Source organism: Myripristis murdjan, chromosome 1 (assembly GCF_902150065.1).
Source record: "Myripristis murdjan chromosome 1, fMyrMur1.1, whole genome shotgun sequence".
NCBI classification, from domain to species: Eukaryota; Metazoa; Chordata; class Actinopteri; order Holocentriformes; family Holocentridae; genus Myripristis; species Myripristis murdjan.
The window spans coordinates 15,938,294-16,040,890 of NC_043980.1; the positions used below are offsets into that span (position 1 = coordinate 15,938,294).

Sequence of the window (102,597 nt, forward strand, 5' to 3'; positions counted from 1 at the left end):
TGTGTGTGTGTGTGTGGTTGGGGGGGGTGGGACTGGTGGGGGCGGTGGGGTGACTGACACATACAGGCTCACAACCCGAGGAAGACATTAAGTTTCTGCGTTCGAATTTCTCTGAACCACATTTAATAGGTTACAGAACTTGAATGACATCAGAGCCCTGATTTCCACTAATGGGCTTCCTGATTGTTCCAAGGCATCACTCAAATAAAAGCGGGTTATCAGAAATTATAAGATTATATTTTGATTATGCTTTGCATGCAGTTTACACAGCCTTTTACCGACTGTAAAGATAAGATTGTGTAATTTACGAATATGGACTGATAAAGTTGTGTGCCTGCCTTATGAGTTCTTTGAATAAACATTTTATCTTACCTTCCCTGTTTACCTTAACTTGTTGTCACCTCAGGCATCAGCTGGATACAAGGCAGCGGTGTAGGATGTGCCAGATATTACAGGCATGGTGAGAGGCTGAAATATGTGCCGCTGCTCTGATAAAATTTCCCATCGTAAAACTCAACCGGCCAGATAGCACTGAATGGTGGAGAGGTCTAAATGATTTATGGATAACAACACACATCATTTAGGCTATCAGGTGGCTCAATTCCAAGTACATTAACACAGCTCAGATCTAGGACACGCGCTTAGCTCATTGCTGAATCCTAGGTCTTTGATTCTGGCAAGCTGGAGACGCGGCACTGCCTTGAATTAATGTTCTCGCTGTAGTCATCAAGATTTACATTTTAGAGGACATGCTCAACATGCAAAACTTCTTCGCTCACTTGCAGCATCATTGTGTTTATAGGACCAAACAGGGAATTGAATCGTTAAACAAATCCTCTCAGTGCCTCGCCGTTCCCATTCCAAAAGGCCAAATGGATTTTTGCGGGTCAGCCGGGGAAGAGACCAGAAGCCTTGTGATAGTTCTTGGTTCTTTTAAGTAAATGTCATCTGTTTGATCAGAGGTCCAAACCCGCCTAATAATGCTGGCGTGCCAGAGGAAAGTTTCAACAGCAGCTGGCGCTACCCATGCTCAAACTTGCTCCGTTGAGCTCATGACAACATTGTGCTGACAAGACCGCAAACAGGAAGGAGTTTTTGTACGGTACTGCTTCTTCACTGCTGAGCTAGATTTGAAAAAGATGCAGCAGTTTTTTTCTGGATATGTGCTCTTTGAGAAAACGCACTGGAAGGAATGAAAAAGGGGTGAAGTAAAGGGAACCCGAACTTCATCTGAAATCACTTCCAGTCACGCTAACCTCTTTACCCAGCGGTTCACTGAGCTGGTGCTGTGCCCGTTTTTCCTAGGCCGTAACCTTACAGCTTTATAAAACACCTTCTGAATAGAGAGAGGGAAGGCAAGAGAGAGAAAGAAACAGACTGATATAAAGTGAAAGGTGGAAAATGAGAAAGAAAGGAGAAGTAAAATAGAAAGGGAAAAAAAGAAAGCAAAAAAAAAAAACTGTTTCAGGCCCAAGCTTGTCTCGTGCCCTCCTGCTTGCTCTCACCTTATCAACGTCTTGGCTGCACGTTTTTACAAATTAGCCCAGGATGCAGAGAGGGGCCAGCGCTCGGAGATCTGGCATTCATTTACATTCTTACTGGTTTCTGCCTCTCCTGCTTGGCCTTTTCTTCAAGAAGAGAGAGAAAGATGGAATTTCAAGAGGCCAAGAAGACAGGAATCGCTCAAGCAACACAATCCCTGAGTGAGCGTCCCACAGGGATCAGTACAACCACACGGCTGCCGTGCGGTTGTACTGTCGTCGTCCACCCATCTACTCTGATTACCACCATGTCTCCAGAGAGGTCCATGAGGGCATAATTTGTGAGTGTGTTCGTGTGCATGTGTGTGTATGTGTGTGTGTGTGTGTGTGAGTGTGTGTAAGTGTATGTAAAGGTGAGAAAAATCTGTATTTTTACCATCTTGTGTGGTTAAAACAAAATAGATAAACTCATAAAAATGCTCACTTGTCATGACGGGAAAACAGATATTTTTAGGTAAGGTTTAAGGTTGGAATAGGTTAAAGATTGTGTGTGCGTATATGTGTGTGTGTGTGTGTGTGTGTGAAGGTGTGCATATGTTGGCGAGCAGGAATGTTTACTCTCACATAGTCCTATTTTTTGCTCTCACATTCTTATTTTAATGTGTATGTGAATGTGAGAGCGTGTATGCACAATAAACGAGAGTACCATGTTTGTATTTGAGAAAAAGTACAGCGGAAACGGAGCGAGTTTGTAAAAACGGAAGGCACATATTTAATCGAATTGTGATTGGCTCAGAAGCTGGTTCAGGCTCTTGCCCAGCAAGTATTAACTAATATATTATTGTGGCATGAAACAATCGCTGCTTTGTCCGCATCTCTTGACAGGCTCTTACACACTCTGCTCTGCCTCAACAGTTCATTACACGGGACATTAAGCAAGTGATCTGCTCCTCTGAAATACTCTATTGAGATCTGACAATTGGAGGTACTCACTGTTCCCATTTTATTTGGTTTCTTTTATGCTCCTTTGATGTAATTCTATTTAATTTTTCTTGATCCCCCAGTTCTTGTGATGCTGTTTTGTTTTATTACTTTGTCCTGCCTTTCTTCCTCAGTAAAGCACTTTGTAAATACTGTTAAAAATAAAATAAAAAGTGCTGTATAAAGTTTATTGTTGTCCGCCCTGAGTCTTTGGTTTCACGAGCAGTCATTAAGGGATGAAAACATCCATACAAACGAATTTAATGCGTTGACCATCTCTCTGTTCCTTTGGATTTTCAATAAATCTTGAGATGCACTGAGATGCAGACATGATTTTGGTCCGATCATGAAACTGTCCATACAGCCCGTCATGAATACAAGCATCTGATGCTTTCGTTTGCGTTCACTTAATATATTCTCTAAAACACAATTCGAAAATGTCTATCATTTTTGTGTCTCCTCATTGCAAAAACAAAAGACTACACTTAATAATTGTATAGATATGTGCTCTTTCCACAACAGTGTAGCTAATGCTAGCCAAGCCAGGCCTGTGAGAGACAAAAAGTCTTTATAGTTTATTATTTCGGTTGTATTAGTGATTGAGAGCATTATATTCTTTTTCAACATTTGATTAATATAGTTAACTTTTTGTTCATGTGAGGGATAAAGTATCAAGTATGGAGTTTTTGTCATGATGTAAGAGTATGTAAGAGTAAGGTATTTATATGTGAAAGTGAAAATATGTGCATGTTGGAGGAATTTATCTATGTGAAAAGTATATGCATGTAAGGGTGAAACGATTGTATATGAGGGTAAAATGGATGCATACCAGAGGCCCAGAATGAATTACAACCTGCAAGGCCCTGCATATGTTCTAACTAACACCCACAAACGCTCTCTCTCTCTCTCTCTCTCTCTCTCACACACACACACACACACACACACAGACACACACACACAGGGATCAAACGTAGAGTGATCGTTGTTCAGTCTGCTGTGGCAGTAACGAACAGATCATCCCGGCGTCTGTCTTGGGGATTGAGTGAGACGGTGTCCTGGGCGAGGAGCTGCGGAGGGTGGAGGAGAGCGAGGCGCGCCCTGTGGAGCACTGTCACATGATGTGTTACAGCCCCGTGGAGCCAAGAGGGGTGTCAGTATCACACACTAACCCCCAGAAAGCTTTCAATCTGGATCTCATTAGGCCTGCAGTCTGCCAGAGCTGGACCAAACACATCCAGACTGCAGCCACACTCACCCAACAAAGCCTCAGCACTGAGACCCAGCCAAGCCCAGGAGAAATAGACCGCGTCGCCAATAGGCTGCTCACTGACCTTAACCACCTCGACAGAGGAGTATGGAAACCATTGGAACGGTGGACGGATTCGGATGTCTACTGTCAAACTGCACGTAGTGAAAAAAACAGAGAGACAGGAAACAGATGTACATACTGTGTGTACACAAAAGTACGCATATGTGACCACACACACACACACTCACTCACACACACACACACACACACACACACACTTTCTCGCAAACAGTCATCCCTGGTTTCTTATTGTCCAAAGGTGCTATCAGCTGTTATCAGTGTAATTGGAGCAATAGGGGGCCATTTCCTGCGAGAATGGAGCTTAATTACAGTGACTCACTGCTTGCCGATTCTTCCCTGCATCTCCCAGCAACCACATACCCGATGTAAGAAAAAGACCAGATCGCCAGTACCCCTCTTTTCCACTACCCCCCCCCCCACACACACACACACACACATCCCAACCCCCCCGCCTTTTCCTCTGAGCTCATTCCTCAGCTCATCCCTCCTTCTGAAGCCAGCGTGCCCTGCAAGCACATCAAAAGAAAACAGATCCTCATAAATCGCCCTTGAACGGCCCCCAAACCGCGGCAAGTTGGCCGCAGAATCCAAACAAACAATGTAATGATGAGTGGTCGGACGCTTTTAGGTCATGCAAAGCAACCCCTGAACCCAACGAGTGATCGGATACTGGAAAGTAAACTTCACGCTTCAGTGAGAATGTATTGAAACCTGGAGAGGAAAGGATAAAGAGAGGCTTAGCTTAAGGAGGACAGGGCTGCATACGTTCTGCTTCTGTGTGTGTGTGTGTGTGTTTGTGTGTGTATGTGTGTGTGTGTGGTGGAAAGAAAGAACAAGAGAGCAGGAGAGAGAGAGAGAGATTCAAATGCTAACAGTGAGGAATGTTTTCTTATCATCACAGACAGTCTGGTTGGTCTGATGTTGGGAACTTATCAGTGGACGGGGACTGAGAGCTGAGTGCTGAGAGAGTGCAGGAGGGCCGGCGGTGCGATAGCCTCAGAAAGACCTCAGCCAGCCTTAAGTGTTTAGGTGATGAAGAAAAGAACTGGAGATGAGTTGGCAGGGAAAGAACCACTCAAATGGTGTTTTAAAGCCTAATATCCGCGGCTCATATCTCGACTTTTGAAAAACTCCTGACCTAATGAACAGCTTTGAGCCAGTAGGTGAAGTTGCGAACGAACGTCTGGGATATTTTACGGTTGTTTTATTGCGCTGGCAGGAAGTACGGGTCAGGTTCACATGCAGGCCAGAATTCATGTTTAAAAAGTGAAAGAAATACCATGATGCCATAAGAGTTATATGTTTCCAGCTCTCCAACTGTAGGTGGTCCTGAGCTCCCAAAAGTTTCCCATGGCAGAGAGTATCTGCGTTTGACAGCCATCTCTCCCCATGCAGGCTCCAAATATCAAGGGCATGAAAATATTAACACCAGAGCTGAGGCTTCCAGTCACCAGTGCTGCCAGTCTGGATATGCTGTCATGATCTCATGGGTGGAACCACATCAACGCATGGAGAAAAGAGGCTGTGGTCCACCAAAAATAATCCCTTCATCCACCATGAACAGGTCCAACTGGTCACATAATGGCTCTGTCAAGGTCGACATTACAGCACGTCCACACCCAAGAGGAGCTCGGTCAGCTGAAAGCAGTCAGCATCACAGCGGTGTGTGGCCAAAAACATGCAGCTAAGACTAAGGGCATGCGCTCACTAAGCCAGGTAATTTTTTTTTCTTCTCCAGTTTGGCCTTCTGTTCACACTAAGGCAGCTTTTTCCACCCATGACAACGTGAGTTTTCAAAAACATTCTCCAAACGATGTAAATTTGAAAACCATGGTCTGATGTTGTAGTGAGGGTGGGGAAAAATTGAGCTTTTTTAAAATAGTGACGTAGGATTGCCATGTGATCTATAAACCATAGTCTAGCATCAAGCATGTGTCAGCCATGCAGAAAGGTGTGAGCATGCACAATATGGATTTTGGGGCATGTCAGTGTGGAAGCCGTGCTTTTGGAAAAGAGAAACATTACTATTTTGTAGTGTGAACTGAACACCACAACTGTGTTTTCATATTTCCCTGGCTTAGTGTGGACATAAGGAAGAGGGAAACCTATCTGGCATGGTATTCCAGTGCTGCTGTAGAGAAAGTTGAATATATGGTGAGAATGAGGGGACAGAAAGAATGACAAAAGCAAACAAATACAGCAAAAGAGGAAAAAGAAAAAGAGAAGAGGGCAAAGAAATTATTCAGAAATAGAAAGAAAGACACCTTATCAGAAAATAAGGGAGATGGAGGGACAAGACCAAGGGACCCGAGAGATGACCAAGAGCAGGAGATGAAAGAAGACAGCTTTTCCTTTCTGTGTGGAGCAACAAGTCCTGTCTGTCTGTTAGATCACTCATCCCCAGTGTCAGACCCCCATTTCCCTCGGAGGCTTTGATGTGAGGCCTCTGCATTCACCCCAACAGGATATTACTCTTTAATGACCTCCTGATAGAGCAGCGGTACAGACACCAGGAAGTGTGACTGAAACATGTAACATTCATGTATTCATTATACACATAAGCACACATGCATGCGAACGTATGCACACACATACATACACACACACAGGGATGATACACACAAACTCTTTCATGCATTCAGTCACAAAGCACAGTAGAGAAAACATGCCATCACAAGTTCCCCCGCTGAGTTCTTCACTAGCCTGTGAAACACACACACACACTTGCACGCACATGTATACACACAAAAATAATACTGGGTGCAATAAATAGGCCTTCAGCCTTCCTGCTTCTCATTTATGCAAATTAAGATGGTTGTTTTCTATATGGGCATCTTACAAGAAGTGGTTCATATTTTTAAATCAGCCAACAGTCCAGAACAGCCTCTTTTCTGCTGGCTTTCAATGCAAAGCCCTGTGCACACTGGCCTTTCTTAGAAGCTGGCTCAGTCTATGGTGACCATTTGATCTGCTGAGGCACTGATGAGTGTCAGCATGTCAACAGACACACTTTACTGACATTATCTGACGCTACAAATGCAGGCACTTGACCCAGCTGGCACACACAAATACAAATATGGATAGAAAATATGAGATTGCAAGAGAGAGAGAGGGAGAGAGAGAGAGAGAGAGAGAGAGAGAGAGAGAGAGAGAGAGAGAGAGAGAGAGAGTGATGCTTGTGTATAATACACACAAACATACACAGGAGCCAAACTTAATCCCCTGGGATGATCAGGGTTTCTGGGGTAATCCCACAACAAATACATCTGGAGGCAGGTAGGGTGAGGAAAGTCTCCTCTTGAATTTGCCTGTTTGGACAGCCAGTCACTGTTGGGACTGACTATCCAAACAGGCATCAAGACGGCAAGCGGATCAGAGCCGGATTTCCAACTGTCAAAACACGGTCGTTGAAAGTTATTTGAATGAGCTACCTTCACCATAATGTGATAGGAGGTAACACAACCAGCGCAGGGACACAGCTGTTTGATGTGGTTAGGGAACAGTGAGGCTTCTTTGAGTGGGAGGAGACTGTTTATATACTGTGTGTATGTTTGCATGTATAACACATAGAGCGGCATCAATCCATGCAGTAAGTATAAATCATACAAAAAACCAAGGAAGGATTTGACATTTTGAAAGTGTCACTCTCACCTCTTGCCTGTTTTGTTTTGTCCTAACAGAACTATTGTAAGCCCTGCAGGGAAGTTTGGCAAGTGAGCCGCAGATGCATGTGAGAGCATGCTGCCCTCTCTTCTTACTGACAAGCTCTGGGAAAATGGGACACCATCATAACTTCATAAACCATGTGAATCTGCCATGCTCCCAGATCCACTTCACTACACTCCATGGCAGTAAAACCAGATGCTGTGGAATTAATAATCGTGGGAGCGATAAGTCTAATCTCAAAGGAACTTCAGAAACTCTAAACCTGGCTGTCAGTATTTCCGTTGGCTCTGGAAGTCAACACAGCTTCTCCTAACAAAAATAACAACAAAGCTTTACTACACTTTTAATCCCCTTGGAAAATTCCATTAAATGTATATTTGATGAACACCTGAAAATTAAAGACCGTATAACAAAGCCCTTTCTCACCATTAACCTTTTATATATTGCCCTGAGGGCAAACTTCTGTTGATGACAACTTGGCTTTGCAATCTCTTAAATGCACGTGCAATAATATCCCTGTTCCCAAATTGGTGACAAAGGCAACATCTCTTACCCAAGAGAGGACTAGGACCAGTAAAGTTCAGTAAATTTAGTAATGTTTAACTGTTTTGTAGCTACCATAGCGTCTTAAGGGGATATTACATACCCCAGGTCTGAGGTCTGTCATGCAAAAATATTTGAGAGAGAGGGGGCTAACTGCTTTGTAGATCTGTCATCATTTTAATATTGTGCAAAAAAAAAAGAAGGATTCCATATAAACATATCCAGGAAATTTAGTAGGCCAACATACCACCCATCTCTGTCAGCCTGCAGCTTGATCACAGAATGTAAACACTGAAATGTGTAGAAGCCTCAGGGTCACAACTGTACCGTCAGTACAATGAGATATACAAGAGATGTACAAGATCAGTGTGATTCTGATGTAAAGCTCCTCCTCATCAGTGCACAAAGGGATTTTAAGAGCTCTGTAGCATGAGGCTGGGGAAATTGCTTGATCCAGTTTAGTAGATCCAGTAATAGAAAATGTCTTACAAAAGTACGAGTATTGTTACATAGCCGGAATGTCACTAGGAACAAAAGTAGAGTCACTCAAACTAAAAATCACTAAATTAGTGGAACAGAAGTGGAAGTGAGATTTTAGAAAAGGGAAACGTTTAAATGAGATGAGAGGAAAGAATACAAATTTAATTGGAGAACTTGACAGTCACAGAATTACATGTACAAACTCTTTTCTTCATCACTGTGAATGCCTGCGCAGCTGGCCAGTTTACGATTCTCCACTTTCCGATGCTTACGGTGAGCCCACAAAATCTGCACTCTGAAGTGGATTTGATTTAAAATATAGTGAAATAAGATACATAAGAATTACTGACTTAAGTAAAATTACTGGAAAAAGTACAACTACACAAAAAAGCTCCTCACTTACAGTAATGTGAGTAAATTTAATTAGTTACTTCCATGCTTGACTACATATGTGCGTGTATGGGTATGTGTGTGACAGAGAGAGAGGGGGAGAGAGAGGAGAAGAGAGTGAGTGGGTTAAGACCAACCCCCTTGCTCCTGCATGTTTCAACTAAGGTCCTGCTTCACTCTCTGCCTTGTCAGTTTGTGTCTCAGTCAGCTGGTGTGTGTGTATGTGTGTGTGTGTGTGTGGATTCTCCTCATCGCAAACCAGATGATTTTATCAGAGAGAGAAACAACTCTGCGGCAATTTCAAGGTAACTTGTGAGTCATCTGTTGTGAAGCTGTGCTTGTAACAGATACTGGAAATGCTGGATAAAATGCGTTTCAGATATTATTTGGACATGGTTTTGCAATGTTTGGTGTTCATACGGGACAATATCTGCCTGTTATCAGTGGAAAAAGGTAATCATTTCCACTGATCTTTCACCATTTTACAGTTTTACCATTCAGGAAAGAAGGTGTGTTACTAGTGATTTATGTTATAAGAGGCATTTTAAACATTTCTGTGAATATTCTATATGTCACGCATGTTTGCGCATCCTGGGGGAAGGAAAAGATTTTCATATTTTGGAATATAATTTTTTAAGAGTCAGCACAGTAAAATAATTTACAGTACAATCATACAGTGGACATTTGATCACTTTTTTCACTTTTTCCTTTAAATACAAAGTGCTGCACCTAATATTTATAGCTCTGTTATATGCAATTTATAGTTGAAAGAAGCGCTATAATGTTGCAGCTAAATAAAATAATAATAAATAAGCTTTATTTGAATCCCATCCTTCCTTTAATAATTGGATGCTGAGCTCTTCTTCAGTCATGTTTTAGTGATGGTGTAGATCCGGTCAGTGCTTCTGGGAGATTTGGCACCCAGTTGTTTGTGCAAACTTGGACAACCCAAGTTAATTTCCTCAATGCTTGGCAGCAGATTGAATGAGTTATAGTCTCCAGACCATTTGTTAAATGTTAACATATGAGTCAAGAGGCAAGAAAAAAAAAACCTTCCCTCAACAAGACTCCAAGGAATGCAGCCCTAATCACTCCTAATGGTTTTTAATCTAACGGCGAGAGAGAACACCATTCAAACACAGCCTTCAGTGTCTCAATCATCATTGTTTGTAAAAGTCATGTGTTTTGAAGATGCTGTTTACGTCTTGAAATTGAAGGTGGCTGTTTGATATTTGCATATATGAGGTATTTCAAAAACACCTCCTCTTTACTGTGAGAGAGAACAGCTGTACGTTTGCCAAATTACACACACATGTTGCAGTGATGGATGTCTAACAATCTTAACCTGACTGACATGCAGTTTAAACACAATTAGAGACTAAATGTTTATTTGACATGAAAACTATTCCTCCGCCTTTTAGGTCTGCATGGTATACAAAACAACTGCTCAATTTTTGAGGTTGTGAATGTAGTTTGGATTTCATGTACCCACAAATTATGCTCTTAAATGCTATTAGATCAAGTAGACTCAACTTTTGTACAAACAAGATGGATCTGTATAACAAATACACTAGTGAAAAAAAACTTCACTATTTAAACAAAAATGGCTTTGCTGGGTCTTGTTCTCTCTTTTATCCCAATGTAAAGCCTCTTACAATTATATTTTATGAATGTTGAGCCGTTGTTTTGTTTGCCTTTATTGTGACTAAATTCCTGTATTGTAACATAAGGTAGCTGCTCACTTATTTAAGATACATAAATGTCTATCTTATTGGTTACTTTTAATTGAACAACAGGACTATGTTTTGTGTTTATAAGTGGCTCTTAAAGCCTTTCACATCTGTATAACTCAATATCAGTGTTACTTTATCCTTCTATCCACAGATTTTCACTGTCTTTTCTTCTGTCCCTCCACAGTTTGGACCCTCTGACACAGACAAACAGAGCTAAAGAGCACCACCTGCTGGTGCAGAAGAAAACATATCTAGAGTCGGAGTGAAAGAAACCTAAGACTTTGTTGGAATATTATCTTCACATAATCTTTCTTGTTCATACCAGGGGCCAAACTTCAAAAGCCCAGGTGTCAAAAACATGGCAGTAAAAATGACTTTATAGCCACAGACTGCAAACAAGGCACAACAAAAGCTACACTAAGCATGGAAGCTTCCAGTTCTGCTCATGCAGGGACTGTACCCACCACAGCCCTACCCACAGGCTTCTCAACCCCCTCCTCTCCCAGCTACCTGCAGTTCTTCTGGGAGTACCAGGACAATGCTGTCATTGTGGAGCATTACAACTACACAGGCAAGCTGCAGGGGGACCGCTACCGAGAGGGGCTCAAACCGGAGGGAATTGCCTTCTTGGTGGTGTGTGTCCTCATTGTCCTGGAGAATGCTGTGGTTCTCCTTGCCATCTGGAGGAATAAGAAATTCCACCTGCCCATGTATTACTTACTGGGAAACCTGACCCTGTCTGACCTGCTGGCTGGGATTACCTACATGGCCAACATCATCATGTCAGGACCAAACACTTTGAAACTGACTCCATTGCTGTGGTTCCTCAGGGAGGGAGGGGTCTTTATTACACTGGCCGCTTCTGTCATCAGTCTGTTGGCCATTGCCATTGAACGCCATGTCACTATGGTCACTATGAGACCGTACCATGGGGCAAAGCGTGGACGGATGTTGGCACTGATTGGTGCAAGTTGGGCCATGGCGGTGTTTTTGGGGGTCCTACCAATTCTGGGATGGAACTGCATCCGCAGACTGGACCAGTGTTCAACAGTCCTCCCACTTTACGCCAAGAGCTACATCCTCTGCTGCGTATCTGTGTTCAGTGCAGTGCTGTTAGCCATAGTCGTCCTTTATGCCCGAGTTTTCCGCATAGTTCGAGCAAATACACAGCGCCAGCGGCTGGGCCTGTCAGGAAGTCTGAGGAAGGGCTTGGCCAGAAAGTCTCAGAAGTATATAGCCCTCCTCAAGACAGTCACCATTGTCCTGGGTGTCTTCATTGCCTGCTGGTTGCCACTCTTCCTCCTGCTCCTCCTGGATTTTTTCTGCCCTACTCGCAGCTGCCGCCTACTCTACAAGGCCGATTACTTCCTGGGAGTAGCCATGGTCAACTCGCTGCTCAACCCCATCATCTACACTCTCACCAGTAAGGACATGAGGAGAGCCATTCTTCGGCTGCTGTGTCGACCATGTTTGATGACTAGAGATGGCCAAGTGAAGAAGCTTGGGATGCCGTTCCTGGAGTGCAGTTTCAGCAAGACAGAGGTGGCCTCACAGAAGCTAGAGGGGGGCCTGGAGACCACTATCTCCTCTGGGAACATCATCACCACCCCCTCTCCCATCAAGGCACTCTACCCCAAACTCTTCAAGTCCTAAGGACTTAATCAGACATGTTGTACGATGGAGTCAGTGCATGGATGATTGAGGTTCACATTAAACAGAGGACAATACATGCTTTTAGAAAGTTTTCTGTGAAATGAAACCAATTCTGGCATTCTCATATTTGTGTAGCCAGATGGACAAAAAAAGTGTGTGAAATGTTATAAAGGCCCCAATACAGCAAAGGGTCACCCTGTTTAGACAAATGTCTCACTTTGATAAGTCAGGAGTGGTGCACGTACCGCAATGTAACTATCAAAGAACTTCATTGTGGGAAGCGTTACAAAACAGTGAGCCAAGAGGATGACGCTCTAATGTGAAAAGGCAACTTTCTCACGTTGATGTAAAGCTCTCCCTTAACAAATGTGCACTGAAATAACCCGGTGAATGGAAAAGCTTCCTGTGGTTCTCTAGTTTGTGTCAAAGCTTAGACGGACACTGTTCTGTAAACCCAAAGACTCTCATGATCGAATTAGTGTAAATGTAACCTAACATAAACTCGCTGGGATGTTATGGTGAATGAGCGCTGCTCCCTTCACCCTTCCTCACTGTTTCCTATGAAAATGCCAAGAAAACAATAAGAACGTGTAGCCTAATTGTGGACATCTGGATTTCGCTGGCTCGAAGGCCCAAGGTGTGCCACACTTGTTATAATAGCCTGTGTTATACTAGCACCACCACACATTGTATCTGTGCACATGGGGCAGGGACAGTTAGCAGTAAAAGAGAAAGAACAGGAAAGAGAAAGGTGGCGGTTGTTGTTGCTTTACACACAAACACAGGGACTTTCATTTGATGCAGAATACTGTGGTGTAGTGGGAGGGAGAAGCAAAAGTGAAATCCCCCTCTGTTTTGAAATGACAAATGGTTAACCAAACTGATTTTCAGTAAAAGGCAAAGGGTTGGTGTCGGTAGTGTCAGATTTTGTGTGCATTAAGACCACTACAATAACAGCAAGAATGTAATGATATAATGTGACAGACTTGACAGACCTATCCAACAAGTCAACTGTTCTTCATCAGTATAACACGTTGATGCTTTTGTGACATGTAGCTTTGACTGAAACTAAATCATCTGCACTTGATTCTCTTCTATGGCAAGATTTGGTTACGTTCATTTATATAGCAATCTGCAAATAAGGTTGTGGAAATGATGAATCATCATCCAGCTGCAACAGTGGTTTTAAAGACAGGAATGTGCCTGTCCTTGAAAGCTAAACCTTAAGTGACATCAAGGCACATTCATCACGGTGCAGTTATTCCAACGCTTCCCTTAACTATCCATCACGGTGTTAGAAAGGCAAGGCCCTGAATTCATAGTTTTAATGAAAGTAGTTTGACATCTGTCATTTCAAAAGAATGTTTTCTGTACAATCTATCTGGGCCTTCATTGATGAATGAGGTGATATGCTATTTTGTACTGTAAGCCATGTATTGAACTGTGTATTTTTGTATCTCTAAAGACTTTCCTATCATCTGTATTGTAAATTATATGTATTTTATATCAAGAAAATGCTCTCCAACTTCACCTCTCACTTCATAAAAGCAATAAAATGCTCTCTTGAAAAATCCCAAAGACTTCCTTGTTTCATTTCACTGTGTGCTTTTCTGCAAATGCTTGTGCGATGAAAATGGGTGAGTAGAAGAGCAGCTCCTGAAAGAGAGCCACAGGAAGTCAGCTCCCTTGTCTCACATCTGGTAATAGCATTGGTATAGATACTGTAGCTGCATTTTTTTTTTTTTTTTTTTTTTTTTTTACTTACTGTCTTCAGGAAGCTCAGGCATCACACAATGAGCCTTTTCTTCAATAACTTACCTCTCAATTTATCTTTCTTGTTGTTCTTTCAACCTGCAGACTCTTGATCACCACACTTTGACCTGTGCTCCATACTCATGCTTAAAATAGAGACCCTGCAGACAGGCCTTGTGCAGCACTCTGGTTAATATGCTGGTTATTCAATTTTATAAAAGTTTATGCATTTCTGAAAAGCGCTAAATCATAGTAACGATACACTATATTTCACTTTTGGGCCCAGTTTCAGGGAAAAAATGCTTGTTCTCCTTTGTCATTTTAGATCTATAGCCCTGTGGTATGATAATTATTGTTTCAACATATTCCAAGCTTGACAGATGTGAAATGAAGTCTTTATTTGCTTTGTTATTGTGAGACCACAAGCACTCAAGGAATGTCACTCCTGATATGACCCCTTACAAGCTCAATCTCCATGAATCTACACATAAGGACGTCATATGAGTAGACATTAATTTTTTTCATGTGAAAACAAAGTACACACAGTAGCCTACCCAGGGACATAATATAAGCTCTTCCAGCTGTCAAAGAGAACTGGTTGCACACAAAGCTGCTCTGCTATTAAAGAAACACATCCATCATGTTCCTGTAAGACGAAATCTGGCACTGGCAAAATATGTAAGATATAGTTGTTTCATATTTTATTTAACCCTCAGTGACCCAATGACATACATATTTACAGAAATCATGCTACACAGGACTGTGATATCTTTAAGTGTATTTACAACTGTTTCTCCAGATGTTGTTAATACATGACCATTGCTGTTTCCAGCTCTGTGCCTGCTGTCAGACAGGTCATCACGTTAGGGAATCCTTCCTGTCCCCTCGCTTCCTTCCTGAAGCTAAACTCATACAACAGAGAGGGGAGGGGCTGTCACAGACATAGAAGCGGAGAGGTTAAGTCATCCTTTCTGGTGAAAAGGGATCATCTTCCCTGCTGCCCATCCTAACCATAGACAATATAAAGCGCAGCTGTAGCTGTCACCGTCTGTGTTACGGATGCATTGCCATTGCAGTGTTAGTTATTCCACACCCTAGAGATGTTTTGGGGTAAGTTTCTAATGTTTTCTCTGGAAGGCATGTTCAAAAGCCACCAAAATGTAACATTTATGAGAAAACTTCACAACAGAGCCAAGAGCAGTGTTTGGGTGTGAATTCACCCTACAAGTCCATCCTGGGGCTAAAGCCCACAACAAAAGAGAGGCAGACAAGTGTGAAGCTTGTCTTTGGTGCCCCAAGGGTAACACCTAATTCCTTAGGAGCTGTGCATGAAGGGCCGTTATAAGTGCAGGCTGATTCAAGGCTTCGCATAACTGTCATATTATATCAAGGCTTTGCCATGACAGGTGAAGATTCATCACCAATTTCATTTGCCCTGAGGATTTAATCTCTGCATGAATGGGTTTAACCAGGTGTGATCCCTGCTTCCGGCTAAGCTTTAGTCAGCAAAACCAATTTTATATTTGATACCACATGGCTATTGGCAGATCATTTCCAGATAATCAAAGCTCATTTGTCAAGATGTGTTTTTAACTAAATGTGCCTCTTTTTTTTTTTTTTTTTTTTTTTTTTTGCTATGACCCCTTTGTTGTCTCACAGTAGGCTTTTGGTGCCCCCCTGTGGCTGCCAACTAGAATAGACGATGCTGTATTGACCTGGATTACGTATTTTCCAGCAGAGAAAAAAAAACTTATTGGTGTGTCAGCACCTGCCTGGAGCAAGCAGTCTACTAAGCCATTATATACTGTAGAAGCCATTCCTCCAGACAAAGAGAGGAAGGTCTTCTGATACCTGAGCAAGCAAGGTAAGCTGCACATACAAGAAAGAGAGCATTTGAGGTTTTAGAATAGTGATGGGAAATTATATTTCTTTTTCTCTTGTATTGAATCATCCTTGTTTATAACATATTATTATAAGATATGAAAAAAATAGCCTTCATGAGTTGCAGTTTATTGTTTGGATTTCAACATTGCTTGTTGACACTGCCGCTCTTTAAATGATGTCACTTGTTCTGCTTGATGCATTTTCCTTGTGTAACCCTCTGAGATTGAGCTTTGCACATCGAAACATCCTACACAACTTATTATAAAGTAGCTCCAGTCTAGCCATGTCATGTTTGTCATGTTGGTCAGGCAGGTCTTATTTTTAACAGATTTGATTGACGTTAAAGCTACAGTTTCAGGCACCTTGCCAAGAACTGGCCTTTCTTTTCCTTTATTCTGAGAACTCCTTCGCAATAAAAGCGCTCTGCCTGCGGACATAGCGCCGCGCCTGTACGTGTCAACGGAGGCAGGTCCTGTGTTGCGGGGGCAGACTCTTATTGTGAAGGCGAGAGGAGGCCGGTACAATGCTTAGTCATGGTGAGTTACAGCTTTCCCCCCCGTTCATATGTGGCGCACAGCTCGGCAGACGGCGAAGGAGGAATTGAATGTGAGTTTCTTTTTGTACAAATTTAAGACGTAAAGGTTGATTTGTGTTTACGGACGTGTTGGTCGTTCCAAAGCGAGGCGGTGTTTACGAGTAATAATACATTTAGATGTCGCTTTGGTTGCATTTTTGTGCGCGGAACGACTCCGAGCCATTACGCTACTGTCTGTTATTATTATGAGGCTATTTTGCTGTCAGCTCTATTTCCGAAACGTTAAACTTATTATTCCGCGGGTCTCCGGTGTCGATGGGGGATAAATTGAGTTCACTCTCGTCGTAAATCACAGACTTTGATCGAGACTGGTTCGCTTGTGTCACCATTATTTCGGTGCATGCCCCAGCTCTGGATTATTTTGACCAAAACAAGCGCAGAATTTGTCAGCGCTAGTGATTTGATTCGAGGTGTAAAAAGGTCCTTTGTCTGAAAGCCTTAGTTAATGTTGGGTAGATTGCGCGGAAATCCCTTTCTATCTGGTGATATATTAGGGCTGCCTTCACTTCTGGGTCATGTTTTGGTACATCCAGTTCCACAGTTTGCTCGTTTTAGAGTTCAGGATGAGTCACTGATGAAAGCTCTCTGCCAAATGTCTATGAAACATGTTAAACGCTCACAGTATTTGTTTTGCTCGGGCTCAATCTTGGTCGCCTGCCTTCTTTCAGTGTCAAAGTTCTCGGTCGCTGCTGCTGTCCAATGCGAGCTGCAAGGCTTTCACTCAGCTGTTAGAAAACACTTGAAAGTTTGGCTCGGTGCAGTTAACTTAGCTATTGTGCAAGTTCTGCTGAATCGCATCCAAGGATTGCAGGCTGGAACAGTGGTTTCCAAGTGAGGTCCGGGGTCCTCCAGGGGTCCTTTGAGGGGCTCCAGGGCGTCCTCAATGGAGGAGCAATAGATCAACTAAACAATTGCTCCATTCCCCTATAAATAAGCGAGATGTGTAGGGATGTCTGTGTTGTTGGTAAGTTAGTTGGTGAAGCTTTGACAGTGAAATTACACAGGTGATTTAAGTCCATATAAAGTCAAATATTTTCTCATTTAGGGTTTCTTACACAGATGCAGGGCTGCACAATTTATCAAAATCGCCATATGTATAAATGCAATATCCATATCATAGGAGCTGCAATTTTTAGATAAAGCTTAAATGTGACTGTATACCCTACAAATCATATTCTCCTGGTTTGGTGCAGACCCCAGCAAAAATCACATCCTCCTCCTTTTGCTATTTTTTTCAGTTGAAATGAAAATTATGATGCAAAAATGATCACAACTGCAATATCTGTCATAATAATTACAGTATGTTTTTTAACCATATGGTGCTGCGCAGAAGTCATATTATCTGTTTGACCAGCGCTGAAAGCCATATAAACATCCAGGCTAGACTGCTCATTTGAAACTAGTTCTAGAGCAAATAAAGGATGTTCATGTCTTACCTGAAACTGTATCGGTGTTTGTTCGCTGACAAAACTTTGACCCATAACCTCTCACAGCCTGTCTGTCAGTGAGCAATTTCTAAGTGCATCTCAGAGAGAAAACGAGAGATAGAATTGAGCAACATGTTCTGCCGTGCAACTATTTTACCAAGAAATCTAGTGGACAGAAGCCTCGCCGAGAAATAGGAATCACAGTTCAGTTCATAGCCACGAGAATCCCTATCTTCACCGTCTCTATCGCAAGAAAGTTCCAGACATCATCATAAATATTTAGTTTCACTTCACCTCTACTGATTGAAATGTAGGACACAATGACCTACTTAGTTCTGCAGAATGGGAACCAACAAGGCCATATAACCTGGCCTGTGCACTGTATTCCCTTATCGCTGCTTCAGGTAATGATTACTGTGTGTGCACGGCTTCAGGTGCTTTGTTATATAATCCTGAAGATCCACAGCTGTGTTGGTGCTGAGTAACTCTGACTCCTCCTGATCAGAGAAGGCAAGACAGATGGGTGACTGTTCTCTTGTCATTGTTCATGGCAATTCATTCATACCGTGGAGGGAGGTAGGTTGTCTGAGGAAAAAGAGCAAGTGTCCTTTTCTCACGACCCAAGTCTGCACATTCCCTCCAAAAAAATAAGAGTTTGTTGGGAAGGAATTCATTCAGCATAGCCACATACTGAAATATTGAAATTAAAAGTATTCTGTGATGCTGAGCGAAACAAAAGGTCTTGACTAAGTCGATTATGTGGTTTATGGCTATGGTGGCAGAACTGGTGAGCGCTTGTGTGTACATGTGTTACTATTAGAGAGTGTCAGCGGGAGAGTATGATGGATTTCTTTAGCTCTAGCACATGCCATTCCTTCCATTTCATCCCCCCAGCTGGATTGGTCACAGGACAGGGCAAAAACACTCAAGTCACACTGGCCAGCTGGATTCGGGCCTAATATAAGTCACTCCGTCTTCTTTCATGGTGGACGTCATTACCCTACTATCCCCTACACACACACTCACACACCCTGCGTTCACATGAACCCCATGTGTCTCTATTTGTGCTAATAGTAGTACAGAAGTAAGAGATTTGGTTTAGACTTGGATTCAGCAAGAATTTCATTAACTTCTATATGTTATGCAATGGGAGATTGAATCTTCCTATCAAAAAACACACAATTTAAAAAGTCTCTTACTGCAAGTGAGTCACGATGACCAAGAGCCTGTTCACCATGACTAGGAGGAAACCTTGACCCCACTGCACTGTACCAGGAAGGATAGACCATGGGTGTGAACAGCTCAATGAACAAGAATGCAGCATCTCTGCCTAGATGAAAACGTTTGCTGCAGAGCCTCTTTAGCCGAGGCACCCTTCTTTCCTTATAAGTTGTCATTTGAGTTGCATTAGATCATATCTCTCAGCAGTCAGCAGTCACGTGAATATAAATGTCACAGATTTAGATAAACAGCAGCTGTGGTTTAAAAAACAAAAAACAGCACAGAATACGTAGAGTAGTAGCTTACACACGAATGGCATGGGTAGATGTAGCAGTATGAGGGATAAATAAAAGAATGTCTGACCACAGTGTGTAAATACAAGTCTGTCTCTCTCTCTTGCTCTCTTTCTCTCCAGTTGTCAGCTGAGCCAGCGGCTTCCCAGTAAACACAGCGGTGCAAACAGATTCCTTAGCAGGGCAACCTCGAGGAAGGCCTCTTCAGAGGAAGCCACTGAACACCCCCTCATTCCCGAGAGCTCCAAGTTACACTTATGACACTTTTGGCACTAGACCCTCTTTTTTTTCCTCCTACAGAGTTGACAAGGCTTACACGGCCTCATCCACAATATCCGACTCTGCAGCCCTCAGCAGAAGTGTAGCCCTGTGAGGGGAGCTTTAATTATTACCTCTGTTAAAATGTAGTTGTAAATCAGACATGATCTTTTATCCTTCTCTAGAGCAGCAGGAAATCGATATGCAAAACTGAGCTACCTAGTGTTTATCCTCACAGGCGTAAATGGTCACCTCCACATATCTATATTTTTGTATTTGTGTAGATTTTTATTGAGTTGTTTTGTTGAAGAGGGCCAGTCAGAAAATTTGGAAACAAGACATGAACTTCTAAAAACATGACCAGTTAGACAAAAGACAGATGTTGCAATAGGCTCCCCTGTTTGTTTAGACTGATCAACAGATTCATTGGCGAGTGTCGACATCCTCCTCCAGAAAGAAAAAAAATCACTTGTGTTGCCAACACAAACAGTTGAACTAAAACAGAAAGGAAAGAAGGATTTCTTGGTGGGGTTTTTTTTTTTTTTTTGGGTGGTGGTGTTGTACCGCTTAATTCTGCCCGCCATAAAACCTTTTGTCTCATTTCTCCTGTGAATTATAGTAAAATCAAAGTTAACCTTCAGACAGAGCCAGAGGAATCCACAACTGAACATATTATTGATGCAGTAAATCACACTGGAACCTGCACCAAACTGCAGTACAAACAGCCATGACTGGCAGTTGGCAGAGAAGACTCTTGTAGCTCCTTACTGATAAACATGGCTGGGTTTGATGACTAAGAAGACAAGGGATATCCTCATATCCGTAAACTAGTCTTAAACTTGCACTGTTTTACTAAAACAAGAATCGGGTATACCCTGTAGAAACCCTGAAGCTTCTGCAAAACCCCCTCCAAGTTCGTCGGTTCCATCTTTCCCTTATTTTGCTCATGCTCTTCGGTGGAGCGAGGATGTCCCATAACACCGCCCGCTGTTCTTGAGTAGGAGGTGAAGGAGGAGGAGAACGGGTAGGAAATGACAGAGTGCCTGACAGAATGCAAAGCGCTGGTGACGCCGTCCACACGCAACGGCCACCGCGTCTTCAGCTACACACTAGAGAGCCACACGGCGGCCGCCTTCGCCATCATGAACGAGCTGCGCCTGGAGCGGCAGCTGTGCGACGTGACGCTGCGTGTGCGCTACAACGACCTGGAGGCGGTGGACTTTGTGGCTCATAAGGTGGTTCTGGCCTCTTCCTCCCCGGTCTTCAGGGCCATGTTCACCAACGGCCTGAAGGAGTGCGGCATGGAGGTGGTGCCCATCGAGGGGATCCACCCTCGGGTGAGTCCAATTTTAGCCTGGAATGCTTTATGGCACTAAGGGACATAATTGCTTTACTGCACACAATAGGAGGAGGGCTGCCAATTTTTTTTTTTTTTTTTTTTTTTTTTAGCACAAACCCAACTAAAGCAGGCGGATTCTCACATCAGCAGAGGTGGGAAGTAACGAAGTACAAATACTTCGTTACCGTACTTAAGTAGATTTTTCAGGTATCTGTACTTTACTTGAGTATTTAATTTTCTTCCGACTTTTTACTTTTACTCCCTACATTTGAACACAACTATCTGTACTTTTTACTCCTTACATTGTCAAAACAGGCTCGTTACTTCTCTCTCCCTCTCTCTCTCTTTTTGGTGGGGGCGGGCGGGCTCGTTACCACCAAGAAAAAACTTTACAACACCTGCACCGGCCCCGTACGAGTCCAAAAGGCAGAGAAAGTTTCGAGGCTACAGCAGCGCATCGACATAGATTGTGTAACAAAGCGAAGAGGTGCCACTCCGCTCTAGTTTCACTGGCTAACAGCAGCACACTGGCTTAGCTTGTCTATTCAGAGAAGAGGTATCTCTTCAGCTAATTTTTCAATCTATGTTATCACATGCATACTCCTGCTCATTCATTGGTAGTTGAATAGTTAGGTCTGTTTGATAAGTAATTTACATTATTAAAACAAATAATAATTTAACATATTGTTAAATTATTGGAGTCAAGCTTACTGGTAAACATCTACTCCTTCAAAATAATTTATTATGTTCTACAACTCATAAACATACACCAACACTACATACCAAGTGTTTGAGCAACATATCTCCTCTGGGCTACAAAAGATCCATGGTAAAAAATTATTAACATTAACGCTGAAGCCCTCCCCCACAGTTTCAAAAAATCCTGGAGGAAACCCTGCACAGAGAGGGAAAGGGAGAGAGGGCGCGGGGCGTGATAGCAGTTAAGAAAAAGAAAACCATAAAGAGAAATCTGGAGACATGGAGGAAGACAGTTGCCAGGGAAGACAACTTTAGCCAACAACAAAACAGAGTCGGAGAAGCAAGAAAAAAAAATGTTAAAAGTCATATACGTTAGGTATAGTGTTGAGAGTACCAAAGCTATTATCAAGGTACTCATTCAAGACCTCTGGTCAGTTCAGTCTTGATATTGTGTGAAACTGGGCTGGCAGCAAAACTAGACTGTTGAGTGATTTTTATTCTCTCTGTACCAGCACTTTGCAGGTTGTTAATAAAAGAGGAAAAGTTCCTGTTTTGTGTGCCCTGAACTTTTTTTTCGTCAAAAAGTTATCAAAAAGGTATATGTATCATTAATGGTAAAAAATTCATTTTTACTTTTTGCTTTTGTACTTAAGTACATTTCAGAGCCTGTACTTTCTTACTTTTACTTGAGTAAAGAAGTTGAATTGGTACTTCTACTTTTACCAGAGTCTTTTCTCACACAGGTATCTTTACTTCTACTTAAGTACAGAATGTCAGTACTTTTGCCACCTCTGCACATCAGTGATATCTTCTTTGTGACAGGAAGCAGCAGGATTTATGGCAAATAAGCACTGATGTGGGTTAGAGCCTACCAATTACATTGACTAAGGTTTCCTAAATGTTAATTATTAGAGCCCTAACAATGTATTGACCAGCTGATATTTGTTTATCACAGCTATATTATTTCAGTGTATATGTTCAGTGATGTGCAAAAAAAAAAAAAAAAACAGTACCAAAAAATAGGGCTGATCCCTTTTGGGCTACCAGTTGATTAATGAGTTGGGGAGAAGAAAATGCGAATAGATAGATATATTAGCTCAGTGTGAAAGGCTTATATGTTTTTTGTTATGATTTGAGTTACTTGAACAAGATTTTGCCTGTGTTGCATATCAGAACTATTAATTAAAGGTGCACTATGGCAAAAAAGAGGATTTCATCAATCAAAGAAATCCTTACGTGGGAACAGCCCTAGTAAAAAGCCTAATTTTAAAAACCGTGTTGCCATTAATTTGTCCATCAGGCTCCTTTGTTTGCAGTAGCTTGTGAGCATGTGAGTTGGCAGGGCTCGCACAGCTGAGCAGATGGTGGCGGGGACCGTTAAGAAGTTATCAAGTTTATTGGTCAGCTGTAAAGTATCAAGCCTCCAGTACTTACCATGAATGCAAATATTTGATTAATAAATTGATGATTGCTTGCTACTAATGTGTGTATAAAAGAAATAGCCATTATGTTGTTTCATATGTTTTTTAGTCCTCAATATGAATATTAGTGTCTGTCCCAAAAATCCAGTATTGGTTGGGCTCTAGTAATTATAGAGTAATGTATTATTAGTTAATTTGCCAATGACATGTTATACTTTAGAATTCAAAATGATGTGTGTGGTTCATTAAAGTTAAAATATATTACGGTGACAGTGCATTTCATACAATATGAACTTTTCAGTGTGAGATTCTACTCCCGGTTGTGAAATTGACGAAGGTAAAGCCTTGAAAATAATAGCTTTATCACAGATGATAAAACCAGGTTGTGTACAGTCAGTTTGACCTTAATAATCACATATTTTTGAGTAGTGCAGCATGTGTTTTCTCAGATAGACGGGGTGTTTGCCAAGCGCATGCAGACACGCACGCATTCAGTTATCAGCCTGCTACTTGTTAGCTTAAGAGATGCCAGTGTGCCTGTCCCCTGCATAGGAGACTCGCTGATAGATGAAGTGTCAAAAGCGTGTCTCAGCCATGTACATTCAATAAAGATCATGTGATTACAACACTGCTGCCACTGAGAAACCTCGCTCACTGTTATACAGAGGCAACTTGGGTCTGTGCCACAGCTTTTACAGCTTTTTTTCCTCATTTGTGCACCGGATTATGTGGAAAAATGTCTGGTCAAACAGCTGTAATGTAAAAATGTAATCAGGTTTAATTAACCTGTTGTTCTTTCTCTTGAACCCTGCCACATTTCTCCTCTTTATGGCTATCCTCTCCTGATCTGTTGCTGCTTTGTTGGCCTTTCATTTTCTTCTTCCTTTTTGCTCTGCTCCACATTAATGTTCCTTTTTTTGTCCCATCTTGTCCCATCCTCTTCCTCTCATCTATCCACCACTCCCTCTCCTACAACCCATCATTTTGATCCCTCTTACCTTTGATCCCTGGTTTCTACCCTCTCCTCCCCGCCATCTCTCATTCAGGTTATGGACAGACTGATAGAGTTTGCCTACACAGCCAGTATCTCTGTAGGGGAGAAGTGTGTGATCCATGTGATGAATGGCGCAGTCATGTACCAGATTGACAGTGTGGTCAAGGCCTGCTGTGATTTCCTGGTCCAACAGCTCGACCCCAGCAACGCCATTGGCATCGCCAACTTTGCTGAGCAAATTGGCTGCACAGAGCTCCACCAGAAGGCCCGTGAATACATCTACATGAACTTTAGCCAGGTAAAGGTTGTTTTATTCCCCTTCTTCATTATTAAATAGATGGAAGGAATGAGAGACATGCACAATCAGGAGACAAATAAAGGGAAAATAAAGTATTAAAAAAACCTGAAAAATCATTTATCAAACAAAAATGCCAGACCTTTCCTGATTACACCTTCACTGTTATCACTAAGATATAAGAATTTGCTTACTTTTCTCCTTGCATATTGTGTTTCTTGGTTGCTGGAAAGAATGAGGAAGCAGGATGAATACACACTTTTGGCCCTGCTGACTTTCTATGAGGATTTGGCCTTATTTCCACACTGTAGATGAAATAATGAATTAATTATTAATAAAACATAAAAAAAAAAAATCAGTAGGTTAGTCAACAATAAAAAAGAAAATGTGTTAATCAGAGTTATACTAAGCTCCTGGGCTTGATTGTAATCTATTCAAATAAATTTTATTTTATTTTTTTTATTTATTTCAAGACCACAAACGAAAGGTGTGGTTATGGATCAGACAATACAGAAGTTAATTATGGTGGTATTGAAAGAGCAATAGTCAAGAACACCACCTTCCCAGTTAGTTAGTTGTGATGCACAGAAGTGGCAGGTGAAAATGAAAGTATGAGCCATTCATTCTGCCCAGGAACTTGGACAGGGAAATGACGTATTTATGAGATTTGATGACGCCATTCATTGCATTCATTGCTTTGCCACACTGTTACCCTATATGTGAGTTCAAGAGCCATCAGCCCGGGATACATGCTGTTCTCCCTGTTGTATCAATACATTGGTTTCACCTACTTCTTTTTGAGGACATTGACATGCTTATTCAATAGATAAGAGTCTCAGCAGATTCAGTATTGGCCACCTAGTCTAAAATCAGATAGGATCAGGCCGAACCCATGTTTTAGTTTCACTGTAAAGGGAGCCACAAATTCAAGAGAAATTCATCTGTACAGTACCAGCTCCTAACTGAAAAACGAAACAGAGCTTGACTGTTTTAAGTCATTATTGCCCCCAGGAACCTATGTCTCTGGGTGCTGTGGTGTAAGTGAGTACGGTTTCACTTGTTCCACTGCAGTTTCTGTAGGCCTACTTTTTCACTGCGGTGGTTTTGTGTGGTGGCAGTCAAGTGTGTGTGCTGTGAGTCATGGTATGAGTAGTGTGGTGGTAACATTTATGAGTTAACCTGTGCTCAGAGCATGCTCACCTTCAGTGTCAGTCACGTCGTGTGAATTCTCTCCATGGATCAGTAGAAGAAAAGCTCAAATAAACCACACACATTCATTTATCAACATGAGTTATATTTCCCGGGATGAATAACTTATGGCCTCCCAATATCAACTTTTATTGAAAGAGCTAACCTGAATGCAAATCGATAGAGGGCATTTTTGTAGACTATGTCATGATCCTCATGAGTGCCAAATACCTCACCTTGGACTTGTTCAGGTCCAAGCATTTTCCTTTTTATTTTTTTTGTTTTTTGTTTTTTTTTTAAACATTACTAATAGTTGCTTCAAAGGCATGAAATCAGTTCCTCTGGGTATTCAGTATCGTCTTAAAAATAAAATTGAAATTTGACCCAATGAGTCACACCAAGGCATGGTTTCTTTTTGAAAAGGGTTTGCCTGCATGTTTCCAGCTGTTATTGTTTTGACTCATTTGCAGTCTTTATTTGATCAAATGTACCATGGTTAGTTCTTTGACTTTTTCCAAAGAGGCAACACTTGTTTTTACTAAAAAGTTTGTATTGTACAAAGTCTCCTCCCCTCTGGCATATCCAATGTTATCGTTATATTCCAGTTGTTTTCATAACTTTTAGACACTCGAGTAGACATTTCTTTGGATTCTTTAGTTTAATTGAAAGTGAGCACAGTATATTTGTCCTCAAAAATTTTATGAAAGGTTTCCATTCTCCCTCCTGCTCCCAGGTGGCGACGCAGGAGGAGTTCTTCAACCTGTCGCACTGCCAGCTGGTGACGCTCATCAGCCGCGATGAGCTCAATGTGCGCTGCGAGTCCGAGGTCTTCCAGGCTTGTGTGGCCTGGGTGCGCTACGACAGGGAGAACCGGCGACCGTACGTCCAGGCGTTACTCCAGGCTGTGCGCTGCCATTCCCTCACCCCCAACTTCCTGCAGGCTCAGCTCCAGTCTCTGGAGTGGGATCCCCAATGTAAAGACTACCTAGCCCAGATCTTCCAAGACCTCACCCTCCACAAGCCCACCAAAGTCAACTCCTGCCGAACTCCCAAGGTGCCACAGCTCATCTACACGGCAGGGGGCTATTTTCGTCAGTCCCTCAGCTACCTGGAGGCGTATAACCCCTGTACAGGAGCCTGGCTGAGGCTAGCCGACCTCCAGGTGCCCCGCAGTGGCCTGGCAGCCTGTGTGATCAGTGGACTTTTCTATGCAGTTGGGGGAAGAAACAACGCTCCTGATGGCAACATGGACTCGAATACGTTGGACTGCTACAATCCTATGAACAATTGCTGGCTGCCCTGTGCACCAATGAGTGTGCCAAGGAACCGAATCGGAGTTGGTGTCATTGATGGCATGATCTATGCAGTGGGCGGGTCACATGGTTGTATTCATCACAACAGCGTGGAAAGGTAAGTGATCAGGCCATTTAATAAGCAACTGTTACGCCTGCTTTGAGTGTGTTGTGTGTGGGATTTGGTTTGTGCCAGGATTTTTTTAATGCCAAATAAATTACAATAAATTGAACATTTTGATAAAATAGAATTGCTATGAATAGGAAGTTTGGATCAGTTTATTAACAGGCAATTGAGATGTCTGACTGCAGGCAGCAGAAGTAATTTGCAATACCAGCTAATGCTCTGGTCTGTTTATTATGTTTGGTCATTTACTGCCCAGAGTGCAGGGATAAGGTAATTTCCTCTATCAATCCCCCTTGGAAATAAATTGGTTTGCCTAACATTTGTTCCACTTCCTGTAATTTATTTTTAGCTCAGAAAAGGCAGCTGTGAGGAACTCGTGTGTGTGTGTGTGTGTGTGTGTGTGTGTGTGTGTTGTAAATCTGAACACTACGTGAGATAAAGGCTAAAAATTGAGCAGGAAAAGGTTTCATAAGAGTCATTCATCACGTCCACTCCACTTGTCTACTTGTAAGAAAAAAATTACACTAAACTGCCCACCCTCTTTAAAGGTTAATATTATACAGTTCCACTGAAAAAAAATGCAGCTTTTTAAGACACCCTGCTTATTAGTAATCCATCATCTTAAAGGTGCATTTTTGTTTGTTTGGCTGTGTCTTGGCAGTTGTGGGCTAGACCGCCCGCCAGCAGCAACATCAGTTTTAATGGGCAATAAAACGGGCTGTAGGAAGTGTTAAACGCCCAACCCATCAACATGTCCCACCAACAAGTGTTTAATGCATTTGTCCTGCTCCACAGGCATGATTCAGGCCAAGAGAGGGGCCAGTAACAAATAACGCATGTTGACTGGACCAGCAAAATTGTCAAAAGTCTTAATCTGTCAAAGTGTCTGTAGCATAACACATTACATTAATAGTCTATTGAGAATTCACTACTGAAAAATTCATATAAGCAGTGAGTTTTTATATCATTTCTGCCCCTCAGCTGTGACGCAGACTGCTGGCAGTGACAAATAACAAATATTAACCCGGCAAACAAATCTGTCCATAGAAAGGGCAGGTGCTTAAACTACCAGAACATCCGTCTAACATTTCAGAATAAAAATAGATTGTGGTGCTTCAGCAGACTATGCATTTTGAAAATAGACTTTTAATGGATTTGTGTTGGCTCCGCTGTGCAGGTATGATCCAGAGAGGGACCAGTGGCAGCTGGTAGCGCCCATGTTGACGCGGCGTATCGGCGTGGGGGTGGCCGTCATCAATCGGCTGCTTTATGCCGTGGGAGGATTTGACGGGACCCACCGGCTCAGCTCCTCTGAGTGCTACAACCCCGAGAAGGACGAGTGGAAGACCGTGGCTGCCATGAACACTGTCCGCTCCGGAGCAGGTGAGGAAGTAGAGAACTGCTGTCAGATGAAAACTTTTTTAACCCAAAAACGTTAACTTTTTCAGAAGTTAAGTTTCATGCATTTATTTTCACATTGAAAGCCATTTTTGATAACGTTTAAAAATAAAAAAAAAAATAAAAAAAATTTAAAAATGTGGGAATTTGTAAGCCTTGGGGTCATGAAAATTAGACAGCAGACGGCTCATAAGTGTGTAAATGCTCTGTCAAATACAAGTTAAGACAAGACAAACAAAAAAGATTCCTAAGCTGTTTTTACAGTAGCAGCATGAGCATATAAGATAAGAAAATGCTCATGTCAAGGTAGTATTTGCACTACCTTGGTAGTATTTGTAATTTTTGTAACCACAGTGGCAGTGGCGTAGAATAGCCCTTTTTTTTTTTTTATAATAGTCCTGTAACAGTTTAATAAATGTGTATCATGGCATTGATTTTATAGATAATCAAGACATTGCAAGCTTCGCACGTCCCCTACCTTCTTCTGAACATCTCTAAATGACCAGGCACATGTAACAATAGTGAAAACAGTGCAAATATTTAAAAGACTTTCTCATGTCTTTTTTTTCTTTTCAAACATTGACATTTGCTATTCTTGGAGGATTTGCCACTGTTTGCCTGTGTCCAGAAAATGCAAGCTAAGTGACCCTCTCATCTCCTTCCAGGTGTGTGCGCTCTGGGGAACCGCATCTATGTGATGGGCGGCTATGACGGCACCAACCAGCTGAACACAGTGGAGCGCTACGATGTGGAGACGGACACGTGGAGCTTTGCTGCCTCCATGAAGCACCGACGCAGCGCTCTGGGTGTCACCACGCACCATGGACGCATTTATGTGCTGGGTGAGAAGCTGGATTGTGCAAAAAAAAAAAAAAAAAAAAAAAAAAACTTGTGGAGCATGGCCATTGCTTTCTTTCTTTTGTAATGCAAAGGTGCTATACCTTTTATTATGAAGAGCAATGCATTGACTGAGGATTGTAAGGTAATTCTAGGCTCATACACTGACACGTTTACACATCTCACGCCAATCTAATAATCTCACGTTATATATATATATTACTGATGTAGCACCTGCCTGACATGGTATTTACTCAGTAAAGAGCCCTGTGATTTAACCAGCACCTGCTGTTACGATTTCCAGAGAGTAAACACCTATTTTCTCCTGTGTTCAAAGAACTTTGCAATGATTACAAGGTTAAATGGTCTCAAATATTAATCAGCACTTGTTGGCACTCAGCACTCACCTGTTATTACGAAGAAAAAAAAATCATCCAAAAAAATATGTGGCCCCATTACATGGGGATTCCTAATAATATGTAGTTCAGCGACCTTGTGAATGAACTTGCATTGTGTAGCCAGTAACTACCCGACACAAAACCAATATATTATGTATTCAGTTATTTATTTATAGGAGATCAGTATGGTTGCAGAACTAAATGATCCCTCTGTTTAATCAGTGCTTGCCAATACAGCTGAAACATCAGATTCCCACTCATTTTCCCCATAGGGAATTTGATTTTTAGCTATAATATTGACCGATCAGCTGTAAGGTATATTATAAAAATTCAACATTACTCACAAGCTGTAGCAAGTTCTCAGCAATCAGAGAGGTTTCTGTTGCTATAGAAACAGTATCAGCTCCAAAGTTGCACATAGTTTGCAGCTGGACCAGAACCAAGTAAGTTAATCAGCTGGCAGAATGTATCAGTGATTTGAATTAATCAGTGGAAATTTGGGAAAGCTCTACCACACTTCTGATCTCTGTTTTTGATTGGCTGAAAGGCCTTTTGATTAGTGCAAATATCTTCCAATACTGGCACACTGATGTTTACTTTCAAAACCTTCAGTACCTGTAAGTACAAAGCAGCAATACCCAGTTGGTACACAGTGATTGATTGACTTTATTGCAAGTAATTAAAGACATCACTATATCAAATGCTATATGATGAGAGTAGTTCATTGCACTTAAAGCACACAATCTTGCACCTTTCTCTTGTTTCTCTGACTGTATTGTTATAAGCTCATTATTCGACTGGGTTGATTCAGTTCAGCTCTGTAATCTGTATTTAACCTCAAAGAGACCATTAACAAGACCGTCTTCATAGAATAAAGCATCTATCATATGTCTACAGGAGGTTATGATGGCAACACCTTCCTGGACAGTGTGGAGTGTTACGACCCAGAGACAGACACGTGGGCGGAGGTGACGCGCATGACATCGGGGCGGAGCGGCGTGGGTGTGGCCGTTACCATGGAGCCCTGCCAGAAAGAACTGTCTCAGTGTCAGAAGTCTGAGAAGGAGAATGGCGCAGTGTCGCCGGCCTTTCACCCAGCCACCTCTGGTTTTGGCTCTCATCACATCCAGCGGCACAGCGGGACCTTCGGCAAGGGCACTTGAGGCCGACCGCCAGTACCTCCGAGAACTCCCCCCAACACATATCTCCCCACACACACAAACACACACACACACACACACACACACACACACACACTCTGAGCTCTCTCTTCTGTCTTCCGTAATAAAAAAAGGCTCCTCACCACTGAGTAAGAACAGTCACTCTGACCCCCCACCTCCAGCTGCGTCTTTGATTCTCCAGCTGGCGCTTCATTTTGATGAGGAGTTCAAAACACAAAATCAACAACAGTTTACTTGGATAGTCTGATGTTGTTACTCAACTAGCAGGTGGCAAAACTTGATGTTCAACAAAGTGACACTTGTCTACTTGCTCGTGACCTCAGCCTGGCCCTAACTCTACGATTAACCCTAACACACACACACTGAATATCTTTGCATATTTATTACACTGTAGTTTCAGCGGATGGAGTTTGCAGTGACTCATTGTAGTCGCCTGATGGTAGCTTGAGTATCAACATCGGATTTTCCAAAACAAAGTGCGACCACAAGATATTTCAATTCTGCCTCAAGACCTGGACTTTGATTCATTTGTTGTCAATAAATTGTGATCAGTCAAATCAGACAGACCTTTGATCAGTCCAGCTGTGTGTTCAGTTCTGGCACTTGAAGTCCCCAATTGGACCAACATCTCCCAGGTTTAACCCATGGGAGAGAAGGGCTGCATACTAAAACAGGCCATTTGTTGGCCTAGTGCTGCTCAAAGAGTAGTCAGGGGCTCTTTTTTCTACTTCAAGACCAGCCTGCGAAGAAAAGCTGGATCTAAGTGGGGAGAAAATATTAACCCATTATTTAAAAAAAAAAAAAAAGAAAAAAGAAAGAGAAAAAAAGGTGAGAAGACAAAGTAGCATTTGTCAATGTAAGATAATAGAGTTCAAAGTGCCATTACCATGCCGATAGGCATTACTGTCATCAGTATATTCTCTTAAGGTGCTTGAGTTGGAAAGGCACAAGCTGAGGCACTGTGTGGTGTGGAGAAATCGGTGGAGTTGACCCAGACAGCCACAAGATGAAGCTTTTACTTCAAAACGACATCTACGATTCAAATATATTCCGCATAAAACGGGACCTCGGTGTTAGCTGCATAATAGTACATATCCTCTCAACAATAGCCACTGGATCAGAAAGTGCTGGTTTGGTTTAAGGAAAATAGTGAGCATCGCTTCTTGTTAAGTCTGTCACAGAGCAGTCCATTAAGATGAATTGAACATGGAGTGCCAAGATTGTGGAGGAACAGGTTTTGACTAAATTTAAAGGAAGGGGAATACTGTAGCATTTAGAAACTTTAGATTCAAGACATCTCACTGAATGTGTTTTCTTAAAACAGAAAAACACTAATTTTCTGACCTTACTGAGATCCACCCCTACAGTTGACATTTGGTTTTCACATCCACCAGACCTCAAAAACTGAAGTGACCATGTTTGTGCATTAGTGTTCAAATATTGTAATGAAAGAGAAAAAAATGCTTAAAGAAATGTATTTGTAACAGCAATTTAAGCTACAAAGGTTTTTTAAGTGACGTTTTGTACATTGATATTCTAAGAAGTCTTGTACAGAATTTAAGAGCTCAGTTTTTTATTTATTTGTTCTGGTCCTTTTGTTTTCTCGTTCCTCTAAACTGACATCAACTTTGTATTGAATTGGACTCTGGTGTTGTGTTTCTGACTAACTAGCATGCATTGTAACTAAATAGGAATGCCTGCGAATGCTAATTTTGAATGTTTGCTTCAGTTTGAAAGGGACATTTTTCCTGTCCATCTGTAGTTGGAATGGAAATTAGAATATTTAAAGTCTGCTTTGTAATTTTTTTTTTTTTTTTTTTTCAGCAAATGACACCCTGTACAAAAATACATTGTAAAGTAAAAGTATATGTTTATTGTAACACCGTGGTAATGTTGTGGTCTTAATTTGTGAGCATAACTTGGATATGTTGTACACATTTAAGCAAGGCAGAAAATAAAGACACGTTTTCAGAGGCGACAGCGACCACTAGGTGGGGTCAAAGCCCTTTTTAAATTACAGCCGGCCTCGTGTCAGCTCGCTGATCATATAAATAATGAAATATTAAATGATGTCATGTCTCCCTATGAGGTACGAACAGTCAAGTCCACTAGGTGCCAGGCCCAGCAAATGTTTTCTTGATATAACAGACCACCCGTGGTAGCTGGGGACACATCTCATTTCCTCGCTGAATCTGGCAGGTGGATGTGACAGAGCGGCTGGTAAACCATCATTATCCGAGAGGGAAGCGTCCCTGATTATGAGGGCTTACTTCAAAGTAAAAAATAATAATAATAATAATTTGTGATGTGATGCCAGACAGAGGATGCTCGGAGCCGGCCCAACATTAACCTGAGAAACTATAAGTAGAGGGAAAGAAAAATACTGTAATTTATAAATGTAATACGTTTCCTAATTTCGCCAAAATAACACAGCAAAACGAGTCTCTTTAGTACATATATATAACTGGGTCACCACAACTTCACAAGCTCCAGGCTCTAGGACCATTATAATGTTTTTCGTTAAGGTCATAGACAGACCATAATAGGGTATTCAATATTGTCTCTATAATGCGACTTTTTACTACATAGGCGCACATTGGAGTTAGACTGGGTAGGCGCAACAATATTGAGCTTAATGTCTTTACTTTATAGTAGTCGTCTGTACTGATATCATTGGTCTAAAATATTGGTTAAAGGTCATTACATAGTTGTAGTTTGGCATTTATTTTATAGATTATAGATTGTACTTTTTGTACGTTTTTTTTTGTTTGTTTTTTTGTTTGTTTTTTTTTTTGGTTTTTTTTGCATAGACAATATGCCCTTTCTGCCCCAAGCCTGACAGCCAGAGCTATGACAGAACCGGTAGTTTGTATGCATTATTAGCATTATTATTATTAGTAGTAGTAGTAGTAGTAGTAGTAGTAGTAGTAGTAGTAGTAGTAGTGGTGGTGGTAGTATTAGTATTAGTATTAGTGGTGGTGGTGGTAGTAGTAGTGGTAGTACTAATAGTATTAGTATTAGTATTAGTGGTGGTGGTGGTGGTGGTAGTAGTAGTGGTAGTACTAATAGTATTAGTATGAGTATTAGTTGTAGTGGCGGTAGTAGTAGTAGTGGTAGTATTAATATTATTAGTATGAGTATTAGTATTGGTGATGATGAAATAATTTCTGGGGTACCTGTCATAGCAAGTATAAAGTGCTTTATAAGAAAAAACAAAAATATAGCCAAATTGAAAAAAAACAGGTTAAATAGCCTACAAAAGGGGAAATGCACCAGATAATAAATAAATAAATAAAACCAGGGTTTATAAAGTAGCATAGCCTACTTTAAGGGAAGACTCTGGCTTGCTTCAAATTAATAGCGCTATTCTGCAGGGAAATATATATCCTATGTTATGACAAGGACATTTTTTGGTTTTGAAGAATCAAACAATTTGTCTCATGGACACGGCCTTTATTTGCTTTTGGCATTTTGGCCACACCGGAAGTCTCGTGTTCATTCTGTCTGCCTTCACACTGACGCACCTTGCTCTACTATGGGAAAAGACTCCTGAGACCCACCGGACAGCAGAGGATCTGTTAGCACGCAGGTAAGGCGACTTCATATGTAACCGGCTGACTTAGACAAACCTTATACTGCACAAAAAAAATAAATAAAATCTTTTAATACTTTAGGGACAAACTCAAAATGTTCAAGCTTAGATTATAGCCTCCTGAGAACGCAGCAGAAGTGCGACCAAAAAGTCGCTGTGATTTCGCAGTTACGAAGTACACCTTCAGTGATTTAATAATGAAATTAAACCTGATGAGATTATTTAGAAAGAGCCATAGATCCTCACAAGACACTTGTTGGATAAATGGTTTTGAAGTTGCTTGATCTGCTGCAGTGTTTTTTTCTTATTTGTCAAGTTTTAGAAAATTAACACCAGTGATTAAAATGTGAAATAATAGTTTGTATAATTTGGATGTAGAGGCTTTTTAAAAAAAGTATATATAAATGTATTATGTACTATTAAAGTGCTTTACTTAAAGATTACTCAAACTCTGTCTATTCTCTGAGCTCGAGTCTGTCCTTTTTCTGGTTTCAAAGATTGTTGTCAAACTAGTTTATCCACTTTGGGTCCCCTTACAGTACACAGCGGACCATTCTTTTATTTATTCAAGGCCCACAGATACCTTCACCTCCCACTCAGCATAATGACAACAACTGTTTGTCTTATGAAACAGATCTTGTTTAGGCAATCTACATATTGTGTCCTACAGCTTTTAATTCTTTGAGAAATTGTTATTGAGAGATTGCACCCAGTTTCACCCCCTATTTCAGCCTCTACGTTCTTCTCTTACTCCTAACTCTGATGTCACTTTCTGTGTTTTCTTCAACACAGTGTGGAGCAGCAGTCAGGATGATCCCAGTGAATGAATTCAGAAACATTGCCTCAGAACAAAATCCACAGTTTCGGGTCCTGAAGCCGTGGTGGGATGTTTTCTCAGAGTACCTGTGCATTGCTATGCTAATGATTGGAGTCTTTGGGTGCACCTTGCAGGTGAGGCACAGACAAACCAGCCACTTTGTGATCATGAGCCCTTAAATCCTCAAATGTCAGGGTATGGGTGGAAATGGATTTAGCAACATAATTATTACTAACCGTTCTGATGACAGTGAGACATTTATATCATTTGTAACTTGTGTGTCAAAGCATCTTGTTGAGGAAGCAAAATTTTGGTCACAAACCCTCCCTTTGTCTAAATTTGATGACACACATCCCAACAATTCCTACTTTATCTGACCTCCAAGTTAGGCAAAAAACAAAGACAGTGTAAGTGAACTAACCTCTGTCTCTCCTGACCCACTTACAGTGGATTTAGATCGCTAACTTTCTGCTTAATGTGTCCCTCAACATGTTTATCATTACAGTGTCTTAACAACCAAATCCAAAACTGTCCAGAAATAAAGGAATAAAGACGTAAACAGTGATAACTAATAAGTTTGATGTTTTTTTTGTTTTTTTTGTCCAAGAACATGTTCTCTTTGTATGCTGCTGTTACTTAACAAAGTGAACGAACTGTCTTATGGTGGGGGATGAGGCATTCAAGGAGATTCAGCAGATTTGAACCAAGGCAACTCTTTTAGACAAAAAAAAAAAAAAAAAAAAAAAAAAAACATTTAAAAAATTAAAGCCTTTATTAAATGGCTACTTCATAATAGAAAAAAAATCTCACCAGTAAATGTCAGCCTGCTGCATTAGTGCAAAGAAGTATTTTATGTTTTGTTTTATAGAAGAATAGGGGCAGTCTGTTCTCAAAAAGTCTCCTTTATTAAATGGGTAGTTTTGACAAGAGCAGTACAGAACAGAGGAGACATGGAGACACGTTCACTGACCCAGAGGCAGCTGTATGAATCACTGCACCATCTGCTGGCACCAGAGGTGCCACTGGGATCACTAGTTTGATAGCAGCTCTTTGGAAATAGACAGTTTTAGTCTTAAGAAAGAACGTCGGAGAACCGTAACTTTACCAGTTGAAATGTAACTTGCGAGACCCCCCCATGAAAAGCACCGTGTGTTGGTCGGACCATGGAAAACAGTCTTTATGAATAGATACTTATCAAGATCTAGATTAGAATTCCTCCACAATAATTATTGTTATTATCATTATTACTATAGGAACTATATAACTGTATAGGAACTATACATTGATTTGAGAAAAATAATTAAGGATTCTTTTAATCTTTGATGTTTTACACTAAATGACAAAACATACTGCCTTGTATTTCCAAGTAAAGATTTCCACAGTTTGGAAAATTCCATATATGTATGCATTCCTTCCCTCCTTCCTTCCTTCATTGATTTATTTGTTCGTTTGATAAATGTTCACAGCTGACCCAAGACAAGATTGCCTGTCTGCCCAGCCACTTCACCAGTCCAACTCCTGAGGTAATCGACTGCAGCCACATCCGGGGCTACAGTGAAAATGAGTCGTGGGAGCACTCACTGGTCAAGCCCGCTAGCCCCATCATTCAGGAGGTGTTTGGACGCAAGAACAACCTGGATATACACCAGTATGTGTTTATCAACCACTATTGCTACGAGAGGGCTGTACATTGGTATGGGAAGTACTTCCCATATCTGGTTGTCATCCACACTATGATCTTCATGGTAGCCAGCAGCTTTTGGTTCAAGTTCCCTGGGACATCTTCAAAAATTGAGCTTTTTGTCACCATCCTTGGGAAGTGTTTTGATTCACCCTGGACCACCAGGGCCCTAAGTGAGGTTTCTGAGGAAAGAGGAGAGGAGAAATTGGTTATTTTAAGGAAAAATACTATGTCAAAATCCATCCCAGATGGGCCAGCAACAGAGGAGGAAACTGCAGGACTTCTTCGTTCCTCTTCTGTCAAGTCCAATCCAGACAAGAAGAGTCCAGAGCCTCAGCCAGCCGCCTCAGTCTTAGATAAGAAGGAAGGAGAACAGGCAAAAGCTCTGTTTGAAAAGGTGAAGAAGTTCAGAACTCATGTGGAGGAGGCTGACATCCTTTATGTCATGTATGTGCTGCAGACATCCCTCAAAGTCTTCAAGTTCCTTTTAATTACTATCTACAGTGCAGCACTGGTTCCTAACATTGAGATTGTTGTGCGCTGTGCTGTTCCCCCTGAATTGACTGGTTTTGATATCTATTGCTGCAACCACAACAAAGCCCATCTTTTCTCTAAGCTAGCCTACTGCTATATCTGCTTTGTGGGAGTGTATGGACTGCTATGCATCTACACCCTATACTGGCTGTTCCATCGACCTCTGAAGGAGTACTCCTTTGAACACGTAAGACTGGAGACAGGTATCAACGACATACCGGATGTGAAGAATGACTTTGCATTCCTCCTCCACCTCAGTGACCAATATGATGCTCTTTACTCAAAAAGATTTGCTGTCTTTCTTTCTGAGGTGAGTGAGAGCCATCTCCGCCAGGTCAACCTCAATCATGAGTGGTCTGCCAAAAAGCTGCGCACCCGTCTTACTAAGAACTCCAGTGACCGGCTGGAGCTCCACCTGTTTATGTTGCCAGGGCTCCCTGACACAGTCTTTGAGATTCCAGAGGTGGAGTCACTCAAACTGGAGCTTCTCACCAATGTAACCATCTCTGCTAATGTGGCACAACTAAGTTCTCTTCAGGAGTTAGCACTGATCCACTGCCCCACCAAGCTCCAGCTTGCTGCTCTGGCCCACCTCAAGGAACATTTAAAGGTCCTGCGTCTGTCCTTTCAGAGTTTAGAACAGCTGCCTTTGTGGATGTACTCCCTACACGGCCTGGAAGAGCTACACCTGAGTGGCCCACTAACCAATGACGTGTCCCGGAGCGCCACTCTGGATTCCCTTAGGGAGCTTAAAGCTCTGAGAGTCCTCACTCTCCGCAGCAACCTTACTAAGATCCCACCCAGCGTAGGGGATGTTGCTTCGCAGCTTCAGCGGTTGTGCATCTATAATGAAGGTGGCAAACTACAAGCTTTTAGCAGCCTGAAGAAGTTAACTAACCTGGCCTCATTGGAGTTAGTGGGCTGTGACCTGGAGCGCATCCCAAGTGCTGTCTTCAGCCTGGCTAATCTCCAGGAGTTGGACCTGAAGGAAAACAAGCTGACCACCGTGGAGGAGATCCTGAGCTTACAGCACTGTCGGCGCTTGGTGACACTCCGGCTGTGGCACAATGGCATCACCTACATCCCCGAGCACATCAGCAAACTGCACTCGCTGGAGATCCTGGACATCAGCTGGAACAAGATCCGCAAGCTGCCCTCCAGGATGTACTACTGCACCAAGCTTAGGCACTTGGATGTCTCCCACAACCAGCTCACCTCCCTCCCTCCTGAGGTGGGCATCCTACAGGGCCTTCAGTTCTTCTCTGCAGCTTTCAACTCCTTAGAGTCACTGCCAGAGGAGCTCTTCTCCTGTAAAAGACTTAAGACTCTGGCTCTGGGAAACAACTGCCTGTCCTCTCTTAGTCCCAGAGTGGCCAACCTGGCTCAGTTGGTCCGCCTAGAGATCAAAGGGAACCGTCTAGAGTCACTTCCACTGGAGATAGGGGACTGTCCCTTGCTTAAACTCAGTGGGGTTGTTGTCGAGGACAGCCTGGTGGATCTGCTGCCAGCAGATGTTCGAAACAGAATGAGTGACAGCTGAATAAGAAGAGCTAAGAAGTCTTGTTGACAAGGCTAGCTGTAGTTTTTCCTCTTTTCTTCTTCTTTCGTTAAACATAGCATGGTTGTCTGTGACTGAACTGGGCTGGACTTGTACAAAATGTCCATGCCATTAGGGAATATCTTTCATGGAAAAGGGAAACGATAACCAAAACCATCATTGAACATAAAAGTTTAAGCAAAGACTACACACTTGTTACATGGGCACTTCTCAGTAAACTATTTTTTTCTTTCAGATTTTTTTTTTTTTTTTTTTTTTTTTTTTTTGGCATTTCTGCTTTGTTTTGTAGTAACAGTAGAGAGATGAGAAAGCAGGGTAGAGAGGAGATAACATGCAGCAACGGGCTTGGGCTGGAATCGAACCCGGACCGCTGTGGTAAGGACTTTGTCTGTGGTGGAGTGTGTAGTACACACTCCACCAAGTGAGCCACTGGGGTGCAACCTTTTCAGGCTTTCTTACTCAGAATCAGTCTTTGCCTCAAATCACTGTAATGAGTAAATTATCTACTTGCACATTTTGTATTTGAAAACTTTGTATACACATTTTAATATAAATGTCTTTTCATAAATATTTTGCGATATAAACATGTAAATACTTTACTACATTTGTTTTTACTGAAACTGTCATTTCTATGCTGTCATTTTTTTAAACTGTCATATTTTTAACTGTTTTTACTTGGATAGGCAGGGAGGGGCATGTCATATAGTCATTTGAGGTTTACCAGAGAAGTTAATAAATGGCCTTTAGGCTACTGTAATGCCAAAGTAAATGGCATTAAGGTGTGAGTAACACTAAGACATTTTTTGAGCTGTTAACTGATTTTCTAGGTGTTTGAGATACAAGACAAAAACTAGGCATTACCTCGATATGTTTAATTCCCAGTGATTTAGGCTCTAAATCAACAGACCCTTTTTTTCTGGATTTTAAAATCAATAGTTGTTGAATATGATTGGATGTTTTGTAATGTCTTACATTAGGTCTCATCCACCTAATCGGATTGTTTTGATAGGCGCTCCTCCCAACCCCTCTTGCTCCCTCTCCATGTTGCTGTCCACACCCATCATACTGCATTTACTGGAGGTACAGAAACTTTACCCGTTAAACATTGAGAACAAAACTCTGTGCAAAAGTTTGAGCTTGAGCTTGAATTGTGGACCAGAAACAATTATCCAGTTTGGTGCTGGTTTTAGTGAATATATTGTGGATTTTCCAGGGCTCAGAACCAGAGGGGATAGGTAGCTATCCTGTATCCTGTTCAACAGGTTTACATGGCTTGAACGACTTGTTTCCTGCCATGCAGTGGCTCATGTTGCTGCCTTTCAGGGATGGGACAAGTGCAGGGAGAGAGGCCCTTTCACTAGGCGCACAATGGGTGTTCATCTCTTTATTCAAATATTCATTCAAATGTAGGGAAGCGTGAATTCAAACTAACTGGGACTATCATAGTTAAGTGTACACAGTTTTCAGTGTGCACCACAGAGTACCAGTGGTTCATCAAAAAAAAAAAAAAAGATCTTTAAAATTCATTTTAGATAATTGTTCTGTTGAGTACAGCAGTAACTGTGGTGGGTAATAAATCACTTTTACTACTTTTTAACAAATTACAAGAACTGGAACATTCCTTATTGTTGAATTCTGTTTTATTTCTTAGTATTTGCTTTTTCTATTTACTACCTCATCAGAACACATCACTGTTTACAGTTAACTAGGGGGAAATGTGGTCTTCAGACAATACTGCTAATGAAGCCCTCTGTAATAAAACAATATTGTGGTTTTAGTACCTAAAAACATGATCATTTGAACACATCTGGACTAATAGCTCTGTTCAAGAGCAGTACTGTACGCTAAATTGTCAGTATAGTTACTCATGCTTAGCTGGTAGGAGTTGAAATGTTTACACTTGGGTGTTCATAACCTTCTTTCTCACTCTTTGCACACACATACACACAAATGCACATAATAAAAATGTACCACCTTTCAGCCTTAACAGCAGTGCACTGTCATGTCCTGGCTTGTTTCTCCCAGGCTGGGGATACCGTCAGCCAGTTTAGGGACATACCTCAGTTATACCCAAACACACAACGACCTGCCCACGCTGCAACACACCTCCAAGGTCGTAGACCAAACTTATCTTTTCTCTTTCACCATTTCTAATTAAGGGGGGCAGGAGCAGAATGCGGCACTGAAAGTTGTTGAGGTGTGAGAGAAAGAGAGAGATTGAATCTAGTGGAAATTTCCAAAGGTGCATAGCTGGAATTGTATGCCTCATGTAATAAGCTCTGGCAATCATTTCCCTATTTCCCTTCCACTCACTAAAGATGGCAGTAAAGTGTGTCACTAATATTAGCTAAGTGTGATTAAAATGATTTTAATAGCTTATAGCGTACTCAGGGTGCTTTGTGGTGTAACCGTTCAGGGAATGACACTTTGACATTGCAATTAGCTTGGCTAGATTTACTAACAACATTTTATGACTCCAAAAGGTTGGCCTTTAGTCATTAAAGAGGGGGACTGCAATTCCTGCTGCCAAATACTGTGCCTCAGTGTCATGTTAGTTGGAGTGTGCCAACAGATCTGGTAGTCCTAATGCAGCATTTACACTTGTTTGACTTACAGCAGGAAAAGTAGAGTAGGAAACTTCATGACAAATTACTGTTCCCTTTGCTCCAAAGTGTAAAAGGTTACAATTCAGTTCCAGTGGGTTATAACTCCATGCAACCTGCATTCACATATTTTTATGAAATTACCTGAATTGCATCGTGAACTGTAGCAACAGTTACACACCGTATTTTGGTACCAGATCTGATCACATTTTACAGCAACCATTCATAACTTCACAGGTTTTCAGTGAGACATCTGTCAAGATAGAATATCATAACTCACTAGGTGTTATGCTATTTTGCCACTGACTATCTTGCTTATTTTATGGATCTTTGAACTTTGAACTTCTTTCACTGTAATCCCCACCCTCTATTAGACTTTTCAACACAGGCTCTCAGGGATAGGTGGATGTGCAGAGGCTGCCACACAGGTTCAGAGAGGAGTATTACACAGTTCACTGCCTTGTCATATATTCTCTGAAAGAGGAAGTAAAACTTTCCCAGCATTGAGTTTCATCACCCCTTCATTTTTCATAGCATCTGGTCAACTCCCTACTATTTTTTTGTTGCCTAGCGGCATTTCACTCACAGATTGGTGATTCTCATTTACAGAGGACACGGACCACAGTGTTTACTCATGTAGTATTTTCAGATCCAGTGCCACACCCACATTTGTTCTCAGTGACATCGAGGAGATCTACTATACCTAGCGGCAGTATGCATGTCTGAGGCTGCATTTTCACCATCGTCTTAACAGCTGTTCTATATTGGACTTAAGTGTTAAAATAACAAAATATGCTTTACTGCTTAAATTACTGACATTGCACCCAACAAGTCCAGAGCACTGTTATTACACATAAAGACACCACAGGCAGTAGGAGAATGAAAATAAAAAATTAGAGAATATAATATGGTCTGTCAAGTCACATCTATGTTTATACTGTGAGAAACACACATGAAGATCATGCAGTAAACAATTAACCCTATAAAGCCATTTGTATCATATATGATACACATTTTCAATTCCGTTTTTTGTTTTCAGTTTAATCAATACTTGACCAAAATACTGTTGTATACCTTTGAACACTTCCCCTGTTCACCCTGGACCATACCATTGGCACTTCCAAGTACATATCATATATCATACACCAGAAAGGTTGTGTAATAACATATTTTTTTGATTTTTCTTTTTTATATATATATTTTGTTATAGGACTAAATAAAAGGTTCAGTTTCAAAAAATTGGAATTTTCTGCCAATTCTTTCATAGTTCAGGCTTTATAGGGTTAATGCGTTGCCTTTTTGTGATAATGACACAGTCAGGCATATACCCAAGGGGCACAGTGGTTGAAATGCATTTCTATTCTGGCCAGGTTAAACTTTGCCTGTGTCACACAGGCTAACAAAATGCTCATTGTGCCACTGAAGAATCCTGGGCACGAACATGAGCAAACTGTGCCACTCTTACAAACAAGCCCCACAAAACAGAGCCCTTATTCAGTTTGTATGTTTCAATCCAGCTATCAGAGTGACCTTAGGAGTGTTTTCACTGTACAGTGCATTCCATTGTCAAGTCATTATAAACACCCTTGGGGAGTGACCTTGAAGTGCTAGACCCCACTTGAGAGTCTGTGTAACGTGTTGAAAAAAGCTCACAAAGAACACTGATTTGCTTCTGTACCCTACAGGGGAATTGGCTTTGTCAAAGCATTTAAAATGTCAAAGGAGAGGTTTATTAATGTGGTTTAACAAGGATCTGTCAATTACAGCCAAGCTTCACCACCCTGGGTGGCTATTATTGACCTCTTGTGGACATTAAACTAAAATTCTGCACATAATGCTTCAAGCTTTTGCTTGATCATCTGTATGTGCATCTTCTGTGTGCTGTTCTTTTTTGTTGTTGTTGTTCAGCTGCCACTAGTCCAGGTTTTCAATCATTTTGTAAAAAAAAAAAAAAAAAAGAATATACTTAATTGAAAGACATTCTGAGGGTTGAATTATGTAATTGACCTGTTTGTCTTGCCAGCTACATAACAATAGTACTTACTACTGTACTAAACTTGAAACAATGACACAAAACAAAAACTAAAGTTCAACACTTTATTTTGTGTTTCCGTCCTCCAATAGGAAATACTTTCACTTTTTAAAAAGTATTTATATAAATAACATTTCAACAGTTCACAATAAATGTAGCTATTTACAAAGTCACAGGAATATTAAGGTCTATTCCAAAAAATAAATAGGAGTTGATTCAAAGTCTAAGTTCATCTAATCAAGAGTAACACAACTATGCAAAGCAATTAGGGTGCACCATATCAAGTTTTGTAAAAATTTAAAAAACACAAATATCAACAGTTAAAATTTTTACACAATGAGAAATAATAATGCAATCGTAACAAAACACTGGAGAGAAAAAAACTATCTACAGATGTGCACTCCCAATCCACAGGGAAAAGAGTTACATATAAGGTGCCTAAATTGCACTGTGCAAAAGAGGTGTGTACATTTCCACCCATCCACTGAAAATAAGCTGCCGAGACAATACACTCAGTATCGTCAAATATTAATGTTGAGCCACTATAATAAAAACAAATAATCCTTTACACAGCAATGAATTCAAGTCACCAGGTTTGAAGAGAAGAGTATTGGGGGAAGCGTTACCCAGAAGGATGACCGCACCTACAAAACTGATTAACTATGAACATGAGCGAACACCAAGTCAATCATATCAGGCACACATGAGGCTCGGGCCACATCTACCGCCGTCTGACCGCTGGTGTTGACATGCTTCAGGTTGGATCGCGGTGCCAAGAATTCCACCACATCCCGGTGGCCCTCCCGGATGGCAATATGGATGGGAAGTGCACCACTCTGATCCGGGATGTTCACCGACGCACCGTACTCGACCAGGACCCTCAGAGTGTCCAGGAATCCTGTCCGGGCCGCATCGTGGACTGGCGCTATCCCATGTTTGTCCTGGATGTTAGGGTCCGCTCCATATTCCAACAATAAAGTGGCTACTTTGGAGTTCCCCATCATCATCACCTTTAGAGAAACATGTGAAGCGAGGTCAGGAGACATACTAAATTCATCATCTGTGTGTAAATGGAAGGGTTTGACCCTGGACACTCTCACACAGAACAGAGGCTTCTTAACATGTCCCTGTTAAGGATCTCTGAGTAGAAATTATTTAACCCAATTTAATGAGATTAGATTTTGTCCTAAGGAGTCCAGAACATCAGGAAAGATGTCTGTATGACTTGGTACAGAATTATACACAATGACTGTCTATATTGTACATGGAAAGATAGCAACAGTGGGGAGAGGTAAACCTATGATATCAACAGTCATCCTTACACATAGTACTTTATATCTCATTTTACTGGGGCACCAAGGACCCTATCAGTGGGAACTACTAACATAAAACAGTCACTTATATATACACACCATACTGTAGTTTAGTCTATGATCTGCGTATGGTGGCCATAAAAATCAATAACTGAGCCAGCGTCCAGCATTCTAAAGAAAATCAAGTTCAGTTGTTTTTCCAGGTAAGAATGAGGTGTTATCACTAAGCAGTATGTTATTACTGGTTAACAGATGGTTACCTGCAAGGCAGTCCTGCCAAATTCATTGAGAGTGTCGGGATGCACCCTGTACTCCTCCAGGATCCTCTGCACCTCGCTGGTGTTCCCGTTGGCTGCTGCCGCGGTCAAGGCTTTACCGGCGTCCATCTGACTGAGGACCATTCTAGATAGCGAGCTGTCTTCTTGCCTGTTCAGTGGGAAATTACATTAGTTACAGTGAAGCTCAACACAGCCCGGCTTATGTCGCCAATAAGCGACGTAAATAAACCTAACGACGTGACCAAACGGGTTCAGGAAGATAATTACAGAGCTAGCGACAGTAACCGGCTAACTTTAGTTCCCCATTGACGCCATATTAACTGACGACACTGACTAGCTTACATAACACCGTTTTACAAATCTTACATTGAAAAGGGCTGTAAGACAGACGCCTGGATGTTAGTTATTTGCCGATGGAGGGATCTGTCAACGATTGAAAATATTAGCACCCGGCTAACTGATGCTAACGCTAAAAGGCGAACAAATTTGAGACGCTTTTACATACCTTGTTCGACTGAGAGGATCCAGAGCTCACCGCGCTTTTCTGTACCGCTGTTTCTCAAGGCCAGTAACTTTCAAATAAAGTCAAAGCGAAAAATGTTTATCAACATTAAAAAGTACGACATTTGCGCGCTGAGAGACCCACACAGCAGTGTTCCCCGGCTACAATTTACAAACACTGGAGAGAACTTACCTTGGCCAATCACAGCTCGCCTAGTGGGTGTTGTTGTGCCATATATGGCGAAAAGGGCGGGGTTACAACTGGGTTACTATACTATCACTGTGGCAACAACAACGGCGGACCAATGAGAGCTTCGAGCGCAGAAAGCGGGCTATTCGTATACGTTGATGTCTTCAAAGCGCAGTTCATTCATATTTCTGACCTTTGGCTGTAGATCTCCAGAGGCAAGTGTGGAAAAAGGCGGGTGTAAGTTTTAATTTTAGGCGGAATTACGCTGCTGTGATTGCACAATGGATTGTCTCATTATGAAGGGAAAATCTGCCTTTGTGTCTCCATGCAAACAAATAAGAATAAGTGAGAATCACCAAAAATACACTGACAAAATGTTTTTTAAGGGTGTAATTTGATTAACAGTTGAATTTTTAATTTGCAAAGGTCTAATAACCACACCATTAAAAACAGTAATCATGCTATTTTCATAAAATAAAACCTCTGACATCAAGCAAAGCAGGTGAAATTTAAAGACATTCTTCTGGAGTCTGGTTAAAGGGATCATTGGACGGGCTTCTGGCTGCTGTGGAGGGGAGGAATAGTCCATAGGTTTTAAGCATTTGTCCGCAGCTGGTAATCTAAATGAAAAGAGAATAAAGCGCAAGAGGGGAATTATAAAGTTGAAATGTCAGTCAAATTCTAACATGTTTATTTTGTTCACTACTTGTTTATATCTGTGTTAAATATGTCATATACACTGAGGTGTAAGAGGAGGTAAGTTCTCCCAGTTTACCTCCACTCTGTGTGATATACCGGACCCATGGCAAAGCTTGGTAGCCACTTTTCTCTATGATCTTCATATATCGCACCTAGTGAAAGGGAACGAGACCCAACAGGTAAGGCAATTGAAAAATGTGCCATGTCAAACTAAATTACTTAAACTCATTTTGCCTCACACAAATATGATTAAATTATCCATAGGCAACAAATTACTGCGTGCAGAGCCGTAATTGCCTGAGATGCTCATCATAACTGGCATAACCCATATATAGACAAAAGTATCATACCGCACTTTGACGCCCACAGTAAATGCATAATGCCTCACATGGACTTAATTTATCAAGCAAACAACTATATTCCTGGGTTTCTGGAGCTTAAAAGAGATCCTGACCACGCACAAATACACACACACATGAAGGCCTACCTGGATCCCTGAGACTGTGAAATATGGGATTTCAAAGTTGACAGTAATGGGAGGCTTTCCCTCCATCTCATCATTCTCCACGCTGGGCAGACCAAAGTGAGCCCTCATTAGATACTCTTTACCTCCCTGGATGGATGGACAAATTGAAAAAGACATAAACACATGAAGAAATAGAGGCAGGTAAAACACAAAACAAATGTAAACCTAATGAGAATATTATCCAAGATACAACACATGCCAAAGCAAGTAATGGCATACAAATGGGTGTTTGTTGCATAAAACTAATTGATTTGTAAGTTTCTTACAGGGAAAGATTTGATGGTCCACACCACCAGGTTCTTCTCAGGAACATATTTGGCGTGGCCTGTGCTGGTTTTGAACTTGGGTGAGTCGGCATCACTGGGCACAGGAACCCTCACCTCCACATTATTTGCAACAGACTGTTTTTTAAACTGCCCCTTAGCCTAGAATAGAACAGAATACTGTATAATGCAATACACAGGGCATCTTGTGACTGCAAGTTTTAGTCTGAACTCAAAGGCAACCCCCCCTACGGGTAATCACAGTCAGTTACATATACAAAGACAGTGTATGCATTACTTTGCAAAATGTAAAGAAGACTGGAAAGACAAGTTATAGTTTGAAACAGCCTCAGTTCAACCATGTGTTCCTTGTGCCCTTCTTGACTGATACTGCCCATAACAGAATGCCTTAACTTATAACTCAGTACCTTAACCATGATTTCCACTCTGCTGTGCGAGAATTTCTCTATCACTGATTCAATCCATATCAAAGGCTTCACCTGTAAGAGACAGAGGAGTTACAACCAACAACACATTATATCAATAAAATGTACTGCATATTAATCCCGGTTCATTCAGTATGTTTACAGTACATGCACAACAATATCAAGCAACAATATCATTTTGTTATTTAGCCCATATTGAGGATGCTGGTCTTCTATGGCTGAAAGAGCAGAACATTACACTGTCAGGGATATAATTCCTACTGGGAGTATCAAACTAAAAATACATGCACACACCATATTTTGGATCAAAACAATCACCAAAATGCCATACACTATCTTAATTATTCTGAGTTTTGCTGGTATATATGCCATAAGTAATCACAAAAGCTTCTTGAGCACATTACTCTGAATAAGCATTTCGTCAGAGCTTGGAAATATTCTTCATTTAGTATGAAGTAATAAATCTAAATTCCTATATAAATATGAGCGACAGAACAAGACTAACATGAGTGTTGATGCGGTAGGACATGAGTTCAGACTCTCCATCTGGAGGGATGAAGGAGATGGTGCGGTCGCTCTCGAAGCGTGAGAGGCGAACACACTGGTGGAACTTCACGTCTTCCATGGCCACTGTCTTCCCTTTGTCACCTGCACACAAAAACATTTCTTGATGAAACAGATAAAATAAACAAATTTCTTGATTAGACAGATATGATAAACTAATTCAAGAAAAGTAGACAGACAGGTAGATAGAGAGCCAGACAGATAAGAGAGTGTGCATACGTCCAGTGAGAGCGAAAAGCACTCTGTCATTGAGGCCCAGTCGCAGCTCAGGCATCCCTGACAGCATGGTCTTCAGCTTGATGCTGCCCACAATGTCACTGCTCATCACACTGCCATTTGCATTGACCTACAAATAAAAAACACCTGAATGATTATTTTTTAATAAGAGATTGATTAAATTATGCAAACACTATTTATTTGGTAAGATAAACATACTAATAGTTACATAGTATACAATAAAACAGAGCATATATTACAGTAAATATCTCAGATTGAATTTCCATGCATTAAATCACTTCATATTCTACTAATAAAGTGATATGACACTACTACTACAACTAATGATAATATTTGCATATAACATTGTCAACTGAATTTATAATGTTAAATAATAAATAACCAACAGGTGAAGTGTAAAATAAAAATCAATAACAGAATGATATTTATTACTGGTTAAAGCAAAAACACAATGATATTAACGGTCCATTGGTTATGACACATAGTAATATTATGACTACAATACAAATTTCTATAACATATTAATCTTATTTAATTTATTTATCAAGGTTATTTGACAGGAATAATGCACTTTTGCAAGTATAAATGCAAAAGATGCCAGAATTAGCTACAGTCCAATTCTCATCTGTTGCCCTTGGGCAGGTGAGTGAACAGAAGCATTAAAAACACTTAAAAGCAAAGCACAGGAATGAGGCATGCAACACAAAATGGATTAATCCTGCAGATGACTTGCAGATGAACATAGATTATGCATTAAACATGCATAATCATGCATTAAAAACCTAAAATGACAAGAGCGGCACACAAGGATATGAACAGTTATGTTACAAACACATGTAGCTGAAAATGTTCAATTAATTAAATTTAATTATAAAAAATCTTGAAAAAACCCAAACCCAAAGAAAAAAGTGGTTAAGCAGCACATGGGAGTTACAGTGGCTATTAGTTGTGTTGACATGCTTTAATTTACTTTAGTCATGCTTTTAGCTTTCTTGAAAATATACCAACTGATGTAAAACTGACCAGCTTAACAGGTAGTGAGTTACAAACCTGATGCCTACTGACCGACCGAATAAACTTTTCTCTTGTGTAGTTATACTGCCCCCCCTGGTGGCAGCATATGCGGACCTACTGATCACTTCATTAGGTCCACCTGTACAGTCTAATGCAGTTCAATGCAACAGCTCTGCCATAAATAAATGTAATTCTATGTTTATTATTAATGTCGTAGTTTGCAGAGGTCTAGTACTGGACTACATTATATTTAGAGGTGTTTCTAATTTTTTTGTCCTGCCTGCTTATATACATGAGGGGGGACAGAATATTAGAAACACCTCTCAATAAACTTTAGTCCAGTACAACAGCACCACTAACTATGAGTTCAATTCCATAGAATTGAATGAACACCTTTATTACTGTGACAAAAAGAAAACATTAAAGGCATCATAAAAGTAAACTTTATGTCAGAACTGTTATATTGGATTGTATTAGATTGTGCAGGTGGACCTGATGCGTATATGTGTTTAATGCACTAAGAGCAGGTGTGGCTAATGCATTAATATCTCAAAAGCAAGCAGAGCATCAGTCAATCTGTTCAGATTTCCCCCGCTCAAGAGTTTATATTTCTAAGAGATGTCCCTTTGGTTTTTTATCTGTATCTGTGACTGCATGTTTAGAGGAAGCTTCAGATGATTTCAACATGGTCTGAAATGCCATCAGCTGGTCAGATACTAAATGATGTGTGGGAGAAGCATGGTATTCATGTTCAGTTTCTCTGCTTCAGCTTCAGCTTCATCTGTGTTTACAAGCTTTAAAAAATGTTGTTTTTTAAACAAAGCTAAATCATCATTTTGAGTAGAACTTTAGATTTAGCAGTCACTGAATTATTGGGTGCAATAAAGTCTGCTCCTATCAGGGGAAAACCTACTCTAATTGCTATGCCACTGACTAATTGAAAATTAATAAGTAGAACTCACTAATCAAGTCTTTCTATGATTGTCTAAATTGCAAATTTGACCATGCCAGTAATCTTACAAGGCTGGCTCACACTAAGATAATTTCTTTAAATAATAATAATAATAATAATAATAATAATGATAACAATAATAATAATTTGAACAGTGCTAATATTGGACAAATGCAGTGGTTACTATTCTGCAGCGTCTTCTCCCCCCGCTCTGGTTATCAACACCTCCATGTTCCAGCTTACCAGCACATTAATGGACTCAATGACATCAATGAAGACTTCATTCTTCTTGTATTTGATGCCCTCTGACCTCCAGGAGACAGCGTTGGTGACGGTGGTCGGGACCTTGCTCTTTGCCACCTCCAGCTTGGCACCCTCCTGTGTGATATACCTGCAGAGATGAGGAGGGTCTGCTGTGAGTTACAACACTCTTATGTTTTGAGATCGGTGCCTCAAGATGACGTGACCAAATGCTGTGTTTTCATGTCTGTGCTTGCAATATGTCTATTGTATGTGTACCAGACTCCCAATAACATATAAACCATGATATAGTATCTGTGAGTGTGTGTGTGTGTGTGTGTGTGTCTGAGCCTCACTCCTGTAAGATCTTGCTGTCGGTGGTCTGGGGGAATCCAAAGTCCATCAGCTCATCCAGCAGTTCGTAGACAACCACAAAATTGTCCTGAATACTTTCCTCCTCCAGCTCTTTAAAATACTCTGTAAACACCTACATCACACACAAGTACCAGCCTGAAATGTGACAGCTCTGTTTAATTGTCAGTTTTTTGTGGGCCTCTGCAACATGGAGGAAAATAAAATTACTGTACTCAATAGGGAAGTTTTTTGATATACATATAAGTTCCGATAAGACTCAAGTATTAAAATTTACTTGTTTATTAATCAAATTAATGTTCCTCTGATTCACATGATAAAGTTAGATGTGCTGTCAAACAAAACTGTCTTAAAATATCATTTAAATTGTTCCATGCTCAATTTTCTCTATTCCAAACTGTATAATACACCACACCCACACACTGAAATTCCTAAAGCTTCATAGATCTGATGGGATGATTTGAGCAAATATAAAGAGAAGATATCTAAAAGGAGATAATTATAAGAAATTTGGCTAACTCCATGAGTTTTTCGTTCCTCACCTCAACCAGTTTGTAGAGAAATGAATACACAAGAGAAGCATTGGAGTTCTTGTTTGTGGTGGCCACCACTGCACAGGGAGCAGGTCAAGGAGTTCTCACATTTTGATTAGAATTAAGGTCACTGTTATTGTTCATTTATTAAAATTTTAAGCCTATGACTAAAAATTGAACATTGGCAACATGCCACACATAAGCGGTGAGCATATCGCTGTAAAGTTGTGTATCATAACTCTGGCCCCTTAATGCTTTAATCCCTGCTAGAGACATCAAGGACAAGGATACAGTAAAGGTTGTTGTGCTTGATCCAAAGGAAGTGAACATTTCCATGTGACATGACGGGACAGATTAGCCCCTCCTCTTCCTGCTGCATGAGTAAAGGCAGGAAGTGGTCGATCTCCACCATGTCCACATCGCCTTTGTAGTTCCGACAAATCAATACCTGAACAAGGAGAGAAACATCACCTGGTCAGCAGAGACTTGGTGTGGTAGTTAAATCACCCATGGAGCCAATATTTAGAATTAAGACTTTTACCACAATAAAACATCCAAGCAGCTATTTTAAGAACAAAAGGGGAGCAAATGGGCCCGCAGCATTGATGGATGACTTTGTGACAATCCAATCATACAGTATTTTTAAACGGAAACAGTTTTCTGCATTATACTATACCAACAGACCATGCTGAGGAGCACTGAGCTGGCCAACTGCTGTTGATAGATAAGATGTGTGAGATAGGCCAGAAACAGGTCTGACCTGACTCCTGCTGAAGATGCAACAACTTGAGGCGCTACTGCTGAGAAAACACCTTGCTTGGATTAGATGAATTAAATGGGTTGTGAATGGAATTACATCCTGCTTTTACAGATTACACCCTGTTCTTACAGGTAATACAGGATATTTGAAACCACATTCACTTTGCCTCCCATTTCTTTGTAAGAACTGTGTCTCCACTCAGGTTACATTTTCTGTATGCCAAGCAAGAAAACACACACACACACACACACACACACACACACACACACACACACACACACACACACACACAAATGAGCGTATGCTAGATATACTTAATGTTTTTGAAACATAACTGGTTACTTTCACTGGGGTCGTTGAGTCATTTCAGGCTGCAGGCTGTATTTCCGCTAACATGTCTCCGGAAGTCACAGGGAAACAGACCAATGAATGAGCCAGCCCTGGACTCTTCATTAATTTTTAACGACTCGGAATGTTATTAATGTTTTACAGTTTAGATCAAGTGGAAAAACTTGGCCAAAAGAGCGAAACAAATAATGAGTCTTGGAAATTTATTGAAACTACTGTTGCAGAAGTCTGTGTAAGCCGGACTAAGTTGTTCATGATGTCCACAGTGAGCGGCAGGTTTGATCTTACCTTTCCCTTCAGATCCAGCACAAACACGGCGGAGGCAGACATTGTATGTGTGTGTGTGGTCACACGGCCACGGCGCGCGACTCTAAAAACTCCTCAAAGTAAAGATAATCTTCCGCTCAGGTGCTGTCACTCGTCTGAATTTCCTCTCGCCATTCAAATTAGGAAAACTCATAGACGTAAGGTGATCATGGATCCCACCGTTTCTTTTTCCTGAAGGTGCGCTGACGTCACGCCCAGGTAAAACATTCACCCGAGTCGCACTCACCTGAGAGGGGGAGGGCAGGTGTGCTGCTGGTTTTGTCCAACAGAGAGCGCTATAGATCCACGATGGGACATGGCCACTGTCCTCTGTGAGGGACTTCATAGATTCATGTTGACTTTTGATGTTGACAGAAAAGTCAAAAAATAATTATCTACAGTTTTCTGCGACTCTGTGAAAACCCAGAAGGTCAACGAAGGAAATTATATTTGATTCATATGTTTTATGTTTTGTTTTATCATATGGCTTTATATGTTACCTCAGACAACCTATACTTTTCCCCCACTGAGCTCATTAAATTTATATTTTTGGAGTGTGATGATCCATTTCTGCCAGGAATACAGGCTTTTGTCCCATAATATGGCATCTAAGGATCATCTTACATCCTCAATGGAGCATTTTTATTTATTTTATTTTATTATTATTATTTTCTTTTTGAAGTGGGGGACACAAGCACCGTGTCTCATAAAAATGGGTGCATTTCTATTGCCAGTGTGAGTGTGTGTAATATAAGGAGATATGGGTCCCTCAAGAAAAAGGTTGGGAACCTCTGCCTTAGATCAAAACTCTGCTCTTTAATTAAGGGTATACTAATGTTATTATTAGCCCTTATGAAAAAGCCTGTCGGTATTAGTGACCATTCACAACAGATATTGTCACAGCTCCTTACTTGTGATGAGTCACATGTACAGCTCCATAGATAATGAATTAACTGACATGAACAAAAGTTACAGTGACTACAATCAGGAATTCTGCAGAGCAGTGTGTGCCGGCTGGTTATGTCCTGATGGTACTACCTTGATATGATGTGAATTTGGACATAAAGCCTGAGATAAACATTGTGCAGCAACAGTTAGTCTCCGATTCTCTGCCTTGTGTCTACTATCCATATTCGTCACTGCTTTGACAACTCAGATTTATAGTTTTACACTAATATTTATTGGCTTGTAAAAAAAAAATGTGAATACTTGAAATGAATAGCAGGCCCATTCACCTTTTAAACATACATTTATGAACCCTAGAGCCCCCATAAAATTAGTTATAAATGTCTTTAGAGGATTTTTATGGCCTTGACTCAAGGCATAAATATCTGAATATCTTAACCAAGCTTACTATGACCAACAGCCTGTAGCTTCAGGGGAACAGAAACACCTTGTGATTGTGTCTTTTGGAACTTCTTACGCCATAAACCTTAAGCTTAGCACACCCCCATTTGGGCCTCTTACAGTAGTATTACGCCCTATATTTGTGGCCACCCTCCACAAACCAGCAGCATGTCTGGCTGATAAAAGCCAAACATTCTGTATTTATGGAGGGCATGGCAACAGTGAACACAGCACCATGATGGAGGTGTGTGAATGTGTGCCATTGACAGCCAGATTGTGATCGGTCATTTCCCAGTATCCCACTCCTTTTGTCCACATAGGCTTGGTTCCTGGTGTCATCTGAGCTATAAACGAGATAGCGGCGTCTTGTTAAAACAAATGAACTGGTCACACAGGATGTATAACAAGAATATTATAAAGGTTCGGTGAAAAACTTGTACAGCTTCACAAAAAGTTCTTGTGCTGCTCCATGGAGCCTTTAACTTCAGTCATTTTCATTTACGCATTTTGTAAATATCAAGCCGGGACATCAGGAGGAGCATAGGAAGAGCTTTTTACTTAATGTAAACATCAACACTACTGTATATGCTTCAGCTCCCACTACATTTTGACCTCTATTCCCATTGGTTTATGTGGTCTGTGTTAGACAGGGAAGAAAAAGAAATACAGACGCAACGGCTTCCCCATGTGGAGGGTGAGGTCTGACACAAACATATGGAAACACTCCACTGGCCAGACAAGTTGGAAGCAAAAGATTTTTCCTCTGTTCTGCAGCCCTAAGTGATATTTGACACAGTGTTAAACAGGAGTTCCTCAGCTTTAAATTTATGACTCCTTTACTGTGTATTGATCAGTATTTTTGCACATTAAATTTACAGTCAGCCCTTCAGCAGCATTTAATTGGGGTCATAGATCCAGTTTTATGGAATAACAATAAACATTTTTGCCAATAGTTCATTCATTTCTCCATCCCAGTGACATGGGTCAGGACTGCAGGGTTCCCTGGTCGGTGATGCTGGGTTTCTAGAGGGACAGCCACGGGGATTACATGCCACAAATGATCACATTGTGTATTAGTGTTGTGAAGGACCAAGCAAGCAGGCACAAGGAATCACAGGTTTTAGTTAGAAAAAATGAGGGCGTTTATTGACCCAAATGCAAAAATCCATACATAATCCAAAACAAAGATACTTAACAAAAGGCCTGGGCCCAAAAATGAGGTTAACCGAACACAAAGTAACTCAAGGAAATGACAAAACAACCTGAACTGAACCAAAACTGACCTATCTACAGGACACACAGGTGGGGGTTAAATACTGGCTGATCAGGCCATTACATACACAAGGGGTAGACGAAGACAAACTAAACCAAACAAAGTACAATAAACAAATGACAAAGTTAGGATAATAATATAGAAATACTAAGTAACATACTATACCATATAATAAATACAAAAAGATAGGCAGTAACTACAAATCAAAATAGAAAAAAGGAGATTCCCTCCCTCTTGAAGCAGCCACACCTGGTGGATCCCAGTTACTCCAATAAGGGATTTCAGCCATCTGCATCCTTTAGCTGCTCTTTCAGCTGGACCACAGGCCTTGAACTAAGGTAACTCCAAAAACAAAAGTGAATAACTAAACAGAACATAAGCTTTAACATACTGACATTGGCAAAGTAACTAAAATGTGCATACTACAAACTAGAAACTGCCAAATACTGATAAAGCTGTGTGTGTGATGTATGAACAAAACACTGTGTCCTGTTGTTTATATGTTTAATATTGTCTGTGCATGGTGACTGTAAAATGTGCATAAGCAGAAATGAAGGGGTTAATAAGGTGTGTGAAGCAGGAAGTGTGGTGTAGAGCTACTTATTTCCAGTGTGGCCGCAGGGCAGCCATCACAGGTACTATTTTAAGTGCTGCCACAGAATCACATTGCCACCAGTTTTAGTGAGGTAGGCACAAGCAAGCTCTGCCTGTGCAATGAAACCTATAAATCAACTGCTTTGAGATAAAACTCAAACGTTTCTTTACATCAAATAAGTCAAAATGGGCTGGCATTTGTTACGCTGGGATGAGGTGAAGAGTTGAAGAACATCAACGTAAGATCATCTAGAGCAACATTTAAGTATGATGTAATGGGAAAGACAGCCCCAATTGTATATCCTGTGAGTTTCCCAGGATATTGATCCAGCCGACACGCTAGGACTCCACTGTAAAGAACAGTGTGAAAAGATATTGTCAGGGTCAGACTGGTTCAACTCAGCATGGAAGATTAAAGTGAAGGAGATGTGAGTTTGACTTTCTGTGATCCACACCATGATCATAACAGTGGGTGCTAGTTTTGGACTTGATCTGGGAGACCCAACAGAGATGCTCATGAGCTCCATCGCCTTTTAGTAATCGATCTTCCCCAGTCAACATTTTAGAAATACACAAGCTTGTTAAAAAATAGAGCTGTCTCTATTGCGATACATTTGATTTGGCTCAGCAGCGATGTGTCAAGTGTTTCACCCCCCACTCCCCCATCTCCTGTAGCCGGAGATGCTGCACTTTGGCTTGTTTGGCTTTTGGTTGTCAGGCTGAGACAAAACAGGCGAGTGGGACGGTTGGCTCCTTGTTTGGTAACCTGACAGGGGAATAGGCCTATCTAGCCTTCTATCCTCCCCTCACCCTCCCTCCCATTGGCATTTTCGAGGACACTCCCCTTCGCTTACGAGTCAGTGGTGTGAGATTCAGCTCCACCTTTTTGTGGCCTAATTGACCAATAGGGAGACGGCGTAAATATGTAAATAGTGAGGTGAGGAGAAGACACTTATGGAAGATAGCGTTGCACCCCGCCCCTCCACCCTTCAACCCCCCTCCTCCCTATGAACTCTCATCTCCATCCCCTAGGGAACAGGTGTCATTTTTTACCTAGGCTTCAGGTGTGTGTATCTGTTGACTCAGGGGAAAGGCACATTGGTACAGAGTGGCACTCTGGTTAATTTGTTATGAACAGAGCCATGTGTCACCAATGGTGCTGCTAATGATGGCAAAACAAAATAACAATATTTCCATTGTTGGATGTACGCTATAAGTAGATGTGATTAGCACTATCAGTGGTAGAAAATGACCTTATCATTTGTTAGTAAGTGCAAGCAGGAGGTGAAAGGGTGTGCACAAAACTACTGATTGAAGATATAAGAAAAAAAAAACACAGAAATGCCATTAGGATGATGGTGATTAGACTCTACAAAGGAATGTGGATCCCAGTTCCTGACAGGCAACATACCACAGTTTCCTTGTGTAATGAGTAGATGGCAAGGCTTGTCCGTCAACAGTCCTTAAAATAAAACTCACCTCTCGTGTGCATAGGCAGAGACACATATGCAGACACACATACAATCAAACACACAATTTCTAGGTGGCACGTGCACATTTCTGGCTCAAGGCTTTGTGAGCCTTGGAACAGACAAGATTTGTATTCTGTAATCAGAGAGGCAACCATATAGATTGCAGTGTCATGAGCCATAAGAAAAGGAGAAACTATAAATTTGCCGTTTGGACACTGGGCTGAAATATTTTAGAAATTATGACCTATATGGCATGGGAATCTTGTTGCCTTTGCCTCTGTGTCGTACACTCAGGCAGAGAGCCAGTTAGATTAGATTAGTTAGATTTACATTTTTTTTTTAAAACTACTGCTCAACACTTCCTTATAATGTCATGATGATCATGGCCTCTATTTTGAGCTTATGAAACCAATAAATCCTCTCTCTTTTTTATATATGGTTAGATGTTATTTGCTATATTACCTCCCATTTATTACAGCACCACTCTTGAAAGCTATTGGCATTTAACTAATGGAACACTCAACCTGTGCCACTAAAAATGGCCTCCCTTTCTCTCTGATGCATTATAGTAGGCAAAGCACTGACAGGGCGTGTGGTTTCTGGAGAAGAACCATCATTGAGGATGAATTATGGATGAGGATGATTATGTTAGTGAGAAGATGATAGCCGGTTGGTTTACATGGGTGTGTCAGGCCAGCAGTCCATCTGGACTAGGCAAATAGAGCTGTTTTTTCACCCGTGCATGATTTGACATCCCCCTTTATCTATTGTGTGCACCCTCAGTTCAATTCTTCATGTGGAAAGCATGAGTTTGTGCTTAATGTCATATTAGCCTCTCATTTTTGGGAGAATCTGCTGAAATTATTAGGAAGAAGAGGCTTGATGGAAATCCATTTATGATGTCTTTTCCAAAGCCAAAGCCAAGTCAGTTTTAGTCACTTCAAATGACATAAGTAGAATAAAAACCACAAGCTCATGTTTTTAGTATCAGATTCCATTTTCCTTTGATCTGGTGAAGCGGTGGAGGCACTCTGGGTGGTTTTCAATGAACCACTTAAGGAAAACATTACAGTGTGCACATTCATCATTTTCCCCTGTAATTGGACCAAATAACCTTCTCAGTACTCTGTAAATTGAGCAGGCAAAAGAAGCTTTCTTTCTAAACTAAATAGGAAAATGAAAATAATGCTTTTGCTGTCTGTATTTGTCCTTAGTGGACCTCTTTTACAGTTAGAGCTATAGACTGAAGTCTTTTCCAACCAATAACTCATGTCCCTCTCAGACTATAGTGGAGTGACTGCCGAAAGCAAAATATCATGCAAATGAGAGGAAGAACATCTGTGTAATTTATAATAAATGGTAAGTAATATAGCAAACTGCATACACAACCCTCCTAGCAAAGAGGAAGAATTTGTTTGTTTTAAACAAATCCAACTCTGATCCTGTAGTGGAGTGACTGGTGAAAACAAGATATCATTCAAATGAGAGAATGAACATTTGTTTAACTTGTCTTAGATGCGAGCATGCTGTATTCATCATTATGAGACCATAACTTGATAACAAATTTGGATTTACAGCGAAGGCAGAGAGCAGAGGCAAAGATCTGCTGGTGATTAGTCTAAGCACATATTGACTTTATATAGATTTAATAATGTGATTGGTAGAGACTATACAGATAGGTTTCATGGACATTCATTGTGCCTACACTTAGAATAAAATCTTGATAATTTGTTTTACTTCACTGCTGAGATTAATCGGTACATTATGTCTCAGTATGATCTCAGTGTATAATCATGGCTTTTATCAGGCAACTTAATTGTGTCTTTTCTCAGAGTGTCATGTTATGTCATGTAATGTCAGCACTGGTCATCTCCTTGCCGACGCCATCAGTACCAAGGTAATATTTCCTGTAATTGTAAAACTACCCCTTGTTAAGGGTTGAGGATTAACCTTTATTGATCCCTGTAGGGAAATTCTCTCTCTGCATTTTGAGCCATCCTAACTATTAGGAGCAGTGGGCAGCAGGGAGAACATGCAAACTCCACACAGAAAGGCCCTGCCCATAGAAAGTGAAAGACACGTTAATAACAAATCAGTTTCTTTTATTTAACAAAGCACAACAAAAACTAACAGATAACAAAATTCAAAAAACAAAACATCAAACAATGCATTCTGTGAGTAACAAGTGAACTGTCCTTGATCCTGCAGACTCTACATACATTCTGGTGCTGTTCGTGCCATACGCCTTCAACAATACACTCGCAGTAGGAAGAAAAAGCCATTTCATGGAAACAAAAATAGCATCACTGAATGTGAAACAAAAGAACCATACAGCTTTGTTAGTGTATTTACTTTGTAACATGCAGCCTACGATTGCAAATGGCAAGAGCTACCCAGCAGCAGTGGCCCCTGCAGTTGTCCAGGGATGTTACATACATTAAACAGATCAGGACTGAAAAATCTGATTGAACATAAATAATATAACTTAGCTGTACACTGTAGGGGTTAGACTGACTTGTCTGGAACAAGAACAATTCACCAGATCAGGTGCTGATGTGTTGATATATGTTTTCACAGCCAGAGACATACTACAGTAAGACAAAAATCAAAATCCTTCACTAATATATTTATATAAATAAATAAAGGAATCTCCGGTATTTACAGTATTTCTTGGTTTACAATGTACAAATGCAAAAAGGTAACATCACAGTGAACATAGATGTTTACGAAATATTTACATAGACTATTTACAGCGTCCTGAAAAGTGATCACATATAAAGTCATTCAGTAACTTTTTGCTCACTACCTTCAGCTGTCCACACTAGCACTGCAAAGAATTCTCTTTAATTTACTTGACTTCATAAAATTCAGCAGCTTTAACTCTTTACAATGTAAACTATCTCTGATTCATCACCTCACAACACACAAATAACTTCAAAATCTGGTCACAAAAGGGAAAATAGAATAAGAGAATAATCTAGATGTGATATTAGTTGCTGCAAACTATAATCGATGGTGCAGAAAATGCCTGCGATCTGAGAGCAAACCAAATGTGCAGTTCTGAAGCCAAGAGAAGAGCAGGCAGCAAGGCAAGTAAGGGGTGGGGCTATAGCCCAATGCTTTTAACTAAAAAAATTGGATTGAAAGGATGTAGGGTCAAAATAAGGCATTCATGTACATCCAATAAATTTGATTTCCACTATCGGCAGGCAAATGGTAAATTGATGGAAAAGGCACACATGTATGCTAAGACATGGTAGGTCATACAGTGCAAGTTACACTTGCAAGATTAAGAGCCAGTCTCATGTCCATTTGAGCAATCACAAAATAAGCCAAGATATGTGCATTTTGGTGTTTAATTACAGTTCTTGCAAAATAATGAGCCTATCTTGAGATATCAATATTTGCTAACCCTTTGCACAGCAAACACTTAGCTACCTATATCACTACATAAAGGTATGGCATGATGTCTGTGCAAAACATTATGTGTAATAATTTGGCTCAAAAAAGTAAACTCTGGGTGTCATTGCAATAAATTGTACTTGCAAATTTTAGGGGGAAGATAGGGGATAGGCAGTAGATAGGGGGGAAAAAACTGAGAGGAATGTGCACCAAAAGACAAATGCTAAATAAATAAGTTACATGCAAAGTAATCAAGTAAAAAAGACAAGCAAGTATGGTAGATGGTGGCTTACAGAAAAAAACTTCAATGTGTCAAAAGTTTCACACAGTCAGAGTCGAGGCTCTGAAAATAAAGAAATAATTTACCTCAATCATGCATCACTCACTCATGCTGAAGCCATTTTGTGGTCTGACAAAATGGCTTCTTGCAGTTATATTCTGCTTTTTCATAGGAAACTGCAACTTCAAGGATCTTCTGTTTTTGTCTCTTTTTTTTTTTTTTTTTTTTTAAAGTTACTTCCTTCACACTTGGGCGGCACAGTGTTGAGGTCACAAACATAAGCCACAAAATGAGGTCACTGGGGGAAGGAAAGGCATGTAAGCAGCAGCATTAGATAAAATGGCCTTTGTTTCTGCAGCAGAAAATATAACAACACTTCAAATAAAACCACTGTGTTCTTCATCTCTGGGTCACGCAATGTCCGTATCCTCCATGCTCAAAATTTGCCTCTGCAAAAAAAGGGAAGGAATTTGAGTACAGTTGCAACACAACATACTTCAGTTTTTATAGATAAACAACAAGAGGGACTGTATATCTAGTAATATTTCAGGTATTAAAGTGAAGATACCTGAGGATAAACGTAGCCATCAGAGCTGTTCCTGCAGATGTGCACCTCATCCTCTGTGGTTTTCTGGTACACAGGATTGTCAAAGTGGATGGTGTTGGTGTTCTTCAGACGCCAGTGTCTCCATAGCAACACCGCTCCAAAGACCAGCAGGCACATCATCACTACAGAGTAGGAGAGGGGTCAAAAGTCATTTGGTGAGATCAGTGGAGGTGTTGGCAGTGCTATCAAACAGCTATTTAGATTAAAACTGCAAGTAGAATGGGTTGGTTTTGTTTTGATGCGGGTGGAGTGCAGGGCCGAAATGTGAAACTTACTTATTGGCAGCACGATGTAGAGCGCTACAGGGTGGGACTCGGCTTCTTTGGGCATGGCTGCAAAGCTGCTGTTGTTAGCTGCAAAAGTAGGAAATAGAATTTTTGAACTCTATCATTTTAAAATACAACATTATAGTGGCACCATTTATTCTAATATGATATAATTTAATCTGTGTCCAGTGTCAGCTCAACTTGAAGCAGAGTGATAATAGTAATGCTTATTTTGGCTACATTAATAATTTGCTAAAAATAAACTGATTAACATTAATCAGTGCAAGTTATTATGATTACAACTGAAATCAGCTGGACTTCTTGACTATGTGACATGATTAAACAGAGTGCAGCAGTCACTGGACACAAGACATCAGAACTAAGTATTCAGCAAAGCTGCAAAATAATATACACTATCTGAGTCATTACTCTGAGCTTGGACTATTACAGATTGAGGGTGTAAGTATTCTTAAACTGCCTCTTCTGCAGATTTCTGGGACATTTCGGCAGATTTATCTCTTCGGCAGATACACTGTAATTATGACAAGGGGTGGTATCACTTTAACCACCCAACACCCACTCTCTCTCTCGTACCTTTAGCAGTGACCTCGGACTGCTCTGTGCTCTGAGTGGAGCTGCGGTTGGGGTCCCGGGGCTGGATACGGGGGGTCGAGGAGCTAGCTGTAGATGTAGATGGAGGTGTTTTGGCAGCTCTGGTTATAGTAGTGCTTTTCACAGTGGAGGTAGTAGAAGGGACGAGCTGGCTGGCTGTAGGCTCAGCGGGAGCTTTGGACGAGGGCGGTGCAGAAGTTCTGGCGTCTATAGGAGGGACAGCTGTGGCTGCTGGGAAATAATTACAGGGGTTACATTCAGCAAAGGCTGCAAGTTTGTTTGAGACACATAAAGACACAATACTACATCTAATTTTGGTTGACATGTCAGTGTCTTAGTTTCTTTTTCATTTGCATGTGTGTATGTGTGTATGCCAGGTACCTGTCACACATTTCCTCATGTCAGCTGCCAGGGTCTTGTTATCAGGACAGGCGCAGGTGTATTTTGGAGAGTGCTGGTTAATCACTGGGGCAGGGAGGCACAGAAACTCACAACCTCCATTCATATTGTTGCTCTGTCTGCACCAGTTGATACCTACCAGGCAGAGAGAGGTGTAATGAAAGAGAAAGCATTAGGAAAACAGACACACTTTTTATTTATCTGTTGTTTTGTTTTGCTGTGGTATTATTTAAGAAAAGTCTAATGAGGCTCCTGTACCGATGGGCTGTTTGAGGTCATGGTACAGTACGATGCTGTCTGGCTGGTTCAGGTCGCCCACCAGCTCGGTGATGTCTCCGCCTGTCAGACGATTGGCACTCATTACTGCACTGGTGCTCACATCAGTCCAGAAGACTTTCTCCTGAGAAAAAGGAAAATAAATACTTTAGAATAAAATTACAATAAAAATGATTACTTCACTATGTCATTACTTACTGTTATTTCAATCACAAAAGGCTTAGGCATGAAGACTGACTGAATGAAAGACTTAATGCTGCTTATCCTACTTTAAAAAGGAAATGATGTGCTCACTCAGTGGTTAAATCTCTGGCTTTATCCCTAATACAATTTCATCTGGATATTATTCAACCTTGTAACAATTAAGAAATTGAGTACTGAATGGTTTGAAATAATATAATCTAAACTGGCCAGCTGGCTGAGCTTAACAGGGGTTAATCAGGGAGTATAATAATAAATTGGCAAAATTTGTAAATCGCACCACATGTCATTTAAACCAAATTACAGCTGACTTACATAATTTGTTTGAAGCATTAGAGCCCAGACAAACATGCAGTCTTACACCCATGATATATTTTTCATGTGGCAATAAACTGACCATTTAACAGCATCACTAACCTCAAAAACAGCCAGAGAGATAGGGTGGGACAGCTTCTCCTCACTGAAAATGACAGCGTGCCTCAACCCTCCATTCACATCAATGCTGGAGAGGGTGTGCATCTTGGAGTCAACCCAGTACAGACGCTGGTTGACCATGTCTGTCCAGATAGAGGGTGAAAGACAGAAAGAGAGAGATATTTGACTGATCATGAACAGAAATATTGCAATATGTTCATTATTCCATATAAACTGAGATGGTTCCATTTAATTCATCTGAAGTTTCTGCTTACCCAAGGTGATGCCATTGGGCCAGACAATGTTGTCTGCCACCAAAACCGTGCGGTCGGCTCCATTCAAGCCACACTTCTCTATCTTGGCCTGATCGCCCCAGTCAGTCCAGTACATGAAGCTGGACAGGATGAACAAAATAATATATAAGAACTGGAAACAAAAGCCTACCGTATATTAGCACTGATAAACTGCATTCGATCCCGATGTTAAAAACATACATTTCAGTAATCAGTATGAAACTTGCTCATTACTCACTTATTTACTGGGTCCACTACAATGTCTCTTGGCTTGTCCAGGCCATCTGTGATCAGCGTCTTCCTCTTACTGCCGTCTGTGGTTGCCACGGAGATAGTCTTCATGACGCTATCGGTCCAGTAGATGTTGCCATGGATCCAGTCGACTGCAATGCCCTCGGGGGCCTCAATCTCACTGCCAATTACCACAGTATGGTGAGAGGAGTTACCAGCCACGTCCATCTTGGAGCTGTCGGGACATGGAGAGATGTAGAAGAAAGGTAAGCAAATGACAACCCAGATATCACTTCATGAGCACCACCTACAGTACAGCAGACATTACATGTTACTTCATTTATTCTCACACAACTCTACAACTTCAGGGAGGCTTGGTATTATTCTTTCTCACCTGTAGATTTTCTTCCAGAAAAGGTCAGACCAGAAGATTATCTTGTTAGGCATGTCGAAATCCACAGCCACCACACTCTTCAGCTGGGGGATTAGACGGACGTAGTCACTGTGGTCCAACGTCATCTTCCTCACCTCGTGTTTAGTGGTGAAGAACAGGTAGGGGACAGTCCCTGGGCAAGATAGAATAGATTAGAATAGTTAGAGTCAAGGAATAGTTTTTTTAAAAATAGTATGGTAGGTTTAAGGTAGTCATGGACTTTCCCTTTTACCATATGATGTTACAAAACACTTCATCTTCAGCAAATTCGAACAATACCTGATTCAGCTTTGCAGGTCTTGGTGACAGGGTCGATCTCATATCCCTCCTTACAGTCACACTTGTAGCTGCCCGGCTGGTTGACACAGATCTGACTACAAATGTCTGGGTCTTCACATTCATTCACATCTGCGGGGGAGGGGGACAAAAGTCAAATTGGAGTCCATTAAGTGCAACCACACTCCACTGCCTTCCAAACAGTACTAATGCCAGTGTTGTGTCAGACCCACTCCTCTCACCTTCACAGGTTTTCTTGTCCGCCTTCAGGCTGTACCCAGCAGGGCAGGAGCAGTTGTAGCCGATCCTCAGGTCATTGCAGATATCAGAGCAGCCTCCATTTCCATTCAAACACTCGTTGGTGTCTGTGCAAAACCAGATACACCAGCATGTTCAAGTAGCATCCATGACAGCCTCCTTCGTTACTGTAGCTCAAATTTGCAGTGGACCAACTCTTTTCAAACCACAAACTCCCTCAGCCAATCGGCCCAAGCTATTTGACTAGCTATTTCCTTCATATTTTCCTAGCTAAGATGTGGTTTCCATTTTTCTCCCAGTAATGGTATGTTGGAACAGGAGCTGAGAGTATTCCCAAACTCAGATAAACTTCCTGGCCTGATGTATTTTGGCTCTGGTGTTTCAAGAGCAGTTCTGCAGACTGCAGCTACAAGGAAGGAAAGACTAGCAAGTGTGCAAGATGATAAAATAACATTTCACTCACCACACTCCTTTAGGGGTTCATCTGACCAATCCCTGCAGTCCTTCTGTTTGTTGCAGACCTTGTCCATCATAATACACTCCCCACTGCGACACTTGAACATGGTAGGGTCTCCACAATCATTTACTAATGAGAAGAGCGGGAAGATAAAAATTAATTAGATATTTGAATTGTAATGTAATGATTAGAGGGAGGCACAGGTAGACTTGAGCAGCATAGAGTTGATTTAATGACACACTGCTGAGCATCTTAAGGTAACATTAGTATGGGCATTAATGAGTAACTGGCAAAAATTATTGGCAACATATACATTTAACAGTGTACAATACTGACATACAATCTAAAACTAGATTGTATGTCAGAGAGATAATGAGATTAGGTCTGAGAATCACCTTGATGGCAACCAATCTCATCACTGAGGTCCCTGCAGTCAAACTCTCCGTCACACTGGCGGCTGCCATGGATACAGGAGCCGTCGTTGCACTGGAAGTCATCTGGGCGACAAGTGGGACGACCTAGAAGAAAAAAAAAAGACAAATGGATGAAAACACAGAAAATAACAGAGAGAAAAAGAGATAGTAAGAGAGAGAATGTGAAAGAGAGAGACAGAGATAGAGAAAGAGAAGACAGTGAGTAATGAGGAAGGAAATGAAAGAGCAGGGTAAATATTTAACAATAAGAAAATCATTGCTGACATTGACTCATTGTGGATCTTGCGTCATTATTGATCATACTGAGTGCAGGTGGTTTAGAGGGACAATAGATTCTTTTTCTCCGCTCAGGCATGAATACATCCATTATGCTCAAGTTTCTATTTGAATTCAAGTGAACACCGAGAATCCAAGAATCCACTCTAGCCAAAAACACTGCAGAAGAAAACAGAGATGATGAAAGAGATGAGAGAAAGCTGTAAGCATAAATATCCCGACAAAGCCAACTCACTGCAGTTGACTTCGTCCGATCGATCCCGGCAGTCCATGCCCCCATCACAGTGCCAGCTGCTGTGGATACACTCCCCGCTGCCACAGTAGAACTCCTGTGTGCTGCAGGGCGTCTTAGTCTTGTCTGGCTCCCGTCCCACACAGTTTTGCGGCCACTCATCAGATCCGTCGGTGCAGTCGCTGTCTCCATCGCACGCCCACAGAGCCGGCACACACAGCGAGTTGTTGCACTGAAAGGCCCTCGAGTTGCAGGTGACTTTGGGGCAGGAGGCTTCATCTGAGCCGTCCGAACAGTCATTGTCCTCATCGCACACAAACGATGAAGATATGCACTCGCCATTGGTACAGCGAAATTGGCCAGATGTGCACTCCTTGGCCTCTGTGGTCGTGTGGGTGGGACGGGGAGAGGTGAGAACAGTGATCAGTGAGATCAGTGTTGCTAAACATTGAGTATCAGAGCCAAAGATTTTACCCAAAACTAATATCCAAAACCAAAACATGTCTGAAGTAAAAACTGATTTTGATTTGCTCAATTTTTAATAAACAAGGACATGTATTCCTCAAATGCTGGCAAAAACAAAGATTTTGCATAAATTATTTTGTACATTGGCACAAAAATATGGGTCAAAGCCTAAACTGTTCAGTAAAAACCATGCTTAGGATCAATGTCCAGCATCAGTGCATACTTCAAGTTTCGCACTCACTTTTAGTATCAGCACTGGACAGTGATATCAGTGAGATTAATCTTTTTTTCTTTTTTTTTTTTTTATAAAGACAACCTAACACCAGATATTGATAAACTGAATGAGGTGTGATTCACTAGAAATAAAGAGCTTAAAACGTCATTAATTCTAACAGGGTGCTCAACTTTGCATGACTTAAACAACTGAAGAGCTTAGCATGACAAAATCAGTGAAAGGCTTCATGAATTCCTTTTTACCAGGCAGGTTAGATTTCTTTTTAGCTTTGTATTTGACTTTATTTTTCCTGTGTAACCTTTACTAACCCTTTATTTGTTCTATTTATTTTGGTTTAACTGCACATTTGTAATGAAATGTGCAGGTCTTGAAACGTGTCAAATAATATGTCTTTAAATATACCGACGTTGATGAAGTGAAGAAAATGTACTCGAGCCTCTTACCACAGCTCTGTTCATCAGCCCCGTTGGCACAGTCAGCTTTCCCGTCACAGTGCCAGCCTCTTGGTATACACCGGTTCAGAGGACCGCCACATCTGAACTCCGACGGCTGACAGGTTTTTGCATCTTAAAAAAGAAAAGAAAAGAAAAGAAAAAAAGAGCAGTTATAGCTGTAGCTCAGTACATATTTCACAAATTGACAGAGATAAAAAAAGGGCTGGTCTAGCCAATTATTTATGGATCTATGACTTGCAGTTCAATAAATTTGATCCATCATTTACTACTACACATAATGGTTAGCTGACATGGCTTTTATATTTTATCCAAACTATTATGTATTGCCATGCAGTGGTGCTGATGATTATTATATTATAGATTTTTGTTATATAGCGCTTTCTTCTCCCAAGGACAGGTCAATATGTCAAACATTCAATTCAAGAGTAATAGGCTTAAGTCATGGTTGCAATCTGGCAGAATCACAAAATAGTTCTTCTTTTCAATAATTTCATTTATTTAATTTTACCACAAGTTGCCGGCAGCTCATCAGTTCCATCACCGCAATCGTCACTGCCGTCACACGTCCATTTGCTGGTGATGCATCTCCCATTTCCACATTGAAACTGCCTTGAGCTGCATTTGACATCTGCGGCTGTAAGTATAGAAATAAACACACACACACACACACACACACACACACACACACACAGAGGCACATTTTAAGGTTAAACAGACACCAACATCATTCACAGTCATGTTATAAACTCTGCATTGAGAACTATTCAATTTACACTGACCCGTGTCAACACAAGAAAAGTGATCCTGGTGAAGTTAATATTAAACTGATGATTACTACAGAAAAAATACAGAAACTGGCCATGAAGATAAGATTGCTGCAAATGTAAATTTTACTCTGTGTTTTAATCAAACACTATATGGTTCCTAGACCAGCGCAAGAGAAAGATAAGTGGTCATGATATTTCAGTGTGGGAATTTGTTCATGACATTTACTGGATCTCTCGCTTTCATACACTCATATTTATTTAGGTTACTTTGAGGGAAATTACATAGACTTTCCGAGAGCCTTTCCATTAACACTAACCATAACCACTAACCCAAAAATCAGGTTTTTCTGCATTGCTGACACGGCTCTTGTGCCAGATTAGACAGGTCGTCAACAGGTGTTTAGTCTGGCGTGTGTCCCGGAAAGTAGGCAAAATCACACACATAATGACATACACACACAACGTGAATGTATCATCATTTAATAACAAGTCAAAAATTTCCACTTGCCAGCAAAGACACAATGGCCATTACTTCTGCTTATTATCTTTTTTATTATGCATTTATATTATGTGCCTTTATTCTTAATCCTGTCTGCAAATACTGTCAACTCCTCTTATAGGCCAATAAAATTTGAATTGCTTATTTGACTCTCATCGGTTGCCTTTCCCACAGTACTACTGTAGGTACTGAGGTGGCAAGAAGCCCCAAGGTCTCGATGTAAACCACACACACATACATTAACAGTATGGAACTGAGTCACAACCCTTTTCACACCCCTATTTGTAGTCTGAGTGGTAACAACTTCACTGCAAGGTATGAGGTTTAACAGTTTGAAGAGAAATGACCGCATATCATCCCTGGCTTCTTTTAGGGCTCCAGAGCCGTGCCCTGGGACCTCGTACCTCACTGACCCCGCCAGTCAAAGCAAAAAGGGCATCAACATCAGAGTGGGAGCCAGCTTAAGAGTATTCACACTCTGTGCATCCTGTGTGTAAGTTAGACATCGGCTCCGTGGGAGTGACCCGTGGAGCGTGTATCAGCTGTGACCCATCACGTGTGTGACATCCTTCACCACCTCTCCGCTGCCAACGTCCCCTGTGCCCTCAAGGCAGACAGGAAGCTGGAGGCAAGTCAGACTATCCCTTTAAGACAATAGCATGGGAGGAGTTGAACAATCACACCACCAGTTGCTCATTGGTCCCAGAGTGACATTCTTCATAACAACATCACCACAGCGGCCCACAGACAGAGGCGGGGACTCGAAACACTAGGAGGTCTGTCAGTTTGGGCTGTGCAGATTAGTGCTGACAGATTAAAAAAAGTAACCAACACACAATGGCACACACCTCCGGACAGTTACAATAGAGCAATAGGTTGATTTCAAAAGATCGGAAAATGAGAGCAGGGTGCTTTCCCAATTCGTGCCGCCTAAACAGTGCAAAACAAAAACAGAAGTGGGCAGTTTACTGAATCTCATCTTGCATCGCTGTTGGCAAGATTTGATCAATTCATGGTAGGACTGATTAAGAGAAAAAAATCACTATGTGATCTTCAAACTCCATAGTACAATGTTCACAAGGAAATTGCAAGCATACAGACACAGACACACACACAGACACACACACACACACACAAGGTAGCCAGGCGAGGCTAGGCCTGCTGCCAGTCGGGGTTCCAGGAATAGAGTTTCCCCAACATCGTCCAGCTGTTCCTGTAGAGATGCGGTGACAAATGTATGAGGCAGGCTGACTGCTGCCAGAGACTTATAAAGCTTCTTAAGTGGTGAAAAGTGAGAAGGTTCCCCTGTTGCACACACTCCGCGACTTTACTCCCTTGAAAGTCATTCATTCATTCATTCCACTCTGGAGACTAAAAGAACCAAAACTGGGTCGATCCTCATGCTTCCTGACCTCCAAACTTCTGACCCCCTCTCTGAGGGTGGAAACGCTAAACCCTACAGGCAAATGTTTTCATTTTCCACTGCTAATCTTCCCAACTACTTCTACAACTGGGTCACAGGCCTTCCAGGAATATTGCTGAGTGGCATGGAGGGGGATGAATGAAGTTTCCTCCAATTCTTTACACTTGGTCTTTCTGCAGACAAAAGTGCAGATTCAAGTCCTTGGCTGATGAAGAGTTAGTGCTTCAGGGTTGTCTCCTGCACACACTTATGGCCTTTAATCCTCACTATTCAGTGCATTTATTTATTAAAATGTACCAGCAAAACAAACTACAACCAAATAAGGCTTTCTGTAATCCCATTTAGGACATTCAACTTATCGCTGTTCTGCACATTTCTGGTTTCACCTTAATGCACCAGAGGAACAAGCTTCATGTTGTTGACCTTTAGACTGTTCGGAGCTGCTACAGGTTTCTCTTTCATCTGCTGTGCTGTGCTGCTTGTGGTAAGACACTGTGCTACTTTTGCTCGCCCTGTAAATGTTGAGTTAGACAAAAGACGACATCCGTCAGCTTAAAAAGGCCTGCATGTAGCTCAGACAGAACATGCATCAACTGAATTAGTTTTAACTGTTCAGAATCATCATCCAGATGCTATTAATATCCACTGTCTGCACCGAGCAACTAGGAGACCATGTAAGGCCATTTGAAAGCTATGGATGGGATGGGACAAAGGGGGAACATTCATTGCACTCCCTCTCTCTTTCTCTGTCTCTATCTCTCTGGCTCAAATGCAAAAACTAGTACATACAAACCGACAAACTAGATCACCCAGCTTCAATTCAAAAGTTATGAAAAGGAAATTGTTTGACAGCTGAAATCAGCCAAATAAATTCCACATACTTTGAAGAGGTTGGACTTGTCACCTTTTACAACACCCCATGACAACAATACTCCTTTGTGAGTGCCTGAAACTTTCTTCATTAAAGCCAACAACACATTCCTGACTTTTATGGCAAATGCACACAATGTGCTCACACCTCATGCAAACACACATACACGCCTTAACAAAAAGGTGTGTTTATTTATTCAAGTATGCAGAGTCAGGGCTTCTCTGCTGAATCCAGGAGTTAATTAATAACAAGGATGCATGCACTTGCTTTTGCTTTCCGCTGCAGACCTGGATTTGTACTGGTCCAGTAATCAGGCTGCAGTATATTGAGATTAGTTGGCCCAAATGCAGTTGGGCTCGTCTGTGCAGGCTGGAGGTCACTGGGTGCAGCATTAATGCGGTTGGTCTCCATAGGAATACAGCCAAAAGTGGGTTGATTCCCATGTGCCAAGAACATGCCCTAACCATCTAAGATGAAGACTCAGTGCTTTATGTCTGGAACATTAATGCCAGTTTCCAAATCTGAGACAATATGATCAAGTCAGCGTCTGCACTCTGATCAAAATGCTGCAGCTTTCCACCTCAACTTTCACTTCATTTTAGTAACTTTCCACTGCAGTCATCACCTTCACTACCTGTTGAATTCAGTCAAAGATGCTCCACTTGCAGCTCATGGAACAGTATTGTAATTAGGCATGGCTGTAGCTCATTTGGAAAGCATGTTTAACATAAAGAGAAGATGTTAAACAGATAACAGAGAAAAAACACATGACCGCATTTCTCGCTAGCGCACAAAGCACTTTAGGGCTGGGAGATATATTGATATTATATTGACACTGTGATGTGAGACAACATATCATCTGGGATTTTAGATATTGTAATATTGTGATATTGTATCGTTTTGTCTTTTCATGGTTTTAAAGGCTGCATCACAGTAAAGGGATGCAGTTTTCTGAAATTATTAGGTGGTTCTAATATTTGTCTCTAGCTTCTTGATCATATTATCCAAATTACAAATGACTGATTATCAAAAATCTCTTATGTAAATATCTTCTGAAAGCACCAGTCATCCTTACAATATCATCACAGTATCGATAGAGTATTTGGTGAAATTTATTGTGATATTTGATTTTGTCCATATAGAACAAATACACAGACAGATTTGACAAATAGAGGAAAGTGTCGTGAACTCGAAAAAACTAGAGCAAAGTTGTAATCTGAAAATCTCTTGGAAAAGAGATTAGACTATTAGAGGATTATTGGAGCAGCTGGCAGAAAGGGGCCGAAGCCGGGCTAATTCTCAGCACATTGCTGGCCCTCAGGGCATTAGGTTCACTCCTTCACTAAACATGTCTCCAGCCGGACAATAACAACGCATTGTGGTGATATGAGTAAAAACCCTTAAGCTTATACTCTCTGTCATGTGATAGTAAATGTATGGCATGAGCACGGGATAAACTGACACGAGCAAAGAGGGATTTATGAAATTAAGGCTTACACTCCCACAGATACAGACACACACAGAGGCCCATGTTGAGACATCTAATATTGTAAAATACAGAACTGGCTGTGTGTGTTGGATCATCCTGAATTGCTAAATATTTTTAACTGAAAGGGAAAAGTTCATTCTCTGCTTCCAGTTTCCGCCAGGCAATACAATGTTGCAAAGTGGATGGAGAGGGGCCAGGGCTTTTGGCCGCACCCTTTCCCGACGACAACCGTCAGTTTCCGCTCCCGTTCCGCCCACTTGAAACTTAAAACCAGCCGGCAGCACGGACCAACGGGATTGGCTGCTCTGACCCATTCTACGGCAGAACAAGCCAATCAATTTGCCGTGCGTAAATTCCATTCATAAATACGTACAGCAATGATTATCATAAACCACTGCATCACCATTATCATCATTGCGATTGTTACAGTTATTAGCGTCATTGTTACTATGAAATGTTGATCCCAAGTTACTGTTAAAATGGGAATTTATACGGAAGCATTTTTTCTTCTCTCAACATCATAAGCTCCCCTCCCGATCCACTGACAGTGTTCATTTCTGGTTTAAATTAGGTTTATTAGCCCACTGTTCGACTGACTGAAAGACAACTGTCTCTTCATTCTAGTGAAAAGTAGGCAAACGCCTCATATCTAAATCAATTTTAGCCATTGTGTGGGGCATAAACAATGACACTGAGCTCTGTGATGTGATGTTTGAGATCTAATAGGCACTTTGTACTTAAACCCCAAAACATATCATGACAAGCACACACACAAAACCATGATAACTTCCCAGCATCAGCAAAGCACAGAGAGCAGCATCCCTGTTTGGTCTGAGGTGTTTGCCGGTTAGATCTCCTCCTCTCTTACCTGCTTGAGTCGAGCAATGAATCAGCAGCAGCAGGCAGCATATGGTCAGTCCGGTGATTCCCCTCCACATCCCAGACGTGTCCTCTCCTCCTTTGGCCATTCACGCTGATTGACAGCTATTGAGAAGTCAATACAAGTACTGTGGAAGAGTGGCTGAGCTCCCTGAGGAATGAAACAAGTGTGCGCAAAAGGCTCTTGCTCGGACGGACGGGACAGGGAGGAGAGACAGCGTGCGTGGAGCTGTGCGTAAAGGGCGAGCGCCAGGGAAATATTAGGGGGTTTGAGTCACATCTGACCATTTTCTAGGAGGACGGAGGGCGGTGCCAAGTCAATGGCGTGATGTTTGAGAGTAGACGTGAGCACCGCCGGGGGGAGGAGCCGCGATGTTACTGTTATCATCCTCCGTGTGGGTCCGTGTCGTCCTTACCTCACCCTGCTACACCCCCTCACCACCACCACCACCACCACCACCACACACACCCACACCTCTCGTGTGTGTGTGTGTGTATGCGTATATGAGAGACACGAGAGAGAAAGTGAGAGAGAGACAGAATATATGCATGAAAAAATCCCACACGAGCGTACTGAAAGAAAAGAGAGGATGACTTGCAATAAATAAATAAATAAATAAATAAATGACAGTAATTCAGTAATTCATATTCCAGTGGCACATCATCAGTACACATTCGGAGTAAGTCCGTGTGGGAATATTATATGGCTACCACGCGGGAGGGAAAGTAGTGATACGGCCACTATACACTCACCACTGAGAACTGCAGATAAGGTATAAGCTCCTACAGGAATACTGAAGTTTTTATTATTATTTTTCCTTCACGTGGAGGTAAAGCACAGGGAAAGAACAGAAAGACAGTGTGTATACAGATGTGAGCACGTGGCAGCCAGCAGCTGTTATCAATCAACTTGTATTTGCGGGGAATGAGTGTTGAAGGTGGCGCATGTGTGCGTAAAAGCCGCTGTCTCTACCCTACAGATGAGGTGCAGCCACATCTCTGCTTATATAGTTGTCATTAACGAGAGACACGTTTTGTTGTTGTTGTTTTTTTTTTTATTTTAATCCTCTTGGTCGGGGAGGTAAAGCAACTTATATTTTTTATCTGACATTTCATGGTACAGAAGAAGAAATAAAGCTCCGTATCTTCTCTTTTTTTAATTTACAGCTGTAAAATGAATGACCTCTGATTATTCCGATGTCATGGTGTTGATTTAGATTCGAGCTGCGGATTTAGTTTTCAAGAGACTAAAAAAGTAGGCCTAACTGCACTTGGTGGGGACAAGGCCAGATGCATCATCAATTAGATCCATTCTTGCAAATAAAACCAGGTGAAAATATCACAAGTGGTTAGTATTGCATCAATATTTTTTTATTTAATTAGACCTAAGACTCGATTTTCACTTTGATGCATTCGGGTCAAGGATGTAGCCTAATAATCTGATAAATTGTATCATGTGGGAGGTATTTAAAGTCAGTATATGCGGGCTTTGATTTTAATTTGGCATTGTTCACGCTGGTTCTTCTCAAAAGCAATCAGAACATATGGAAGTACAGAACATCACGTTCATCATCACACACACATCATTCAGGGCACACACTGTGTCCTCGATGCATGACAACCTGCTCAGCGAATGTGGCAGGACGACTGACAGGAGGAGATACTCTGAGTCACTATGAGGGGAACGCTCTCCAAGGAAAGCAGGTTTTACTACGGAGAGCCAAATAAATCACTGACCCACTGCCCCCCTCCCCCCACCCCTCCTCGATTTATTTAGAAAGGCATCATCAGTTCACGATTCAACACTGATGGGAAATCCACTCTGTTTACATTTTCCTGAAGGCAGAACTGGCTTATCTCAAAAAGTGACGGGTAGTTCACTTGGTAGTGTTTATGTATTAAGGAAAGTTGATTCTCTCTCTCTCTCTCTCTCTCTCTCTCTCTCTCTCTCTCTCTCTCTCTCTCTCTGTCCCCTGCCCTTCCTGTCTCTCTCTGCTGGGACCACTGAATAAAGCAGAAATGCCAAAAGAAGAAAAGGAAATCTGACTATGATTATTAAGAAATTCCTCCACAAATAATTCAAGCCCTTCTTGCTGCAGAAAGAAAATGACCAGACTATTTTACACCAAGGGTCTAATTTAGATCATTAAAAAAAATAATAATCAATAATTAATTAAATAAATAAAATAAAAAGCATTTAGTGATCACATTCAGTGGAATGAAGGACAGCGTTTTGGTTTGGAGAACATGCACACGGCCCACACATCGCACAAGGCCACATTCATGTTTATGGGGTGAATCAGTCAGAGAAATGGTTTCCATCAGGAGCTATTTTGTGTGTGTGTGTGTGTGTGTGTGTGTGTGTGTGTGTGTGTGTGTGTGTGGAGAGGGGGAGAACCAGTAACTCTGAGCTCCTGGTAAAGCCAGGGAATGAGCTGTGGGAGGTATCTGTGGAATGTCGAAGTGGCTGCTGGTTTACATATTCTACATCTCTACTAACTACTAGCTGTGTGTGTGTGTGTGTGTGTGTGTGTGTGTGTGTGTGTGTGTACTATGTGCACATGGGGATGTGCACATAGTACATTTCCACCCGAGCTTGTCACCTGACAGATTTAGTAACTCATCAACTGCACTGACTTGAACACAAAACCAGACTTTTCACATTTCTTTGACTTCCATTATCACACTTTCACTGTTACACTGCAAAAACGCAAAATCTTACCAAGATTATTTGTCTTATTTCAAGTCAAAAATGTCTTATTACTAGTCAAAATATCTCATTACACTTAAAATAAGACATGATCACCTCAGAAGTAACTTGTTTTTAGACAATTTTCACTTGTTTCAAGTGAAAATTCACTTTAAACAAGTGAAAATTTGCTTGTTTCATTGGCAAAATTTGCCAGTGGAAAAAGTGAAAATTCACTTGAAATAAGTGAAAATTTGCTAGAAACAAGAAACAAATTCTGACAATGAAACAAGCAAATTTTCACTTGTTTCAAGCAAATTTTCACTTGAAACAAGAGACAATTGTCTAAAAACAAGTTACTTCTGAGGTGATCGTGTCTTATTTTAAGTGTAATGAGATATTTTGACTAGGAATAAGACATTTTTGACTTGAAATAAGACAAATAATCTCGGTAAGATTTTGAGTTTTTGCAGTGTAGTTGTTCATCTTCTTTTGCCTTTTCTGCTGTAACCTTCTATTTATTTATGTGTTGTTTCATAGTTTTGCACATACTACACATTATTTTATGGATCTTTTATAGTTCTACATATTAATGCTCAGTAGTTTTTGTACTGTTTACTTTTGACATATGTTGCCATTGTACTCTTTATGTTGCTTTGAATGTGCTGACTGTTTTATTCCTTGCTCTTTGTCAAACCCTTTGTGAACTTTGTTTTAGAAAAGTGATACAAATAAAATTCTTCCTTCCTCTTCTTCCTCTTCTTATGTTCTTTATGTTCTTTATTTCAAGGATAGCCCCTTGAGATGCACCATCTCATTTTCGAGGGGGTCCTTACAAATAATGACAAACAGTACAAAGACACAGAGACACACACACTCACTTACCCACACACAGTCCAACAATGCTCCCCAAGGCAGCCCCACCCACCCACCCCCACCAGCCAGTGTTACACAGACAGAGTATGATAAAAAAAATCCCTCTGCAAAATAGAGGTAAGCCGGTGTCCACATAAACATACATTTACACACCTATTTAAATACTGCTTACATGCACCAGTAAAGTATACAGTACATATTTATACACAAGTTCACACATATATATAATGCAGTGGACAAAAGAGAACAAGTATGAATAGAGTGAGTCCTGGAGAAGAAAAAGTAAGATACATCAGAAACAAGAGCAGGATGTTTGAAAATGCATAATTAAAGATGATTTAAAGATATGAAAGGAAGTGATAGACCTAAGTGAGGAAGGAAGGTTGTTTCAATCTGATGGAGCTTTAAATCTGAATGCACGACGACCGATTTCTTTGCTGATTCTGGGTGTAAGTAGAAACAGATGAGAGGAATTAAAAGTTGTTTCAATTATGAAGGGAAATTGAAATGAATAGGGAATTTGAAAATAAATATTGACCAATGGAATTGCCTTCTGGACTTGGGGGTGAGCCAGTTCAAGGACTCATACATTAGACAATGATGGGTTCTATACGGACACCTGAGCACAAATCTACAAAGACTGTTATATAATACATTAAGAGGACGGAGATTTGTGTCAGAGGTGTTACCATAGATAGCATCAGCATAGTCCAATATTGGGAATATTAATTGCATTATAATTCCTTTCTGGACTTCTTGTGAAAAACAGTCAACAGAACGATAAAGTGATTTTAGACAACCAGATATTTTCTTGTGACATCTGACCAACTACAGCTGCAACTAATGACTAGTTATAAATGACTGTTGTTATCATTATTATTATTACTCAATTAATCATTAATCATTTCATCTATCAAAAGTAAAAAATAATCATAAATTCTCCTTACAATTTACAAGAGCCCAACATGATATGATGATAAAATTGCTTAATTAATGTGACCAGGAGAATAAAGTTCCAGTTTACAATGGAAGAGTAAAAAGCGAGCAAATCTTAGAATTTAGCAGCTGTAATTAGTAAATATTTAATTTTACTTGATAAATGACTAAAAGATCCACTTGATAATCAAAATGATAATTAATTTTCTGTTGACTGATAAACAAATTGTTTAAGCATGCATGGGTGCAAAATAAATAAATAAATTAATTAATTAATAAAAAAAAAAACAAATAGAAGTAATTAATCTTTATTCTTGAAAAGATGAGATAAAATTGCATCTTCCCTGCTGTAACACAGACACACTTTTCCAGATACAGAAAATTCCCCAAAAAAACTCTTAGAAGCAGAAGTAAGGATGTAAAAAAAAAAAAAAAAAAAAAAAAAAAAATGGGAGTCATACAACGACTAAACACGGTCATATCAGCAAGTTTGTGTATCAAACAGATGGATACACATTCTGAATACTGTTACAGTATAACATGTGTCTTGCTGTATCTAATGCTGATATTGTGTGCGTATGCATGCGTGTGTGTGTGTGTGTGTGTGTGTGTGTGTGTGTGTGTGCGTGTGTGTGTGTGTTTTCTGGCCTTGACTTCTTGGTTAACCATGCTGCCATGTGAAGGCAGTCCTCTGCACTGGTATCATTCTGGTTTCTGATAACAGCTCAAGGCCTGCAGATTTGTTAAGTATTTGTATGACTGTGCACGAAACACACACACACACACACACACACACACACACACACACTCACACACACACACACACACATACACACAGGCCTGGAAGGTAGCTGTGATGACAGTGATTATAATGATAATTTCATTCTTACAGGGACTGATAAGATTACAGCTAACATGTGCACACCTCGTACACACACACACACACACACACACACACACGTTTGCATGTCTTTTTGTATGTCGGACCATCAGGTAGCTCCCACAGCTCAAGGTCAATGGGCATTTAGGTTTCACCCCCCTGTTCTCCCCTCTCCCATTCACTGGCTTCATGCTTAACTTCTCAATGCCTCAGGAGATCAAGACACACTATCTAAAAACAAGCGACGACTTTCAGTTCCCCAGAAACACCAAGACTCATTTTATCAGGCTGCCATCCACTTTATCAGTGAGTCACAGCTCGTTAAAAAGACACAGTTTGTATGTGTGTGTTTGCTCTGGGTGCCTGACTTGATCAAACAACCACAATGGAGCATCCGGGCTCTTACTGTACATCACCATGAGACTGCTGCTTCTGCTGCTTCTGCTGTCTCTGTTTTGGGGTTTCCAGTGGCTGGTCTTGTGCCCACCCCCTGCCCCGGTGCTCCTCCTCTGCCAGATGTTAACCGTTGGTTTCCAGTTGCTAAAAAGCTCCAGGGTTCCTAGAAGTCAGGAAACAACTCCCTCCCCTTCTTCCTCCCCTCTATTTGAAGGAAACGCTTCAAACTCAAACACGGGCCCTGCTGTCGAGATACTGTTCATAACCACACACACATTCACACATTCAGACACGTGCAGGACACACACACACACACACACACACACTTCTAGGTCATCCCGAGGGAACTGTACATTTAACATATCTCTCTCTGTGCTGGCGAACCTTCCAAAACAAAGTATAAATAAATACCACGGTTGTTATATCAACTGGATAAAGAGGTATTCATTTATCAGCATGACTTTACTGAGATGTGAATCGAGGGGGGGATTAAAATCCTAAATTACACACTGAAGGTTGGAGCCAGTGGGCGGGAGGGTGTAAGGTCATACCGAGTTAAATAAATATGACCAGGAAAATAGCTACACTTAATTGTAATTTTTAGTGTTTCACTGTTTTATGTTTGAGTATAACATGTTGAGGAAAAATTCCAGGCCCACGCTGAGTTTGAAATAAAAAAATCTAGATTTACAAAGGTTGCCCTGCTTGCAGAGGCGCCAATGCAATAACAGGATGGGTTTGTATGAGATCTCCTCCTAGTGGACAAACGGGGATATTACATCCTAGAAAACTACCAAGGGTTCCCCATTGTTAGTGGTTTATTTAAACCAAAAATTACAGTCCTAGTGCATCATGGGTGATTTACGAACGTTAATCAGTGGGTCCTCTGGCCCCTCATCACTGTGTACATATTGCTGAACAACCACAACATGACACATTTCAAAGTGTCTGGTAATCCTAAATATAGTAAATACAAATGAAGTAGTTAGTGGGCACTGCGGCAGCTGTCTGATGTGCCTCTCAAACATATTGGAGGTGGTTCCTCACACCTGCTCTTCACAGATTTAGACAAACGTCCCACTGTGTGCTGCTACAGGACACACAGAGCAACAAAGCACATTTTAAGAGGTCTGTCCCACCCACTCCTATCCTATTTGTTTATATGATTTTTGTATATTTTTTATTCTCTCTTTAAACTGATCACTTTCAGGCCAAAGACAAATTTCTAAATGTGGAAAGTAAAGATTGTTGTATTGTATTGTACTTTATTCTGTTCTAAAAAAAAAAAAAAAAAAAAAAAAAAAAAGAGACCCATTAGACCAAAACGTAGTTGGATCCTTCTGATTTCAGTTACTTCTAGTTATTGGCACCACAACTACCAAGTGCAAAGTCATCAAATATTCATTCATTCATTCATCTTCTAAACCGCTCATCCTTACTAGGGTGTCATCAAAAATCTCCATAAGTAATGACATAACAAATCATACCAACAACAACCACTTTTACTGCAATTTATTGTTCCTTTTGGGTTCCAGCAACAATGACACAACACAACACAAACAGATCCCAATAATTTAGTGGAGAAAATGCTGATGCTTTGGTCGTACGTTCTCAACCCTAGTTATCTATCCTAATGGAGAAAGTAACAGTACGTCAGACTTGAGCGCTATACACACATGCATAGACGTTGTACTCTAAAAATACTCTATACAGTATATCCAACACCATACAGCCATAAGGCATTCACAAACAGAGAGGAGCGACTGTCCCTCTGGTCCTTTGTCTTGAAATCAAAAACATAAAAAGTGCCAAACTACATCAAACTGTCAGCCATTTTGAAATTCTAAAATCACCACACAACACAGAAGAAGAAGCAATTAAAAGATACAGTACTCCTTGATGAATTACAACCTCAACTTTTTTCTTTTTTTGTCTACAATCAACAATAATAAGTGCTTATATTGGAAGAGTAACAGGTAAGCAGCAGCAATGTGGGATAAGTTGTTTTGTACAGTATAAATGTCGGGAGTGAATCGGGCTCGACTCCATTTAAACTCAGACACATGAGTGTGTTGAGCTGCTAAAGAGGTTTTGAGAAGTCTGGAAACCGCAGCGGGCTGTATTTCCAACCCAAACAGTGAGCCCCGGTCAGAAATATGTGATGTACACACACTTAGGTAATCACACCGGCTCCAAAGCGGCTGCCTGCCAGAGCCTGCAGTTGTAACACACCGCCCCAGTGAAGCAGAGGTCAAACATCGTGTTTACCCCCAGAAGAAGGAAGGTGAGGTGGAGTGGGGGCTTTACGCTGGGCAATAAAGTGTCTCTGTCTCTGAGTGTTTACATACAGCGTTGTTTACATCACTCGTTAGATTACTCGTTTCCATCCGTTCTAACTTTTCAGGTCAGCTATGGTATCGTTTTTAATTCCAGTTCCTCTAGAAAATAGAAAAACCGATGTCAACATAAATTTGGGTGAACACAAGTTAAATCAGCAAAATATATACAATATCCAGATGTGCTGTGTTAACGTACACTTAACACACATCGGCACTGGGGTTCAATTAATTTAATTTTCATCCCATTTTTACAAATTAATTTTTTTCACATAGTCTTGGAATAATTTCATTTTCCGCATCAAATGGGGCGAAGACCCCCCTCAAAGGATTTTAGAGCGTGCTATCGAGTTATGTTTTCGATTCAAGCACTGCGCTTTTGGCCAGTTAATCCTAAAAGATTAAGTTTACCTGTTATCGTGGTTGATCAAGTAGGTCTTGAACAACCAAACACAGACACCACTCTTATCTCCTCCACAGAATTTTGCAGTGCAGAATTGGGATGGCAAGATATAAAAGGTCATTTTCAGCATGAAGACTTTTTTTTTTTTAACTGGGGTCACAGCAAATAGAACACAGTATAATGTGCACAGAACATAACCTGATTAACCTGATAGTGGATTGTATGATATTGTTGTCCTATATTATTGTACTGTATATATTGTTTTCTTTTCTTTTCTTTTTTTTTACTGACCAGACAATTTTCCCATCTGTGGAATACAAAGTTGACCTGGATCTGTACCAGTACTGAGGGATGCCAGTTCCCTTCTGTTTTATGTCTAGGCACACAGGTGGACTTGACAAAGGCATGGAAGAAATACTGTAGTTTGTGAAGCTTGAGTTGGTGGAATATCCCTTTATGCCCCATTTACTTCCCTGTTACAGTTTAGGACTCCTCGTCGGTGGCACTGGGGGAACGCTCCTGGGAAAGAGAACAAGTGGAATTAGGGGAATAAAGTACAGAGAGACAAACAGATTGTGATTTGGTGAGTAAATTCACTCTCCATCTGTGAAACTGTACAGAGCGGCCACTGTGCATCTCTCTCTCTCTCTCACACACACACACACACACACACACACAGCCATACCTCTTCCTGCTCCTCTTCAGAGTCATCATCGCTAACAACAGGTTTGGCTCTAGTGCGTCCTGTACGTCTGTTGCGTCCCTTCCCTCGCTCTCCGCCCTTTTCCCTCCGGCCGAGACGGATTTTCACCTTCACAGAGCGAGCTGGAGATGAGACACACACACACACACACACACACCACATGGTTACTGTGTTACTAAACCTAAGACGGAAAAATGTGCAAAAAGGACCAACCGAAAATATGAAACTGACTTGAAACTAAACTGTGCTCCTAAAAATTGCGATATAGCAAATGTGCACCGTTGCAGTACTGTGAGTCATGAATGAACCCTGATCAACTATCGGTATGCGTTATGGTTACTCACAGATATAAAACAGGTCATCTCAATGCATTACACAGAGGCATGACCACTGAAAAAGTAAATGTAACAAAATAAAGGTAAACTAAAACAGCACATTTATGGAAAAAAAAAAACAAAGTAAGATGTGCAAACGACATCTGAAGATGATCTCACACTGCGGTGCAAATCATCAAACTATAATAGTCCTGGCTGTGATGCATGATCACATAGGCTGGTGCAAATAAACCAGTACCAGTTCCTTCATTTCTCCTCTCCTCTCATTTCATCTTTGACTGCTCTGCTCACACACACATGCTTACATTCAGACTCCGATCCTTCCTCCTGCTCCTCCTCCTCTTCCTCACTCTCTTCTCCCTCGCTTTCGTCCTCCTTCTCGATCTTCTGTCTCAGACTGGTGAACACCGACTGGAGCACGATGGAGTCCTCGTAGATCTGTTCCCATGAAGACAGCATGTCATGTATGCATGGCTTACGTTGACAGCAAGGTAAGAAATTCAGAGTTTGATGGTGTGTGTGTGTGTGTATTTGTGTGAATGAGAGACGCAAAGAGCAGAAGTGAAACATACAGGCAGCTCTTGCTAAACCAGTAATGATGCATCAACACTTTGAGGTTCATCAAAATCAAACTGACAGTGAGGCAGTTACGGCTCCTCAAAGTTTGACATTTTAACCATAAACCCTTTGAACTCTGATTTTCCCTTAAATTCACCCTAAAGGTTTCCATATTGTACAGTGATGTATCTGCTGGTTCCAACACTTTAATGAAGCTACAAGCTGCTTTTTTTCCATTTTTTATGGCTGCAGGAGCATGCAGCTTTACATCAAACAGAATATATCTAGATGTCTTGTGCATCATTTATACACATCCCTGTAATTCAGCAAGACGTATTTGGTATCTTTGGAAACATTTGGATCTCCACTAGAATTTAAAATAAAGTTATGGGTTTGAACACATCTCGGCTGTACAGCATATAGTTTTTTTTTTTTTAATGAACCAGCTGATGGGACGGGTAGGCCTGAAGACATTAACTACAGCACCCCGTAAGGACAATCAGTGCAACTTTTTAAATTTCAAAAGGACAGACCCCAACTTCAATGCATAGGGGGTGAAAATATGACAGGGAAACGTATGTGAGCTGGTCTCAGACCCAGCTGTGTGTGATGCAGACACAGAGACCAGGTGCTTGTCTGTGTTTATGAGTGAGTGCAGGGCAGCTCGCACCAGAGATCCCTCCAGGTTGAAGGTCTGAGCGTTCTGGAAGAGCAGCATGACGTCTCTCTCCAGGTCGCCCAGACTGCGGTAGCGGTGACTCCGAATCCTCTCCTATGGTGCAGAATAAAATGGAGAAAAACAGACTATGTCACTGATGAATACAGTCTTGATGTCTGTATTTCTTCAGATGTATCTGCAGATTGACGTTGTATATAAGAAAAAGAGACGTGTGTGAAATAACACACAGTCAGTTGTCAACATTGCAAGAACTCTTCCAAGCCAATACGAGCTCTCTTATCTGGATCAACATGATGGAATACAACTTTATATGTATTCTGTTTGTTCCGTTGTTGTATTCTTGTCTGTACAATCACCCAAATTTGCCCCATGTGATTCTCTCGTGTGAACTAGCCTTGATCTTCCTGAAGTCGACAGGCTTGCGGATCAGTTCGTAGTACTCTGGCAGCTCTTTACGAGACGGCAGCTGGATGAACACCTCGCTCAGCTGACGCCCACTGGTGCTGCAGGTTGGGACACGATCCAGGTGAACCAAAAATAAGATATTTTGTTGTCATGACATGGAAGACCCTACTGATGTCACGTTATAAATGTTGATTTGAAATGTTATGGCTCAACATTGACGGTAGGGGAGAGTGGGGTAATTTGTGCCAAAGGGCAAGTAGTGCCACCCCTGTTATCTAGAAAACCATAGAAGAAGTTGGTCATGTGACCACATATTTTTGAAGAGGCATCCATTTCACTCATCCTGCAAAGAAGGGAGACACATGGCTTGAGAGGTAAGCACATTTAAGTTCAAAAAACATTTTTTTTGCCCTCCAAAGTAAAATTTCCATGATCAAGGTTTTTTGATTGCTGTGTTTGAACAATTATAGAAAACTTTGAAAACAGTTCACACAGGTTTTAGTACTTTAGTAAGCTACACCATGAGTCTATACAGTTAGCATGATGTTAGCTCAAAACAGCTGGGGGATGCATTTTTTTCAAAATGGTGGGCTTGGGGTAATTTGTGCCAAAGGGCCTGGGGGTAAATTGTGCCAGTGGCACAGTTTGTGATTATATACTATATATTACTTTATTGTATTTTATTGTTATTGTACATTGTCTTCTTACCTTTGATCACTCAAACTATTCAGATTCAGATGAAGATGATTTGCAGGTGCTCATTTTGGAATTTTTATTTTGTTCTGGGTATGTGTTCATGTGGCGCTAGGCCTTGTTATAGAAAAGTGGCCTGTGATCTTGTTAAAATAATAAATAAATGTTAAATAAATAATTTTGGATTGAATTTGTTTTGCTTTTATATAGCATTATCATTTGTGAGATTAAAATGATCTGTTTTACTTCAGTTATCAATGGCACAATTTACCCCAGTGTATTCTCTCTAATGGCACAATTTACCCCACACCAGGGGCAAGTTGTGCCACAAAACCACTTTTTTTTTGAAAGCTATATTTCTCAAACAGTTTATATAAGATCCAAAGTGATTGTTCCCAGGGATGCACAACATCTTAAACTATATGTGCATATTTTAGTTGGAGGCATTACTGTAATCCCCTTGCTTTAAAGGCACTTTAAGTAAAAATTGGCACTATTTACCCCACTCTCCCCTACCCCATGATTGGTACATCATCAAACTTCCCCATGACAGATTGTTCTCTAAAGGCCCAAATGTACATCTTCAACTAAGGGCTAAGGATGCCTGTCGTCCATTGCTTGGATTAACATCTATATAAATAATAGTCACATTTACAGAGTACAGATGAGTAAGCTGTCTTGTTAAAGCAGAGATCCATCAGAAACATCTAGTGGAGCGGCAAAATCTCACTCTCTATTCTATATCTTGGGTTGTTGATACTGATCAACACTGCTTTCTGTTGACATTGATCAACAACCCTATCAACCACTGCAGAGATAATATGGTCATTTTGTGCAATGCAATTGTAAAAATCTTACCTACTGCAATATGTCTTAATGCGGCTAGACACATGTCCTGTGCTATAAAACATGTTTAATGTTTCTCACACTTTCTTTCTCAACTTCTCAACACAAAAGGCTATGAGAAGTACACGCAAAACATTACACGTACTATACATCTAAGAGCACCTCAATGCATGCAAGAAACTGCTGCAAGAGCACAGCTGCTTTCTAAGGCAACGCAGGTTCCTTTTTTCTACCTGTCCTTGTATTTGATGACAGCATCCACGATCTTCTTCATCTTCTTGGTGAGGGTAGGAGGGTTGGGCGAGAGTTTCTCGGCAGGCGGTCGTCCCCTCTTCCTCTGCCGCTTCCCGTCCTCATCTTTGTCCCCTCGTCCACGGCCCCCCGAGGAAGAGGAGGGACCGGGGAGATCTATGTCGCGGTCCCGCTTCCTCTTACGGGTCGTCTTCTTGTGACGTACCTCTTCCTCAATCTCCTCCAGGGTGCCCTCTTCTATCGCCTGCGCAGGGTGCAGGTGAGGACATGCAGAGATGGTCATAAAGGAAGTGAAATCAAACAAAAAGAACAAAGCCAAAAATATCTATGGAAGATAATTCAAGATACAAGCTGGCAGAATAGACATCTATTACCAAACGCCCACAGCCCTGTAAACGACTATCCTCTCCTTTCACATCGTTTTTATCCTTTGTTCCCTGTGGTTACCAACCTTGAGCCACTGCTTCTCTGTCAGTGAGTCGCTGTAGTCCACCTCCTTGCGCTGACGAGAACCTCGTCCAAACATTTTCTCCTCCTCCTCCTCACAGGTCAGCCGCTCTACCTCGGCGTCATCCTTCATGATCCAGGTGGGTAGCTCGTCTTCCTCCATCAGACGAGGCTTACGCCGCGGGTTACGAGCCTCCTCACGACGCCGGTCCAGGTCCATACGCTGGGAGACGGACGGAGGGAGGGAGACAGAAGGGAAGAAACAAAATTATAGGGAAAACATTGTTGAATGTGTTTGTATGACTATACAGTAGGTATTATTTTATCTCCCGAACAGATACACACACACACACACACACACACACACACACACACACACACACATGTGCACAGACACACACACTGACCATGAAGTGGTCAAACTCCTCCTCACTCCTGGCGATCATCTGGTTGACTGTCTCATCATCTGGGACCTCGTCCTCCTCCTGAACCAGTAAGCAGAATATAACTATACACACACTTTAAAGTTAACTGTATTTTAACCATTTTTGCTGGTGAAAGGGTAAGATGTGTAAAAAGACAGACACACGTGCATGCACTCTCTCTTTAACCCCCAGACCTCGTCTTGCTCCTCATGCTCCAGGATGGCCTGCAGGAAGGCCCTGCGCTCGTGGCTGGAGGACTTTTGATCAAACATGCCGGCCTGGATGACCTTCTGGTCCACGTTTAGTTTGTACTTGGCGGCTGCCAAAATTTTCTCCTCAACGCTGTTGACAGTGCAGAGACGCAGGACACGCACTTCGTTCTGCTGGCCAATTCGGTGTGCTCTGTCCTGGGCCTGTAGGTCCTGGAGAGTAGTAGGGTGAGAGTGACAATGTCATGTAAAAGATCATATCAACAGTCTGTTGTAGAGGTACAAAAAGTCTTTCAAAAATCCCTTTGTTGGACTCGAACAAAGGGACTTATTGGTGATTAGTCAATTAACAACTTTTCTTCAACTCTGGATTGATTGAAGCCTTCATCTGAATCCACATGCAGTGCATTTGTCTTGTAGGCATTATATTGTACCTCCAACTATTTATGCATTTCACTATTAATGACAGCTTATGTTGTTCCAAAGGGTAACGAAATGTTTCATGAGACTGAGATCTAGCCAAATTCACAATATATTTTAAATGATCCAAACCACATTTCTCCAAATCCTGAGAAACTGCCTTTCTGAAGATCTGCCGCCCTCTGGTAATAAGTAAGTGTTTATTGTGTTTGAATAAATGTGCATCCTACCTGGTGCGGGTTCCAGTCAGAGTCAAAAATGACCACGGTGTCTGCAGACTGCAGGTTGAGGCCGAGACCTCCGGCTCTGGTGCTCAGGAGAAAGATAAAGTACTGGGACTCTGGATCGTTAAATGTCTTCAGTAACATCCCTCTATCTTCAGCCTTGGTGGTGCCTGAAATGTAAGGGGTTGAAGAAACGTGACAGAAAATAAGTGAGCGAGAGAGAAAGCGGACAAACAAGGAAAGAAAAAATAAATGGGATGGATGCATACAAGCTCACTCTGACATGAATATACACAGACAAATATAAACCCACATTGGTCAAATGAGCCCCTCACCATCAAGACGCAGGTACTTGAAGTTTCGGTAGGCAAAGTAATCCTCCATGATGGTCATGAGTGACGTCATCTGGCAGAAGAGAAGCACTTTGTGGTTGGTAGCTCTCAGCTTGGGCAGGATGCGATCCAGCACCTCAAACTTTCCTGATGCCCGATACAGGTCAGGACTGAGGGAGGAGAGGATGTACAGGATTACAGATGGGGAGACGGTGTGTGCGTATGTGCTGCATGCATTTGTAGTGAAGTGCAATAGACATAAATATAGCATTTACCCTTGGACGATCCCACCAGAAAATCCCAAATGCTCAGAAAAGGATTCCTGCAAAAAATAGTCACCAATTTGAATTCACATTCCCTCTAACAGCATCATATTTACAGTCTTATAGTTTAGTGACTGTGGCTTTGATTTGAAGCTCATATTATGTATTTTGAGTTGAAGTGTTATATCTGAATAAGAAAATCGTCTTTGATTTTTCTCATGAACTTTACAGGGCATTTTAGCTGCTTGATCCTAAGATCACGACAGTCACATACTAAGGCTGGGCGATATGTACAAAATCAGATATCACAATATTTTTGACCGAATACCTCAATATTGAGACTGCAACGATGCTGATGAGGGATGCTTTCTCAAAATATTCACACAATGAGATTTCTGATAAACTGTCATCATTAATGAGGATATGAAGTCCACACAGGTAGAGACAAATAATAAAACAGCGAGAACAGACTAATAAGTTCATAAAACTGCATCCCTTTAAAACCAGGAAAAGACGTTTTACCATATCACAATATAACAATATCCAAAATACCAGACATTATCTTGTCTCATATCACGATATTGCTATATATATATAGGCTATATATAGATCACCCAGTCCTATCACAGACATTTTCACCTGTCGATTGCACTGAAGTGAATGAATAACTGGCATTGTTTGCATGTTACTGCCCACCTCTATTTGCTGGAACATGTAAGGGTGGTTACAAATCTTCCTCAGCTGCATGATGGTGTTCATCAGAGTCTTTGTGCCTCCTTTCCCCTGGAATACACAGTAACATGAAATACATGGTACATCACAGCACTCTATCACCTGTTATTCTATCCCATTATACCTAATCATATTATGCTGTGCAAATGCAATTTTCATCAAATAACAGACAAGCTCAAGAGACTTTTTTTTTTCCTTCTGGTCTTGTCTGGTAACAAAATGCTGCCTCACACCAAAAGTGTTGTTGCCCTCACCTTTTTGTCTTTCTCTGACCCATCAGTCAGCAGGACGCCCTTAGCCTGCATGTGCCTGTACAGCACCCTCTGAAGAGACGACATGTCACACTTGATGACATATTCCACCTGAAGAACAGACAGGAAAAGCTGACTGGGTGAGCAAGAGCAAAACTGCACATATGACTTTGTGACAAATCAAACATTTCAGCATATAAGATGTTAGAGACACCAAAGACAACCAGACACAAAAGCAGAGATTTGCTCACCAAAGCTGCAGGCTGTGATACAACTTGCCTCTCCATTTGGTAGATAGTGTACATTACATCCATACACACATATTGTTATCGCTTTTTTTGCTTGTTTATGTAACGAGTGTGCTGATAAATGTAAGCCATACCTTCTCTGGAAGCTGTGCCTCCACTTCCTTTTTCAGCCTGCGTAACAGGAAGGGGCGGAGCACTTTGTGCAGACGGCGGATGATCAGGATGGTCTCCTCTTCATTCAGATCCACCTGGAGAGAGAGAGAGACGACACTGATGGTTTTTACTACTGATCCATTTTAATACTAACCAACACTGAAAACCCATGCAATTATAGTGACAAAATCAAAATTAAGACAATTACCTCCATAATCAACATAGCTACTATCTACAACACTGCATTTTTTTTAAAGATTATTTTTTGCATTTCTGTTTTATTTGACAGTCACAGTAGAAAGAGACAGGAAAGGCAGGGAGGAGAGGGAGGGAATGACACACAGCAGATGGCCTGAGGTTGAATTTGAACCCAGAACGCTGTGATCAGATCTCAGCCTTAACAAGTGATACACACACTACCAGGTAAACAACTAGAGCAACCAACAACACTGCATTTAAAAATCTGGACTTTAAGTTTCTCATATCAGTTCAAAATGGTTTCCAAAGCTAATGAAATTTAATATTGTATACATTTAATTTTGCGCTCTTTAGGGTTGACGCTGAACTTGGCCACCTCCTGCTCATCTCCAGCTGTCAGACGTATAAAGTTAAGTGTCACACTCGCGTGTTATGGCTACAGATTTACACCATGATGTGAAGAGGCTAAAAGAGAAAACCCACACACCTTCTCTCCGGTCATGGCGAATGGGGCATTGAACCACTGCTCGAAGGTGCTGCAGCTCTTGAAGATGGTGGGCAGGAGGAAGTTGAGCAGCGCCCAGAGCTCGGGCAGTTTGTTCTGCAGCGGCGTGCCGGTCAGCAGCACCCGCCGCGGGGCCAAGTAATGAGTGTTGAGAACCTGGGTGAGCTTACAGTGGTGGTTCTTCATACGGTGACCCTCGTCCACTATCATGTACTTCCAGCGGATCTGGTGAGGGTGGAGGGGAGAGGAAGGGAGAGGAAGGGACAGGAAAGGAAATGGTCACAGGATCAACAGAATCCAATCTTGCAAATTCGGGAGATCTAAAAGTATCTGCAGTATCGCCTCATTGCTTATGTCAAACACAAAGTGCTCAAACAGTCAGGCAGATTTCTTGTCCAGTCTCTTCCCGTGCCTCAAGCTGGCCCAGTCCCGAACCAAAGCCGGAGCGACCACGTGGGGAAACTCCTGGCTGAACTACAAAACCCACCTGGCAGCACCGTCAGGAGGCCTACATGAGTACATGAGAGCATAGCAGCGTGACGGCCACAGAGGACAGTGGGAGATGCAGTTCAACTATACAGGCGGAGATGGTGTGTGGCAGCACTGAGATGCAGCACAGGGCGCTGTCAGATCGGCCAGGCTCCAAGACTTTTAGAGGGTTTGAGGGGTTTGGGGGGGGTGGACACCGAAAAAAAAAATCATCTACACCTCATGGAAAATCAAATGAGCAGCAATTTTTAAAAACCAAAAGCAACAAAATCTTGATGCAAGCATGACAGAAAAAAAGAGAAGAAAGATATTTGCGTTTGTTACTGTAGAGTGCATTTTTCTGAGTGTGTGTGTGTGCATTTGTGTGTACCAGTCTGCCAATGTTTGTGTGTGCACGCCCCATCTCACCTTGGCCAGTACTTGTTTATCCTTGATGATGTACTCGTAGGTGGTGAGCAGAACGTTGAACTTGCCGCTGCGCAATTGAGGGACGAAGGCTCGTCTGGCAGCAGGAGACCCCTGAGGACAAACAAACCAAAAACAACTTTAATATCCAAACTATACAATCATTTTTTTTCAACATATCATGTTTATAATCTTCTATCGACATGAGGCAAAGCTCCCTTAGAATTAATTAGTGCCTTTGGGAAAAAAAAAAAACATACACACAGGAAAGGAGCTATTGTCGATGTACACACTTGGGTCTATACATCCTTAAGGCTTAAATGAGGCTTATGATAGAGCTAGGTTGTATTTCCTAGATCCTGGGTACATTTACCTGATGACAGCTCACGTCTGTACATGCAATTATCCCAGTGTGTAAATATGTGCATTGCTTCCTTCCTGTCGTTTGTGCATGCATACAAAAAGACCTCGCTTTCTTAACTAGAAAAGTGTGTGTTACCACAGTTGTGACACCCATCTGAAAGGGTTCTTACATATCCTGGCCCATATATTTTCACTGATTGGAATCCCTGTTCTTAATTTAATCTAATTTAATTTTCTTTGATGATATACATAACAATATGTGCAGAGGTTGTTCTTCTTTCTTAGTTCTGCCTTTCCTCCTCCACCTTCTCTGAATTGTTCTGTGAGTGTGCAGCGGTTTTTATGTTGCAGACCACTGTGCATACAGGAAGTTAAGAAAAAGTCTGTGCGGCATGGCTGCTAAAACTCACCTTGTAGGACACTTTAACAACGGTCGGTGCCCACTTGTCAAACTCATACACCCAGTTAGAGAGAGTTCTGTCAGTGAGAGAAAAATCATTCTTGGTTATTGATAGTTCTTCTGAGTAATGATGCATAATGGTTTTAATGAGTCATTTCATGTGTAGTGTTTGTGTAGTAGTATACAGTAAGTATACAGAAAAAAAGGGCAAATAATGAGGTGTAGCTCACGAGAGGGGTACAATGATGAGGTAGGGGCCGTTGAGGCGTTTGTACTCCATGAGGTACGTGATGAGGGCAATAGTCTGGATAGTCTTTCCCAGACCCATTTCATCAGCCAAGATCCCGTTCAGGTTGTTGTTGTAGAGCGACACCAACCACTCCAGACCTTTAATCTGACAGACAAGGAAAGATGGACATGAGAGTGAAGAGTAAAGCTTGAACGATGTATTGGCACTAATATATTGGTATTGGCATATATGCTGGCAGTACATACCGCAGTAAAGAGCATTTGAGATGGTTTAAAAACAGTGTTAATATTAAATGTACTACACTGTTTACAATACATTATAGCACATGAGTTGGCCGAGTAACGTATCACAGCTGAGCAGATGGTGGTACAGATTGTGTTACGATGTTGAGAAGTTTATTGTTAAACTGTAAAATGTCAAGCTGCCAGTATATATTGTTACTGGAAGTTTTTTTTACTCCAAACCATCAATATTGATATGGCCCTGAAATCCAGTGTTATTTGGTCTTTGGTGAGATGCAGTACAAAAATGCAATATCCCTCACAAATTAACAGACCAGAGAGGGAAAAAGTTCTTTGTATGATGTTGCAATTCCTACCAGTCATAGAGACTGATAAAAGACAGAGATGCTTAATGCCTCTTTTAAGCGTCTTGTGTATTGATTGGAGTATTGAGATGCAAAATTTACAATGACTGAACCCAGCGATAGGCAGGATAGGGTCTCCTTATCATGTCCTTGTCTCTCTGTGTTGTACCTGATACTGTTTGAGCTGGCCGTTTATCAGCAGACTGGACTGTCTGTCCACCTTCTCTGTGACAGCATGAGCCACAGAGTAATAGGACTGGAGTCCTCGGGCGAATGCTGCACTGCCATACTCATCATCGACATCCTGCTTGGCGTGCCTGTGGAGAAAACACATGATTTATCTTCCATTATGGCACCGTCAAACATTCCAGCGATGACAGTGATGAAAGACGTTGACGAAGGGGAGCTACGAAGGTGGACTCACTCGATGATGTGGCGGACATCCACTTCGGACACATCCTCGCTGTCGGGGTCAGGAATCTTCTTCTTTTCTTCCACTGGAGCTGATGATGGATGAGGCTCTTCTTCTTCCTCCTGCCAGAAGGCAGCATCCACAGCATGTCAGTCAAAAGGAGGATCTTCTGTCACAGGAGCAGTGTGTGTGAATCTGTCTTCAAAGATGCTTTACAAAAAACAACCCACCTCTTCCTCTTCCTCCTCCTCACTGTCTTCACTGTCTGAGCGGGGAGCCACCTCATAACTACATGAACATGTATGAAAAATATTAACGTAACATCTAGCAGAATATCCAGTAATAAGAACATATCATCGTCATGTACCTCATGTATCCTCATTGTAAATATGCAAGACCCCCAAACTGGTTACCCATATGGAAAAACACTTTGATGAACACTTTAACTCCATCTCACCCGGGGTTCATCTCCAACCAGGTCTCCAGCTGTCCAGCTTTGGGAGCATCGACCCCTGTGAGGATGTTACCACTGTCCACATGGATAACCTTCACTGGCAGGTCACTCATCTGGCTCGTCTCGTCCAGAGGCTGCAAGGAGGAAACAACATCAGAAACCATGAACTATTCTGCTAGACTGTGACTGTGACAAATAGTTTTTGGACAGGGCTTTTGCAAAAAATATTTTCAATACCTTAAATTTGAACACTGGCTAATCAAGATAATTTGGAGTGGACAGTAGAAAAAAATCTCACTTCGCTAGCTGCAAAAACACTTCACTTTTGCCTTTGGCTGATATCACAGATATTAAGTTTTACTTTAGGGGTTACAATGCTCCAGCTGATAGTCCTAACTAAAATGTTGGCTCTCCACTGACATTTTAATACACTGTAATATAATACTAACTATTAGAAAGGAGCCTCTGTATTGACACTGGTAGACATGTTTAGGATATGAGGGGACACTGAGATAACCAGAATGCAACAAATCAACAGATAAAATTTTAACATTATGTATTCACACAAGCCATTTGAATGGACATCTCTTGCTCAAACCTAGTGAAAAGATACAATACTAGGACTATGCTGGGCAGTTTGTTGCATCAAAATGTAACAAACTACATAATAAAACCAAGGGTCAATTTTTCAAAAGTTATGAGAAAACAAAAAAATAGAGCATACAGGGAGGTGCAAATTGAAGACGCGCAAGTGTGCATCTTGATACAAATTATACTTTTGCATGTCTTTTTTGCTATTTTTTGCTTATTTTAGTGGGTGTAATCTACACAAAGTTAGTTAATATCACTGTATCTGCTCACCTCTCCATCAGGCCCCAGTGCAGGAGTTTGTCCTTCAGCGTTCTCCAACTGCAACACAAGAGTCACCAAAGCACTGAATGGATCACTCACAAAGTTAAAGTCACTGATACATCACAGCAGCACAGAAAACAGTGGTCACTAGTAGTGCAGGTCAGTGCCAATATAAGAATGTCGATTACAAAATCCTGTATCAATGTATAGGCAAAAGGGGGAATCAATCAACTTGTGTGTCAAACAAGTGAAAACTGATTCCACCATGATTTGCACACTTGTGCTGCATGATGTTTGTGTTTATGCTCAGTAAAAATGTGGAAAGGGTGTTGCACTCAGCAGGCGGAGAGTGAAGAAGCACCTGCTGAGTTTGACCCCTTTTTGCTTCTTTTGGAAAGAAAGCATCCACTTCTCTTCCATACCTTCTTCTTTTTCTTCTTCTTTTTCTTCTTCTCTTTAAGAGCCTGCACAGCCTTGTGAGCTCGGACCAGTTCGGTAAGGTTGGCCACATACTCGTCCGTCTGCTGAAGCAGGTAGGCTAGACGCTTGTCCTTCTTCTGGTCAATCAGCTTACGGTAGCCCTCCTCATCTTCAGCCTGGGTTGACAAAAAAGACACATAGTGTGTGTGAGTAGTGTGTGCGTGCTTGCACAACTGTGCACCTGTACGTCTGTGTTGCACTCTTGTAATTTCCCCTTACCATGAGCCTCCTCATTCTCTCCTTTTCAATGCGCTCATTCTCCTTCTTCTGCTCCCGCTCAGTGTTGGCATGGTAAGTGGCCACAGCTTTGGTCAGTTTCTGAATCTTGCCCGTGATGGACCGGTGGTACTCCTTGAAGTCTTTGGCATGTTGCAGGATGCTGTTTAAGTACTCCTAGAATTAGAGAGGGAGTCAGAAGAGAAAGGAGATAAGAGAAGAGAAAATAAGCGAGAAGAGAAGAGAAGGTATCACAGGTAACTCAGGTGTATTTCGTGAACTCCTACCTGGTGTTTCTGCCTGCGTTTCCGCTCTTGTTCAATCTTCTGCTGCTTCTCTAGTTTCTCCGTGATACGAGCCTCTCGCAGGGACTGACGCTTGCTGCGCTTGTAGGCCTTGGCATCAAGGGCCGTCTCTAGAGCTGTGTCACGACGCATGCACACCACCACCTCTTGACGCAGCTATGACAAGCAAAAGGTACACACACATATACACACACACAAAAAAATCTTAATTCACAAGGCCGAATTATAACCCTCTTCCATTCAGAATGACCTGCAGGGACAGAGCACTTACCTGTCTCTGGAAGTTGAGCAGCCTCAGGGCTTTGAGCTCTATAGTAGCTTTGGTACGTAGATCACCAGCCAGAGAGCCGGGCAGGTTCTCCAGCTCAGCAATACGATGGGTGATACGAGCCTGAAGCCTGAGGAAACAATGGGTAATGGCTTGCAATTTAACTTTATCTATTTTAAATACTTTGTAAAAAAAAAAAATAACTAACTAACACCCAAAACAGACATTTTGGAAGTCTATACTGACACCTACTATATATGTTGTGCTGACTCCCATCATTTTAACATCTAAAAAATATCTTTGTCTAAGCACACAAAACGATTTGAGTCACCTCACATTTGAGTGTACATTATGAAAAACATATTTGAAAGAAAAAACATTATTTTGTTAATGATATTTCTGGTTAAAGTACCTCTGATCGGGCCTTCAAATGAGATGAAGGAAAATGAAATGAGATGGACGAAACTGTGCATTCCCAAAATGGCTGGGATACCTGTACTCCCTCTCCTGCAGTATCTCCACAGGGTCCAGGCCGCAGGGTTTCTGGATGGGCGTAATGCGGTTCTGCTTGGCGTGGTGAAGCATCATGGGAGTGGGCTGTGCTGGCTGGCCAGGAGACTGCGTCTGGGGGGGCATCACGGGGGAGGCAGCAGGGGGGACCGAAGGGGGCGCAGGTGAAGGTCGGCCGGTGGGCTGAGGGGGGATCAACTTTTGGGGTGCGTTGGAAGGTGCTGCTGCATTCACCATGGGGCCTGGAGGTAAGAGAGGGAATGAAGAGGGAGAGGATTGTTATCATGCTAAGTTGCATCCTGCTCCTGTCTACAGGCTGGACAAACAGCTAGAGTTCACCTGTTTTGGGATTCTGGAGGCCAAGAGCAATACTTGCATTTATAGACTCAAGTTGCTGATATTTGCTTGTAAGTGCCAATATTCGATTTTTTTTTAAATGTGTATCACTTTCATGGGATAAAAATTCAGTATAGCTTAAAGTATTTAGCGTTTGGCCCTGAATTGCATTTGTCAGACATACTAAATTCTTGAAGTCAAGGTGACTAAGCAGGGAAACATTGTTGCCTTTAAAAGAAAAAAAAAACACTTTAGAAAAGTGACTGAATAAATACAGAAAGAAAGAAAGAAAGACAGAAAATATAACGTCATGTCTACATCAGACTGGTAGTGGACAACACTGACTGGCCACCATCCAATATTTAATGAAAGGCCAGCATCTAAACCTATTAATACCTGATCAATATTGGGTAATAACTACAAAAAAAAAAAAAAAAACTTTTTGTGCACTATTAATAACTTCAGAGGCATACCAGCTCTCTCCCTCCTGCATTCCTCTGACATCCAACCCAGTTTTCTACAAAAGGTACTTGGACCGGCTCAGTACAAATATAATAGTCCAGCTTCAACAGATCTTAGGACACTTCCACATACCCTCTGGCCAGGTCTTGGGAGGCCCATTAGGGTTTTGTCCCTGCATCCCAGTTGGGACTCCTGAAGGGCCAGGTGGAGGCATGTTGGGACCCATCATCCCTACAAGAAAAAACAAATCAGATCCTGTCCTATGATGCATTTACATAATTGTTATGAGAGCAAGACTGTGGGAGTTGTGTGAAAATTTGCAGCTAAGGTGTGGAGATTCTGCTGTTAGACTAGACTGCTGTTTCTGCATGTTAGCCCAGTTATTACAATTAATGTATACTTTACATTACACTATACTTTTCTCAGATTTTCCACCTGTTTCCATTAATTTCAGTAACGTACAAAATCAAATTGTAGAGACTTGCAACTTGCTTGATAATCCCTCACATAGCTAACACATCCATGATTTTTTTTGTCAGTTAATTGTTCTCTGCTATTTCAGTTTAATGCTCACACTGATTTGAATAGTCTACATGTCTTCTGGTGCAGGTGTTCACATGTCGTTGGGAAGCTATGACCTCTGAGACTTCATCACGGCGACAGCACCATGTTAAAAAACAAGGCTATGTGCAGTGAGATGTGAAGGATAAGCCAATAAGAAATCTTCTATCAAAAAGCCCAAGTCCTCTCACCAAATTTAAAAAGAGTAGACTATACAGAGTTGTGCTATAGTATACTCTCTCTGTGCGCCCCTTACCGTGAGCTCTGGTGTACCCTGAGCCCATGGGTCCTGGTCCAGAACCTGGTCCTCCTGGTCCACCTCCTGGTCCTGCTGCAGCTCCAGGAGCCAGGCTGGGCATTGGCTGCTGCATCCCAGGCATTGGCCTCTTCCCTTGGACGGCCATCTGGAGGTGATCTGGCAGGGGCTGTCCCCGGGCCAGCATCTTATAGGCCATGATCTGGGCTCTGAGCTGGTGCAGTTGATTTTGGTTGAAGGGAGTAGGGCCACCAGGACCACCAGGGCCCCCAGGGCCGCCAGGGCCACCAGATCCGAGACCTGATGCGAGGTTTGGGACACTGGATGTAAGACTGGGCCCAGGGCTGGGGCCCGGGCCGGAAGTAGCTTGAGGACCAGGCCGGGTGTTGGGACCCAGTGTCTGTTGGTCTCCACCCTGGCCGTCTAGGGGTGTAGAGGCAGAGCCGGGACCACCAGAGGAGGAGGAAGAAGAAGAAGACGGCATAAGTGGACCAGAGGGGGGACCGTTTGAGGGGACAGGGCTGGAATGGTCAGAGCCACCTAATGGAGAGTGGTAGCCTAGAGGACACAGACAGACACACATACACAGCAGTGCATCAGTCACATGGGGATTAAAACAAAAGCTTACAGTATAACCAAAGACGTCTGAGTTATTTCAACACAGTACTCAACACCTGCCAACCTGTTGTAAGTTGTTCTTAGATTAACAAACTATGCCTCACAGAGGTGCATACTAAGCCTGTCTGATTACCCGTCATGCAAATTGTCTGCTTTATGTAATTCTCTGCATCCCTTCCTTGTAATAGGCTGGGTAAAGGGAAAAAGCCACACCTGTAAGAGGTGGTATTGTTTTGGCTGGCTAGAGTGAGCTGTGGCATAGCATGTTTCAAAATAACTTCACATGTAAAGGAACAACAGGATTTAAAAAGAGTTCATCCTTTATTTTATAGCTTGCGACATTAGAGACACTCCCTATGAGCCAGTCACACCACATCATGACGGAACCAGTAGAGACAACTCCTCTCACTTAAAAAATAACTGTATTACACAATGCTGGAAGGGATGAATTTGCTTAAATGAAGTCTAGGGAGTCTACAGACCTTGTGAGTGTTGGTCCAGAGGACTGGGTGGGGGCCCCATACCACTGTGCCCGCCCTGCCTCATGGTCAGCCCCTTCATCTGGCTGAACCGGCTCTCCTCACTCATGCTCTTCTCGTGCATGCCCTCCATGGGCTGTGAGAAAAGTTACAACAGTGTTAAGATAAGATATGGTTAAACTTTATGAAAATCTGCAATAATAAGACCGAGCTGGAAAAGAAGATAAGCACACAAACAGAATATAAAATGAACATAAACAGCAACATAATATAAACTAATATTAATGGTAACGAATGAAAGAGTATGGATTATTAACCTGGATGATGATAAGATGTTACTGCAGTTACAATTGTTACATGTAGATTTTATGAGCAGTCACAACTGCAGACTAAAACATGGATTAGTAACTTAGAAATAATCAGCTAATAAATAAACATATCAAAATATCAGAAAGTATCCAGTGTGAAATAAAGGAATCATTATGAAAAGATCATATGCATAAGGTCATTGTTGGAGTCATATACGAAAACTGAATGTACAGCAGTATATCATAATTAATTTATATTCGCATTAAGTCCTCAGATGTCCTCAGAAAAGTGCTGTGCCATGGTATTTCATTCCTTTACAAAGGCCAACATAAACTCTATGACACAATGCAATGTTTAAAAAAAATGTATTTGTTTGAACCACACTCAAATAGTTGCTGGCTAATGGCTATGACTTTGTTGCCTCTGATTTCTATATTGGAGTAAAACAGAACTACTATTATCCCTCCCAAGTAACAAGGCATTTAGCATTGATGGTCATTTTTAGTCGTGCCAGCAGCGCAACTAAAAAGGCTTCATTTGGACTGTTCAGAAAGTCCTTACTTTGTGCAGAGGGTGCATGCTGTCCTGGCCGTACCCAGAGGGCCCTGGCTGCGAATGTCCAGAGGAGGGAGGGCCAGGGCTGGGGCCCATCATACTATGAGAGGAGCCTGGAGAGGGCCCAGGGCTGGGGCCCAACATTGCCCCTGGAGAGGGTCCCGGACCGGGCGAAGGACCTGGGCGAGGGGTACCTCCCATGGGGGGATCTGGCGTCGACATTGCCCCAGATCTCCTGCTCCTGGGTAAGCAGCAGGGACCTGTGAGAGGTGGAGCGGAATAAAGGGTAGCAGCAGGAGTCACACAGTATGGGAGAGAGAGAGGATAATTATCTTTACAACACTCCAAAAAATGGCATTGCAATCAAGTGCAAAAGTAATTTGTCTAAATAAACATTCAGTCATTTAGTTGGCTAGTGATAAGACAATACTGGCAAAACTATTATAGTAAGGATGAAACCATTGTTCTATAGTCAACTAATTTTTGCTAATACATAAAGTGGGTGCACAGTATGGGTAAGATCTGGTTTAGTTTTGCACAACGCCTATCAGGTGTAGGTTCTTCATTCTCCTGCTGCGCTGCACCAAATCACCCCTTGCGCGCATATGCAATTACAGCTGCAGGGTCTACGTCTGAACTTGAACTTGAGACAGGGAAATACATTTTGTACGTGAGCCTATGCCAGAGAGAAATTCCTTACACAGAGCATGAAAGGGTGTCTCGTTAAATATAAAAAGGGGGAATGGCGGACTGTGCTTGTGCGACGGACCTACCCGCATCAATAGGACAGGCAGTCCTTCGTGAATATCTGCGCTCCTGACTTGGTATTTGGGCTAGATAATAAAGCCGCAGCGGTTGTCGCAATTAAGTATACTCACCCTCTTTGTAATCTGCCTTGAAGCGTTGATTTGTTTCACCGACGTGGCTCGAGCGCCCCCCTCCACCGTTCCTATGACCGAATGTCTAGTCACGGCTGCCCGGTAATGCGCATGCGTGCGCAGCGATAGCAAGGCTCTGTGTGTAGGCTATTATACCTAGACCATCATCTAGTACTCACTGTACAAGGTCTGTACAGCAGGCATGCAGCTTTTTTTTTTTTTTTTTTAATACAGACTACAATTTACAGGCACACTCAAAGATTACTTCGTATCCATTTTTAGGGTCTTTGCAAGTTTCATCAAATTAAATGCAAAGCCAGAATGAAATATAGGACCAATTTCCATAATAGAATTAATTATAACGATATAAAGGTGATAATAAAAACCGAAAATGCTCTAGTTAACCGTATTCAAGAACGTCTTAAGCC

The 102,597-nt window shown here is 41.4% G+C and overlaps 7 protein-coding genes across 12 annotated transcripts; 3 read left to right on the forward strand and 4 right to left on the reverse strand.

Moving 5' to 3' along the window:
* Nucleotides 1-9,085: 9,085 nt before the first annotated feature.
* s1pr5b (sphingosine-1-phosphate receptor 5b) lies at nt 9,086-13,810 on the forward strand. Its single transcript, XM_030056863.1, has 2 exons — nt 9,086-9,176; nt 10,789-13,810. The coding sequence occupies exon 2, from the start codon at nt 11,028-11,030 to the stop codon at nt 12,255-12,257; it is 1,230 nt and encodes a 409-aa protein (XP_029912723.1). The 5' UTR covers nt 9,086-9,176; nt 10,789-11,027; the 3' UTR covers nt 12,258-13,810.
* Nucleotides 13,811-16,406: 2,596 nt separating this feature from the next.
* Nucleotides 16,407-32,579, forward strand: keap1b (kelch-like ECH-associated protein 1b). The gene is made up of 7 exons (XM_030053601.1): nt 16,407-16,499; nt 19,552-21,024; nt 24,193-24,438; nt 26,357-27,033; nt 28,220-28,425; nt 29,106-29,282; nt 30,573-32,579. Exons 2-7 carry the CDS (start codon nt 20,719-20,721, stop codon nt 30,836-30,838), a joined length of 1,878 nt encoding a protein of 625 aa, XP_029909461.1. The 5' UTR covers nt 16,407-16,499; nt 19,552-20,718; the 3' UTR covers nt 30,839-32,579.
* Nucleotides 32,580-34,373: 1,794 nt separating this feature from the next.
* On the forward strand, nt 34,374-39,623 carry LOC115361289 (volume-regulated anion channel subunit LRRC8E). The gene is made up of 3 exons (XM_030054699.1): nt 34,374-34,445; nt 35,241-35,399; nt 36,732-39,623. The coding sequence occupies exons 2-3, from the start codon at nt 35,259-35,261 to the stop codon at nt 39,018-39,020; spliced, it is 2,430 nt and encodes an 809-aa protein (XP_029910559.1). The 5' UTR covers nt 34,374-34,445; nt 35,241-35,258; the 3' UTR covers nt 39,021-39,623.
* Nucleotides 39,624-43,726: 4,103 nt separating this feature from the next.
* On the reverse strand, nt 43,727-46,242 carry cdkn2d (cyclin-dependent kinase inhibitor 2D (p19, inhibits CDK4)). The gene is made up of 3 exons (XM_030054731.1): nt 45,770-46,242; nt 45,247-45,412; nt 43,727-44,683 (listed from the first exon to the last, which is right to left on the reverse strand). The coding sequence occupies exons 2-3, from the start codon at nt 45,385-45,387 to the stop codon at nt 44,330-44,332; spliced, it is 495 nt and encodes a 164-aa protein (XP_029910591.1). The 5' UTR covers nt 45,388-45,412; nt 45,770-46,242; the 3' UTR covers nt 43,727-44,329.
* A 115-nt stretch (nt 46,243-46,357) lies between these two features.
* ap1m2 (adaptor related protein complex 1 subunit mu 2) lies at nt 46,358-53,428 on the reverse strand. 2 transcript variants are annotated; one of them, XM_030054711.1, is made up of 12 exons: nt 53,198-53,428; nt 52,093-52,249; nt 51,811-51,878; nt 51,253-51,383; nt 50,900-51,047; nt 48,673-48,799; nt 48,395-48,537; nt 47,872-47,943; nt 47,447-47,605; nt 47,142-47,267; nt 46,731-46,806; nt 46,358-46,575 (listed from the first exon to the last, which is right to left on the reverse strand). In XM_030054711.1, exons 1-12 carry the CDS (start codon nt 53,237-53,239, stop codon nt 46,550-46,552), a joined length of 1,275 nt encoding a protein of 424 aa, XP_029910571.1. In that variant the 5' UTR covers nt 53,240-53,428; the 3' UTR covers nt 46,358-46,549. The 2 variants fall into 2 exon arrangements, with proteins under 2 accessions (XP_029910571.1, XP_029910580.1); XM_030054720.1 differs by lacking the exon at nt 53,198-53,428 and adding an exon at nt 52,897-52,988.
* Nucleotides 53,429-59,986: 6,558 nt separating this feature from the next.
* ldlrb (low density lipoprotein receptor b) lies at nt 59,987-74,574 on the reverse strand. 2 transcript variants are annotated; one of them, XM_030048218.1, is made up of 18 exons: nt 74,321-74,574; nt 68,912-69,037; nt 68,392-68,514; nt 67,252-67,629; nt 66,702-66,824; nt 66,313-66,435; nt 65,834-65,956; nt 65,595-65,723; nt 65,277-65,448; nt 64,890-65,117; nt 64,634-64,752; nt 64,362-64,501; nt 63,726-63,867; nt 63,450-63,602; nt 63,051-63,296; nt 62,466-62,543; nt 62,152-62,312; nt 59,987-62,032 (listed from the first exon to the last, which is right to left on the reverse strand). In XM_030048218.1, the coding sequence occupies exons 1-18, from the start codon at nt 74,418-74,420 to the stop codon at nt 61,994-61,996; spliced, it is 2,703 nt and encodes a 900-aa protein (XP_029904078.1). In that variant the 5' UTR covers nt 74,421-74,574; the 3' UTR covers nt 59,987-61,993. The 2 variants fall into 2 exon arrangements, with proteins under 2 accessions (XP_029904078.1, XP_029904071.1); XM_030048211.1 differs by having other exon boundaries at nt 63,051-63,299.
* smarca4b (SWI/SNF related BAF chromatin remodeling complex subunit ATPase 4b) lies at nt 64,606-102,251 on the reverse strand. Of its 4 annotated transcripts, XR_003928039.1 has the most exons (35): nt 102,170-102,251; nt 101,298-101,551; nt 100,431-100,563; nt 99,331-99,888; nt 98,646-98,744; nt 97,699-97,957; nt 97,209-97,335; nt 96,920-97,093; nt 96,636-96,809; nt 96,359-96,532; nt 95,946-95,993; nt 95,088-95,218; nt 94,861-94,918; nt 94,643-94,752; nt 94,388-94,535; nt 93,613-93,776; nt 93,393-93,459; nt 92,623-92,733; nt 91,708-91,950; nt 91,004-91,117; nt 90,625-90,732; nt 90,335-90,421; nt 89,651-89,697; nt 89,379-89,545; nt 89,050-89,213; nt 88,355-88,612; nt 88,173-88,250; nt 87,770-87,988; nt 87,300-87,562; nt 85,517-85,625; nt 85,114-85,215; nt 84,191-84,323; nt 83,533-83,672; nt 82,700-83,366; nt 64,606-64,616 (listed from the first exon to the last, which is right to left on the reverse strand). XR_003928039.1 is itself a non-coding variant. In XM_030048200.1 (34 exons), the coding sequence occupies exons 2-34, from the start codon at nt 101,511-101,513 to the stop codon at nt 83,331-83,333; spliced, it is 4,989 nt and encodes a 1,662-aa protein (XP_029904060.1). In that variant the 5' UTR covers nt 101,514-101,551; nt 102,170-102,251; the 3' UTR covers nt 81,606-83,330. The 4 variants fall into 4 exon arrangements, 3 of the variants coding, with proteins under 3 accessions (XP_029904060.1, XP_029904041.1, XP_029904051.1); XM_030048200.1 differs by lacking the exon at nt 64,606-64,616 and having other exon boundaries at nt 81,606-83,366; nt 88,385-88,612; XM_030048181.1 differs by lacking the exon at nt 64,606-64,616 and having other exon boundaries at nt 81,606-83,366.
* Between the last annotated feature and the right edge of the window lie 346 nt (nt 102,252-102,597).

Bases quoted from the DNA above. Each gene is read 5' to 3' on its own strand.
- cdkn2d (XM_030054731.1), bottom strand. From the start codon at position 45,387: ATGGTCCTCAGTCAGATGGACGCCGGTAAAGCCTTGACCGCGGCAGCA. The intron at 44,684-45,246 runs GTAACCATCTGT...GTTTCTCTAAAG, and splicing joins TTGGCAGGACTGCCTTGCAG to GTGATGATGATGGGGAACTC.
- ldlrb (XM_030048211.1), bottom strand. From the start codon at position 74,420: ATGGCCAAAGGAGGAGAGGACACGTCTGGGATGTGGAGGGGAATCACC. The intron at 68,515-68,911 runs GTAAAATTAAAT...TTCTTTTTTAAG, and splicing joins TGAGCTGCCGGCAACTTGTG to ATGCAAAAACCTGTCAGCCG. The intron at 63,603-63,725 runs GTACAGGAGCCT...TCTGCCTGGTAG, and splicing joins TGACCTCAAACAGCCCATCG to GTATCAACTGGTGCAGACAG.
- ap1m2 (XM_030054711.1), bottom strand. From the start codon at position 53,239: ATGTCTGCCTCCGCCGTGTTTGTGCTGGATCTGAAGGGAAAG. The intron at 48,800-50,899 runs GTAAGCTGGAAC...TTTTATTTGTAG, and splicing joins TTGAGTCCATTAATGTGCTG to GTCAATGCAAATGGCAGTGT. The intron at 46,807-47,141 runs GTAGGCCTTCAT...CCCTTTCACTAG, and splicing joins TCACAGTCTCAGGGATCCAG to GTGCGATATATGAAGATCAT.
- smarca4b (XM_030048181.1), bottom strand. From the start codon at position 101,513: ATGTCGACGCCAGATCCCCCCATGGGAGGTACCCCTCGCCCAGGTCCT. The intron at 99,889-100,430 runs GTCTGTAGACTC...TGTGTCCTCTAG, and splicing joins TCTGGACCAACACTCACAAG to GCTACCACTCTCCATTAGGT. The intron at 90,422-90,624 runs GTGAGGGCAACA...TGTGTATTCCAG, and splicing joins GGTCAGAGAAAGACAAAAAG to GGGAAAGGAGGCACAAAGAC.
- s1pr5b (XM_030056863.1), top strand. From the start codon at position 11,028: ATGGAAGCTTCCAGTTCTGCTCATGCAGGGACTGTACCCACCACAGCC.
- LOC115361289 (XM_030054699.1), top strand. From the start codon at position 35,259: ATGATCCCAGTGAATGAATTCAGAAACATTGCCTCAGAACAAAATCCA. The intron at 35,400-36,731 runs GTGAGGCACAGA...AAATGTTCACAG, and splicing joins TCTTTGGGTGCACCTTGCAG to CTGACCCAAGACAAGATTGC.
- keap1b (XM_030053601.1), top strand. From the start codon at position 20,719: ATGACAGAGTGCCTGACAGAATGCAAAGCGCTGGTGACGCCGTCCACA. The intron at 24,439-26,356 runs GTAAAGGTTGTT...TCCTGCTCCCAG, and splicing joins TCTACATGAACTTTAGCCAG to GTGGCGACGCAGGAGGAGTT. The intron at 27,034-28,219 runs GTAAGTGATCAG...TCCGCTGTGCAG, and splicing joins CATCACAACAGCGTGGAAAG to GTATGATCCAGAGAGGGACC.